Below are 144,179 nucleotides of genomic sequence, written 5' to 3'. Positions count from 1 at the left end.
ATCTATCATGAAATCAATTAATATTTGGAAAAATAAACAGTAACACATGACTGAATTGAAGCTCGTTCACTAATATATTAAACACTAGCACATTAATTATACACGTTAATAAGTGCAAATTATTTCATTGTTCCAAGAAAATTAAATCTTGCAATATGAATTTATCCATTAATACGATATATGTACATACATATGTACGTACATTGCGATAATATGCTTTTTCATTATTTCCAATGTCTTACCGGAGTCTCTGCCATTTTCTTCGACTTTCCAGCAGTATCCAGGGTTGACGAGTGACCGGGTGTGGTCATGGGAGTATTTCCAGGTTAACTCTGGCAGTCTTGCCCCAGAATTGATGGCTGAAGTTGTAATGTCTACCGGACTTTGGCGTTCGCCACGGGCAGCCGGGAACTTGTCGATCCATGTTGATGGACCTGAAATTAATTTAAATTAATTTTGAATGCTATTTATCACTCTTTCACTCGGAAGTAAAATACACATAATGGTGATGATACAGCATTACATTGTAACGAGCGATCAGTAATAAACGGTATGCTGTTCTTTTTTTTAAGAAGCAAAAAAGATTCGTGTGCACATTGAATTGCAATGTAACTCTTTTAATAAGAATGAAAGTATTAAACGAGTGCGATTTGTGAATTTGCATCATCATAGTCTGTATTAAAAATATAATTAGTTATTTGATTCATTCTAAAAAAATTGAATTTGAATTCAAACACATAAATAATAATTTATGTGAACCGCTACGACCAACGCAAAAAAGAGTCTGACATTCTATCTAGAAAATTTAAATTATTTATGATTTAAGGAAAAAACTTCGTCAAGGATATCAAGACTTTTAACATTTTCCTATAATCAATTCACACTGTTTACATTTAAATTTGTCCTAATTTTATTACGAACTATTGTATAAATGTTGATGTCACGAAATAAAAAAAAAAATGATAAAATCTTCAAAGCTTCCGAAATTTTGCGGTCAACTGATCAATTGATGAGCGTAATGACATCGGTCACGAAATGCACGCGAGCCAGAGATTAACAACAGTATGGACTTCTCAAATCTTTTTCAATAGGATGATTTCCAATGACAATTAATAACAATAAAGTAAATACGTATTACATGTATGAAAATCTTTTTTTCAGTCATTTTTTTAAATTTCAAATTGAAAATAGTAGAAAAAATTATTTTTATATGAATAATATGAAACATGCTATTTAATCATATGCGTCACAATGGCCTTCAAATACTTTACATATGTACATGTAGACACATGACAATCGATATGTTAACTTAACATAATAACAATAATTGGAACAATGCTCGAGGCTTCATTGTTTTACATATTTTCAATGAAAATTGAGTTGAAAACTTTACATTTGAACGTTATTCATACATTTGTTTTACAAAAAGATTTCACATCTATGAAAAACTAAAAACAAGAATATATTTTAACATCGTTTCAACAAAATGTAAATTTTAAAATAGTAATAATTTAATCATCTATTTTAACGACTTCAGATTTAGCAATAATAAAAAAACACATCGATGTTTATTTTACCGCATATTAATAATAAAATTTAAATTCGTGTATATCAATTCAAAATTAATGTAAATTTTTTATTATATTTTCATATGAAAATATTTTTATTACGAATATATTAATTTTTCAATTTTAATAGAACCGGGCTATTAAGGAAAACAAAATTTTCCTACGACCGTATACTTGATGGCAGATCCTTATTGATTATATTATTCACCAATTACCACACATGTCTTAAATTTACTACATACATACATACACATGTAGGATATATAAAAAATAAATATAAAATTAAATATGAAAATAATTTAAAGTTTGAATTTAAAACTAAATTAAAAAACGGGTTTCCATTCGACCCTCTAGTTGATGTCTCCCATGTGTGACCGATGTTAACTTTTCATCATTACTCTGAAAACAATTTTCGCACCAATTTGAAATGATAATAATTGACTTATAAATGTTCTTCTTTCATTCACAAAGAAATAAAATCAATTTGAATACATTTGGAGAATGCTATTTGAGAACGGCAGGCTGAGAGGATGTATCATTTAATAGGGTATCTAAGCCCGATGATTACGACGACGCCCATGGTGACGTTGATAAGCTCCGGTCACATGACTTCATATCGTATATTATATTGTCCCCCAACGTTCGCCAGTCACATGACTCGTCCGTCTGATAGCAAAGCGCTTCTCAAATGATCAATACGACACGACACGCATTCGACACTCTGGCGTTTAATTTCACACGCGAGCCACAGTTCAATGAGTCTAGCGAACGATTTAGCCCTACTATAAAACTGTTTAATACACGTTAGGTATCAAATAGGAACACACACGAGTGACAATCGGTCACGGTCACACCGTATCTAAATATCGAATAAATAAATTATTATTTCTTATTAAAATTATTATGTTTGACGAAATTGTGTAATTTAATGTGGAAAATTATCAAAAATCAATGGAAAATTCTAATGTTAATTTTTAACCGATAGCAAATAAATTGTCGTTAGCAACAAAAGTGGTCACAAATAATATTAAAAATATGTTAAATAAATTATCCCACTCGTTGTGTATGTAAAATTAAATGATAAAATATTACATACATACTACGCCTTTTGACCAAAAAGGATTAATATAATTCTGTTACATAAAACCGGTTGTATGGAAATTTTATTTATTTTGTTTTTGCTGTTGTTGTTATTGCTATGAACATTCTTTGATGTTTATACGGTTTAAAAAGTGTACATATATACAGGAATATAAAACCCGTTTATAACGTATAAATAGTTTTACAAGCGAATTATGCCCGTATGCAGATAGAACTCGTTTTTAAAAACAAAACCATTAATTTTAATTACAACTTTGCAAAAGTTACATACCGTTCACATAAATAAGTAAATAAGTAAGCGATTACACGCATTACACGAGTCTAGAATTTTAATCAATATCGATTGACAAAAATGTGGTATAACCATCACATTTTAAATTTAGCATACATAAATAAAAATTATTCTTTCATTAAAATAAGATACGATACTAAAATCCTTGTTTTTAATATGATTATATAATGTAATCATAGAAACACATAAGCCTTCACACTAAGCTAGCGTTCGACTATAAAATCCGATTTTTAGATTTGAAAATTGCTAAAAGCGTCTAAGTTTGGATATTGCAATTTTTTTTTAATCTTAAATTGTGGGCAGTACATTTATTATTAGTAGACCCGGTATGTTCTGGACGGCTAAAAAATGAATGAAGAAACCTAAGGCCATTTACATTGAAAATCGAATAAATATTTCGCATTGCCAAATTTAGCCACTAACTTGCCACTAACAAATTTAGTCGGATGGAATCAGCAAATTTTTCATATATTATGGATCAAATATTGTCAACAACAACATAAGTATATTGTATATATTGTATTCAAAATAATAGTCTGTATATAATGTAGAATATTATATCAATATTGAACTGATATCGAAGAGAGTATAATCTAGACAATAACAATCATTAATTACACTAATAAACTATTTATATACATAGGTATTTATCACACACAATATAAAATATATGTGATGCATGCATGCATGTCAATATACATATATATGTACATACAATGAACAGTTATGACTCTTGTTGTGTATGACGGATGATCGAATTCCATTGAGACTACCAGAAACAGATTCTAGTGCAAGTCATTGATAGATTTTAATTAATTTTTCGAATGTTGAGTTTGAATCCAAATTGAAATCGAAAACCGTTAATAAGTATGTATGTATGTATGTTCATACATCGTATACCTAACATCAGATACAAATGTAAATGGCAAGTCACACTACCGTATTACGCACTGGTATCAAACACTAGAGACAATTTAAAATTTGAAGGTCGCCAGAGGTGGTTTACACCTCGACCTCAATGAGGTCCCCACGAGCTGATCACTCCTGCTTCCTGCTCCAGCTGGACATCCTTGAAGGAGTCGGCGAACAACAAAAAATCGGTCGATAAACTAGCTCAAAGCGATCTCACTTCCGGTATGGTTTTTCCACAGAGTTTTCCTGGACGAAGCGTGCACATTTTCTGGGGCGATCGTTGTGTCGATAACAAGATACTTATGTGTAATATGTATATGATAAAAAAACCCACATTCGAATGTATCATCACGCTATTTTTCTCTGTTGAAAAGCTGCTTGTCTCGCACTGTAATTGACATGTTTACATCCGAATCAAATTATCCAATGCGACAGTTGAACCACTAGCTCGCCCACGCATACTAAATTGTGCACTTTTACTATTCAAGTTATGTTGTGACGACTGTTTCTTTCGCCTTCGTCTGCATGGTAATATTTTTATTTCATTAAACATGGACACACATATGAAATAAATACGAAAAATGTTAGAGCTTTTAATGCCTAGAAAAAAATTAATTTCCCCTCAATTATTTTCATAGAAAGATGCTGTGAAAAATCAAGGTTCATTTTCCATCATTAATTGTTTTTTTTTATCGACGACAACTCGATGAGTTTAGCAATGAGAATTAAATTAAATTAATTTTCAAGGATTTGATTAATTTTCAAAACTACAACATTGGTATAATATAATATTATATATACTATAGGTAGTAGTATACTACCTATATAGTAGATACTAGACGGATTTAAAAAAATGAATCATTTGTAAATGGGCCAAGGTTTCAACGAGTTGATTAGTGTGTGAATTACGTATATATTTTTTAATAATGCATTTTATTGATGGGTTTTATTATATACAATATGTGTATGGTGTGGTGTATGGGTAAAAAAAAGTACATATATCTAGAATTTAGATACAGTTTTTTGCACTTTAAATGGCCAAGCTTGTCATCTATACGTCTCTGTATACAATTAAATACACAATTAGAACATCAAATCAATGATATAGGCAGTCGTAGAAGTCTTCGAAACTAAAAATACATACTAACAGTTTTTAGACGCAACCCTTAACCCTCTTTGAGTCTAAATCTTTAAATGATCGAAGAAAGATTTTTCGAAAAAAATGCTATTTGTATAAAACTTGATGGAATAAATTCTTGTAAATTCGTAAGGAGACGATTGGAGATATTGAGATTCCATCCCGAGTAATCTTAAGTGTATGGGTATATGTATATGCGAATATGTTTTACATTTTAATTATGAGTATTATTTAATTAATACAATTTTGAAGTAGCGTTGTTCTATGTAAATAATAAGCAAATTATTAGACATCCAGAATTTATGTGGCCTTAAATCAAAGGCAGCCGATCAATCGAATATGACGTGTAATATCTTACACTAATCCACCATACGTTCTGAAACAATGACAAGTTTCACACGTACATACATACAGTGCATCGTCACTACATATGTATATTGGCAATTGGTTTTAATTTCAGACGGATTCCAGATAACAAATACGATAAGTCCAATGTTCAACAGTTAATCACGACAAATAATCAATCACGTAGAAAAACCCGCTATTGACATTCGTTTCCGAAAATTTGACAGATCTGATACATATCAAATACCAAGATTTCCATTTAAAAGAAGAGGGACTTTTCAATCGCAAAATCCATTTCCATCATTTGTACCCCTAATATTAAAAAAAAAATGTAATTTAATATGTCCACAAGCTCATCCCCAGCTGCGCTTATTTAGCTTATGTAGCTTGTGCGGAGTGTTTGGCACACACAGGCGCCGTAAAAGAAAGGGCGCCTAAAATATTTCGATGACCGAAGAAAGAAACATTAATACACAAGAATTCTCATAAACCGCCATGCTTTCGCCTTATATCAAAATAACGATTTGATATATAATATTTAGAAACCATTTTACCAATTTACAAAATTTTGTTAGATCTCTATTTTCCTTTGTGTATGTATAGTGTATTTTTATTTTGTATTTTATTGTGTACTAGTTGTTTTACCCGGCTTCGCTCAGTATTTGTAATATAAACAGCGTAAACATGGCGAATCTCATAGTAAATATTCATTTGTTTTTTTATTAAATTTATTTGAATCGAAAAAAATATAATATTCAACCAATTGAACTGTCGTCATAGAAACTTTGTTTTGTTTACGAAGTTCCCAACCAACATTACATATTTTCTTACATACTTACATAATAACAAAGTCTCTTTCGAAATTATATATTAGATTCTAATATTTCTCTTGGGCACCAAGAGCGCCTTGCACACAGGCGTAAAAATTCATGAGCCGGCTCTGCTTGTACCTCTGCATTTATTTGTTATAAATGCTTAGGTAATAAGCAAATCTACAGTCAATTTTTATAAATTAGTATATAGCTAATCGATTCTAAAGACAAAAAGTCACCTACTCAGCATTCACACAACCAATCTACTTGAGAAAATAGTTTTTCAAATTCTTTAAATATCATGCTTCTGATTTTTTTCAATATATTATAAAATTTAACACAAAGCAAGAGTGTGAAAAGCAAAGCAAAAAACGTTTGGTAAAAGAGATAAAAAACACAATGATCACGCGAGAAGGTAGAATTTCTACCTTATTTTTCTACCGTAGAAATGATTCGCATTTTTATCTGCCATTATTTCTTTCGTACCCCTAAATTACCCTCAGTTGGAAGTCGTTGACGTAAGATCAGGGCGGGCTTAAAGGTGCCGCAGACTAGGCACGTGCTTAGGGAGCCATAGACAAGAGGCGCTGTGAGGCGCCCCCATTTTTCTTTTTATGATTATTAAATTGGAAAAATACAAAAAATATATTTGGCTTTCTTTGAACTTATGAAACATTCTATATCCAACTTAATTTTTCTACTCGAAGCAACAGTACTGGTTGTAAAATATTATAATTTACGAAGAACGCAGGAAGTTGACTGTCAAATATCAACGACTCGCGAATAAAATTTTGTAAAAGAGCAAACTGCCGTCGGTACAATGGTAATTTGGAATTGTATTTTTATTAAAATACCGCTGAAACATATGTATGTATATATACATATAAAATATCAGGGATGGATTTGCTTCATGAAATTAAATATCTTAACCAATCATATTCGAAAGAAAAAATATCACTGTATAAAATTCTTGAATTCATTGTTAAATATAAATTCTTCATTGCCGAATTTAATCATAGTAATCCGTATTTTATTTATTTTATTCATTTTTAAACATTAAAAGTGCTTATTTTGAATAAAAATTTAAATTTAATTTTTTGTTTTTGTCTTCATAAATTTTTATTCAACACAAAATTTCAAGAACTTTCATGAAATTTACTGTATAAAAAATTAAAGGGGGGGGGGGGGGGCGCTGAAACCCATCCGCCATATACCCTCGGGGCGGGCCTGCGTAGGACATTCACACGACGCTTCAATAGTGCAAAAATAAATTGCATCGCGGAGAAGCGAGTGTGCATTAGAGCGATACGAATGTATTCAATCGTAAATATACACGTCTCGCTCAAATGCGAGCTCTATTGAATTATATATTTAAAGTATTTTTAAATGTTTTAAGACTTAAATGATTAATTACTCAAACATAGATAATAGTGGTTGACGTCACCTGTCAAATATCCTCTTACGCTAGCGCAACAAAATGAAGCCTTTCAAAAGCGTAATTTCATTATATTGTTTTCAAACTGAAGTGTTTTCAAGTCGCTAATAAAATTTTCACATCTTTATTTTTCTTGGATAAATCGATAGCCTTTAATGTAGGCCATTGTTGGTTTTTTCTTTCGATCAGAAGAGTCTACTAAGTCAATGCTAAATTTTACGATAATTGATTTGTTTTTGAGTTCACCTGAACTAGGTCTCACAATGTATAAATAATATATTATATGTACACGTCATGAATTGAAATCGTTTTAAAAATTCATTGGTCAACAGTGAACTTTTGTGAGGACTCGGATCGACGGATCAATTAATTAAATGCAATGCTAAACGAAAACGATTAAAGCAACAATGAATATACGATCGGTATTGATACTCTCGCTCAAATACATGAGTAAATATTAAATAAGATATGCTACTGTGGAGTCACAAAGTCCAAAATATCAACAAATTTGAATATGAGATATAACGAACTACAACTAAATGATATCGCTAATTAAAATCTCAAATTATCTTATCATTTTATTATAAAATATTATTTTGGCCATACTTGCACACTATTATAAACATGCGGTGGAATACCATAAAAACAATAATCAATACCCATGTATGTATACATCTATGTGTGTACAAATATTGATACGATACTAATCGATCAGGTAAAATATGCACATATGTATGTATATACATCATCATCCACTGCTGGATGAAGGCCTCTCCAACACATTTCCACTCATCTCTGTTTTGCGCCACACTCATAAATCTCACCCCACACATTTTCCTAATTTCGTCTACCCATCTTCCCTGCGGTCTTCCTTTCACCCTTTTGCATTCGCTCGATTACCATTCAAGCACTTCTTTTGTACACCTTTTGTCCATTCTTCTAGCCACGTGGCCCGCCCATTGCCATTTCAATCTCTTTACTCTATCTACTATGTCCACTACCCTTGTCATACTACTCACCCAAATGTTTCGCTTCCTGTCTTTACACATATACATATGTATGCATAAAGAAAAATATATTATTGCATCTTAAATTCAAAAAAAATTTCATGCAAATCAGAGAATTACGAAATTGATATGAATTTTTGATATTGATCGCATTTATTAATCAAACATATGCATGATGAATAATTTATGATAAGATATATAATCACAATCACAAAAGGAAATACTTATGAAGAAATGAAATGCAATACATATCATAATCTATACCTTGAGTACTTTATCTTACATGCATCTGTACATATGTACGTAAGATGTTTTACGTTTATTTTCTGTCATACATGCCTACCAGTAATTTAACATCTTGAGATGCGATAAAGTTGAACAAATATTTCATGAACGATTACATTATCAATGCCATGAGCAAAAAAACAACATGTATTTGTCAGCAACAATGGTGATTTTAACGAGCTTTCTTTATCTTATCAATAATTTACAAGCCCTCATATTCCGAGTATAAAGTTTTATTAACTAACCACTTCGTTAACGGACTGCAAAATATTTTTCGATACAAAATCATACCGAGCGAAAGACTTCAAAGGGTTATTGCTGTTATATCGCAGAAAATTTGGCCGATATTCCGTAAATATTCAAAGCAACGTCAATACCAACGCTGTTTATCCAACGGGTTTATATTTAACGATTCGGTTTAGAATCTGAACGCGAAGGCGATGAAATATTTATTTACGACGATTTTTCAGACCAATTTCATAAACGAGTATATGCGTCGCATAATGCACAGCGCTGCGCGTTGCATTAGTTTAATCGCATCTAAATGCACTTCATTGTTTTCAAAGTGGAGAATTTCCGCAGAGTTTCGTCGCATTATCATGTCGTTTTTGAAATAAACAATGCTGTAGAAAAGTGTCATATTATGATAAGAATAGACAATCTACACTGCATTTCCATATACACGACACGTTTCCACTTTAAATGAAAAAAGTGTTTTTCACAGAACTAAATAAAACTGTACAAATTGTATGTATGTAAATAGTGCCGGCCTTACACCCTATGGCGCCCTCGGGCAATTTTTACTAAGCGCCCCTAGAAAATTATGACAATTTATTTTGTGACATTGTAGACCGGAGATAAGTTTCAATTTCAAATGATTTATTTAAGTTTCGTCTTTGGCACTCTAATCTAAAATTTTTTAGGGTCGTTGGCGCCCTAATTTTTAATTTTAAAGCGCCTTCGGTGCATGGAGTGGCGCCCCAACATACTCGACGCCCTCGGGTGCCGCCCGACCCAGCCCCCCCCCCAAAACCAGTACTGTATGTAAATATGTGAATGTAATCGACGCGTATCCTCAGTGATGTTTTGATAACAAAAAGAAACTCGAAATTGGACACCGAATATAAATAACACGGTTATGAATCCTTTGGAGACGAGCAAGACTTCCGAAACAAACTTCCATGCAACTATGTAGTAACCTAATTCGGATGACTTCTGATAGTGGATAATTATCATCAACGAGCTGAACTAATGAAAAAAGGGCCGCTTTTAATTCATCAAAACAAATGTCGATTATATGACGCAATTTAAATCATGTACATGTTTTTTTTTTTTTTGTGTCAATGAATTTTTCTTATCATAAATTCAGTAAGGTAGAACAAGAAACAAACGTGTATGTAAGTATATTGGGGAACCACATTAACATTTTTACCAGTAGAAAACTGATAGAAAACGGAGTCAATTGGCCGAAAAATATCGATTTGAATCACTATTTTTACTATTTTACTATTACTATTTTTAAAAGAAAACGTCTTAAAATAATGTTTGTTAAAGAGTTTGGGTATCTTAGAAATATTTAAACCGCAGTCAACACTGAATCATTATTGAAATTTACCAGACTGGTAAAAAATAAAATTTGGTAACAATTGAATTAAATAATTATGAATTATACTTGCCGCAAATTTTTATTACAACGTATGTACATACATAGGTGCAAACATACACACATAAATACACACTTAAAGTGATTTTTTTTTAATTTGCACACGAAATAAAGATTTGCCATTTTTTTTCTGTTGTTAGCTATTGGATTTAATCTTAATGCAAAAACGTGACGTTTTAATTTCGCGCATATATTTTTTTCTAACTACATTAGTAGTTGTATGAATTTATTCACTGCAATTTTTTTGCCAAATGGTTTGGAAACCATATTCATTTTACACGTTGCGTAATTTTTTTTTCGCACTTATCATTCCATACAAAACGGATGCAGTCACCATTACACAAAAATTGCGCTGTATAAAAATTAAAAATATTTTTTAAATAGGCATACATTCGAATAAAAAGAGACTTGAAAAATTAGGCTTCCCAGAATTGGATTCTGCGGTCTTTGTGTCCTGGAACCGGTTGTGGCGAAATCGTACATGTGACTATGAGTCACGTGGTCAACATTCGCGGATCGACCCTGATGAAAAAGCTTTCATTAAAGAAAATTAACAGTTGGAGATGTTACTTCTCACGAACCAGCAATTAAAACCATTCTTATACACAGATGTGACAAAGAAAACGACAAACAAAAAATGGAAAATTAATTACAAATCACGCAACCGAGATTAGCTCACTTTTGCGATCAAGTTGAAGGATATCTGCGGAACAGTTGCATTCGAACGGATTGCATTTTGTGAGATGTTCGCAAGGTGAATTATGCGCTTGCCTTGACTGCAGCATCACTCAACACGGCTTATTAGCTATATTTATAATAATGAATACGTAAACAGTGTCTATTTATAAAGCGTCGTAAAATAAATATTTAAAATATGCACATGCATTTTAACTAATTCATTGATAAACGATTGTGCACTCGTACAGATTGACATAGTAAAGATAATTCATTGCATCTGCGATAATGCGGATATTTGATATGACGACCACGCATCGACCTTGTCCCATTTATATTAAAAAATATTATATCTGCTACTAATCTTTATAGATGACATGATATGTATGTAATGTTATTAAAAACAAATAAAACTATTGACATTGGTATTGCACTCTATACAATTAAATCTATACAGGAAAAGAACATAAAAACAAGTGAATATGTACCTATATTTTTTTATTTATTTTATTTTTTATTTTAAAACAATAATAACAATAAAATGACCAGTGTGACCTGACAGGTTGCCCCAAAGCTTCATACTAGTCTTATATATATGTATATATATATATATATATATATATATATATATATATATATATATATATAAATTGTACTAATCTATTAATTTGTTTTATTTATTTTATTAAAACACCGCCTCTAAATTTCTTAAAAAAATCTACATTTTCATAAGCAATTAAACATATTCATGCATAAATAATATACAATAAAATACATAAATAATAAAGAATATACATTATAAATAAATAATTAGTACATAAATAATAGAGTCTAAAGTTGCCCATTGCGGGCAGATCGGCAGATATGCATCTGGCGAATTGTTTGTCGTAGCTATTTATTTATCAGCGACTAGCGGCTGATCTATCAACATACATATATGGTTTTTATTCACAACATAATAAGATCTCTTTCTAATGTCGCTGTCTTTCGAGGACTCTAAATATTATTAAATACTAGAGCTGGCATTGTACTTAAGTAGACAATATATTATTTTTAACAATGGACTATACCATTCATTTTTGTATGTATAATTTTAGAGATTTTTCTGCAGAATATATGATTTTTAAAGTCACATTTGTCTGGGTTAAGAGCATTAAAATATTTCTTCGCAAATTCAATTAAGTGATTATAAAAATATAGTAACCCTTTGAACGCTGACCAACGCCAATTGGCGTTTTACAAACAAGTCCATGAGCCTTAAATACGCCGATAGGCGTTGTTTTTTGAGTATGTAAAAAATAAACAAGAATAGTAACCGCTTAGCCTTTCCAGGTAGCATTGAAAAAAAAATGCATTTAACATGGGTCATGTAATCCGAGTCAATATTTATAAAGACTGGTTTACATCGGAATTTCTGAATATATAACCATAGCAGAATTTGCCGATGGAAATCCCTAATTGCTGAGTATTTTAGATTTTGGCTTGGCATTTAGATTGTGAGCATTACATTTTAACAACAATGAAGAACATGGAACTAGTTATGGAAAAACACATTCATTAATAGACTTATTTTGTTTATTTTACATTTTTGCAAGATATATTAGAGAGTCTAAACACACCTTTACAAAACTCAAAATTCTCGGCGGTAGTTATCTGGGGTTTGTTTGGGCTAACCATAATTTTTTTATACCCGCTTTCTATTGGTATTTCTAAATAATTCTAGTTGGAAATGTTGGCGAAATTTTCAGCGTGGCGGGCTTTCAACAGTAAAGACGTCAGCACTCAAAGGGTTAAGTGATTATAAAAATGTATTAAAAGAATAATATCCGGCTTTCTTTTCTTATTACAATGATTTTAAATGCTTCGGTCATAGCTTTCAAGAAAAAATAATGTATTTTTTATGGTTTTGGGTTGGAGTCAGGTCTAATACTCCACTTTTTACATACCTCCTTTGCATTTCACATGGCTTTCGTGTTATTTGTGCTACTGAGCTGTGGAATCAATATGAACGAAGTCAAGCCGCTGGGCTCGCGCGCGGTCTACTCGCTTAAGTCCCCCCGCATGATGAACATGTATGCAAATGTGCTATTTTTATACCTAATCATATAGGATAAACAATTACACTCACATGACAACTTGAATGCGTGTACAAGATCAACCTTTATCCTTGAATATCAACTCATATACCAACCTGACTTTCCTGTCTACTTGCATCGTGCAGAAGCACCTTTAGAGAAATTACATGCGAGTATCAAATTAACGTTTGAGACAACATACATATTTTTTTATATTAAAAAAAATATATAGATACTTAAGTATGCAATCAAAATCATTAAGATCGGATCCGGGTCATAAACAAAATAATTGATTTGAAAATATGTGCTTCGATAACCTATTCAAGGCCTTATTTTGGACATATGTATTAAAAAAATATTGCCATTGCCGACTATTTTGTTTAACTTTCCGATTTATAAAATTGAGTAATTTTGCGCACAAGTGCAATTTACACACACATTTATTTGTCGACGCGCATTTCCGGCGGATGTATACCAATTAAATAAGAAGAAACAATGCGATCGACCCGTGGAAATTGTTCTTTGAGGCGAATCGATTCAATGTCGCCCTTACAAATATTACGTCTTTGGAGGTCGACTCGTTTTATTTGTACCTACCTATCAGTCCACAGCAATTTAATCGCTAATTACCGTTTTATCTCACGAATCCCGGATATTTATAACAATTTGCCTAGCTTAAAATTTTATCGTTTTGTTGGTCAAGTGAATGGGATTTTGTTCGATGCCAAATGGCTCAAAAGTCATCAAAGACATAACGAACGAAACGGGTATCAGCCGAAATTTATTATCATTGCACAATAAAAACTGAATTATACAGAGAGTGGGCTTGCGATTATATTATTTTTTGCGAATATCGACTTCAAACATTAAGCCTGAATAAAACATGTCTTGTACGAAACGAGGAAAATTCTCCGAGAAATCGTTAAAAAGACATGACAATACAATAGACTTTAAATAAGTTTTATCCTTATTACGTTGTTTAATTTTAAGTATAGCACTACTAAACGATTTTTCCTAATCGCTCTATACACGCATGCTGGCGAACACGTGTTTCATATCATCTTTTTTAATCACTTTTGCGATTGTGACCCAAACGGTCAATTAAAATGCTATACAAGGTACTGTAAAATGTTGCAAAAACTAAAATATAGTTAAATTACATCTTAATTTTTCATATAATATATTTTTACGCATCAATCCAATTATCTGAAAGTGCAAATCATTTTTTACCACTTTGAACAATTTGCAGGATTGAAATACATTCTAGAGCCATCTCCAGCAATATCAAGAGATCTTTTCAGCTCTGAAAAGATTCAATCAAGACTGCAAATTACAGGCTAAAATAAAATTACTCTGAAGGGATACACTAGTAATTTTTCACGAAATTTGTTATGTATAAGGCTCGGCCTATACGACACCAATAATTTAGTCGAATCATACAACTTTCTCGGTTGGATTTGGATTTGAATAAACAGATACAAATTTTTCAATTGCAATTTTATATATAATTCATTAAGCCTTCTTTCATTTTTTTTTGTTTTGGGATGTGCCACTGACGTCATCTCTTTGAGCATTTACCATAAGTTAGTCTCCTTTGAGCCTTCTGAATTAATTACAAACTTTTTTTAATACATTAATACATACCAAACCATGTAAAAATAATGCTTCAAATTAAACTATAGTACCTGCATAATTACACTACTCAAATAATTTTCTTAAAAAATGTATTCCGAGGATTAAACTTGTGGATCAAGATCTCAACTGCACTAAAATATACCTTGTAGTTATGTGTATGTACATATATACAGATATATTTAGTATAGGAATAGTACATACTATGTATGTAATGTGTCTTGACAGTGATGACAATATGGATGCGAAACTTGAGCATTGAATGCCAGAATGCTGCATAAGATACAATGAACTTATAGAAGTATGGAACGCTGTATGCTTGGTACCCGAGAGGATGTAAAGGGGTGCAATAAAAAAAATGTGTGATATGAGATGTATGAAAGTTGCTCAAATCAGAAACGAATGGAAGCGTGTTTATGGAGGTCTTCATCCAGCAGTGGATGGCATATAAATGGCTTTAGAGATACAGACAAACGAAGAAGAATATAACCGATACGTCTACGTCTGCAAAATAATCGATCAGACTTTAACAAAAATAACTCAAATTCCCAAGAAAACAGGTGCATACGTTTTTTGCCTTATTTGGTCTACATATTCGCGCTTTGTGTAAACTCATGAATATGCATGAACGTCTGTAACGTTTAGGTTAATTTTCGCACTGCGGCCTTCTTTTCGGCGAGACTTATGCAAATTTCACGCGGTTTCATTGTTTGTTGAAATTAAAACGAACGATTTGGTCAAGTGTGAGCGACGGCGAATGCATCGCACAAATTATTCATTTTGACAAACACTGTTTGTCAACCATTATCGCGGGTGACATGTCTGCGTTATGTTTTGACGTCTCTCGCTTTGTGAAATTATTTCAAACGAACGGAAAATATTGCTCGCATTATCAATTGTCGAACGTTCATTGTCAATGTCCGTCAAAGACGAGTGTCTCTTAAACTTTATCTAGAAATTGTTTTAAAACTAAATGTCGCTTACCGAAATTAAACCACAACACGTTGCGTCAACGTCTGTGCGACATTAGATTTCCGGAAAATTCAATTAAGGAATTCTAGATAAGATATTACTACAATATAATATCATATGAAGCATGACGAAATGCGAGCGATTATTTGTAATCATTGATGTTCTCATCATGCTTGAGAAGCGCTGGGAATCTTTATTAATTCCCTTCAGACAATAAGACAGATGTAATCGTCGGGAAAATCGTCTTACGACCGGCTATAAAAATTAATGAACTAAAGGTGTTCATAGAGCAATGAAACGTCAAATATGTACATTTATTCGAATCATCGATTCTGAACTGCTGTCAAATGTTCACGTTGATGTCACAATTTTGATACAAAATAATAAAAAAATATGCAATTTACATAAAGATCATATAAATGTGTCTATAAACTAATTACTTGCTCGTGCAAATCGAGTGCACTTGTGGACTTTTAAGAAAATAAAAATGGTAAGCGAAGCGTCGCAATCTAAATCCTTGACAGCAATTGGACGGCGTACAAAAAAAAAAGTAATAAATTTATTTATCTACCTGAACCGTTATCTTACCTGAACGTTCTCGCCAAATTTAAGATTAAATGCGTTTTTGCTTTGTCAACCTTTACTTGCGCTGAAATACAAGGGCGACCGCGCACAAACAGACCGGAAAAATACTTAAAAGTTGAGATATTAAATGTATTTTCATTCAATAATGACGACTATATTAAGTTATGACTGAATGAAAAAAAATACCTTTATCAAGTTATACTAAATGATACCTATTTCTACAATACGTAAGCAAATTCAAAGAAAAACGGTTCCTTCGATATGTATTGTAGCTTGTAAGGCATTGTTTGAAAATCATCAATATGTATGTATGTAAACGAAGCGTTGTGTTTATAAACAATAATTATGGTAAATTCAAAGAATAAAAAATTTAAAGGCACCAAACTTGACCACAGGTGGCAACATATGCACATATTTAAAATACCCAGTTCAGTTTTTCACAGTAAAAGAAATTCAATATGAAATTACAAATTATACATATATGATTCATTTTAATTATACATTTATGTTTACATATAATATATACTATAAATGATTAAATTAAATAAACAATTTCGAATTGTCCTTGATCTGGTGGCTATAAGATGATGTGAGTCATGCGACAGGTAAAGGGTCAGACGAATCGCAAAACATACATAACATTGATTTTGGCGGTCGATTTTCGGTAATCAGACGATTGGTACGCTGACTGTCAGTGACCTCAGTTGATCGCTTCTGGTGTGAAAATAATGACAAGAGGACTACATAGAACGGCTCTATTCACCGATTCTCGTGCCCGATGTCCGGTTATTTCAGTGGAAGTTTTTTTTATAGCGGAATCCTTTCAACCAATTAATTATAAAAACCATACCGGCTGCTTTTATACATTTTTTATTATTATTAAATTCGGACATCACATGATTTTACCACTTCCAATGAAGAACCTTCGTATTCTATAATGTACCTTGGTAAGCTCTTAAAATATGTACGTATGAATAATTTCAATTTTAAATAATGATTAACGTGACGAGATTTTTTTCAGTCCAGTATCAGAAAAAAACATAATATATTTTTTTATTATATGTATGTATGTATGTACATACATCATATCCCAGGTCAAAGTGTACGGGACACCATTTTGAGAATCAAAAGCCTTAATTATTTTTTAATTAATTTCTTAAGCTTACATTTAATATGAACGCGTCGAAAAAAATTGAACATTTTTAATTTTAAGCAAATTAATCGCAAAAATAACATGTTGTTTGAAAATTATTACGCAGGATTAAATTTTATATCTTAGAAATACACACATATATAACATTATCATCTAATTTATTTATTTTTCTAAGATTAAGATTCCAAATTGCTTGATTTTATATACTTCTTATTGCCCGTTTATTTATATTGAATTTGTTTTTTTCGCAATATTTCAGATTGAGCGCTTTCTTCGTCACCTACAGCTGTTCCGCAATAAATCAAATAGTTATTGCATTTTTTATTATCATGTTTTTATTGAATTCGATAAAAATGAAATGTTAATTACATCGATAAAGCATTTTAAATATTGAAAATGAATATTTTTGCATTTTAAATTGCGACTATGTAAAAATTAGCTACAGAGAGCAAAATCCATTCGTTTATTCACATTTCGTTTTAGTATCACTAAAATTAGTACTTTAGTAATACATATGTATAATTTTCAATCACTTATTTTTATGTAATTTGCAGATTATAAAAAGAAAATAATTATAATATAATTTGTCTACAAATTTAAAAATCATTTAATTGCTCCTGAAAGATTCACTCGGAGCTCGGAACGCGTTAACTCATTGTTTTCCAATTTTCCTTTCATTAGCACGTCTACGACGCAAATCGCCACTTCCTAGTTAATTATTCGTAGAAAATTGCTAGACAAAATCCTCTCAGTGCGCTTTTTTATACAACACGTGATCGGAGGTTGTAAAAAAAACGTTTTATAAAGACGTAAGCAGTTTCGTTTGCATCTACAGGTCTGCATCTACAAAGGAGACTTAAAGCGTTAACCGGTTTTGTAAAATTCAAATCGATTGATTCGCAATGTGAAAATCTCCGCAATAAAAAACTGTGACGTAAATAGGTAACAAAAATTGATAGATGGATTGAAAATAAAGACTACATATTCGAAACATTTTTAATATCGTAATATTAAATCCTTCAGATCTGAATAACTGTACATAAATATGCATGTATCTTTGCCATTTACGAAGGCATTGCTGACGTCATCCACAATTGCAAGCTACATTTCTAAAATGCATGAAGAATTGAGGAAAATCAAATTCACCGATATTTTTAATTCTACATACTTTACACCTACTGAGTGTTAATTGATTGACATTCCTAACACATCACTTTACATACACGTCAGACATTATGGCAAAACGCTTTTCATACACACAAATGTCTTAATCAAACTCTTATTTGTCATAGAGGTGTCATACTAAATTCATATTAATCCTTAATTGTATAAATATTGCGCGATAGTCGATTTTGCAAATTGTCGCATTATTGTACGATTGCGATAAAGAGAAGCAAACGATAACGGCATTGTTTGAATTTTTTTTCAGCTATTTGCATGTAATTGCAAGATATGAAAATGTGTAATATCCTGAGATAAATAATCAAAATTTGCATCAAAAGCCAAGGGAAGTTAAAATTTGATTTACATATATGTACATACTACATACCTAAATACATATGTATAATACATACATATATTATATATTTCAAGTTTTACCCTGTGTGCGTTATCAGTATCGGGTCATTTGTTTAGGTCGTTGAATTTACATTCATTACAATAATGTATCAGTTCAAAAGCGAGGTGAAATATTACCTATGTTTATACAATTACGGATTATTATATGTAATAAATACATAACGTTTGTTTTCAGTAGCATAGTAAATATCTTGAAGAAAACCATATATGTATTATATATTTCATTTTCATGAAAACCATAATTTCATAATATTTTCATTTTCTTATTATTATATCAACAGGTGTACTTATAAATTTATAGGAAATTAAAAATTTCGCTGTTTAGCATTTCTGTCTAATGTCATTCATTTTTTATCGAAAGGTTTTTCTTTTAAATTGTGATATGTGTATGTACATATGTATTCTTATTATTTAAGAATTCATTTCTTAATTCCTTGGCTTTATAGAAATGTAGTAAAATGTATTATTTAAGGAGAAGATATCTATTCATTTTTTTTTAATTCGTTGATAATTAATTTTGGCAAAATTATATTGGAAATAAATATTATAATCAAATAAGATATAGTATAAATTACGAGAAATTATAACAAATATATTTATCCACCAAAAAGTTCAGATATAAGTTTTAAAATTACCTTACCTTTTGCTTTATAAATATTATTTATGCGTTAGAAAATTTAAACGTACATACATAAAAATATGTAAAATACTTTTTAATAATTAAATTAAAAAATAATCTGAATTCTTGGAAATTTTAACTAGAATTATAAATACTCAATCTTACTATTATATAATATACATATGTACATATGTATGCATATCCACAATATCTTAATTCAATTAGGAACATTTTAATTTGATTTTGATTTATTTTCAATAATTAAATTAAGACACGCATATACAGAAGATTTCACAAGTATTCCAGATACATTAATTCGCGTGCATAGTTACAGTCGTCTCACATCAGATAAATAATTGTAAATAAAGATAAAATCGTAAACACACTTTTAATTAAGATTAAATACATGAATATTCATCACATTTACGTTTAGATACGAACAGATAACTTAATAATTTTAGTACAATACATTTTAAGTAAAACAAAAAAAAAAGCATAAATCAGCGATAGCTCACCATTTTCTGAAGTGTATCCCCATTCAGCGCTCATCGTGATTTAAAAAAAAAATCAGTGGTTTAAAATAAAGTTAATTTGGACAGGAGTGGCCTTCGACTCGAAGGGGTTCAGTCACTTGTTTCTTTTCTTTAGGTCGTCTTCAACACGAGTTATGCACGTCCTCAAGTACCAACGTGTGCGACCACTGAGGCGATACTGAAGCCATGAGCTGTTAACATGTCAGACTGTATCGCGAACAACTCCCTCCTCCATCTCTGGTATTACAAACACAGAGGCGAATTGGAGCTTCCAGCAACGGAAAAAAATATTTCCGTCGTCAGTCGATGGATACAAATGATTCAATTTGATAATCATCATGTTATATTTTTAGTGGAAAAGCATATTTATGTGGTAAAAATTACAATTAAAACATTGGAAAACCGCGTGGCGCCATTGAAATCGCCCTTGTGTTACTCTAGCGCTGTCTCGCTTCACTAAACCAAAATGCGTGCGTTAGAAAAAGATGGATATATACGTTGAGTGCATAGAGTCAGAGTCCGCGTGACATTGTTTACAATTTTTTATTTCAGTTACGATAGTGACGCACCGCACTGACAGGAACACCAATTATTTTGACAAATACACCTGCTATAATACAAACATATTTTAATAATCAGTAATGTCATTGATAAGTCTTTATAGCTTTCTCTACGAATTTATGAAATGCATGGGAAAATTTTCACATTTCAAGCTACATAGTTGATTGAAATCACATTTGGAAGTACTTTGAATAATAAAGATTTTTTTTTTAAAGAGGAAACGTTTCATATTCCTTTATGTTGTTTAGAATAAATCAGTAAAATCTTGGATTTTTCAGAATTTTAAAGAAACTAGTGGGTACAATAAAACTTTCAACGTTTATATTGCTTTAGGTCATCGACTTTAGAGAGTATTTAATTCATATTATGTTTTAGATGTATTATGAGCATTTATAAGAATTGCAAATAGGATTTTGAGCTCTTTTTCCTATTACGCTGTACATATTAACATTATAATAATATAATAATGATTACTAACAAAATTAATTTAAAATTTTAAAGTAGAAAATGATCAGTAGATCAGTAGCTATTAAAATAGATATAAGATGTATTGTGAACATAATTTAGTAATAATAAAAAGGATTTAAAAATCAAAATCAATCAACGTTTATACTTTCTGCTTATATGTATCATACATATATTGCTTTCTGTCCCAATAAGTAGTTAAACGAATGGTAAGGATTAATTACAAATATTTTAATGTGTAATGTGTCCTTATTGCAAAATTACAAATAAAATATTTTAAAATAACTTCGATAGTAAAATAAATATGTAGCTTACTACGCATGTGTTCTAAATCCATAAATTGCATCATTATTGTTTAGATGTCGGTCAATTCAACACACAAAGATAAAAATTTAATTTAAACTTAACAATACGAAATTGTTTAAATGCATCGAATATTTATTTATTTTATTGTATAGATTGATAAATAAATATTATGTGGAGAATATTATTAGCGTCAATAAATGAAGAATATAGTAAACATGTAATAATTGTATAGGTGTTGATGTTTGGCATCAATGTAAATTTGTTATATTATATTTAATACTTACATACGTAATAAACATACATGCATACGTACATTGTACATATATGTACATATATAGACCAGAAAAATTTATCTCAAAAATTATATTTGCTTTCGTCACACATAAATATGTACATACATGTGTGTATACAAAATTTCAGTATGATGATACACACACTATTTCATTTACGTGCAATGCACTTTCGGATTTCTCAGCTTTTACTTTATTCTGTTACAATGTCTCATCTACAACTCAGTTTATATTTTTTACTTATTATGTTCAGGTGTATTTTAAAGTTCATCATCGCAATTTAAGCAAAAATGCTTTTCAAATACATACATATATACGTATGTATGTACATACATACATATGTACAAATGTAACAACTTGTAATGATAAATATTTTAGCTTAACTTATTACTTGCCTCAACTTCAGATATAATTGAAATGATACCGGCGAGGAAAAGATACTCTATTTATTCAAAAGTGTCACTAAATTCCAGAAAATATCCTCAAAAATCATCAAAATTTTCACCTTACACCTTAAGAATGTAAGCACTGAATTAGTCAATCGTAGATCACGAGCACCAGAAAATTTTAGAAATTCAAAAATATATTTATGCATGTAAAAGGTTTATTTCGTCACACATGCTGTTCGACGATTTCTATCACACACACTGACACCAAATTCGCATGCCCTGACCTATTATTTTACTGTTTTTGAAATTAATATATTGGTATCAATTAGTTGTAAGCAGGAGCATCATCGTGGGTACAAAACGTGCTTGGTAAGGATTGCAATTTATCGTCAACTTTCATAAACCGACAATCAATTATTCCTATTACAGGTATACCGGTATTTACCGGTAAATTAAAAAAAAATGTTTTACGTGGATAACTAGATAACTGTATGTGTTTACTTTTCCTAAAAGATTTAACCTAGATTGAATCGTAAACAATTAAAAATACATCTCAGGTGAATAATGTCATATAAATATTGGGTCTACCTCACGGCACCGAAAGTGAAAAGGTCGAAAATGCAAATATCGGAAGGCAAAGATCGAAAATCGAAAGATCAAAAAAAAAGGGTGCATGGTAAACGGTACTATGTATATATAATATATATATATATCAGTGGTATGCGGTGAAATTATCTTTCTTTTTGTCATACAGCCTTGTTTAATGTGCGCGCGCAGGATACGGGAGGAAAAGCCTGTTCCTCTTGTTCCTGTTGTATCTAGGGATCCCAATCGAATATTCGAATATTCGAGTATACGAATTATTCGTCTGATTTTTCAGCGATTCGTTATTCGAATATTTCATCAACTATTCGAATATTATTCGTGTATATATTTTTTTATAAAATAAATACACAAAATCAATATGAAAAAAGTGATGGCAAAGAAGCCTACGATTATGAAGAAAATTAAATATGTAATGGGGATAATTGTGATGAAAATGAAGATAACGAGGAAGATTAAATATCTACATGTGAAGAAACGGATTTTTATTCATTAAATACAGAAGTGTTTGAAGAAAATCACTTTTCCATCGATAATAATCTCTACGAAATTTTAGAAAACATTAGAATAATAATACGAATATTTAAGAAGTGACCGGCGAAATATACATTTTTAGAATAAATCATAATGAAAAAATAAAATAAAAAATTGAAATTATTAGTGGATGTAAAAACGAGGTGGAATTCAATGGCAACTATGATAAGACGATTAATTCAAGTTTACGAAGTGTAAGCACTAAAAGAATATAATTAACATAGCACTAAAAGAATATAATTTCAATACTGTTTCTAAGAATGAAATTGATATTTTGAAAAATTGTTCTTGCTCCCGTTGAAAAAAAAAGATGTTCTTGCTCTCGTTGAAACCGCAATCAAAGAATTAAGCAAAAATAGTGTATCTTTAATAACAGCAGAAGGAGTTTTTTATCTTATATTTTATGTGTGTATTTTAGTTTTATATGTTTTTTTAATTTTCTAAAAATTATGTTTTATTAATTGTAATATATTACGTATAAAAATATAATGTAATTTATGCTTAGTACATATGTAATTACCTTTTTTTTAAATTTCGAATATATACGAATATTCGAATAGCTCTTGATTTACTATTCGATATTCGAATAGTTGGAGTCGACGAATATTTGGGATCCCTAGTTGTATCCTGCTCGCGCAAATTAAGTGAGGATATACGACGGGGGGAGAGAGAGTTTTACCGCACGCCACTGATATATAGAGCCCGGATAACCAAGGTGCCGTTTATTGTTCAAATGTTGTAAATGCATTGTTAAAGGTTTGCCGAACCTTTTTTACAAATTAAAAATTATTACAATGAGTCAGTGGCGTCGCTAGGGTTGGTGTCCCCTGGTGCGATAAGTCAGGGTATCACCCCCCTCACCCCCCCCCCCAACCCAAAGTAATAAATTAACAAAGAAAAAAAAAAATTTCTTCTTCAGTGGCAGCGACGAGACTTTTGACTTCGATAGCCTGAAACATGGCTGCTTCTTCCTTAATGGTTCGTGATCTGATCTGGAGTTCAGAATGAAAACGTCAATGCATTCAAACATCGTCATCTTGTTTTCGTCTTGTAAAGTGAGTTCAGCGTCCCTTGTTTTCTCCCCTGCTAACCTTTTTTTAACCGATTTTAAAAGCACCTGTTTAATTGCATGTTCCACTAGGTGACCGCACTTCTCTAGTTATCTTCTAGCTTCTAATAATGATAATAATGGAACCCCTACCCATCCTTAAGTTGGAATGCCTCTCCTTTGTTTTTTTTTGCATTCAGTTAGAGATATTTCTGCGAAATTTAAATAGGTACACAAACATATCCACAGACGGTGAGTTGTTTCGGCTGCGGTGAGTTGTTTCGACGGTGAGTGGTTGTCGGATCAAAAAAGACTCCAAACTCCGACTTTATTTTATGATTCGACTTCGACTCTGACTCCAGCTTGAACGTTTTTAGTAAGATCGACTTTTCTTGCCAACGTATACAATTTTTAGTATAATAAAAATAATACCGATTTTCAAAATATAAATAAAAATTATAGAAATTTAAAAAAATCACCGAAAATTGACACGCAATCCAATTTATTGAATTATTGGTAATGAAATAGGTATAAATAAAAATGAGAATAAAAAAAAGTACTACATGGAGAAAACAATCGGTTTTGGTCGCAAAGAATCAAAATACTATTTTATTTCTAATTTAATTTAAAACCGTGATTTTTATAAAGAATTATTAAATTCTAATTTATTAGTGGATTTACTTCATTAAAATTGGAGACTCTAGTTGAGACATACCGTGATACTATTAACTAAAGAAAATAACAATTATATTTCACTATCGACTTAGCGAACTCAATTGAAATTTCTATCGTCGGCCAAATCTCGCAAAATGGCAAAGTTTCGAAGCGATCGAAAGAGTTTAGGAAGTTTTACCACAACGGACGAAGTAAAACTAAAAAAAAATTTAATAAAAAGGATTCGGAGTCGGTTGATTAATAATAAAATTAAATTCGTAAATAATTTCATAAAGTAAATTTGTAGTAATAAATAAATTTTATTTTTAACCTGAAACAATTATCTTTTCACATTTATTATGGTGGGCTGTGTTCAGTGGTGTCACCCCAATTTTAGAACGAGTTTCCAAATTTTTTTCAAAAATTTTATTTTGAAAATATATAAATGTATATATACTTTTTTTCGTCCAAGGCACTATTACATGAAAGTTGGGCGCACCGACATCTCAGCGCAAACGAACTTAGCGCCGACCTTTCGGCGTAGTCAACTCAGCCCAACGACAATTCAGCGCAACGAAAATTCAGCGCAAAATCAATTTTTTCAATAAGTTTTAAATTGGTTGAAATGCACGATAATTTAAATCGATGGTCGATAAATACGTCAATACATACATACGTATACGCGTACATTTTAGATATGAATAGCAGAAACCCATGAAGACGGGCTTGTGATCCTTGGTCTAGAATCCGTTCATACGTAAGATTGTTTGCTGTCTATCCTGATGTGGAAACTCTTTTTAAGAAATATTTTTTGCGGAACTCAGTTGAGAAACCCTGAATACGAATGATTTGAAAACATAATTTTTAGGAAAAAAATCGACAAAGATTCTCCAATTTTTATCAAAAGTAAAGTTCATAATGAATATTTGCGAACCTTAGTTTAGAAACCCTGCATACGTAAAAGTTTGGATATCTAAAAAACTATTTGAAAAGCTGCCCGGTTTAGAAACCCTGCTTAAAAATAAATGTTTGCGCCCTTAGTTGAGAAACCCTGCTTGCTTAATATTTGAAGGCACAAAGAGTATAAAATAAATTTATACGCATTTATGAAATTATCATGTAGATATGACCGACAATTTCAATACAGTAATTATTTTCGAAAACGCATTTAAAACTTATTGAAAAAATTGATTTTGCGCTGAATAGTCCATGCACTGAGTTGTCTGCGCTGATTTATCGTGCCACCGTATCTTCTTATAATAGCTTCCGGTAATAACTCGGCCTACATTTAAATTTACCGATAAATCAGGATAACGAACTCTTATTAATTCTGTTCTTCCAATTCGGGCTCGGGTGTGGTTGCGAAAAATACACGAGGTAATATGTTAAGTTAAATAAGCCCATTATAGGCTTTCAAAAATTGCCGTTGCGGACGGTATTTCACGTCCACATGGCGGGGTATTGGTAAAAGTTTTCAACTAGCAATAATCGCACCTCGGATTAACCTCATTGGTTACGATATCGCCGCTGCGCAAAGTTACTGGTTTTCTTTGTGGCTACATTTTAACGATAGTTTTCTCGGGTAGTGACACTCCCTTGACCTATCTATCGAACGTTTTATATAAGATCGATCTCTCGTTGATATTGTAGTGCGGGCTGGCGGCTGCTCGCTTGTTGATCGTTTGTCAGGCTAGAACACTAAGCAAAATTAGTGCATCATCTGTGGGATATTGTCGGGGTTAGTGTGTTTAGTGGGTGGTTAGCTGGTTTGGGACCGTTCGGTGGTGATTTGTTTAATTTAACTGAATGCTAGTTTTAGCCTATGCCCGTCTTCAAAATGTCGATGGGCCTTTGATTAAACGTGAGTTTGGTCTCACTGAGGGAGTTGATCAGGGGGTTGTCTATCTTGCCGAGAGACTTGAAGTAGTTCACGGCAAGTTTGTGTACGTGTTTGTCAAGGTAGTCAGTGTTTAGGTCGCTGTGAATAATAGTGTTTCTTGTGTACCAGTCATAGTTTCCCGCGGCACGCAAGAATTTGTTTTGGACAGTCTGTAATTTGAGTATTGATTTGTTGGAGATGGCTGTGTGAGCCCAGACGGGGCTCGCATATGTGATTTGTGGGCGGATGATGGATTTGTACAGCAAACACTTGTTTTTAAGCGAGAGTTTGCTGTTGTGTTTACATAGTGGGTAAAGCTTTGACGTAACTGCCCTAGCTCTACGCACCGCATTGGTGATGTGAGGTTTCCAGGTTAGTTTCTGGTCGATTATTACCCCCAGGTAGCGGGTAGACTTGGTCCAGTTGACTGGTTTGTCATTTATGATTACTGGCTTACCTGGTTTACGCCGTTTTTTACGTCTGGAGAAGAATATTGCCTGACTTTTATCCGGGTTGATTTTCATCAGCCATTTATCGTACCACGCTACAAGTTGGTCCGAGTACTTCTGGAGGGCAAGCGAGACTCCCTTGGGGCTAATGGAGCTTGCTAAGATGGCAGTGTCGTCGGCGTATTGCGCGATGTTTGTGTATCTATGGGTGGGAGTGGGTATGTCGTGTGTGTATAGGTTGAATAGTGTGGGGCCGAGGATAGAGCCTTGGGGAACTCCGGCGGAGATGTCCCGCTGGGTTGACATTTGGTCTTTCAATTTGACCTGAAATTTCCGTTCTCTTAGGAAGGATGCAATGGATCGAATTGAGTGGGGGGTGATGTTAGCGGCAATCATTTTATAAAGGAGGCCTGCGTGCCAAACTTTATCGAAGGCTTTGGAAATATCTAGGAAGATTGCTCCAGTGGACATGTTTCGGTCGAAGCCGTCTATTACGGTTTCAACGACTCTGTGTATCTGGTGAACTGCAGAGTGTTGAGGTCTAAAGCCAAATTGTGTTTTGGGAAGGAGGTCAATTTTAGCGATCTCGTTGTTGAGGTTTGAGATTAAAATCCGTTCCAGGATTTTACTCAGTGAGGAGAGCAAGCTGATGGGTCTGTAGCTTGTTGCGAGGGAGGGGTTCGAAAAGGGTTTTCTGATTAGGATGATGTTGGCAAGTTTCCATTGACTTGGAAAATAGCAGATTCTGTTGGTGGCGTTTAGTATTGCTGTGAGTGCAGCGATGGCTTTTTGAGGGAGTTCTTTTAGAGCTTTGTTGGAGATTCCATCCGGGCCAGGGGCCTTTTTAGCAGAGATAGTTTTAATGATTTTTAGGACTTCAAGCGGCGAAGTGGCGACAATGGGTACGGGGGCTGGATTTTCAAGGTAGCTATTGACGGAGCTTTCCACCTTTTGGCAAAAGTCGCTATGTAGGTTGGAGTTTGAGAGAGAAAACTGTTCCCGGAGACTGTCTGCTAGGGCTTCTGCTTTTTCGGTGGTGGAGTAGACGAAGTTGTCACCAACTTTGATCCTATCGATTCTATTGCCGTTGCTTCTGAATATTTTAGACAGTTTCCAGAAACCGTTATGTCCGTCTTCTAGCGCTCTGAGTTTAGTATCCCAGTTGTCGTTACGTAGTTGCCACAGGGCGTTTTTAACGTCTTGCTGAAGTCTATTCATTCGCTGTTTAAGGATAGGGTCTTTGTTCCTTTGGAATGCCTTCCTGGCTCTGTTCTTGAGGCGAATGAGATCGCGAATATCTGGGGGTAAAGCTTGCGGGTGCAGAGGGGAGTGAGGAGTGGTAGTGGTGCTGGCGTCCAAGGCTGATTGTATTTCATCGGTGATGGTATTAATGGCGGAGTCTATGTCTTGGGTGGTGTGAATCGAGTGGGGGTAAGATACGGTTTGATGAAGAAGAGTTGAGAATTTTTCCCAAGATATGGTGCTGCGGAGGGTGGGATTTATAGTGACGGGGGTGTTGGTGAGTTCTAGTATGACCGGATGATGGTCGGAAGAGAGATCGTTTATTACAGTCAAGGACTGCGCGCCTGGAAAATTTTGGGTTAGAACGATGTCTAGAATATCGGGTCTGCCCTTGAGGTTAGTAGGGATTCTTGTGGGTTCGTCTGGGGCCGTGACGGAGAGTTTTGGGTTTGAGAGTTGGGAGTAACTTAAAAGAGTTTTCCCATTTTTATTTGTGGTTCGGCTGTTCCATCTGGGGTGTTTGGCGTTAAGGTCACCTGCGGCAATGGTGGGTTTGTTGGTGTTAAAAATGTTGTCCAAGTCTGCGGTGAGTAAGTGTTGTTTTGGTGGGTTGTAGACTGCATGGAGGATGAGTGGGGTGCCTGTGTTAGTCCAAACTTCTACCGACGTCAGTTCTATTCCTGTGGTGATCGGCCGCGGGGCCAAGTTATGTTGGATTGTGTGTTTGATGAATATGGCTGTGCCGCCGGCGGCTTTGCCTATTCTGTCGTTTCTGTACGTAGTGTAGTTTGAGAAGTGTAATCGGTTACCAGGTTTGAGCCAAGTTTCGTTTACTAGCGCGATATCAATGGAGTGTTGGAGCAAAAATTGCTCGAATTCGACACGCTTGCAGAGTATACTGCAGGCGTTCCAGTAAACGATCTTGAGGTATCGAGTCATTTTTGTAGTTGTGTAAGTTGGGCTAGGATGGACGCCATCATAAACTGCATTTGATTGAAGCTTTCAGTCGTCCAGGGGGTTGAGTTTTGGTTCTGTGTTGTGTTGATTTGTTTAGGGGGGGTGACTATTTTAGGCGGGGTGTCTAGGGTGGTGGGAGTTAGAGGTGGGAAGTTGGATTTGGAGTATGAGTAATGTGGTTGCTGTGGTTTTGGAGGTGGGGGGAGCGTGGGGTTTCGGGGTTGACGGGCGTTTTTCTTGGTTTTGTTGTTGGGGTTTGCAAGGCAGCCTCTGTAGCTGGAGACGTGAGGGCCTCTGCAGCTGGTACAAGTTGGAGTGGGGTTTTTTACGTCACACTGGGTGGTCAGATGAGGACCTGTGCATTTGATGCACATGGGGGCGACATGGCAGTTGTAAGAGCCATGTCCAAAGCCCTGGCAGCGGTGGCACTGTGGTACAGTGTCACCGCGGCGAAGTGATTCTGTGCGTACGATTTGACCGAAGATGCTTGGGAGGTTGAAGAGTTTCTTCCCCTCTTCATCGCGTGTGGTCTCAATAGTGAACATGGGCATTTTTTGGGAGTTGCGTCGTGACTTCATTATCGTTGCTTTTGTGGCTTTGTAGCCAAGACGGTTCAGTTCAACGAGGACTTCATTTTCGGAAAAGTTTGGGTTAATGCCCCTTATGACAATTTTTAATGGCTTATCCTCCGTTAGGGGATGAGCGTAGAATTCAAACTTCTCAGTTACGAGCAGTTTGGTGATGTTACGGTAGTCGGTAATGGTGAGAGGAGAAATTTTCACCTTATTCTCGGAATATACGGATGTAAACTTGTGATTCTTGTAACCAAGTTTTCTGTATACTACATTGTAATCCGATGGGTTCTTGAGGAAAATTGGGGCCACTTTTGGCTTAGGGCCAGTCGTTGGGGGAGCATTTGAGCCCGAGTTCGTGGACTGGTGGGCTGGGCGTGTGTTTTGTGTTGCTGAGGCGGTGGCACGAGTTGCCAATGGGGTGAGGGGTTGAGATGTGTGAAGGGTTTGATGAGGCTTGTCAGCCGACGGGGTGCTGGGGGCCGTTTTTTGGGACGGTTGTCTCGTGTGTGTGCTTGTGGGGGAGTTATTAAGTGGAGATTGTCGGAAATTTTTCCAGTTACGGATGCCCACGGGGCGGGGATTCTCTTTCGGTTGTGGTTGACTTGAGTGGATTTGTGGTGTGGTTCCTGGTGGGGATTTGACGGTGACCTCCATTGGCTCGATGTCATTTGAGTCGGAATCGGAAGTTTCGGGGAGGGCTAAGTTCAAGAGTGGCGCGAATCTGTTGGCATTGGGCGACTGTGGTTTAGGTGGATTTGGTGGACTTACCTTTTTACGTTTCGTTGTTTTGCGGGTGGTTTTCTGAGAAGATGTGGTCGATTTTGTAAGTTTCATCAATTTGACGGCGAAGGCTTCTTGGGCAGTTGCTCGCTCTGCTTCGTGACTCGCTGTTTGCAGCTTAAGGACATCTCTAAGGGTTGCATTTTCTTCCCTTAGAGTCAGAAGTTCTTTCATGAGGCTTGCATACCTACCATCAGGGATAGCGTCAGTGTGCGTGTTGGCGGCTACTTCACTGGAACTACGCTCACTGTCCATCTTGGATTGGGTTTTTCACTGTCACTGTCACTTATTTTTTCACTGTCAGCATCACGCTCCCAGAGAGGGCACGTCCGTGAGAGCTGAACCTCAATTACATAGGTTTGGCGTTCGGGGTTTGATAGCGCAGGTAGCGCAGGTGGCGCGGGTGGCGCAGGTAGCGCAGGCGCGTAGGTGCGCAGGTGCGCAGGTAGCGATTGTGGCGACACGGGTGGTTGATAAGCACGACCGTCTACTGCAAGCGCATCCTGGCAACTCCTCCCTCTCCTAAAGTGTCTTACTGGTTTTCGGAAGCAATTGGGTTTATATAGAATATATCAATATTTCTACTTGGTTATTTTCTATGATCTTAGTGACATCTATAGTGATACTTTTACATTTTTTTTAAATTTATATTTACATTTATACAAACATTGTATAATTTATATCAATAATAAGAACAAAATTGTGAATATTATAATAAAATTAAACAATAAATAATTTTTCTATTTGAAATTTCAAATAACTCAATTTTTTTTGTTTAACTTTTTAAAATTTTGGTTTTTTTGTATAGATGTCGCAATAAGCTCTGAAGTTTTTTGTCAAATTATTATTAACAAATAAATAATATAAACCTTTAATAATATATAAGGTGGCTATTTTCAGCTATTGTAACTACGAATAATTGTTAATAGTATATTATAAATATATATTCCTTCAGTAATGATCATTCTTAATTTTTTAACCAAATAACTAGCTTAAATAAATATGTATATTTTTAGTTGTAATGAATATGTAACATATTTAAAAGTACATATAAATCGATCTCAGGCATAAAAATCTTATAAATATTTTTGTACTAACAAAAACTTTCATTTGCATTGAAATATTGAAAAATTTTACTGTTTTTGTATTATTTAATAGGTTTATGATACATTCGTTGACTAGCATATGTAAAATGGCAATGTAGTTCGTAATCTTAAAATACTGATGATTATAATCTTAAATATTATAGAAAGGGCTTCGATAGCCATACCATACCTAAATCTATTTGAAATATTAGAAATCACATATTGTATTTTAGTGGTTAATTATTTCTCTTGGCTGTCTAATTCACATTCAACGGCAGTGGGTAATTCGACGTAATCATGATTTGTCCAATCATCATCTGTCGGATGTAAATTTTGATCAGGATCCAAAGAAGTGAGGAGAGGTTTCCCATCGGGACCCAATGATAGATATTTTTGAATCACCGGTGGTAGTGGAGCAGAATGCGGTCGTGCATTGCCCGGCAACGGAATATCTTCTCCCAGTGTTCCCCACAGTTTTGAAAATTTGAAACTCTAACGATATGAATACAAGTGAACAACGAATTATTTATTAGAAAAATTAGAAGATGTAAGATTTATGAATTAGAGACATACCTCAGGAAGGCAGTGATGTTGCAAACAGTAGAAGTTTTCTTTACCATCATTGTGGCACCATGTTCCATCAGGAAAATACGGATCTACGCCTAAATCATTGAGATCAAATCGGGGTGTATAATAGCTTCCAGTATCAGCTCTTCTACAAAATATGGCACACGCCATCCAAAGTCGTGCTAAAAATATAATTTCATATATTTTTTTATATTTCGTTATCATACTACAAGCATTACAGACATACAATCTTCATGGGGTGCTTGCAATCCAGATCCTTTGGGATCTAATTCTGCCAATCGAGTACTAAATTCAGTGCATTTATGAGATGCATAATCGTTAACAAACGTTCGCTTTCTTTTGCTACATACCTAAAGAAATAGAATTTTAAATTAACTTAAAGTCACGATCAATTTAATTCTGTATTAATTGAATAATTTAAAATCAGACCTTGTCATCTTTACATAAATTAACTTCAAATGAATTTCCTTCACAACCATCATCAGTATTAACAGGTTTCGGACTATCACATGTTCTTCGCTTGGTCAGAAATCCTTTACCTTTCACAATGCAACCTGAATTACATGGCCCAGACTTCCACTTACTCCATCCTCCTTGTACTACACTAGGTTTCTTTTTATCCATCTTAACACAATCACCACCTTGACACCACTAAATACATAATTACATATATAAAATATTATTAAAACATAATTCTGATAAAAATATTTTACTGTTGCATTACCAAACCATTTCCACAATCAGTTCCTTCTAGAGCTGGACCAGCAAAGTAATATCCACTGCGATGTGGTGTTCTACACTGTAGCTGCTGACATATACCAGACAAAGAGCCTCCTACGAGACTGACATGAGCATCTTTATCTCTAAGTAAAATTTCACATTGTTTCTTTGCACCAAATGACTGTCCTGGTGTATCATCATAACGATTATGATTACGATCAGGCGGAACAGTGCCTGGCTTATCCATCAAACATTTATATGATCTATAAAAAACATACATATGTACATACATATTTAAAAACAAAATTTAATTTATTTCGATTATTCCAATAATTCAATGTTAAAATTTTACCCAATATTTGCAATAACATTTGCACTGCACGTCGACCAAATCGTTTCACCATTCGTTCCTCTGGATGGAGACATAATATACCCTTCTTTGGAACAAGAATTTCCACTGCTATCATGGTGCATACCCAAACTGTGACAATATAGTTAAAAGAACTGTATAAGAGGTATGTAAAAAAATGTTAATTCTAATTTAGATATCTGTATATTTTCAAAATTGTATATACTTGTGTCCAATTTCATGTGCCAATATATAAACTGAAGTAAATCCCGCAGATGGATAAGGTTTTCCAAAGACGTTTGTTGTTCCAAGCTCGGCGATAACACATGCATATTGATCAATACATACACCTCCTACAGTGGCTAATCCCATAGTTACTCCACTTTTTCTTCCATTTTCAATAGCATAAAAGTCTAATCTGGTAATAATATTAAAAATATAATAAACATAACAATTGTCTCTTAGACTTATATTAAATTAATTAACTTTATCCTGCTTTCTAAATTATTACACTGTATAATAGTGTAACAGTTATAATTTAGAATATGTGTTAAACACAAATTGACATGTGCTTGAAATATAATACACTAAGTTCACAGACATGCGTATAACATGTACGTATGTCTCTGCATCTAACACACAAGTTGGAGATTATTTTTGTCCTTTTAGTCGAGACACCAGTGTGAAATAAAAGAAGCTACACATTCGTTTTGGTCTCAAATGCTTGAAATAATTTCAGTGCATAAATATATAAGCCGATTTTAACAAAGAGCTTGTATGCATATATTTTTCACTCACCCCGATATGTACAGACCCATGTCCCAATGGTCTGGATTAGAATCATCCGGTGGATTTATCTTCTTTTGATAATCACAAAAAGAATCGAGAAGTTTAGATCTTTCGCCATCATAATGTGGCATATTTGCCGGTTGCTTCTTGAACATTTCCAAACGCACCAGAGTTAGTTCTACAGATGTGCCCAAGCTGGGATGGTGATAGAGGGCTTGTACCTACATATTATTAGACACCACATTATTCAGATAGATGTTGCAATTCAATTTAAAACTAACATAACTTCGTGTTCGTCGCACATCCGAGACTTCCACAATTCAATTTGTGCGGATGTGACTCATATCAGTCGTTTGGGTAGATCATGAGTCAATCGTCAAAGCCAGACATGTAATTGTGTATTAGCAGTAAATTGAACCTAAGTATTATATTGTGCAAAGTTTGCATGAGGATTGTATTACCGGAACTGAACTAACTGACTCTGTTTTAATTGGTGTAACTAAATTTTTACATTAATTTTGAACATTTTAATTTCGATGGCATAGAAAACTAGACAATATAATAAGTCAATTTGCGTTCATAAATATATATATATATGTATGTGTTTATGTTATGATTATGGATTTCGTGATAGTAAAAATACATCGGGACTTAATTCCCATTTTCATCTAGTGCAGTGTTTCTCAACCGGTGGACCACTGATCCCAGGTATAAAAAGGTTGAGAAGCACTGACGTAGTGTATTAAAAAATAAACGTCTATTACATTTACCTTATTTATTTTATTTTTTTACCTTATATAAATGGAACCAAACATTGAAATAGGGAGTTCCACGTAGAAATATTATGGATGCTTCCTTAGGAATGTATCACTTACCCCATTCATGTAAGCCAACAGCATATCACGCATCTCTTGTTCATTGTTATTCAAATACGGAGCAAATATCTTATATCCGGCCTCATCAAAAAACATGGCAACTTCTATGGTATACGTAGTAGATCTTTCTTCTCGCTTCAACCGAAATAATGTGTAATCTTCTTCTGAAGACGAAAAATCTTCGTCATTTAAAGTTTCGTAAGAATCAAAATTCTTAGCCAATGGTAAGAAGTCATCATGAAAATCAGCATGGTTATTCGTCGCTCTTTTCACAATATGTGGAACACCTCGAATCCCATCTTCCGGGCTATCGTCTTCCAAAGCTTCTTGTAACTTAACAAAAGACTTCAAACGCTGCGTTAGGGGTCTTATTTCAAAAGTTGCATTATCCAAAAATACCAATCCATGCTGAAATATATATAAAATGTGAACTCGACTGAAATTTTAAAAAAAGTAGCATTTTTAAATGATTCGTATCATTTTACTATAATCTGATCTTGACACATTGATATGGCAGCTACTGATTCGCCTTGTTTGTGGAGATAATGACAGTCCAAACCACCATCGAGTTCTAATACTTCTGGTTCACCTTCGAAATTTCTGCGGTGCACTTTGAAATTTGGCGCCACTAAATTTTTATTCGGTTTTAGAAGTAAATCGATTTTTCTGAAAAAAAATACATATTTTAGTTATGTTATATATGTATGTACATTATGCTAATGCAATGTGCTCACAATTAATTAGCGTTTAGAAATTTTGATTTTTTTGAGATAGATTCAAAATTACATTAGTTACAATAACATTCCACTGTCTTCCAGATACAACTATGTACATATGTACATATTAAAATATACATATACATACATACAGAAGATATATTAAAAAAAAACATTTACCTTCCAAAAGCGTTAAAGCCATAACTGATAGGATCATCTTCGTATGAATCACCTTCAAAGGTTTTTTGGGCTGATCTAGGCATCAAAACAGGCATATATACAATTTGATAGTCTGGCACATCATAATGATCAGTAGATCCGAAATAGAAACCCAACTCAGGCGTCGTCATAAACTTGTGGATTCCCTATAAATCGGAATACATTTTAATAGATATCACCATTGGACACAATGCATACAAAGTTACGTACTTAAGACAATACAATACGTACTTGAGACTTAGACGAAAAGCCTTCTAACCTTCCGACTACACACAAGGCCAAAAAAATCTTCAACACAAAGACCATTTTTTGAGATCCTCAAAATTTTCTTTCGGAAAATTTGTACATCTGTCTCCACCCAGAGACGGTATGAGCTCTGACTCGGGTGTTTGTAAGGAAACTGTCACACAGAAAGTGGTGCCTTTTGTTTTTATACGTACGACGACGAAGTATAAATAATATATACATACATAAGCAATTCTTGAATGTTAATACGATAAGAGTTATGCAGGTTATTAAAATATTTTACAGTTTGACGATGAGTGGTTTTGCAAGGGGCTATTAGACGCGCATCGCCTAAATGACTCGCTTTTTTTAACACCCGTCACTCATCGAAACTGCTATTTTTAATAATAAATATCCAATTTATACTAATTCGGTATGAGCTGTACGAATGAAGAGAGCGATAGTTGCGTTTGAACGATCGTTAAATTTTCTTATCATTGTCTGAAAAGAGAACAACCCACATGTTTTTCGTGAAAAGTCATTAAATTATTTAGATCCATTTTCTCATGTGTCAAGTTTGATACAAAACTATCTTTGATGTATAGTATGTAAATGTAGTTAATGTAAGCAAGTGGTAAATAAAAATAAAAAAGTGATAATTTCATAAATATTTTGTTTATGCATTATGTTTATTATAAAATAATTTTGTAAAACAATCCCCCTTCATTTTTATGAGATAAATTTTACAAATACATAGACTAGGGACTACATTCAGGGAGTCCAAAAATAATGTGATTCAAACGAAGGAAAGCATCTCACGCCTCGTGTGTTTGGATCTTTCTCCCGAATTTATCATCGTGAGAAATGTGCCTTGATATATAAACATGGTCACAAAAAAAATACATGAACATATTATATATGCATGTACATACCTACATATGTACATATGTATGAAGATGCGTTAACGTATTCAACATGCGAAGACATCACAAACACGAAAGATTTATATCCGGAAGCTTGTATTTCTTATATATGCTTTTCAAGTCCGTGTTTATCTTTACAGCTATTGTGTAAACATAACGTTCTAGTATGTAACAACATGTGAAACACATTGTACTGAACTTTGAACGTGGAAGTATTTTGAATAAGCACCTATCATTAGGCTATTCAGAGTCTAAAACTGATACAAACATTCAATAGTTTCAACTAGTTGTAAAAATTTGTTTAAATTTATTTGAAAATTACTATCAAATTTGAAACAGTCGTTTATGAGAATCCGGGTCATCCTCTCGCATCAACAATAGCCATTGTGTTCTCTTTGTGGCGTACAAACAAAACGTTCTCGTTCTTTTTGAAAAAGAAAATGATGCACTTTTCCTTTTTGTGCTAAATTGTGTTAAAGAAATTCGTATAATGCAAGGTCCAACACGTTATGAATCGGACGACCCATAATTTTGAAATTGTACAACACCCAACTCAAATGTGACCACAGTTTTACTTAAAATATATTATAAATTGCCTACATAATATTGTCGAAAAAATCCAATTAATTCTTCCTATATGGGTTTTCATCTTTACAGATATAAAGTTTAACCTTTCGCATATGCTTTATATGTATACATATGTATGTATATGTATATTGCATTTACTTTCCCTTCTAAACAAACGAATTCCATTGCGGTGGAAATACATGTGATACAATCATAAACAACACTAACTAAAATAACGACTCTGCATCGCTCAATTCATAATGACCAATTTTATTTACAATATATATGTGTATCTTCCAACTAAAAATTATAGCTTCAGCATGTACATATGTACATAGTTTGTCAATGCTGATACGCCTATATTTTAATGGGGAATATAGAATTGCACTTAGTTTTAGACAGTGCCGGCCTTACACCCAATGACGCCCTCGGGTAATTTTTTCTAAATACCCTTAGAAAAAAAATTCGCCTTTGGCGCTCTAATCTTAAATTTCGTATGGCTTTTGACGCTCTAATTTTAATTTTTAAGCGCCTTTGGCGCATCGAGCGGCGCCCTAACTTATTTGACGCCCTCGGGCGCCGCCCGACCCAGCCCCCCCCCTAAAACCGGCACTGGTTTTAGATAGTATACACTCGGCACATGGAACTTAAATTCGAACAGTTTGCACTAACTTCTGGACAATTTGCACTAACATCTGGACAATTTCCACTAAACAGTTTGCACTGAGATTTGGAAAATTTGAACTAAGATTTGGAAAATTAGCACTAAGATCTATACAATTTCCACTAAAAAGTTTAATTTCAATGAAATCATATAAATTATAATTTTTGGCAGTTGAATGATACCACTCTCCTCATGGTCCACACATCGTAATATCTTATGGTCCACACATCGTAGCAGCCAACACTTATTTATTTAAGGGTTAGGTTAGGTTAGGTTTAGTTAGGGTTGGCCCTATTCATTTAAGATTAGGTTATTAGGGTCGGTATTTTTTTTTATCAAAATTTATTTTGTTCCTGGCAACCCATTTGACGTTTGATTTGTTGGGTGAACACCGAATCTGTCGTGCGAGCTATTTTAGAAAGGGGCATTCTTTTTATTTGCAGGGCGAAATGTTTAGAGGATGGTAACGCATTTTTTTAATATTTTTTCTAGGGGCGCTTAGAAAAAAATTGTCCGAGGGCGCCATAGGGTGTAAGGCCGGCACTGGTATTCATTTAATGCTAAATGTTTATTATTTTTCACCAATTATTTGTGAATCGATCTACGAATTATTTTTGTCCATGTGAGGTCGTACCTATTATATCATGTACTAGTGTTGTGCCCGTTGATTTCAACGGGTGGTTTCGAAAAGGAATTGAAACACGAATAAAAATAAAGTTAAAGAAATTGAAACGACTGGTTTCGGAAAGAAATTGATGCACGAATTCAAAATTACGAATTACAAATTAAGAAGTGATTACGAATTACGTGTTACGTTTTTTGCATTGGCGACGCCCCGAAGCCTTCGCCCCCAGTGCCCCTGATGTCTCCGGCACCCCGGGGCCTTCGCCCTTGGCGCCCCCGACGCCTCCGGCAAAATAAAATAATGAAGTATTACTGCTAAAATACTGCTTCCGGTTTACGAATTCTGACCAAAATGTTAGCAGTTCTAAGTTAGTACATAAAGAATACAAATATAATTTTCAGCTTAATACGATCAGGTGTGTGGACAGAATCCAGGCGACAACATTTTTGACCTTTCTAAGAGGAAAGAATCCCACTTCCGGTTCATTAAATTTTCTGATTTTTTTTATTATTTTTAATTAAAATCACTATCTTTATTATACACAATAAATATCAAGAAGATTAAAATAATTTAAAAGGTCAAAATAAAATAATGAAATATTGTTTTAAAAAAAATACTACTTCCGGTTTACGAATTCTGACCAAAACATTAGCAGCTCTAAGTTAGTACATAAAGAATATAAATATAAATTTTCAGCTTGATACGTTCAGGGGTCTGGACAGAGTAGTGACATTTACTGAGCCTTTACTTTTTAGGGCTTCGCCCTCGGTACCCCCCTAAGCCTTTGCCTTCTAGGGCTTCGCCCTCGGCGCCTCCTGAGCTTTTGCCCTTTAAAAAATAAATCGAATCGGCGCCTATGAATCGAAAAAAATAAATCGAATAATTTGTTCGATGACGGCTGCGCCCCCCTGCGCCCCCTTCGTGGCCCCATGCGGCTGCGCCTCTTGCGCCCCCCAGGGGGACTTTGATTCCATTAAATCGAAAAAAATCGAATCGGCGCCTATGAATCGAAAAAAAATAAATCGAATCATTTGTTCGATGACGTCACCGATCTACGGACGAACGAACGAACCAAGGATACATACATATACATATACAAAGTCTCTTTCCAAATTATATATTAGATTATTATTCAATTACTAGCTTTATTACCCGGCTTCGCTCGGTATTTGTAATATGAACCGTTTAAACAAGACTAATCTAATAGTAAACATTTCATTAAATTTATTTGAATAGTTTTATTTTATATAAAATTTATTTGAACACTCTTTTATATAGTAAGTCTCTTATAAAAAATTATATGTAAGCCCTCGGCGTCTGCGAAGGGCGCCTACGCCCCCGGGAACTTCAAATCCTTTGAATCGGAAAAAAGCGAATTATTTATTCTATGGCGTCAGAACAATAGACTGTTGACGAAAAATACGTAGGTACATAAATACATACATATACGAACAAAATTTATTGTTTTATATATAAGATTTTAAAAAATAGCAACCAACATACATATACATATGTATGCATGTAGGTATTTTTCTATTGGTTCTGATAGATTTTTCGCAAATTAAAAATATATTTATAAGATCTTTTCTTTTAGTTTGTCATAGGGCCCGGAATTAATTTTCCCAGGGCCCGGGATTTATCTCGGCGGCCCTGTTTGTATACAACGTATTTTTTTATACATACCTATTATATCGATACATACATATGTATGTACATATGTATGAGTTTCTGATTTCCCGGATTTTTTTTTAATTCCCGGGACACGGGAGGATGCTCGATTTCATTCCGGATCATATAATATGACAAAAAAAAATTTTTGAATTTACTTTATTTTTTACTAGTGGTTTTACCCGGTTTCACTCGGTATTAGTAACATAAACCGCTTAAACATGGTTAATTTAATAGTAAACATTTTATTTAATTTATTTGAATAGTTTTATTTTATTTAAATTTATTTGAATATTCATTTGTTTTTTTTTTGTTTTTTTCACAACACGGACTCTCCCACTCAAACCTTACATACAAAATCTCTTTCGAAATTATAATGTGTCAGCAACGATGATCCAATGCCCAAAAGGAACTGCGATCATCCCTGAGGACCTATATCATGATGCATTACATATTGAGCTTTTGTTTATTTCTTCTGTGAGAGCTGCTTCAGCTTGTTCATCGGTTGGGGTTTCCTCACTGCGATGGAATTTTGCTCGTGTTGATTCTGAATTGGTTTATAATGAGGTTCGTTCAATTGACTGGCGCCAAATGTACCTCATGAATACTGGTGATGCTGTTGAATATTTGTATTATACACTTTATAATATTTTTGACAGTCATGTTCCTCGGTTCATCAGTTATCCTAATTCGGAACAACATCGGCGGGTATTTCCGCCGTGGTTTGGGTGCAAACTTATAGCTCATGTTCGTGCAAAATGGTTGTCTCATAGAAGATGGAAACGTAGCCAATCATTTTGTGACTATGAGAAATTCCGGACTCTTAGGAAGATCGTGAAACGTGGTGTGAGTGAGCGATATACTGTCTATCTTAATGAGATGGAGAGTGCTATTGCGGTTAATCCTAACCACTTTTTCAGATTTATTAAGAGTAAGCATATTTCACATGGTCTTGAGCATTCATTCTCATTTGGTAATAAAAGTTTTGACGGTCCTGAGATCGCCAATGCTTTTGCTTCATTTTTTAGCTTTGTCTTTGACCAGAGAAAACCATCCCTTAATGCTAGTTTGGCTTCACAAATTGGTACTGAGGGTGTCGGTATAGACATTCCGCGGGTAACGCTGGGAGATGTTAGGATGGCTATTATGAAGCTGAAGGGGTCTGTTGGGCCTGACGGTGTGCCCCCTGACGTATTAAAGGTATGCTGTAATTCGCTTTTAGAGCCTCTTCAGTTTATTTTTAACCTTATTCTTGCTTCTGGTAATTATCCTGAAAAATGGAAATTATCTAGAGTCATTCCTATTCATAAGAGTGGCTCTAAAAATGAGGTTGAAAATTATAGACCTATTGCTATTATCTCGGCTATTCCCAAAATTTTTGACATCATCCTTCACCGTTTGATTCTTGCGCAGTTTAAAAGATTATTGTGTGATGAGCAACATGGTTTTACACCCTGTCGTTCCACTACCACTAATCTCGCCTGCTTCACACATTTGATCATGTCTAAAGTTGACGTTGGTCAGCAAGTTGATGTAGCCTACTTTGACTTTCGTAAAGCCTTTGATCAAGTCAATAATGACGCTCTTTTGATCAGGTTAGCTGAAGTGGGTTTTTCAACGCGTCTTCTTAAACTCTTTGCTTCTTATCTTAGTGATAGGAAGCAATTTGTTAGATATGGTCTTTATGAATCTCCTTCATTTTTTACTCAATCTGGTGTTACTCAGGGGTCCACTTTAGGCCCATTACTATTTACAATCCTTATTAATAACCTCCCTAGAGTTTTATGTAATGCATCATGTCTCTTGTTTGCTGACGACGTTAAATTATTTTTTGCTGTCAAGGATGAGAGGCAAGCCTCTCTCCTTCAAGCTGATATTAACGCTGTCTTTGAGTTCAGTTCTAGTTTAGGACTTTAACTTAATTTAAACAAATGTGCAATTATGAGCTATGGACGTGCACATTCACTCTATTGTCACGGATATTCCATTAGATCCGTCTTGTTGAAGCGTGTGGAATCTATTGTCGATTTGGGTATCACTTTTGATCCTCAGCTCACCTTTCACAACCATATCAAAAAAGTCGCTGACGTTTCCTTTCGTCGACTTGGATTTGTTTTGAGATATGCAAGATTATTCTCCAATCCTTTGTCTTCTCGCTTGCTTTTCAATTCGCTTGTGAGAAGTAAGCTAGAGTATAATGCGATTGTGTGGAATCCGCATGAAGCAAATTACTCTCTGATGATTGAGAAAGTGCAAAAAGCATTTCTTCGTTTCCTATATAGGAAAGAATATGGGTATTACCCATATCTCTACCCCACTCCTTTCCTTTTGGGCATGCTTGGGTATAATTCCCTTGAACTTCGGAGAAACTTCTCATTAATTCGTTTCGTTCTCCTGCTCTTACGTGGTAATACGTCATGCCCGTTGTTGCTGGAGCAGTTGGGGCTTTATGTCCCTATTCACTATGTGCGTGGTAGACATCATCATTTGCTGGCTGTACCTCCTGCCCGCACAGTCCTTTTTCGAATGGCTCCCATTCCAAGAGCTATCCGACTTCTTAATGAAATCGTTGCTGCCGAGACTGAATGTGATATTTTCCACCTTAGTGAGCGTAAATTGTCGGAAATTACTCTAACCCATTTATCTGGTAGTCTGCGCTCATCATTGTTTTCATGATTGATTGTGATTTATGAGTGAAATTTTGATTAACTCTCTTCCATTTGGGCCTTACAGGGATGTTTTGTATTTGTAGTTGTTTCTTACATATTTATTGAAACTGGCTGTAGGTGCAAGGCATTCCTTATGCTATATTTTATTTGATATTTTTACTTTATCTGTTATTATAAATGCTATTTTTTATGTATGTATGGATGTATTTATGTTTATGTTTAATTGTTATTTTGTTTTTTTTCTTTTTTGTGTTATATTTTTTGACCATTGTGGCGCTTTAGGAATTCCTGTTATGCCACAATGGTCTGTTTAAAATAAATAAATAAATAAATATTAGATTTACAAATATTAAAAGTAAATAATATTGTAATATTATACTGGAAAAAATGTAATTATAAAAGTAAATTTATTTGAAGTTGCTTCTTACGAATACTAAAATATTAAAATGAGAAATTGAAAGCCTATTTCTGGATTTGGCACAAATATTTCCAGCAATGAATGGAAAAAAAACTCTTTCAGTTTCGGTCGAAGTTGGTTTTATAGTTCAAAAGGACGAAAAGTATTATTTTAAATTACCTGAGTTTAAAATAATGTATGTACAATATTTGCTCTGCTCAATTATGTACATGCATATGTATGTATATATTTGAGCAGATATTAAATTTGAAAAATTAAATTAAAATATTTCATTGTCCTTATGATTTTGTCAAATTATTATAACTGTGTAATTTTACAACATATTATCATATTATTCATTCTGATCATGACTATATGACGGTCGACAACACCAACAATGGGCAATTATAATGCGACGAAATATGCGATGAAATTCATTGAAACTTTTCTTACACATACCCTTAAGAATATTGATAAGCAAAATACACACGAAACTCAAATTGTTATGTTTATACGTGATTATTATACAATTATTAATACAATCAAACATATTTTCTACACATGCAATATGCCAAATACAAACACACCGTTTTTGGAATCAGTTCCAAACATTATTTCCTGCGTGTATCTGATGTCCGTTATTCTTCCATAAAGAACATTCTTCGTATGACAGCAATGACGGTAAATTCAAACGAATCCTTATCACATTTTAAAACATGCGAAACATTTTTTAGTATATATGTACATATATAACGGTGTTTGTCTGGATGGCGTCAGTATATTTATTTATATCCGAGTCCAAGTGGAAGCCGAGGATTTCGTGGTAAATTGCAAGGGAAAATTTAAAAATCATTATTTTTTTTATTTCTGTCTTAATTAACATTTCAGCTGTATGCGATAATGTTAACTGCAAAATTTTATTTCCCAGTTTCCAGCTCATTTGTCCAGTTTGCCCCTGAACAAATGAGCCATCTTGCATGTCTCTGATGGCGCACATCGTTTTTGTGCAGTATTTTATCAAGTTCCATTGGTTGTCTAGGTTTCCTTTCACCTATTTATTTCACTTTCACATCTTTAGATCTCGAAAATAGCAGATACTCACATACATACATAAATACGCACTCTATACTTTGGCATACTGCTTTATCTACGCCAATTAAATATGGATATTGCATTTTTTACGATGAACAAGTTCTTGTTTGCTGCGTCGTAATATTATGTACCTACCCGTATGGAAGCAAACGAAAATACAATAAACAAAAAACATGTCGCCATATTTTATATATACATATATGGCGTTGAAGGCAATGACTTACCATTTTTTAAATATTCTACCTTTTACCAACCGATTTTTTTTTCACCAAGAACTTTTCATATGGGCTTATACTGACACATAAACACTCGTGCACGAAGAAAGATACCAGTATGTAATCGCAAATTCATGTACATATGTATGTGTACATATATGTATTTATATATAAAATCTAACAGACTTTGTTATGTCTCATATTGCCTCACTCTATACACCACTTAACGGCTCGTGCTTCACTGAATTTTTCAATTAAGAAGCAATCTTCTTTGACTCTTACTTATGAAGTCGGCAAACGAAAAACATTTGATTAATTGCCAGTTTTGAGGAGCATCCGTGCTAGAGTTTTTCTTATAGCCAAAATATTTTTTTTGTTTTGGAATCTTGAACATCAAACAAAATAGTAAAACACTATAGTGCCTCAACAACAACAACTACTCTATGACGTTATTTAATACATGTAATTACATACATATAATATAATATCATTATATTTTTCAACTTAAATTAAATTATATATTTCACTGAATATTCTTGCCCTTAGATCAGCGGTTTCCAAACTGGGAGGCGCGCCTCCCTGGGGAGGCGCGGACTATTGCCAGGGGAGGCGCCAAAACTTTTTAATAAAAAAATAATTTTCATACCATAATATCTACAAATAAATAAAACTTCATATCGTAGCTTAACAGTAAAAATTTTTATTTTTCTTTCATTTTTATTTACACATTTAATTAGCAACCTTTCTCGAAGAAAACCAATATGAAGAGGCACACTTGTGGACGAACGATAATTATATTGTTAATCTTACCTATTTGGTTGAAATTTTTGGATAATTGAGCGGCTTAAATAAATCAATGCAGGGATCACAAATATACCCAATTGTTCAAAAAGACAAGTAAAAGCTTTCATTAAAAAGTTGAAGTTATGGAAATCAAATTTACAAAAGAATAAGTTGGATATGTTTTCAATTTCCAAAGATTTCTGGGCCACAGCCAATATTGAAGCAAGTAAAAATCTTTTTATTGACCACTTGGATGGTTTAGTGCTGCATTTTTCCAATTATTTCAAACACTTTGATTTCTCAAAGTTTTTGTGGATACAGAATCCATTTAACTACAATGAAGAAGACGAATTCGAGCTGACAACCACCGAAAAAGAAAAATTGATAGAATTATCATGCGATAGCTCACTAAAACAAAAGTTTCAAAATAAAACCATAATTAAATTTTGGATGAATCTTAGTGGAGATTATGAATCTTTGTATTGCAAAGCAATGCAAGTGCTTCTATCATTTGTAACGTCTTATTTATGCGAAACGGGCTTTTCGACACTAGCTGCAATGAAAACCAAATATCGAGCCAGGTTAACTCTGTGCCAATAAACAACAACATCCTTCGCATTAAATTTTGATGTGTTAGATGTAGCTTAATTAGTAATTTAATATAAAAATAAATATACGTGTTCGTATAAATTTATGTTATAGCAAAACCTTTTTATTATTGTCTATTGTAGTGTGCAGTATTTTTTTTAAATAAAGGTTTATTATTTAAAACGTGTCTATATTATTATATTTATTAAAAAATAAAAGGTAGGGAGGCGCAGAAAAAAAAATTTTTTTAGGGAGGCGTAGTAGCATAAAGTTTGGAAACCGCTGCCTTAGATAGACCTTAAAATGCTATCATTATTTTATTTTTTTTGAAATGTGACATACCTACTGCATAAAGATTATACTAAAATGAAAAGTTTTGATAAAAAATTATATTAATGTCGAAATTATTAAATATACACTTTTGATTGAATCAAAAAACATCTAATTTGATTTTTCTAAAAAAAAAAAATGCGCCGCAACTCATGTTTTTCCTCAGAGTAAGCGGACTGTGTTATTTTACTTTTCTATTCTCGTTAAATTGTTTGTCTAGAATTAACTTATCTACAATAAACTCATTTTAGTTTCATTTAATTAATTTCACAAAGAAGCAAATCCATTCATGTGATTCTTATAGGCTACCACGTGTCTTTCCGGCGACAATTATGCTTTACATCCGTCTTGAATCTTATTAATAAAAAAAGCAGAAACGTATGTACATATGTATGGCCAAACTTAAATTATAAATATGTTCTTTTGATAAATCACAGTATTGTCACCGGTAAATAGTTTTGTGCCAGGCCCAGATCCAGAGGAGGCAAGCCGGGCATTTACCTAAAGCGGCAAATTTAGGGGGCGAAAAAATTGTTGCAAAAAAATATTCAAATTTATAAAACTAAAATTGTAAGACAAGAACGTGTCGTACATTTTCAATACACTTTAGGTAATTAAGAAATTGGACAACCCTTTGGTAATATAATTTCGACTAAGGCGATCATCAATAAATAATGGAATTGATAAACAATAGATCTTCAAATTGATTCAAAAGAAAGATACCGACGTCAAATTTTAATTAGGATCGTACTAGGCAAATTAGGTTGAGAATTTCGCGGACACAGAAACAGACTAGGTAAAGTAATTTTAGAAATTGTAATTTATCAAAAAAATATATTATTTAAAACTTCGTCTGTATAATGACTTAAGAAAATTTAAGTTGTATTGTTTTATATAAATATAAAAGTAGGTATACGTTTAATTTTTTTTAAATAAGCTTTTTAATTTTTAAACTTCCATGCCAAATCATGATTTAAAATAATAATATAACTAGTGGTTTTACCCGGCTTCACTCGGCATTTGTAATACAAACCGCTCAAACATGGCTAATCTAATAGTAAACATTCATTGATTTTTTATTAGATTTAGTTGAAACGAAAAATAAATAATTTTACCACCCAAACCTTACATCCAAAGTCTCTTTTGAAATTATATATTAGATAAAAGGCGGTAAAACTAATTTTCACCCAGACGACGAAAATGCTGGATCAGGGCCTGTGTATATTTCATTGAGTTTTTACTCGTGTTTCTTGTAGTTTTTGTTCCTCTTCATATTCACATAGCGTGCGAGTAAAAAAAGGACACCATTTGTGTATGCTGCAGATGCGATCTCTGGCCTGTGAGACAGATGTACCAGGTCTGAAGAGGGAAAGAGGACTTCTAGACAAGTGGAGAGGGCCGCCCTCTCAACGTCAGTTCTTCGCTTTCATCACAACGAGCTGGTCGCCGTGCAACTACTCGACGATGACTCGGCAGGTCAACGCCACCAGAACCATAACAGACGATGTGTCTTTCGACGAATTCCGGAACTTTAATAGCAGTAACCACCGTGATTTAATGGACGTGTTTGGACTAGGGATGGATGTAGTTCTCAGACCAGAATACCCTATAGTACCCACGTGGGTGCTGATGGTTTACCTGATCGTCGCTAATGGATCCGGTGTGCTGTTGAACCTCCTCATTTGCATTGGATATCTCCTGCAAAAACACAAAATAGGTATAAAAGTGAAAATACGGTGGGTGTTAAGCGTGCGGTACCGGATGACTCACATTTTTACAAGGTTTTTTTATTAAAATCAATTAAATAATTTCAGGCGTCTTCACACTGGTGCTTCATATAGCGATATCAGACTTGCTAACCCTGATATTGGTGTCTATCCCCGAAATGTGGTCACACCACATAGGCAATTGGACCTTTGGAAGAGGACTGTGTCTCGCTTATTTGGGATGCGAAGTCTTCGTTGGAACTTCGTGCGTATACTTTTTGATGGCGATGAACTTACATGCACTCGCCTCTGCAAACCTGACAAAACGCTCCACCAGCAAAGATTCAGAAGCTCAACTTCTCGAAGAAGTCACTGAAATGAGATCGTCTCAACATAGTTTGGTCGGTAGAAGTGAAGCTTCAACACCGACACAAACTTTCGGCAACGACAAAACTGGAAGACCTTCAGTACCAGTTATACTACCTGTACTCTTCGTCTGGATACTTTCAGCTTCTTTAAGCATTCCTGAATTTCCTCTATCCACTGTGATTGATTCGAGATCTGGAATCTCCGCCTGTACATTTATAAGCGGTCACCATTTGATGAGTATGAGAATTCTACTATCAGTATTTCAGCTGCTCATACCGTTCATCATCTTGTCCACATCATCCGCTATGATCACGTACAAACTATGTTCGACAAAGGGAAAAAGTGATTCAGATCGTACGCTAAAATTAGCTCTGTTTTTGTGCGCTCTTTTCTTGGTGTTTAGTGCTCCACGTTTCTGCCTAGCGACATTTTCCAACTTTTGGTCCAACGACAAAGACGAACTCAATAATATAGACAAATATAGATCTTCACCCCTTTATTATCCAGTCACACCTGTCACCGTTCCATTCGTTTTAAGTTTCTTACATTTCTTGACCCCGGTAATAAAACCGTTTGCTTATGTTTATTTCCTTTTACAGAAGAACAAAACTTCTGCACCGAGAAGAAGACAGCTTCACGATATTGAAACATCTTAATTTAATAAATGCTATGAATTTATTATACACATTTACATAAACATACATACATATTAGTTACCAAACTATTGATTATAATAAAGCATGACCCGCATAGTTGTATATTTCAAGTTCAATGCAGGCTAGTCGAGAATTCCTAGCATTTATATACGTATTTAGCATAAAGTAAATAAAGCAATAAAGTAAAAAAATCGTATCTACTATGAAACATTTTCATCTAATTTAATTTAATAATATAATTTTAAGTGTGATACTTGTATATTTTCTAGTCATTCGTTAAGTTGTATGCATAAGAAATAGAAAAATATTACAAAATATATGAAAACTTTTTTCTTTTTAACTTTATTTTTTGTTAATTGTAAATCTACTTTCTACAGTATAAATAATATGAAATTTGGTGTTTCTTAAATTATAAACTGTTGATGTGCATAACAGATTCATATTTACCTAATAGACAATGCAAACTACATATCATGAAATATATATGAAATAAGTCACATTACTGAAATTCCTAGCATAAACTAGTTTTTCTTCCATATTACAAAAAACCGTAAAATAGAAAAATTTACTTGGAAACGTTTGTAAAATTTAGATAATTGTAACTTAGTAATTTTTCAGCTTAAATGAAAATTATTGATCAATCAGATTATATATTTGTGTGGTGATTAAAAAGAAAATGATTGAAGACATTGAAACTCAAAACTAATGTTTTGATATTTCAATGTTTTCGAGCACAGCCTCTTAAAAGTTCTACACAAATTGTTTTGAGCTAACACGAGAAGTAAGAGAAAACTTGCCCTTTTTATTGCATACGAAAATATGAGTATGAAAATAAATTACCAACAACTGATTTCCCAAAGTTTGCATAAAATATTTGCATGGTCATAAATCAGGTTTTATTTAAGGTATTTAAAAAAAAATGGAATTACCACAAACATATTTAACTATGCCCCCCCCCCCAACGCTAGGGCTGGTTGGGGGGGGGGCGTGACTTGGTGTGCTAAGTCACCCCCTCCCCCCCAACCCAAAATCATAAATTTACAAAGGAAAAATTGCGAAAATAATACCTTATACAAATTAAAAATGTTTTTATTTTTCAATAACGGGAAAATTGCAATGAGCAACTATAAACAAATAAAATTTTATTGCAATTTTTACATAGACACAATATTAATTATACCAAAATTTTCAAAATAATTATATATAATTAGAATAATTTGAAATATTTACAAAGTTAAACTCAGCTGCGTGCAGGGGTGGGTGCATATAGTATTCGTCAATAAACAAAAAACAAACGATTTCAAAATAGTCCAATATTTTAAATTTCAAAATTACAAGATTTTTGTAATATGGCCATACTACGAGATATAGCTTAATATATCTGTTTACAATAAATATATGTACATACATATTAAGGCTTCCAATCCCGGGATCCCGGTGTTTTCTGGTACCGTGAATCCCGGTGCTGAAACTAGTCTGAATACCGGGATTACGGTGCTGGCAGAAATTTCTTTAAAAATATTATTTTTACAAAAATAATATGGAAAAAACATAAAACAACTTATATAATGAACAATGGTGGGATGAGCAATGACAGCCATAGTCCATTTGTTTGCTCTAACCCGTTTCGACGCCGGCTTGCCGTTTCCACGAAATGGTATGAACGGCCTGTATTTTGTCGCAGATATTGTGCTCAACCGCAATGATATTTGATGCATATTTTGTCTGATTCGAACTCAGAATCGATCACGGATCACGTTTTCATGATCTAGAAAACTGTGTATTTTGGGGATTTTTTGAACACCGTTCGTCCAATCGTACTGAAACTTAGTATCGGTTACAAAAATTCTTATCAATACGACGTATTTTTTCAAAATTTCAAGTTGAATGGAAACGGTACCTCCCCTTATAGGTATTTGTAATAGAAATTATTAATATTATACCCCAATATTTTTTAAATACTTTTTCCTAAACCGACATTAGTACTTTTACTCTAGAGATTCAAGGTTTTTTATGTTTTTCTCAGAAATTAAAAGTATAACTTTTGTCTTGTGTAAGTTTCCCTACATTTGTGTTCAATTTGTATCGAAAATGCTCATAGCCGGTATGTGTGAACGTGTATGTATGTACATATGTTTGATAATCGAATTTTGTTTTTTATCCTTCTTATATTCCTCAAATACATAGATAAAGTCGTGGGTTGGTCACATCCGAATTTTTTTAATAAAGTCAATGTATGTATGTAATTGCAATTTTTATTTTAGGTGGATTGTTTCGATGAATAATTACTAGACGGTACAATCTATCACGCCGGAATCAAAAATTTATTTCTTGTGTTTTATTTAATCTTAGAAATCTATGGATTCGAACCGAAAATTTAAAGAATGTAGCCAAACTCTCAAAATAAGAACGCCAATATGGGAGTATTTTTTGCGTGAAACATCGGGAGAGTTTGCAAAATGCCATTGAACGTTTTTGAAATATGAAAACATGCAATTGAATTTTTTTCTTTTACATTTAATCCCGGCTTATTAAAATTTAGAGCGATAGAAGTCGCTCTTGCAACTAATTAATTTAAATTGTGGATAATATATTTTTGCAGTATTAGAGATATTTCTACGAAATTCAGGTACACAAACATATCCTCGGGCGGACGAGTCATTTCGACTGCGCATAAATTAATTTTCAATTTGTAGTATTACATAGTTACATATATTTATTTTTAATATGGTGTCAACTCGTCCCCCACCCCCCCCCCCCCGGATGGTGACACCCGATGCCCTCCGCACTTGCATTGTGACGCCACTGGTTTCCCTTATAATTGAAATATGTTAAATTGGACTCAAATCACCGACTGATTATTAATTGCATTTGTAAAATCATTTGAGTATGATGCAAAAAGTAAGCGTACAATTCTTCTTGCATCAAAGATAGTTACTAAATGGCATTAAACACTGATTAGACGATGAGAGGTGTTCACCCACTAGTTGACGAGCACTGATCGTCCGATCTCCACATTACAATATTTATACAATAAAAGTGCTAAATTATTACATAATTTGGTGAAAATGTAGTCATTGAATGAATACATCATTTTCCCCAATTTATGTATTCAATATATTCATTGAATTCAGTAACCATAGTATCGAATAATCTGCAAAGTAGGTTGGCAGCAGTGGCTGTCAGTTGGGTGACGACGGTGAGCACTGTGTTAGTGACTATTGCCTTGATTGTAGTGGGTAGTGACTAGTGACTAGTGATAGACCGACAGCTCGCTTTCGTTTGGCCTCCTTTATTAAAGAGACTTCATCACCGATCCATTAGGTTATTAACCTCCCTCCTTATTGGATTTTCCCTCACTAATTTGAGTGTTCCAATAAGCAGGTCATCTAATCATCAAAATGGTGAGTTGCGCACATCTAATCTCACTCTCCCCTGTATTTTGCTATGTATTGTACCTTATCATTTGATCTGTATTGAATATATTGTTGCGTCACGACAGAGTTATCAGGACGAACCTAACGTTGGTTTTGACGTCGGCTCATTTCCTAAAGATTTTGGATATGGTGCATTCGACCAGGATGGGGATTCACAATCTACTTCCATGCAGTCTGAACAAAAACCACGGATTCTCTTGATGGGCCTCAGAAGGTATTTCTATAAATATTTTAAAAATACGATTTAGATTGCACTATCGGATACAGTATATTTTAATTACGTATATGTATATTTTAACAGATCTGGAAAGTCTTCGATACAGAAAGTCGTATTTCACAAAATGTCTCCCAATGAAACTCTTTTCCTTGATTCTACAAATAAAATAGTTAAAGATGATATTAACAATAGTAGCTATGTCCAGTTTCAAATATGGGATTTTCCTGGACAAATTGACTTTTTCGATCCGGCGTTCGATTCAGACGTTATATTTGGAGGATGTGGAGCATTAGTTTTTGTTATAGATGCTCAGGTATGTATTTTCATGATGATTTATAAAATAAATATTTTGTTTCCAATATTTATGTTCATGGGAAAATATGAAACCTATTTCAATGAATAAATATGTATTGTGAATCTATTATCTTTTAATGTTTACAGGATGATTACATGGAAGCGTTAGGAAAATTGAACATGACTGTTACTAAAGCGTACAAAGTAAATCAATCAATCAAATTTGAAGTTTTTATTCATAAAGTACGTCTCGTTATGCTATTTAAACATGAAATTATAATTCTATTTGTATATTCCTATTTACAAGGTTCTTTTATTTGTGTTTCAATTTATAGGTAGATGGCTTAAGTGATGATTATAAAATGGAATCACAACGCGATATTCATCAAAAAGCTACTGATGATCTTAACGATTCTGAAGCTGACCAGATACATCTGAGTTTTCATTTGACATCCATCTACGATCATTCAATATTTGAAGCGTTTTCAAAAGTTGTTCAAAAATTAATCCCCCAATTGCCAGCACTAGAAAACCTTTTAAATTTAATAATATCTGTATGAATCTGTATCTGTATTTACACTATAACAGAATATCAACATGATTATGTCACACATTTTTTTTTACAGTTACCTATGTTTTCAGAATTCAGCAATAGAAAAAGCATTCCTGTTTGATGTGGTATCAAAAATATACATAGCAACAGATAGTACTCCTGTTGACATGCAGAGCTATGAGTTGTGTTGTGATATGATTGATGTTGTTATCGATGTCTCTTGTATCTACGGGTATGCAGTTTATTGTACATACATATATACATATGTATGTATGAGTGGCGTTTTGTGCAAATCTCCGTTTTTGTCGCGCAGCTTTAATTACGTGTGTGCGAGCACGATGCAGGGGGACTAGTTAACGTCATACCAAGTTCCCTGGTATCCTGCTCGTACACACATGCATGAATAGCTATGAAAACAAAGATTTTCACGGCATGCCACTGATATATATATATATATATATATATATATATATATATATATATATATATATATATATATATATATATATATATATGTACACAAAAATTAATAACTATAACATTACAGTGCTTATTTTTTTTTGTTTTTAGATTAATCGATGATGCTGAAACAGCTGCTTTCAATAGTCAAAGTTTCAGTTTAATCAAACTTAACAATGGTACAATACTTTATTTACGTGAAGTAAATAAATTTCTTGCTTTAGTTTGTATATTACGAGAAGATAATTTTGATAAACAAGGTAATCATTTTTCTTTTATTATATGTATGTATATCTAATTTTATAACACAATTTACAAGACAAGGATAGACTTCTCTCAGATTGCAACATTTGCAAGTTTTTTGTTCTAAGACTAATGCGTAGTCTTCAGCGGTTGATGGTTTCTTTTCGCTTAAAAAATGGTTTGCTATTATTAATTCCTTAGAAAAACCATGCTTTTTTGCTCTCTTGCTTTGAACAATAGTAAAACGGTTTATCGTTATTTGCAAAAGCATCTGCGTCTCGCCGCCTTTTACTAATGAGTTTATCCTGAATCTATGGACCACTGGATAAGAACTCCTGACGTTTCGAAAACATCACGAAATGAAGAAGACGCAAAGTATATTGTGTCATGTGGTGCCAGAAAAAGCCACAATTTCTTCTCTCACAATTATCCAAATGTTTCACTATCTGAAACATCCTTGCTTAGTCTGGATAAACAAGGTTTTTCTGTATGTCGTTTTTATAAAAATACGTATAAAACTGCCTATTTTTTTTATTATTTCAGGTGTTATCGATTATAACTTTTTATGTTTCCGTGAGGCCATAACACGAGTATTTGAATTAAGAAGTAAAAGTCAAGAATTACCTACTTCAACACCCACCGAAACTACAACAGATCTTCAAAACCCTTCTCCACCGATGCTTATGAACGGAACTGTGAATTCCGGTGAAAGTGTATCTAATAGAACAAATAATCCCCCAATAACCACTTGAAAAATCAATTAATACAACTAATATTAATTTCAACTTTGTTTAAAAATTCTCATTATTTTTATACTTTCAATTGTCTAACATATCTGAATAATTATTTTAACACAAATGAAGGCAATAAATTTTATCTATATTTATATACACATATACATACATATATTTAATATTAATTAATGTAACATAAAATTTTTTTAAGTACATTTTAGATTTATCAGCTTAACTTGTAGTTATTATATATTTTGTTATTTTGAATAAACATTTTTTAAACTTATTTTTATTTCGCATATTATGGAACGGACAAAGGTGTGTATACTACAATTGTACCTTATGAAATTGATAATATATGTACATACATACATACATACATACATATATACATATATAAATATATATATATATATATATATATATATATATATATATATATATATATATATATATATATATATATATATATATATATATATATACATATACCTTTAATAAACACATTTATTATTAAACGAGTTTGGTTCCATGTTACCCGTACATTTCATTTATTTCTTAAAATATACAAATTTCGAAAAAACTATAATCTAATATTGTATATAAGTAATTTATGGGTACTTATTCAATATGTATTTGTGGACGTATCTTAAGGAAGATCTTAGCACGTGCGTACCTAGTTTACCTTACCTAGTACCTAGTACCTTAATTTTGGGAAGGTAGGTTGAACGTATAAAAATATGTTTTGAGCGTTTATTAAAAATAGTTTAAAGAATAAAATTCAGTTTTCTTTTCTAAAAGCAAAACATTCGAATTAAAGCTTTTTTTTGATAATACTTAAATGTACATACATATTTTTCTTTTAAAACTTATTCACGATGAAAATAAATCAATAATTGTCCAATATTTTTAATTTTAAGGATATGGGGATCTAGTCTTGTTGTGAAGGTCTTCTTCACCACCAGTCCGCCATGTATTATAGACAGGTTCGTCTGTGTTCGATATTAAATACAGCTATGTTCAATATGGTATTTATTTGGTAGTAACACGTATACACAAGTATGATTAATTGTTGGCAAAAGTTTGTCGTTCAGCGGTCTCTGGATATGGTAGAGTGTCGCTGGCTCGGCATTCAGCTATGTTCGGCAAGTCGCTGGATATGGTAGAGTGTCGCTGGCTCGGCGTTCAGCTATGTTCGGCAAGTCGCTGGATATGGTAGAGCGTCGCTGGCTCGTTGTTCTTCCAAGTCCGCGTAGTGAAGTGGTGGCTGGTCAGGAGCTGGATGTTGACTGGTCTGCTGCTGTGTGTCGACTCTTGCTGCTCTGGGTCGACTCTTGCTGCTGTGGGTCGACTGGCGTTGTTTGGGTTGTACCTCCTTTTATAGTGTTTTTGGAATGCTTGGTGGAAGTGGTTATTGACGCGTACGAAAGGAATTTTGTTTTCGTCGAGGCGTCGAATTTTCTGGAATGCTTGGTGGAAGTGGTTGTACGAGCATTTAGTTTATTGATGCGTACGAAAGGAATTTTGTTTTCGTCGAGGCGTCGAATTTTCTGGAATGCTTGATGGAAGTGGTTATTGACGCGTACGAGAGGAATTTTGTTTTCGTCGAGGCGTCGAATTTTCTGGAATGCTTGGCGCCTTTCCGCTCGATGTATTTTAATGGTGGCGGCGTGTTTCGACCGTTTTGGTTCCACTCGACTGGTAGGGGCGTTCCGCCTGAGTTTAATATAATGACTGCAGGTGCATGTCGTCTGGGTTTCGGGAATGTAGTTTGTTGTTGCGGAATATTCTCGAAGGTTTCGATGACGATGACGACGACGAGATTCCTACATGGCTCTCCGGTGAGTGTTAACGATGTGTGTGATTTTGTGGGAATCTTGATGTGTTGGAGTCTATTGACTCGATGGCGTCGTTGTTTGTCCGGTTGTGCTGGAGAAAGTTGTCTCAACAGCGGGTCTTGTGTTGCATGCCGGTCCAAGTCTTGTTCTCTACCAGGTTGCTTATTTTGGGCGAGCTGCGTTGGTAGTGAAGGTTTGTGATGGCTTGGATGGTGCTGTTGTGCAGGCTGCTGTGTTCTGCGTGGAGTCATTCGCGTGACTGTTTTGCTGGTTGTGCTGGAGTTAGTTGTCTCGGCAGCGGGTCTTGCGTGAAGAACGTTGGTTGACGAAGTGCGTTGAGTGCTGGTCTTCGTTGGTTGTGCTGGAGTTAGTTGTCTCGGCAGCGGGTCTTGCGTGAAGAACGTTGTTTGACGAAGTGCGTTGAGTGCTGGTCTTCGTTGGTTGTGCTGGAGTTAGTTGTCTCGACAGCGGATCTTGCGTGGAAGAACGTTGGGCTGCTATGTGGGCTGCGATGTGGGCTGCTATGTAGGCTGCGATGTGGGCTGCTATGTAGGCTGCGATGTGGGCTGCTATGTAGGCTGCGATGTGGGCTGCTATGTGGGCTGCGATGTGGGCTGCTATGTAGGCTGCGATGTGGGCTGCTATGTAGGCTGCGATGTGGGCTGCTATGTAGGCTGCGATGTGGGCTGCTATGTAGGCTGCGATGTGGGCTGCTATGTAGGCTGCGATGTGGGCTGCTATGTAGGCTGCGATGTGGGCTGCTATGTAGGCTGCGATGTGGGCTGCTATGTAGGCTGCGATGTGGGCTGCTATGTAGGCTGCGATGTGGGCTGCTATGTAGGCTGCGATGTGGGCTGCTATGTAGGCTGCGATGTGGGCTGCTATGTAGGCTGCGATGTGGGCTGCTATGTAGGCTGCGATGTGGGCTGCTATGTAGGCTGCTTTGAAGGCTTCGTGGCTCTTAGTCGGGGGTCACCAGGTATGGTGAGGTTGGAAGTTGACTGCACTGTGGGCTGCTTTGTTGACTGCTTTGAAGGCTGCGTGGCTCTTAGTCGGGGGTCACCAATGTAGGCGGGGTACGATGTGTTGACCGTATCCCGGCCTAACGAAACACTGTTGTGTGGTTCAAAGATGGGGTCACCAATGTAGGCGGGGTAGCGATGTGTTGACAGCGCTGTTGGATGATCAGAAGGTTGCGTAGATCACGTCGGAGTAGTACCAATGTAGGCGGGTTACATGTGTGTTGACCGTATCCCGGCCTAACGAAACACTGTTGTGCTAGTTTTATAAAGTTTTATTGTTTGCCTATGGTTGTACAAAGGTATGGTATTTGTGGGCAAAAGTTTGTCGTTCAGCGGTCTCTGGATATGGTAGAGTGTCGCTGGCTCGGCATTCAGCTATGTTCGGCAAGTCGCTGGATATGGTAGAGTGTCGCTGGCTCGGCGTTCAGCTATGTTCGGCAAGTCGCTGGATATGGTAGAGTGTCGCTGGCTCGTTGTTCTTCCAAGTCCGCGTAGTGAAGTGGTGGCTGGTCAGGAGCTGGATGTTGACTGGTCTGCTGCTGTGTGTCGACTCTTGCTGCTCTGGGTCGACTCTTGCTGCTGTGGGTCGACTGGCGTTGTTTGGGTTGTACCTCCTTTTATAGTGTTTTTGGAATGCTTGGTGGAAGTGGTTATTGACGCGTACGAAAGGAATTTTGTTTTCGTCGAGGCGTCGAATTTTCTGGAATGCTTGGTGGAAGTGGTTGTACGAGCATTTAGTTTATTGATGCGTACGAAAGGAATTTTGTTTTCGTCGAGGCGTCGAATTTTCTGGAATGCTTGATGGAAGTGGTTATTGACGCGTACGAGAGGAATTTTGTTTTCGTCGAGGCGTCGAATTTTCTGGAATGCTTGGCGCCTTTCCGCTCGATGTATTTTAATGGTGGCGGCGTGTTTCGACCGTTTTGGTTCCACTCGACTGGTAGGGGCGTTCCGCCTGAGTTTAATATAATGACTGCAGGTGCATGTCGTCTGGGTTTCGGGAATGTAGTTTGTTGTTGCGGAATATTCTCGAAGGTTTCGATGACGATGACGACGACGAGATTCCTACAAGGAAAGTTTCATTTTCAAATATTACAGGTTTAGAAAAAAATATAATTTTTTTTACATGTTACCATGAAAATGTGGTTGCTATATGGGAACTGGATACGGAAAATATTGTTAGTAATATTGCCGGTGTTGACTCATTGAGTTAAGTCATTTATGGATTTCACGATTTTATATATTTTTAATGGATCGGTATCATAGATGTAGAATAACCTAGATAAGCCATTACATACAAATTTGGTTGCCACTAACTGAAGGGTGCGGGGGGTTTAACTAGCGGGGAAGTTGTGAAAATAAAAGGAAGGAACGCAAAAACCGCTCCGGCTAGCTTTGTAAGGCATGCACGATGCCTGTATGCATACCAAGCCAGGTAGAGCGTCTTACAGCGTGAGGGCGTATCTAGGTTATTCTACATCTATGGTCGGTATACATCGATATAGAATGAATAGATAGCCCCTTCCTTAGAATTTTTTTGACTTAAAACGTGCCATACAGTGTTGGAATTTGAGGAGCTCGGAGGGTTGAAAGTGTGGAGGAAGAGAACTCTGCATTAAAACGTCCACGTACAACTATTGAAACCAATATGTATTGGTAAGTGAAGGCGCATCTACATATACATACATTATACATGGTAGACGGATTATTGCGCAAATTGCGATCGCGCGCACGACAATCGTTGCCACAATAATCGCGAATACGGAATATGTGGCACTCGAGTTCTCGTTAGTACAATATTTCACGTAGGTAGCTTTCGCTTTATGCGGAATAATCACCGAACTATTATACATATATCGATAGTTTAAAAAGAAAGATTAATTTTCAACTGAGTAATAGTCAAAAAAAGACGTGCTTAGACCGCAATCTTTAATCTGGCTGTCACTTTAGTGTCCAGCTGTGTCTGCTAGCGTTGGCTGGTCGTGATTCGTTGTTTGTAGTTTCCTTATATTTTATCGAAATTCATCGACTTCTATCTATTTCATTGGCAAAAATGTAAGTATTAATCGATTTAGATACACATCGTTTCAAAAAAAGTATCGTCTTATAGTTTATTCGCAATTCACCGTCCAATCGATATTTTAGTCTGGCGCACATTATAGATAAAAAAAAAATTAATATCTTTTCCAATTATTAGTTTACAGTGGCCATTATCAATATCTCTATTCCAATTAAAAATATTTAATATTTTTCCTTTTATCTCAATGTCAGATTATATCGAACTTTTCAATTGTGCAAAGTTAAATTTATTACATAAATATAAATTCAACAAACTCGATATGTTAAATAACAATAAAAAGTTTATTCAATAGTACATCGTTAAATTAATATGTACTGTCGTCTACAATGTGTTTATATACTAAAATAAAATAAAATAATTCTTCATTTAAATAAAAACAAAGCATTGTAACAATTACATAGTAATTAAATTACAGATTAATAACTCAAACGATACAATATCTGTAAGAACGAGCTTCGATCGCTAAAAAAGGCAGAGGGCATGTAAAATTTTACATAAAACAAATTAATTGCAACCCCCGTTCTTGCAAATAATAAAAATTCTTAAAATTAAAGAAGCTCTCCAGAAACGGTGACCCGACAAATCCGCGCCAACAAACTAGAACTACAAAATGAAATTAATAAAAACCTTAAATTAAAAACCTGAAATTATTACAAAAAGAAGTCCGACCGAGGTTGTTGATTACAATTTAAAATAGTTCAAATATCGTATTGTATTAATATTTTCAGTTTTATAGTAAACTAGCTGTATTACCCGGCTTCGCTCAGTATTTATAACATAAACCGCTTAAACATGACTAAGCTAATAGTAAACATTTAATTAAAAAAAAATAATTAAATTTAAAAAAAAATCAAAAAAAAAATAAAAAAAAAACCAAATAAAAAAAAAAAATTTGCCTTCTATGTCTTCGCCCTCGGCGCCCCCCTGAGCCTTTGCCTTCTAGGGCTTCGCCCCTCCACGCCCCCTTGAGCAATTGCCATTTAGGGCTTCGCCCCCCTTAGCTGATGCCTTTTAGGGCTTCGCCCCTCCGCGCCCCCATGATTAAATGCCGTCTAGGGCTTCGCCCCCCTTAGTTAATGCCTTTTAGGGCTTCGCCCTTCCGCGCCCCCATGATTGAATGCCGTCTAGGGCTTCGCCCCCCTTAGTTAATGCCTTTTAGGGCTTCGCCCCTCCGCGCCCCCATGATTGAATGCCATCTAGGGCTTCGCCCCCCTTAGTTAATGCCTTTTAGGGCTTCGCCCCTCCACGCCCCCATGATTAAATGCCGTCTAGGGCTTTGCCCCCCTTAGCTGATGCCTTCTATGTCTTCGCCCTCGGCGCCCCCCTGAGCCTTTGCCTTCTAGGGCTTCGCCCCTCCACGCCCCCTTGAGCAATTGCCATTTAGGGCTTTGCCCCCCTTAGCTGATGCCTTTTAGGGCTTCGCCCCTCCGCGCCCCCATGATTAAATGCCGTCTAGGGCTTCGCCCCCCTTAGTTAATGCCTTTTAGGGCTTCGCCCTTCCGCGCCCCCATGATTGAATGCCGTCTAGGGCTTCGCCCCCCTTAGTTAATGCCTTTTAGGGCTTCGCCCCTCCGCGCCCCCATGATTGAATGCCATCTAGGGCTTCGCCCCCCTTAGTTAATGCCTTTTAGGGCTTCGCCCCTCCGCGCCCCCATGATTAAATGCCGTCTAGGGCTTTGCCCCCCTTAGCTGATGCCTTTTAGGGCTTCGCCCTTCCGCGCTCCCATGATTGAATGCCGTCTAGGGCTTCGCCCCCCCTTAGTTAATGCCTTTTAGGGCTTCGCCCCCCCTTAGTTAATGCCTTTTAGGGCTTCGCCCCTCCGCGCTCCCATGATAAATTGCCGTTTAGGGCTTCGCCCCCTTTAGTTAATGCCTTTTAGGGCTTCGCCCCTCCGCGCCCCCATGATTAAATGCCGTCTAGGGCTTCTAACGTGCGTGAGCAGAATACGGGAGGAAAAGCATGTTCCTCTTGTTCCTGTTGTATCCTGCTCGCGCAAATTAAGCGAGTATGTACCGTTTACCATGCACCATTTTTTTTTTTGATCTTTCGACTTAAGATCTTTCGATTTTCGATCTTTGCATTCCGATATTTGCGTTTTCTGTAATTTAACATTCTGTCTCGTCACGGAGACCAGTCACAAATACATACATAACCATTATTTTTATATACATATGTACATATGTAAGTATGTACATACATAATATGTTCTATCATCTCACCTTGAGATTAATCCAAGTGTATTTGTTGTACAATTTATATCGTTCTTAATCAATTTTTTTTCTTCTCATTTTAATACATACATAAACGTTTTTTTTAACTCGTACTTGTTTTCTGTTTTGGTTCTACCCTAATAAACAAATAATCCATTTTAAAACAATTCAACACCACAATTGCACGAATGACAAATCAAAACATATCGTTTTCACTATCGCGAAGTTAACGGTAAACACGATCAAAATAGCTCTGCTTCTTATTGTGGGACCACTGTGATTGTTTTGACCAGTATTTTATTTTCCACATCTCACATTCTTAAGAATGTTTACATATGACTTACGTAACAGTTGATTCATCTCAATTAAAAAAAAATAGAAAATAATTTTCAACCTGAAATTACTATTGATTTTACAAATACATTGCAACTGTATAATTTGAGACATCCAAACTTTGTTGAGATAAGACTAATGTTTTGTGAATATAATTATTGCATAATGTTTGCAGTGACTATGCAAATTCAACAATTCTTACATGCTTATTTACATCCTATGCGGAATTGACCGTGCTTGAAAGGTTATCTACATATTTATTATACATGAATCAAAAATCTCAGTAGAACCATGGAACTCTTGTTCATTACATGCTTATAAAACATCGACAAACATTATAAGTTCAACTTAAAAAATCATTTGCAATTTGAAATAATTTTTCCCCATAGTCTACATACATGAATCTACATATATGAATTTGTATGGGGGAAATGCTATTTTCAGAAAATCGTCATGTTCCCACGATTACTTTCTTGGGTATGGGTCTACCTTGTTCCACCAACTTGCAATATCTCAAGACTCGTTTTCCCATTTTTTACGGTGTATTTTGTCGTCGAGTTTGTATTATATGCAGTGGCTGCTCGTCCATACGCACTGCGGTACTGCAGCACCCCCAAGAAAATTGAGAAAAATTTAATATTATTATATACATAAATGTATGTATATTATATGAAAATATCAATATTATTTAAGCGTGTATTAAGCTCGCCCGCACACCGATACATCCAATAATGATAATACATCGCGGTACTGATATCAGAAAGTGAGGCATCGTTTATGATTTTGTGCAGTACGGTTTTCGTTGGAATATGCCGAGTGGGCGAAGGAGGGGCGCGGGGAGGGAGCTCGCGCTAGAAGCTTGGTCTCGTACTGCCACTCCCGGCGTACGAGACGTACAATGTATTTTGCGTCGTATGCGCGCGCCCGACACCTCTCACTTTTCGTCATTCCTTCTGCTTTCGTCTTTCCTTCTACACCTCTTACACGTTCTACATTTCTACTCTTCCTTCTAAACCTCACTGTAACAGTTTTATTTCTTCTAATTTATTTGGCAAACTAATTTTTTTAAAAGCGATATTTGCACCTATTTTCGAAACAGAATCATGGCTCTAACTATTAATTAAGTGTATCAAAATCAAGAGAAGTCGAGGCAATATTTTCAAGACCTTAAATCTTTTTCCAAAAATGCCGATAAAAAAATAACAGATTCTACCAATTTACTGAATACATTAAATGATGACAATTTTTTATTTTGGTTAGAACTTTTTCACAAATTAATACCGCACGTAGAAATTATTTACAACCAAATGCAATCTAGTAATATCGATGCATTTTGAATTAAAGAAAACTTCTATTCAAAATGCTTTACTAATGCCATTATACAAATACGAGATTATTACAGCGAATTGTCTTCATCTCAGTCTCAAGAAGCCAAAAATATGTGCGATGTTATTATTAAGGATATAAAAGAGAAATATACTTTTTCTAATCGATTAATAGCTGTGAAATTATTTAATAAAGAAAATTTTGAAAAGTACTGAAAGAAAATGCCAATGGAAGATCTACTACTAACCGTTGAATCATATCCAATGCTAGATAAATAAAAACTTCAAACTGAATTAGAAGTGTTTTACTCAAGGAAAGAAATGCATAGTACATATTAATGATTTATTAATATTTTTAAAACTTATTTTTGCAATCAATTTATGTAAAGTTCGTGTGGAAATAACAAAACTTATTCAAATTCTGCTTACAACTTCAACTACCTCAGAGCCAGAACGGTGTTTTTCATCAATAAATAAAATAAAGACATACATATATAAGAAACACAATGGTTCAGGAAAGATTGACGGCTTTGTATATGCTGTCAATTGAAAAAAAATGATTATGAACAATTTAACGAATAGGTGATAGACCTTTTTTCAAGGAAAAGGAAAAAAGACAGAAGAATCAGTTTTTTAATGAAATTAAATACATATAATGTTTAATTTTGATAATTTTGATATTAATAGTAAAATATAATCCAAATAAACATTTATTTTTATTTTTTATCAACCGCAGCACCTCCAGATATCTTATCCACGAGCCGCCACTGATTATATTTGTATATACAAAACACATACGAAAATTTTTTACATAGTAAATTTTTATTTCACTAGATAAACAGTAAGAAGTAGTAAGAATTGATTTTTAACCGTTTTTTTTTATATTTGAAAGGTGTGTTAATAGCTTAAAAATCTATGAATGATCACAACATGTCTCGTATATTAAAGATTACATTTATACAAAAAACATTTGTGTGTATAATTGCTTAAACTCCTGTTTAAGCAAACAAAAAGTTGAGAAAACGTGTCTCGGGATATTGCGGGTTAGTAAAACGGAGCGCACCGCTTGGGTGCACAAAAAACACAAAAAAATTACATATTTTATAAACTATTAGAATGCCAAAATGACCTATTTTTACGCAATAAGTCATCCCCCAGAGATTCTATTGACCTGTTGAGAATCAATGTAGAAAATTCTTAGACCGCAATTTTCATCCTCACGGTTCTTAGGGTGTGGTGTTATTGAACTCGTTGATTTTTTTTTTAATTCGTCAGTCTCTGATGTGCCAGAGGTTGTCCTCCACGTGTGTCGACCACGACTATGTCAGATGGTGAAAATCGGAACAGGTTCTGACGTCACAAAGCCTAGCGTGAGGTGGCGCGACCGCCGCACTGGCAACGTCATTGGACAGCACTATCGCACGACAATCTCGCGCCACCAATATCACCCAACCACCCATTCGTACTACCATCAAGAAGCCTTTCTTCGGGTCGATGATCGACATTGTCAAGTTTAAGCTACACCGTTGCGTCATACTGCATTCGTGATCCATTATATTCGCAACCCCACTTGGACAAACTATACCCCTATGTGACGTCATGCAATTCACTTGTCATGTAAATTTCGCAACTGACTAATTCTGGAAAATTCACCGTGGAAATGGGGGTAGAAATAAAGTTGCAACTTGTCTTATCACTTATCACTAGAGATCGGCGTGGACGATTTCTTTGCTCTTAAGTGTTTCAGCTCCCCCACCCCCTTCAAATCTTGGCTACGGCCGTGACGTACATTGTATATAAAATATTTGAATTGAACACATAAAATAACAATTTCCATGATTAACTAAAGAAGTGTAGACGTATGCAATTCGTGTCAGCCGCGCAAGCATTTATGGTCAAATAACGCGCTTTTGTGTGTGTTTGCCTCTGAAATCCGACAATGCAGCCATCAGATATCGACAAATTTATTTACATAATTATTATCAAACATATACGATTCAATCTTTTATATATTAAATCCAGATTTGAATAGTTTTTGACCTTATTTGTTTCGTCATTAATAGAGGGCGGATGGTCATTAGTAGACACCGGATAGTCAGTGCTTTTTCTAGGAATCGGGGCGGTTTAGTTCTATTTACAAAGCTGGAGTAAAAAAAAAACGTTCGGCGAACCTTTAACAATGCAATGAACAATACGCAGCACCCTCTGGGTCCGTTTTTTTTAAGACGGCACCTTGGTTTTCCGGCCTTTAGTCATTAGCAGATTTCGGCGGACGAATGCGCCGAAACGGGATCCTTTTGTTAATTTCTATTTATATTCTTATTTGCTCTCTAGAGAGCAAAAAAAAGGTTAACAATAGAAATTGACAAAAGGATCCCATTTTTTTCTGTGCTAACGCATTTCCGCGCCGCTCTCTAGTCGTTAGCATAGGCCGGCGCGACCCTGCGCCGTTCATTGTTCATTGTTCGCTGTGCATTGTTCATTTTTATGGTGAACCTTTTTTTTGCTCTCTAGCTTTGTAGTTTGCCCTGTTTCCTGGAAAATAGCCCCAAAACGCCCTCTTTCCTGGAAAAACCACGCTCCACCGCCTAAGACTAGTCATTAGGGCGATGCCGAATAATTATAAACTTTCCAACACAAATAAAAAAAGGTTTTTGACCAAGTCAACAATAGCGAAAGCATTTTGCCTTAATTATTCATCGTCCTTTAGTCATTACTCATTACAAATGTTATATGTCAAAAAATTTTGATCGTTTGAACTTGATCATGTACATGTAATTATGAAAGTACTTATGAAATTCTGTACATGTAAATTATGTATGTATTATTATTATAAAGTATGAAATTCTATGCGAATAATTTTCACCACGTAAGAATGCTTTTACACAATGTCTGATTTATTTATAAGCCTTGTTTACTATGTATTTACATACACGCCTAATACAATAGTGAGGTCAAGGTAGATTCTGAAATCGTACGTTGTCAACTTGTACGTACATACATATATTTGCAACAAATTTAAAAAAAATTATTTATACAACTATGAAAATGCTATGAATAATTAATAACCAAATGAAGCCAGAGGTTTTTTTCATTGTTGAAGTTCAATAAACATCGTTTGGGGGACATGTAAACGAATATGTATGTATGTATGCTAATAAATATTGTCATTACATTATATTATGAATGATAATTTAAGCACTATCTCCGATTAGGTGACGTTTTCGAGTATGGTATACGTATTGAAATGCAACTTGCGTAATGTTCAAAGTGATAATTTATTTATATTCCATTAATGTATTCAAATTTGAATTTTTTTATAAATGTGTTCGTTTGTTTTTGTTTTCATTTCTTGCTAAATTGACGTATTTCATCAAATTAATCGTTGTTTTTGCTGACATTTAACCGATCTCGCCACATGAAATGACACTTTTTATCATCCGGAAGTTTTGTTATCGCGAAAATCTTCCAAACGCTTAATGATTCGTAGAGGTGAATTTTTTATTACATACATACCTATATTTATATTTAAGAATAATTCGTAAAGCATTTAACTGTCGATTGATCAAGACAGATCATTAAAATTGAACAATCAGATTGAAAATCGTATGGAAAATCAAACCCATCAATCTTTATAATTTGCTATTTTCGAATATTTTCATAAAAATTTTGAAACCAATGTTATGCTAAATGAATATCAAATAATATACATATTTCTTGATGACAACTATCGGCAAATTGTTGACGTCCGATACGACGCGAATTCTTCCAAAAAGGATTAAACTGATATATGATATATGTACATACATAGAAAGGAAGAAACTTATCATTAATTCGTTCTGTTCTCCTGGTTCTACCAGGTGATACGTCATGCCCATCTTTGCTGGAACTAATTTTGCGTGATAGATCATCATTTGATGGTTGTACCTTCTGCCTGCACAGTTCTTTGTCGAATGGCTCCTATTCCAAGAGCTATCCGACTTCTTAATGAAATCGTTGCTGCTGTGCCTGAATGTTGTAGTTTCCACTTCAGTGAGCGTTGCTTTTCGGAGATTATTTCAACCTATTTGTCTGGATCAACCGTTTTCCCTGGGTGCCAATTGGATGCATACTCAACTCATTAGATACACATGTTTACATATAATATTATGTACAATATACAAATGTACATATGTACGTATGTGTATGGTCATATTACATTCAGAATAAAGGAAAAACTCGATTTCGATTGACCTCCACTCACTTCTTTGAAGCTACATACATATCTTGAAATATGTATGTAAATGTCTCTGTTTACCAATCCACAGTGTTATTCGTAAATTCGATCCGTGCGTGTAGAAATAAAATCAACAAGTTACATATGAACGTACAAAAATCCCGTGCTCATGAGACGATGATCCACCGCGCAAGACGGCTCAATCCACGGTCACATTCTTGGATGGAACAGTTTGGTTCGGTGATTACATACCAAATGTGAATCACTACCAGGATAACCGCCGCTACGAAAATCGCTCTCGCGAATATCCTTTCGCACGAAAATTCGTCGCACAGAAAACTGCCCAAATATTTCTCAAAACTGCCCAAATCTCATAAAAAAAGAATTTGCTGAGCAGTATTTGGGCAGTTTTCTGTACGGCAATTTTCCTGTGTGGTGGATTTTCGTGCGACAGGCGATCCGCGCGAGCGATTTTCGTAGCGGCGATTATCCTGGTAGGGTTTCACATTTGTGATGTAACCCGTTTAACGTTCACACACGCATTTTTGTGTACAATTGTCCCAACGTCAAAAGAGGCCAGTACAAACTTCATAACCGAGAGGCTTCTATATGCTTCTGAAAAATTCGATCAGTATAAATACATACATATGTACGCTTTCATATTCTTCGTGTCGCTCCGTTGGGAATTATTTTCGATGTGAATTATCGCCAAATATCTCAAATATCAAACTAAATTCTCATTTGTCTCCATTAACTTAAATACTTATTTGTCTCGCCGGTTTTACTTCGGATTGAACATATTCGATTTTTGTATGCGTATCACTCTCAAGGTTCGTGACGAAGGTTTTAGTTGTGTGTGTAATTTTTAATAAAATTGAACGGCTTTCCTTTTTGTATTAATACGTAATTGTAAATTCAAAATCCGCATCCTCCAATAAAATTATTTGACTTACTGTCGCTTTATTAAATGGAGGAAATACAATTTAATGTAAATCTTGCGTTTGCACTTAATTGTTGTTGAGCATTTTCTATACCAAGGTACTAATTTCTAGCCTGTGACGCGTCCAATCGACTCTTACTATTAACTCTTTGCACTCGAATATCGCCATAGCGGCGCGGCGGCATTGAGGTTTTATTTTATTTTTATTTTATTTTTTATTTTACATATATACCAGGAAGGCCTTACAGGTAAATCCCAATGCGCCTTCCTGGCCAATTACAAATACAAATACAGCATTTTTATTATAAGTCGTTGAATTGCGAGACACTGAAAAAACTCGCAAATTAACGAGACATCTATGAATTGTACATAAATTTTTATTGTACATCAATCAAATTTTTCAAATAGTGGTGACATAGTAGGTAGGAAAGATTTTTAGCCAATTTTTTTTTCCGGGAACCGTTTCAACAATGAAATCAGAGAAAATTGGCAAACTCTGATAGGAAACGATCAACCTGGAGTCACAAATCCAGGTCTGACCAACAGCATACTCTGAAAAATTCATTTTCATTCAGGGATAGAACCCGGCACCTTCTTGACGGTAAGCAGAAGCTTAACGTCCGAGCTATGCTGCTGGCTTGCCGTATTAAGGGCGCCACAGATGCTCTGGAATATCGGAGCGGTATGTCTTGCGGTAGACCGTGCGGCGAACGAACAGAATTTGGTTCGTCGTGCGGCGTACTGAATGCGATTCGACCCGACGGTGAATTTTCATACACACGCTACGGTCTGCGTAGACATCGGTCGCCGCAAGACATACCGCCCGATATTCCAGAGCGTCTGTGGCGCCCTTTATTCCAATGCCGCCACTGCGGCAGCATTCGGGCATATTGCGTTAGTGTCATTTATACTTTTATTGGTAACTCTAAATCTTTGAATTTCTATTATATATTGAAAACGAAAATAATTTTGGTCAGACCTGGATATTTGTGACTCCAGGTCGATCGTTTCCTATCAGAGTTTGCCAATTTTCTCTGATTTCATTGTTGAAACGTTCCCGGTAAAATTGGCTAAATATCCTTCCTACCTACTATGTTACCACTATTTGAGATTGATTAATGTACAATAAAATTTATGTACAATTCATAGATGTCTCGCTAATTTGCGAGTTTTTCAGTGTCTCGTAATTCATAAAATTAAATTTAAAAAAATGCTGCAATGTTTGTAATTAGCCAGGAAGGCGCATTGTGGTTACCTGTAAGGCCTTCCTGGTATATATGTATGATACAAAAAATAAAATTTATTCGTATAAGTATAAAATGTGTCGTCACTTAAGTGCAATATTGCAACATTTTACGGGTCATATAATTTGAAATTTGAGACCATGCCACTCGCCATCAATACACTGTAATGCTGCGTACGGACCAAACCAACGACGATTTTGGTCCAACGTTTTAACCAGCAGGATAAAACCAGTAGCGTACAAAATATCGAAATAAAAATTAAATTTAAAAATTTAAAATTATATTAAAATTAAATTCAAATATCAAAATAAAATTATAATCAATATATTAAAATTAAAATAAAATATTGAAAGTTAAAACAGAACATGCCCAATTTAAATAAATTTTCGAGATTGACCTAAAATTAGATCATCAACAATCACATACAGGTAATCCTCGACTTTTGTTTGAGGAAGATGTTTTGACTTACGAAGATACGCACTAAGATCGAAAAAAAAATCAAAGAATTATTATTTTTACTTCCCCGTAATGCGCAGTTACTGAGAATATCTCATGTATAAGTATGGGTGACCGAGCGATGGTCCCAATCCGGTACGTTGTCGGTTTATCAAACGAAATTTTCTTAGTCTTCAATTGTTTCTCTCGTCGAAATAAATCAATTAATTAAATCATTTCAGAGGTAAATTTTATCGGATAATGTCTTCAATTTTTTCTCTCGTCGAAATAAATCAAATAATTAAATCCATCTCAGAGGTAAAATTTATCGGATAATGTGTGATTATTAATTTTATTTCGACGAAAGAAAAAAAACCCTTTGACAAATCATCGACAGTTTTTTTGTTTAATGTCTCATCGGCGGCGGAAACACAGCAGTATATCGTGACGACTTTTAATAAGAAATAACAACAAGGTTTTTTTCTCTCGTAATGGTTGTAATGCGTATCGTCGTAATTCAAAACATCAACGATGATCTAATTTTAGCTCAATCTCGCTCGTTAGCTTAATTTTGATATTTAATTTCAATTTTTTAATTTAATTTTTATTTCGATATTTTGTACGCTACTGGTTTTAAAAGTTGGCCCAAAATCGTCGTTGGTTTGGTGCGTACGGACCATAACAGGCATTAGGTTCTACTGGCGCTCTTTCTAACGCTCTACTGGCAAGAAATTGTCATTATTTCATGCAGACATATAACTTTTCAAATTATGGGTGTTCTTTGGAAATATTTTCTACATTGATTAATTATTAATAAAAATTAAAGTAATTTTAAGCTTTCTTTCGTTCCTAAAATTTTCGTAAAATTAGGGTTAATGTATTTAAATATTAGGGACATATTATTCGGTACTTTTAAATGAAATATTTATCAAGGGAATTCATACGACTAGAATATTAAGTTCATACGACTAGAACATCAATAATTCATTCACGATCGTGTGTTATATGTATCTTGACATAATTCTCACAGCCAGCCTCCCCTAATTTAAAAAAAATAGCGTATTATAAGTATGAGAATTCGTACTTATCGAGATAAATCTTTGCTCCTTGAATTGAACACGTGGTTTATTAATTTTATTGAATAAACAGGAAAACTGTATTAAAGCGCCGTAAACGTAAGTTTTTTTACGAAAACATAGCAAATTTAATTTTATAAGTTGGTCTGAAAAAGTCATAAAAATAACGAAAAATTGATTATTCTATTCAACTTGATGCAAGTATACATTCTTTGTATAAATATTTCTTTTAAATGTGCTGAAGAGTATGTTCCAAATATTTATATACACTTACCCTAATTTTCCGTGAATTCTGAGGAGGGCTGCGCCTGTGTTTTTCCTGCCCCCCCCCCCTAAAAAATTCTGGCTACGGTCGTGATAGTTATAATCTTATTTTTTTTTAATTTTGGTGGGCCTGGCGGCCTCATAGCCTCTCCCCCCCCCCCACCTATCTACTGATATTTTGATAAAATTAGGATTTTTTTCACATTTGTCCATGGGAAGTAAAGATATTGATTTTGGCCAATGCGCAAATTGTAACGCAAACGCTTCTTTTATTTATTTATTTTACGTTATCTGCGATAAAACTCACACAATGGTCAACTTCCCGCTTTGTTATAACAATACAATTAAAACGCAAAGAGTCCTTTGAACCGGTGACTAACCGTTTCGTTTGTATCGTAATTTTTTGATTACCCATACATATGTACGTATATATGTATGTATTTACATGTATTCGGAATTAACTTGCTTCGACAGAATATTACTAACACCAGAAACTGCATAACTGAAATGAATATGTGCGATTCTAATGTAAAATTACATAGAACTAAATCGAGTCAAAAACAGACCGCACCGTATTCGATCCGTTATGCAGCATGTGAGTCACTCGGCTCGGCCGCCGCTCGATTTTCCCGACGCGACGGGATTTTCCACAACTTTCCCGACACGCCCCTCTCGCCGTGGCGCATTTTCCCCGATTTTCGCATCGGTCGCTTGTTTTCCACGTCGTTGTTTGTCGACGTCAAGGTCGACGTTGGCGTTTATCGCACACCCAAACGTCACAAATCGCACCAATCCGACGCGAAAAACATATTATCTTTCTGTTAACACCAGCAGATGCTACAATTTTTTATCTACCACAATATAAATAGTTTGGTAAACAAATAAATACCATAAAAAAAAATATTGTGTAAGTAGATTATAATAACAACTCGAGACGAAAAATGTGCTATGGTAGAACTCGGCTATAATCCGATCAAACTATGAGAAGAGTTTTATTTTCAGTTGGTATCATCTTACCCACGTGTTTCATAATACGAAGAAGATTTTTTACTTGTAATTTGCAATACAATTCGAAGTAGGGTGTGAGACTATCAGCGTACAGCGTTTGGTATTACTATGTACGAATGCTATCGTACTTATTGCTTTTACTCGAAATGGTTTTGGCCTTCGTTCAATCTACACCTCAATTCATTATCGCGGAAGTACATATGTATGTATGTGTATGTAAAATATATGTATAGCGATGGTCCTGTTACTGTTAATGCAATAGATCTCATAATGCAATTCTAATCCTGATTCGTCTCCAATGTTGTTTCAAGTGAAATTTGAGATTTGTTCAAATTAATGTTAATTTTTCTTGCCAAATGAATTTTATGCAAAAAAATATTATAATTGATAAAAATGAAGATTGTATCTTTAATATTTATAATCCATCCGCTGTAGGACGACACTTAATTATAACACACGTGCTGTCTCTTTCACTGCCTGTCGACCAATGGCATTTCGTATAGATAACAGAACATTGTACATACGAAATGCTATTGGTCGAGATTGATTGAAAAGGACAGCATGTGCGTTTTACCTGTGTCTTCCTACGGCGGATGGATTATAAATGGAAACATTTTTTTTTTTGTTAATTTTTTTTTCAATTTTTTTATACTACAAATGTATGCATACATATAATACATTATATATTCCCTATACTATTTACATACATTTAAATTGATTTTTCACAATAAGGGTCGGATGGTAATTAGGGCATGAATGAAAAAATGGTCACTTCAGAGGTCGAACTAGACAATTGCTTTATTTTATTTTTATTGTTACAATAAAAATAAAATAATACACTCGTCATTACAGATCGCTCCAATGCGACGGGTGTACGATAAAGAAATACAGAATACATAAACAATCAGAAATCCGAAATACAATAATACATATACAATAAGAATATATAGCATATAACAATTAATTATATAAAAATTAATCAGAAATAATAATCATAGAAACATCTATGGATTATTTTTAGATTTTTGTATACAATTTTTATACATACAATAAATACGAAATTATAGAGATGTCTATTGAGATATCTATAGATTTCAGATTACTGTGCATAATTATTACAAATTATACACAGACAGATTTTTGTGACAACAGGAAATGATCTAATACCAATTTTTCAGGAACCGTTTCAGCAATGATCAGATAAAATTGGCAAACTCTGTATATATAAACGATCGATTTGGAGTCACAAAACCCCCAAACCTAACCAGCAGTTTGACGATTCGAACCTTCGGTCTCAGTGGTACTAATTATATACGCTACCATTAAGCCAAACTGCCGGCTATATATTTTTATATTTATTTATTCTTATATTTTTTAAGGAATCATTATAATTTATAAAATGAAAATTATTTCTTAAACGGCAAGGTAACGAGATTATTGATTGTAATTATATTTATTAGATCAATGGATATCTAATAGTAGTGTTGCATATTTTCTATGAACCACGAGGACCAATATTGTCCTTCTGACTAATTAAAATAAAATAGTCCATGCGCCAAGGACATGTTAGGTTGAGAGTGGAAGAAGAGAACGTTGTTTGTTATATTTTCGCTAGCCTTTAGATATTATTTAATTTATATAATGTGCTACTAAACTGGCAACTTACCCTGCCCCAAAATGGGGTCCCCTGCGAAACACCCAATTCTCGTTAAATGAACTCTCCGTTTTTATACTAGTCTCGTCGGCTTGGTACTACATAGGATCATCGAAGTAATCATTCCAGGAACATTTTCCAATATATCTACTTTATTACGATTTATCTAAATTATAAGTTAAATATTTATAAGCAGATTAATTATTTTAAATAAAATTATTATCCTAGAATTTACAATTTATAAGGTTTTCGTTTCATTACAGACATATGTACATAATTATTAATCTTATTCAAAATTGGTGCCAAATTATATTCAAGTATAGAAGCGAAGAATTCATTTAACGAGAATTGTTGAAACCTGGCCCACCGTCCAAAATGATATTGCCCTAGTGAAAATATTAGGTATTTTCACGTAAAACGTAATTTTGTTTACAATGGCTTTTTCGATAATTTATCACAAGATAATAAACTATTGTGTGCAAACTGTCGTACGCAATTTTTTTTTTTGTACAATTATTATTGGTATACCATTCTGTGAAACATGATTTTATCCATTTGTCTATGAGCCATTTATATATTGAGCTGAAATGTTAAAAAATGTTTTGTGATTTACGTTTAAGCAATATAGTTTTTAATCATAATTTTGATAAAATACAAAAATGATTGTATAATGTGTCCATATATTGTATTTTTTTTATGACAACACATACCAGGAAGGCATTACAGGCAACCCCAATGCGCCTTCCTGGCCAATTACAAATATTGCAGCATTTTTTCATTATATAAGTAACTGAATTACGAGACACTGAAAAACTCGCAAATCAATGATGCATCTATCAAACCGTACACAAACTTATTTACTGCACATTAATCAACCCCAAATTATTGGTGACATATTGTATAGGAAGGATTTTTGGCCAATTTTTACAGGGCAAAATCTGATAGGAAACGATCAACCTGGAGTCACAAATTCAGTTCTAACCAGCAGCATACTCTGGAAAATTCATTTTCACTCGAGGCCTGTCCCTGGGATCGAACCCGGCACCTCACGACGCTAAGCAGAAGCTTAACAACCGAGCTATGCTGCTGGCATATGTATGTATAATCAATTATGTGACTTCCCATTGATAGTCAGTCGTTTACGCAAAATTGCACATGCACGATGTACACACAGGCAAAAACAATTTTCCACTTGTTCCAAGAAAGTCAACCAGCTGTTTTATTAGTCAGTCAGTCGGTGATCAGTCGCCAGCTCGATCAGTCGTTTCTGCTCTGCGCGCTACTTTCCTCCGATAAATCCGCGATTTTTCTGGTGCAAATCTCACACAAAACAAGTAAGATTTTTTTTAAAACACCACACAACTCTAAAACAAAGCGATTACGCTTTAATTTCGTTATAATATACAATATTATTATGATATTTCGGAATGATTGTCGCTAATCGTTCGTGCAATTTCACTCTCCGTGCATAAGATTTTGCCGCATCGCTGATTACATTATTATATTTTTCATTGTCCGTCATTTTAAATTTATAGTTTCGCATATAAACGTGAGTATTTTTTTCATTATCATAGATATGTATTGTAAATATCGATTGCTAGCTTGAATACTTTGCGTTTGTTTTTGTTTTTAAATTTCGCTTGACCTACCGCAAATTATCTACAGATCAATAAACAGAATTCTAGTTTTTACCGCAAGTGCCATAAAAAGTTTGCTGTTATCGTAGACTTGTTCGTCTTTAAGAAAACAACTTTAGAAATGTAATACTGACGAATAATGGCGTAATTAGAACCTTTTTTTTATGGAAAAATTTACCGGCTAACTTTCGACCGTAATCGAAATGGCCACGTGGCCACAGGCGATAATTTTATTATTTCGCACATTGTTTGCCAAAATACTAGGAACACGTTGCCGTTTGCTAAAATAGACAGACGTGAATTTACAAAGTATGTGGGTACGTTTGCTCGACGCGCGTATCAAAGTTCAATCTGTTGCTCTCCGTTTTAGTCATCAGTTTTGATGAGATTGTTCCATTCAGAGGACATTGTTCACGTTTCGTAACGTTTATCTGCTCTGTTGCCGGGCTATTTGACCGGCTCAGATTTTCTTATCTATAAATATTTTCAGTACAATAAGTTCGACGCAATGCGAGTATTATGATTGTGCATTTTTCTGTCTCTTGGATTTTTAACATCGCCTGATTACATTTAATTGGATTTTAATTTGCATCTTTTGGCCTCGTCGACTATCCTTTGTGTCGTAACATTTGCTGCCGGTCTACGAGCTTTATTACTATTTAAATCTATTCATATGAGTGTGTTCGAAAGAAACTCTACAGCTCTGGATTTCAGCTCGAGACTTTGATATGTAATATTATTACATGTATCGGTTTACGTGATTCGCATCTAGAATTCTATGAATAAAATGCATTCATAGATAGTTGGGAAGTTAGTATCGTTTTTCACCTACATACATGCTCGTATCGTGCCTGGTTATCTCATATTGTCTCCTGATTTACTTATCACATGTAACCTTTACTTGCTAAAAATATGAAATTGTCTACACATTACTCAATTTTATATTGTTCCAACTGAAATGCGCTATTTATTTGATTTGAACTATATATATCATCTAAATCCTTCGATATCGATTGAACTTTCATCGAACATAATTATCTCTTATCATCTCATTATCATTTCAAAGGTACACTGATCTTCAAAATTATTTATACCTGGATTTTTTTATGTAAGTACATATTAATAAATCTACAGGTGTACATTTTACGTTTTTATTAAGAATCAAACCACGTGCGGTTTCGAACGTAAGATAAAACCTTACTTACGACTTGCGATATCGATTCTCATGCTTCTGGTCTATGATACATACATATGTATATATGTACATGTGAATGTAAGTCTTACATATTTATGCACATATGAGTAGTTTGTGCAAATACATACATACGTAATATTTACTTTGTAATCAGCGACGCGATCGCCTTAAGAATGATTACTTTTTTGTAAATCACGACGATTTATCTCACATTCTTTAGGTTTTCCGAAGTCCAAACTACCACAGTTCGTTATCATTTAGATTTTTTTAATGGGTTATGAATTTGAAAATAATCAATATCTGTATAATAATATATGTAATGATATATCAATGTATGTACATACATATGTAGTGCCGTATGGTTCAACGAACCGTTTGAGTCACTTAATTTTTTCAACACCGAAGCCAGACGATTCAATGAAGACATACGAGACTTTAAACCATTTATTAAAAATTATTTTAAAATTTCTTCTTTCAAGCCTTACTGTCATGAATTAGTTGTTTGAGGTCCATTTTGGCTACTTCTTTGTGTTCAATTGTAAACAAAGATAGTTCATTGAGTCTGGTTGGACCGATTGAATTTCTTTTGTAATCTTTAATTATTTTTAATTGAATTTTCTTTCTTCACTAGCGACAGTTACCGGAAGAGTAAAAATAACATGAATATGTAGGCACTTCTGAAAAATCACTCTCCAAACAACTGTACTTGGTAATAAGTAATTCTGAAAATTGCCTTATGGTCATTTTTTCAGAAAGATCTTTCTTTATTCATAAAAGTACATAAGCAAATTGAGATTCGAAGTAATTTGAGAAAACTTCTGGATATTTTTTCTGAGGTTCAAACAATGGTCTGGAATTTCTGTTTCCGGCATATTAATAATTTTCCTAGATTCAAGCAAACCGAAATAGTTTTTCACTACCTGCATTACCCCCGCTACATAGTAGTTACGCCACTGTTTTTGATATTCAGTTTAATATTGAATTATGAAGTTACTTAACATATTACGGACACGCATCATATAACGCTTTTGTATCGAAACGTGGATAATCGTATAACCATAAGGTTGACTGCTTAGATGCGACGAAACCACTTCGATGACAGTTAGGGCCAAATCACACAGGGAAAAACGGCACGTCGAGTGCTTGGCTCCCAGCTGTGGGGGTTCTTCTACATTTCTTCAAATATGGGATGTTACACCATTATCGATCGCTGTCAAACAAGGATAAAATTTTACCGAAAACACTCCAGGGGGTGATTTTAGTACGGTGTACTAGGCGTGCCATTAATATGTGCAAGGTATGCCACATTTTTTCATATATTTAAAAGTATGTATCTAAAAAAAACCATGCTCCTTCCTGTCTGATTTCGCCCTTAGTCGCCTTACGTTGCCTTGCGTGTTTTCAATCTGTGTAAATATTACGTATGTATTTTCAGTATGATCAGTGTAAAATTGCTTGTATTTTACGATCCAAATTTATCTCATTATTTGAATCCGTCCTCGATGCATTCAAATGCAATCGAATTAAACTTAGCCAACCGGCTGTGACCGTGCACTTGAACCTGACTCGTGAGCCATTTCCACCTTTGTACCGTGAGCCGTTATATTATATTATAGTACCTACATACACATATGTGATTTACCATTCTACTTATCTACTCAATTATGGTGTGTGGTTTCCACTTTTTATTTTTCTATGTCGAAGATTGCAGTTAATAAGTCTTCTTCAGTGTCCGGTGCGTTGACACACGACCGCCGTTCTGTTCTAGGCCAATCGTCCACTCTAGGAACGCCCTTGGACATCTATGAATAGACATAGTCTGGGTCGCATCACACTGAGACAGCATGGTTTGTCATCATTAGAAAGTTAAGTGGTCATCGCGGGTTGTAAAATCAAACAGTCTCTAATTTTGTTCACTATTCCAATCATCATCCAAACATAGTATTTTTGTGTAGGGGTGGGTTCAGGATCCAAATGAAAGGCCAAAGTCGCTTTACAGGATTTATTTAACGATTCCAGAGGTCTACCGCGTGTACCTCCTTATAAAGGACAAGTTGCACAGCACAGCTTCTTCGATCCATTAATGTGTATGTTTTCTAGGCACCTAAAGATCTTCCTTTGCGAGTCTATTGTTTTTATGCACGCACTCGCCCAGGTCTGTGAGAACTCCGGCGTATCCTTTGTGCGGGCACTTACTGAGTCCCGTTATCCGAATTTTTTATCTGTAATGTTCACCCACGAATGCACTTATACAGTGGATCTCATGCTCCCACGTTACAGTATCACTAACAAATCAGTAAACAACCGCATAGTAAGTACATACATACATATTTTATACTTGGAATGTAATCATTACAATTTTTATTAACTCCAAAATTCTGCATTCTGCTTAAAAGTCCTTCAATCGATGAAGAATTTTCTTTAGAATATCTGCTAGTCTTCGAATCTTTTCAGTTCAATATTGTTTTTTGGCAACGTAAAAGTACTACAATAGATTTTCTAAATGTGGATATTTTTCGAAAATATCAATAAACTTATTAAATTTCCTTGGCATTCCTATCGCTTGCTCTTGACTTTTGCAAATTTTATAGCAAATACATACATACATACATAAAGCCGGATATTCGTCTAAGAAGCGAACTCCGAATATTTTGCAACCTTCATTCTCGTTCAAAAAGATTACTTGTTGTAATCTTTTACTTTTTACAAACCTCCTTTACGTTTCACATTAATTACTAATTACTTGTTGTACAGATTAGCAGTTTTTCTTGCATATTAAAACTGATCCTAAACCAGTGATACACAGATTGGGAAAATTGAGACGCGAAAAAAATTAGTTTATATTAAAAAAATTAGAAATATCAAGACAAGAAAATATGATTCATCCTACATATTTATCAATGGAATTCATAATTGCTAGTATGTGTACATCTGTGTGTATGTATGTACATATGTACATACATAGATGGCTTGAAAAGACCAATATGTTTGCTCTGAACGAAAGTTTTTGGCTGCAGGTAAATTAAATAGGCATCTTGAAACATAATACTTTTTCAAAATAAAATTAGATAAGAAAACAGAAACAAACGTTCAAGAAAATATTTTCTGTTCCATCAAATGCATCGTGCAAAGCTTCTTATATTATAGAATCGCAAAATATAAAAAACGACACAGTACATATGTGCATATATATGTACATACATATGTACATACATACGATAAAAAGAGAGACATTAGTAGTCACCGGACCCAGAAGGTGCCGCGTATTGTTCAAAGGTTGTAAATGCATTGTTAAAGGTTTGCCGAATCTTTTTTACAAAGGATTTACAACAATGGAACAATGGATAGCACTGTGACTATCCTACCTCTAGACATTAGATTTGCTAGCTGCTATTGATATAGTTTTATCGAGCCTGTTTATTAATCGAAAAAGAAATACCATATTTTTCGATTAATAAACATAGATTTACCATCGCATTTAAAACAAACTAATTTTAGTAAAACCTTTTTATTGTTCTGTCAATTATATTATATTTGTATTTTTAATTAATTTTTATCATTTAAAAATGCGTTTGTATAAAGAAGTGCACCAAATTTAGATTTTTTTCAAAAGAGAGGCCTAGTAGCCGTGATTTTGATGAAGCTTTTCGCCAATTTTTTTTTCAAGTTTCACTTTACATTTACTTGATTATTTATACAATTGTTTTTTTTTTGTACCTTAAATTCTTAAAACATAATATCTGTACGATTCCCCCCTGACCACAAAGACAATTCAATCGACTATGGGGTAGACTCTACGCCGTAGACGTCTAAGATTGACATTTGTTTTCCATCTGAACGATGCCATTATTACCGGTAAGTTTTCCTTCAAAACTACCATATAAATAAAATTACTTTCACTTGCCAAAGATTAAATATGAAAAGAAATATTCACAGAAAATCATGGTATATTTTAATTGAAATTTCTAAAATATATTTCACAAAAATGAAAAGCTTAAAAATCCTAATAATAGAAGGTCCCCTATCTTTCTATGTGGGTGTGTATGAGGCCGGAGCGAAAACGTGAATTTTGGATTGACATCAATGGAACTAGTAAAAAACTTTCATCGTATCGTGGAAACTTTAAATTAAAAATTCATCGATTTTAAAGTATGCCCTGTGCCTCCAACATACATATACATACATATGTACATATGTATCTCTTTTTTGAGGATATTTTGTTTTTATTCATTGTATAAATAATATATACATATATACAGGGCCGTAGAGAGAAAATCCGCCCCCCCCCCCCCTTGACCTTTAGTAAAAAAAAATTCAAAATATGTAAAAAAAAAAAAGATGTGGATATTTCAATTAAAATCGTTGCTAATGATAAAAATATATTACATATTAATTTATATGTGTAAATACAATACAGTGAAACAAATGAAATTAATTAAATACGACAACAAACTATAAAAGTTAAAGAATTAAAACATGTATACACACGTTAAAAAATAGTTTCATTTAAAAAAAATAGTGCTGTCATACATGAAATAAAAATTAAACATATAACATAAAAAAAACGTAAAATATCAACTTATATTATTTATGGAAAAGCAAGTACATAGTAGGTAATAATGTATTGAATTTGGGATGATTTTTTTTCTGTGAGAGCTTTTTAAAATGTCTCTATATATATACATATACATTCATGTTCATTATGGGTTAAAATAATCAACATAGAAAACGGTTGAATAATAAAAATGAATTCGTAAACGACAAATATTATTAATTTAAAAACTACCTTTGAAATATTCTAAATCCAGTCTATCGTTCGCAATTATACAGCAAAATTTTAACGTGTTTGAATAATGTATTTTCCTTATGTCGAAAGATAAACAAATACTTTTAACGATTATTCTAGGAATAGCACGTGCATCAAATTTGCAATTTTTAGTTAAAAGTTTCATAACAAATTTGCAAATAGGTAAATATGAAAGATTTTATCTTTATTATCGATGTAAAAATGCACTAATCTCGTACTTTTAACTGTCCGCTTGTTACCTGATTGAATCGGCCAAGGTTTATTTTACTAATTTGTTTTGGATATTGTGACGAGGGAACTGCCCATTCTGAACACCAGAACGGATTTTTCCCTAAATTTTATTATGCCATAAAAAGTAGGTAAAATCCGTCAGTCGAAAACAGTTATACCATTTTGCTTAGTGTCCAAAAAACCCTAAGAGTATAAAGGCCAAATATTGCTTTTATACTTTTGCTAAAAATGTACATATGTGCGGGGGCCCCGAGCCCCCTTCGAAAGCCGGGCGCCGGGTTATTCGCATACCCTTTCCCCCCCTCACGCCCAAGAACAACTCACTTGGCGAACACTGACGTACAGTGCACAATTCCATACAAATGCACACTGCACTGCATTGGCTTTAATAGACATTGAATGTCAAATTAATCACTTTCAGCTGATATTCACCCAGTTTCTTAGATTGCTAATTAGGCAAAATTTAATTATAATATTGACCTTTTACTTGCTTTTTGATACAATTCATAAATTTATCACTGCCTGTCTGTCTGGAAACTTCAATGTCATATTGTCGATACGCACCGTGTGAAAGCTTAAGTTGTTGAACATAGAATAAAACGTATTGTAAAAATATAATGTTTTGTGAGTATGTAGTGGTTGGGTCAATAGTTGAATGCAATTTTTTTTTTAATAAATTCGCCAAAAATCTGGGTCAAATTTTGCAAACGACTTAGCGACACGTTCGCTTTGTACTTTTCCACTGACATCGGTGTACAAAACTCTTCCCCTAATTTAATCGGCGAGTCAGTGCTTATTTTTAACCTGTCCGTTTGACGGTTGAACGATTCGAGTCGATTTCGAAATATGTATGTATATGTGTATGTCTGTGTGATTTTTACATAAATTAAAAGACGTATTATTTTTCTCTTTGCTGTCGTTTTGGCAACTATTTGCAACAATCATACGTGAACGGTCATCAACATTTTGGCACCTGTTTCAAGCGTACTTATTTTACGTGGAAAACTACCAAATTTTCCGCATGCTCCAGCTTCGTGATCGCCAATTGGACGTACATATAATACATCCACAGCTCTTTTCTGCCTAGTGGATCCGGCTTTTTATTTTTTGTTAAGTCTTCTTGGTTTCAACTTACATTTTTTAAATGATATGTCACGTTAGTTTTTTCAAAATTATGTTTCGTAAGTATTTTAAATAAAAAATACATATTTTGGATTTTATTAATTACTTTTAATGTATCATTTAAGGCATCCAGCGACTGAATAGAATGAATGTGTCTCTTTGTGTGTGTGCACCACACCCCGCTGGATATTTGCTGTGTAGTGTAGTTTATTAATATTGAATTACCTACATATCTCAAAATACTTTGTTAGTTATTTTATTTTAGGTAAAACTACAAACATGTGTATTTTGTATGTCGCAAGATGTAATTAATAAGTGTTTACGTCAAATATCGATCAATGTGTATTGTGTACGTGGTGATTGGTGAACGTTATCATATCACGTATACGTGCATATTGTACATACATATGTATGTATAATGCATTGTGAAATTTTCGCTTTTTTTTTTATAAAGTACCTACATATTTTATATAACGCGTTTCGTTTGCATTTATTCATATGTAGTCAGTCGGTTGTCGTTCAAATTAGACGCTCACATTCGAATGAGAGAAATTTCTCATTATTTTCAATTGATATTCTTATTACATATTATACATACAAAACGATGGGATACATATGTGGATTGTCTTTCATTTATTTATTTTTGCGATACCAATGACCCCAGATGAACTAACCTGCCCGCCGAAAAAATGCACCAAAGTCGTTTTTTACTCCCCGTGCAAAGTCTCCTTCCAAGTGAAATGAACTTTGATGTTCTTTTTATAGATATACACACATCATTCAATCTGGACCACGTGTGCGATAGCGATTGCACCACAAACTGCGGCTCCATATTCCGCGTTCATATTATTTATTATTAGCTGAATTTATGTATGTTGCATCAACGCAACGCAGCGTGTTCACAGCGACTCCGCAATCAAGATCTCGCCCGAAGATTGTCTGATCATTGCGAACGTTGAACTGGACCTGGTTCGACGTCCAGCTTAACTATAGCTCATCTAATTACATAGTTCTGGAATTGAAATTGGTCAATGTTTCGAAACGATGAGCGAATTTACTTCCAATTGACTCAAGTTACGTGATGTGTTAATTTTGTGATCATTATTTTTACAGCGTTAGTCCAGGGTATACCATCGATTCGAAAAATATCTCCTCGATACTCCGTTCTTCTTAATTTATTACAAGCTTTTTATTAGCTTCATTCTGTTATTTCAGTGACATTCCTGTTCGTCTTTTCATTCCTGTTCGTCAAAAATTATGATCTGATTTTGAACCACTTCCACTCCTCGGGTTGGAATCAGAATTACTGACAGCTAGCCATCTATACGCCTCTTTCTATCACCCCTTTGCAACTCATTAAAACAGTGGTAAAGGCACTTTTTTCATTCTCATTTATGTATATACATACATTCATACAATCACCAACTTATCCAGGTTGTCGTCTTAACTACTAATAGTGGCTTTGTGGAATTGTCTTTCAAAGAAACAATTGAGATTTTATCAGTTCTTGGAATATTGATTCGAGTTGGTAATTTTTTGTCAAATATGTGAATTGTCGTTATCGGTTGGAAACTTTCAGTAAAATTGTTAGTTTTTGGAATTAGTTTCGTTTGTTTTTTCTGCATATGTACCTACTCGGTATAATTATCACTGAGATACAAAATTAAACGTAAAATATAAATGATAAATGAACTATTCTTTTCTGTCCCTACTGCCCACTCACAGAAAACAGCAAATCTTCGTGTATCCAAACGGCAAACCCAATAGTATGGCTACAACTTTTAAAAATGCATGGTTAAAGAAGATTGTGGCTTCGAAAAAATAAATTAAACATTAGGGTCGAGATATGCTAATTTGTGAGTAAAACTTACAATTACAAAAAAGTGGAGGCTGGTGGCATATTCGGATTTAGCAGGCAAAATTATATAAGAATCAGCGAGAATTGTTTCTGTAAATAAGTCTTTGTTTAACAGTGTTATATAGGTACATACATTTATGCTCTATTTTTAATCTGTCATTTCAGTGATGTATGTTTATTTCTTTGGGAAAGGTTTTATATCTAATTATTTTTCCTTGATTTCTGAAGAGAACACAATGGAAATTTGGAAAAGATAACGACTTTTATGGTCCCAATTTCTATGTATGTACATATGTAGAACTGAAATGTTTTAATATATCTAGGTACATAGTATGTATGTATGTAAATATAAATAAATATTTCTGAACTTGAGTTGTCTTGGTACCATATTATATACATATTTATGTGTGAGGAACTTAAAAGTGAACTTAAATTTGAATGCAGATTTCATGTGCTGAAATTGAATGTACCTACAGTGAGCGACAAAAATAGGTACGCACATAGATTTCGGACAAACAGCGCGAAACAAACCTCTCTACCTGCCGTAAACAATGAGACCCCAACCTTTTTTTTTTTTTTACACAACTCTATGTACCGTTGGTACAAAGATTTACAAAGCTGATGGTCAATTCCCTATTTAGTTTCGCGTTAACTTTAGTTGCAATAACATCGCATCAGAAAAATGTCGTCCGCGCGCCAAATGTCGACCGATGAAAAAGCGGTAATTTTGGCTCTTACGAAAGAGCGAATCGCGTATCGAGAGATTGCTCGTCGGGTGGGGTCCAGTGAAGGTTCTGTGAGAAAATTCATCAAAAAATACAGTGATACAGGATTATTACCAAGGGCTCCAGGATCTGGAAGGATGTCAAAATTGATGGAACGTGAAAATCGTGTCATAAAACGTGCTGCTCTTCAAGATCAATTTATTACTGCTTCTAAAATCAGGAATGAGGTTTACACTTCAACATCCACAGCAGTACATACCCGTATGATCCAAAGGAAGCTGAATAAATTAGGGTTTAGAGCGATAAAATTCGCGAAAAAGCCACTTCTGGCGGTTTCAATGAAGAAAAAGCACTTGAAATGGGCCAAGGACAAGAAGAATTGGATATCAGAGGACTGGTACAGGGTGGTGTTCTCAGATGAATCTAATTGGAATCTTATTGGATCTGATGGGAAGACCACAGTTCGCCGTAGAAGTGGAGGATGTTTTCACGCAAGTTGTGTTTCGCGACCGCGAAGCATTCCCCGTATGTCATGATATGGGGGTGCATTACAGGATATGGAATGGGGGTGCTAGAGTTCGTCCGAGGGTCCATGAATGCCATCCAATACGAAAACACGATACGGGAACGTGTTTTACCCACCATCGAAGCACTCACAGAATCCGTCGCTGAACCAATATTTCAGGACGAATCTTTACCTTGTCATCGAGCTCGTTCTGTAAGTTATCTAACCGTTTTTCTATCTTTAATTTGTTTTTTTATGTGGTAAATATCATCGACTTGTTTTAGATAACCAATTATAATGAAAGTTTGGGAATTAAATCCCTTACCTGGCCCGGGAACAGTCCAGACCTGAACATTATCGAAAATTTATGGGCGATTTTGAAGAGGAAAGTAAGAGCCCGCAATCCAAAAACACTTCAGGAGCTCGTAAACATAATAACGGAGACATGGGAAAAGGATATTTCCCCAGATGTTATAAAAAAATTGTTTTATTCTATGCCCAGAAGAATTGAGGCAGTAATGAAAAACAAAGGGGGAATTACTAAATATTAAGCTTTATTTTATTTATATATTATTGTTTTATGTATATATTATTAATAGGAAACATTTAAAAAATTTATACCGTGAAAACCGCTTTAAATTAAATTAAAAACGCCCGAAGAACTGCCAATACTTTTTTCCCAACTTTGTCCATTTCGTAAATAATTCCAATATCTCAATAAATACATCAATATAATTAATTATTTGTCTTGTTTTATTATCTTAATGATCCTAGTCATGATTTCAGAAACTTTTAAATCAAAAATATTGCGATATAAACGAATAAAATGAAATTTTGCTACTGCGTACCTATTTTTGTCGCTCACTGTACATACATATACATATATGCATATTCATAGCCGGTTAACATAGGTGCAATCATAATTGCCTTGCCAAGTGTTCAGCTCAAATTTTGGCTCAGATGTGATTCTACATCAAAATCGAAATAAAAAGGCATCAAAAGGAAGTGAAATCATTAGCGGTCAAGGTCGTCGAATGTAGCATTAAAAAATATGATTTGCTCCGTTTCGTAAACACTTGCCATGCCTTTTAATTATATTATACTAGCTGTATTACCCGGCTTCGCTCAGTGTTTATAATATAAACCGCTTAAACATGACTTAGCTAATTTAATTAAAAAAAAAAAAAAAATTTAAAAATTTAAAAAAAAATAAAAAAAAAAATAAAAAAAAAAAAAAAAATCAAAAAAAAAATAAAAAAAAAAATCAAAAAAAATTTTAAAAAAATCAAAAAAAAAAAATCAAATTTTTTTTTTTGCCTTCTAGGGCTTCGCCCTCGGCACCCCCCTGAGCCTTTGCCTTCTAGGGCTTCGCCCCTCCACGCCCCATGAGCAATTGCCGTTTAGGGCTTCGCCCCCATGATCAGTTGCCTTTTAGGGCTTCGCCCCTCCGCGCCCCCATGATTCAAAGCCGTCTAGGGCTTCGCCCCCCTTAGTTAATGCCTTTTAGGGCTTCGCCCCCCGCGCCCCCAAGATTAATTGCCGTTTCGGGCTTCGCCCCCCTTAGTTAATGCCTTTTAGGGCTTCGCCCCTCCGCACCCCCATGATTAAATGCCGTCTAGGGCTTCGCCCCCCCTAGTTAATGCCTTTTAGGGCTTCGCCCCCCGCGCCCCCAAGATTAATTGCCGTTTAGGGCTTCGCCCCCCTTAGTTAATGCCTTTTAGGGCTTCGCCCCCCGCGCCCCCAAGATTAATTGCCGTTTCGGGCTTCGCCCCCCTTAGTTAATGCCTTTTAGGGCTTCGCCCCTCCGCACCCCCATGATTAAATGCCGTCTAGGGCTTCGCCCCCCCTAGTTAATGCCTTTTAGGGCTTCGCCCCCCGCGCCCCCAAGATTAATTGCCGTTTAGGGCTTCGCCCCCCTTAGTTAATGCCTTTTAGGGCTTCGCCCCTCCGCGCCCCCATGATTAAATGCCGTCTAAGGCTTCGCCCCCATGATCAGTTGCCTTTTAGGGCTTCGCCCCCCTTAGTTAATGCCTATTAGGGCTTGCGCCCCATGAGGCTGGGCCCCCCGGGCCCCCTTCGGGGCCCCACGGGGCTGCGCCCCTTGTGGCGCCCCCTTTTGAGCCCCATGGGGCTGCGCCCCATGAGGCTGGGCCCCCCGGGCCCCCATTCGGGGCCCCACGGGGCTGCGCCCCTTGTGGCGCCCCCTTTTGAGCCCCATGGGGCTGCGCCCCATGAGGCTGGGCCCCCCGGGCCCCCTTCGGGGCCCCACGGGGCTGCGTCCCTTGTGGCGCCCCCTTTTGAGCCCCATGGGGCTGCGCCCCATGAGGCTGGGCCCCCCGGGCCCCCTTCGGGGCCCCACGGGGCTGCGTCCCTTGTGGCGCCCCCTTTTGAGCCCCATGGGGCTGCGCCCCATGAGGCTGGGCCCCCCGGGCCCCCTTCGGGGCCCCACGGGGCTGCGCCCCTTGTGGCGCCCCCTTTTGAGCCCCATGGGGCTGCGCCCCATGAGGCTGGGGCCCCACGGGGCTGCGCCCCTTGTGGCGCCCCTGGCGGGGCCCCATGAAGCTACTCGCCTTGCGCCCCCGCGGGGGTGAATCCATTGAAACGAAAAAAACAAATCGGCGCCCATGGATCGAAAAAAAAAAAATCGAATCACGTGTTCGATGACGTCACCGATCTACGGACGACGACGACGACGACGACGAAAACGACGACCAAGGATACATACAAAGTCTCTTTCCAAATTATAGATTAGACTAGCTGTATTACCCGGCTTCGCTCAGTGTTTATAATATAAACCGCTTAAACATGACTAAGCTAATTTAATTAAAAAAAAAAAAAAATTAAAAAAAAATTTAAAAATTAAAAAAAAAAATAAAAAAAAAATCAAAAAAAAAAATTAAAAAAAAAAATAAAAAAAAAATTAAAAAAAAAATTTTTAAAAAATCAAAAAAAAAAATCAAAATTTTTTTTTGCCTTCTAGGGCTTCGCCCTCGGCGCCCCCCTGAGCCTTTGCCTTCTAGGGCTTCGCCCCTCCACGCCCCATGAGCAATTGCCGTTTAGGGCTTCGCCCCCCTTAGTTAATGCCTTTTAGGGCTTCGCCCCTCCGCACCCCCATGATTAAATGCCGTCTAGGGCTTCGCCCCCCTTAGTTAATGCCTTTTAGGGCTTCGCCCCCCGCGCCCCCAAGATTAATTGCCGTTTAGGGCTTCGCCCCCCTTAGTTAATGCCTTTTAGGGCTTCGCCCCTCCGCGCCCCCATGATTAAATGCCGTCTAAGGCTTCGCCCCCATGATCAGTTGCCTTTTAGGGCTTCGCCCCCCGCGCCCCCAAGATTAATTGCCGTTTAGGGCTTCGCCCCCCTTAGTTAATGCCTTTTAGGGCTTCGCCCCTCCGCACCCCCATGATTAAATGCCGTCTAGGGCTTCGCCCCCCTTAGTTAATGCCTTTTAGGGCTTCGCCCCCCGCGCCCCCAAGATTAATTGCCGTTTAGGGCTTCGCCCCCCTTAGTTAATGCCTTTTAGGGCTTCGCCCCTCCGCGCCCCCATGATTAAATGCCGTCTAAGGCTTCGCTCCCATGATCAGTTGCCTTTTAGGGCTTCGCCCCCCGCGCCCCCAAGATTAATTGCCGTTTAGGGCTTCGCCCCCCTTAGTTAATGCCTTTTAGGGCTTCGCCCCTCCGCGCCCCCATGATTAAATGCCGTCTAAGGCTTCGCCCCCATGATCAGTTGCCTTTTAGGGCTTCGCCCCCCGCGCCCCCAAGATTAATTGCCGTTTAGGGCTTCGCCCCCCTTAGTTAATGCCTTTTAGGGCTTCGCCCCTCCGCGCCCCCATGATTAAATGCCGTCTAAGGCTTCGCCCCCATGATCAGTTGCCTTTTAGGGCTTCGCCCCTCCGCGCCCCCATGATTAATTGCCGTCTAGGGCTTCGCCCCCCTTAGTTAATGCCTATTAGGGCTTGCGCCCCATGAGGCTGGGCCCCCCGGGCCCCCTTCGGGGCCCCACGGGGCTGCGCCCCTTGTGGCGCCCCCTTTTGAGCCCCATGGGGCTGCGCCCCATGAGGCTGGGCCCCCCGGGCCCCCTTCGGGGCCCCACGGGGCTGCGCCCCTTGTGGCGCCCCCTTTTGAGCCCCATGGGGCTGCGCCCCATGAGGCTGGGCCCCCCGGGCCCCACGGGGCCCCACGGGGCTGCGCCCCTTGTGGCGCCCCCTTTTGAGCCCCATGGGGCTGCGCCCCATGAGGCTGGGCCCCCCCGGGGCCCCACGGGGCTGCGCCCCTTGTGGCGCCCCCTTTTGAGCCCCATGGGGCTGCGCCCCATGAGGCTGGGCCCCCCGGGCCCCCTTCGGGGCCCCACGGGGCCCCACGGGGCTGCGCCCCTTGTGGCGCCCCCTTTTGAGCCCCATGGGGCTGCGCCCCATGAGGCTGGGCCCCCCCGGGGCCCCACGGGGCTGCGCCCCTCGTGGCGCCCCCTTTTGAGCCCCATGGGGCTGCGCCCCATGAGGCTGCGCCCCTCGTGGCGCCCCCTTTTGAGCCCCATGGGGCTGCGCCCCATGAGGCTGGGGCCCCACGGGGCTGCGCCCCTTGTGGCGCCCCTGGCGGGGCCCCATGAAACTACTCGCTTTGCGCCCCCGCGGGGGTGAATCCATTGAATCGAAAAAAACAAATCGGCGCCCATGGATCGAAAAAAAAAAAAATCGAATCACGTGTTCGATGACGTCACCGATCTACGGACGACGACGACGAAGACGACGAAGACGACGACGACGACGACCAAGGATATTTACATACAAAGTCTCTTTCCAAATTATAGATTAGATTTTGTCTTCCTGGCATCTAATCCGACGATAACAACAAACGCAGCGTAAACAACTCGTTGTGACCGTGACTCGTATTATGTATGTATAAACACTCGTTAGCTGTAAACAAGTGACGTATCTCGTACTACGTGAACGCTTTGGAAAACATGCAACTGATACGTATCCAAAGAAGGTGTGTGCCGGTTGTCATTGATTTGATTTGATGAATTATTCTCATACAAAGATTTTTCTTATACAAAGACTACGATTTGTATGAATGTTGAGCTGGACACGAGTGTCGTTGATCTTGTGCTTCATCTTTTGTCCGAATCCGATGTACATACGTACATATTATATTAAAACCGGAAACCACTATTTTATCGGGCCGTGGCTCGGCAATACCAATCTACATAATAAACAAACCAGTATTTGGTTTTTGGATGTTAGTTCCAACGCACAATGTGTGACTTTCCCTCAAATTTTCGAAGAAACTGTGTCGAAGACGACGTAGAAGAAGATGAGTGAATTACTATCTTTCACACGACTTTGCAATTAAGAAAGTAGAGCGACGCATTTTGTGTTCATACTCACTTGCAAATCAACAACCAATTGACTACACGTAATAAGCGTTTATTGTTTTGTCTCCAGAAATGATTCAAAGTGTAATTTTTTTGTCTTTCCAATATCCAATTTGTAGCCGTAACGTCTGGCAATGATAGTCAAATTTTGAGCCAAAACAAACCGGAAACTCATCACTTCGGCCAATTCGTCAAAAAAAGTAGATCTATCACAGATATCATTATAAAATACATGATACTGAGTAAAATACAAATATTTCATTGTTTTTACTAAACTATAATTATACGTAATTTAGCATGGAACTAACCTAAGTGAGTATTTTTTATACCCACGAAATGGTGAATCTTTTTTGTATGTGCATATGTAAAAGGAAACTTTGATGTTTATTTATGTAATATATTAATAGTAAATGACAGCAGCAACAATTTACTGCTGTCTGTAATAATTTTATTTTATATTTTACAAAAAATACCTATGAAACCAATGGGATCAGTTCCATTGGACAAAATGTTCATATGAATTATTTCAATTTCTTGAAATTTCCACAGATGCTAAGACGATTATGATATTGTTGTTCATGATATTATCGTAATCAATTTTCAATATATAATATAATATGTATATGGAATTATTTTCCATTTTCGATACTCTCCCACTGTGTTTATAATATGTTATGTATGTACTATGTCCCAGTTGAGCGGTTTGTTTACTACACGTTTGTAAGCGTGGGTTCATTCGTGGTTGTTGCGTTGGAAAACATGGTATAAATTTTAAAAAATTACCTTAACCATATTGATGTTTTAAAAGTTGCTGCTAAATATTTTTTAATTATTTTTGCAGTCTTTACCGGCCTCGCTATTTGCGCTTGCGATATCTGTGCTCGTTTTATTTTGTCTCGATTGAATTTTCGATTTCCTTGAATCAATTCTATTTCATAACAAGCGTATTGGAAAAAAACCACTTTAACGAATAAATAAATTATTGAAAGGGGTTTTACATGTTTTGAAAACAATTTCTGTCCCAAACTAAACCTTTTCAAAATTTCAATATTGTAAAAATGTAATTTAATACATTTTGTTGTATTGACATACAAATATGGATTATTTTAAATTATATATGTATAATATACATATATCGTACGATTATGAAAAATTAACAAACACACTCCCATGTACATATGTATGCTTTTTGCATGACGTTGAATTCTTCCCTATTGACTCAAGTGTTTGTTGCAACAAAGGAAAACAGTTGACGTTATTGCCAATACCGTCAGTAAAACAAGTTTATAATCTTTTGATTTTCCTACCCCTGTAATGAGTATTTTCCTATTTTGATATATTAGTCATTACCTAAATTCTTGGCAGGTATGCAGTTTCTTCCGAAATTATGCTCACGTTGGTTATATAATTAATGAATTATTTGACTTATTGTACAAACAATGATGATGATCTCACGTGAAATTCAAAATAAAAATGTTTTTAGAAAAGTCTTTGTATAATTAGGCTGCATAACCTTGATGTTGAATGAAAACTTTGAAAATATGTTTATGAATATATTATCACATGCGTATTGAATAAATATTTTTTCGCTTCGAGGCACCAAAGCAAACTGAAATTGACGTATACAACAGTGGCTCTTAACCTTTTCGTTATTATGACATTACATGTGTACTGCAATGTCTTGCAAACCTCGAAATTAAATTCCAATACATTCTGTATTGAAAACTTTTCAATTGAATAACCGAACTGATTGAGAACATTCAATATTGAAAAATTTGTATGTATGTATGTAGTTGTTCTTGAAAACAAGAACCGAAGACTGCCAATTTTCAGTGCATATGTGCCAAGATTCTCTGCCAAATTTTTACTTGTACAACGCTTTTGCACCCTAAATTTACTTAATTGACAATTTTTTCATTGTTTGTTTCAGCATTTATCGCAATGAAAAGTGAAACGTTGCAAACATAGTGAGCGTGCATCGAAATACCTCGTTCTTGTGTAAAATGGATATAGTGTAGATGTACTGACTGATTAATATTTGAAACGGTGTGTGAAGTGTTCTTAATCTATAAAGTGGACAAATACATAAGCCATCCAACATGTATTCCATGAACTATTTGGGTCGCGTGTTCAACAACGTCAAAGAGTTTTACAACGAGATCAACGGTGCCACTCTGACCGGTGCTATAGATGTCGTCATCGTCGAACAACCAAATGGATCATTCACGTGCTCCCCGTTTCATGTTAGATTCGGGAAGCTGGGAGTTCTCAGGAGCCGGCTCAAAGTGGTAAGTGTCATCCATGACTTCACAATTTTATGACTTACTTAGTTAATATTTACAATACGAATCACCAATATATGTACATACATACGTACAAATATTTAAACAGCTTTCCGATACATGCATACATTTTTTGACATGTAATACACCATGACCTTGTTTCCTAATCTGATTTTCCTTTTAAAATTGGTTTTAGCTATTTTTTTGTTTGTTTTGGTCAATTCCTGTTCTACCGGTTCAATGACCAAATTTGCAAGATTGCATATTCGATTGAATAACTCGAATAGTGATCACCTTTCTCTATTTTCATCTCTCAGTGTGATAAACGCAATGTAACGTAATAGACAGGAAAGATGTGTTACTTGTTAAGCTCGGATAACCGTCGCTGACTTGTTACACAAGCGAGCACCGGTTTTAAAGCGTTCAACTGCTTTTAGTAGAGCACTAAAGCCACGAAAAACTTTCACCTTGGTTTTGTACACAAATATGTGTCAAAATTTGCAATTCGTTTTTGTTATAATGAAACATATTAAAGCAAACTGTTATGTAAGTTTATTTTTATTAATTTTATCGTTTCAATTATTTCCTTAGGTGGATTTGGAATTGAATGGAGAACAATTGAATATTCAAATGAAACTTGGGGAATCCGGTGAGGCATTTTTTGTGGAAGAAGTCCCCGAAGATGAAGTCGAATCATCTGCACATTTAGCAACATCTCCAATACCTGATAATGGCTTCACTCTATATCAAGAGCAAAATTTCCCAGCTAGACGAAATTCGGCAGATTTTTCTCTTGATAAATATCAAAATCAAATTTCAGATTTTACGCAAAGGCGGTAAATTAAATCCCTTTAAATTTCATTATAAAATTGTATTTGAAGTATCACTATTTTATTAATTTTACACTGTCATTTTAGATACACTGATGGTCATGGTACACAAAAAAGTGTCGCTGTGCAAAAGCGCGATTATAAAATAGCAAAAGATAAACTTAATGACAAAAATCCTATCCAGTCTAGTCAAGAGCAGGACTTATTCCTTATGGATGATGTGCATGACGTGTCTAACGAAAAGAAAGTCGAAGATGGAAAAATCGGTGCCATGACTGCTAAAATGTTTCGCGCCGAAGAAGTAAATGATAAAGAAAGTCGCGCCAAAGATGTAGTGAGAAAAATTAGCATAAACAACGATTTTAAGTCCATTGCCAACGATGAAACTTTACAGAAAGATGTAAACGATGGTAAAGTTACCATCGAAGAGACTCCTCTTCAAAGTCATGTTGAGGAAGCCCCAAAACCTTTAAATAACGGAAATAACAAAAAGAAGAAGAAGACAAAAAAGTCTGGATCTAAGAAGAAGAATGCTCAACGTAAGTCTTCCACCAGCTCAAACGGCTATTCAAGTCAATCAGAGACAATGGGACCTGAAATTGTAGAAACAGAAAAGCTAAATGACAAAAATCACTCTGATGCAATTTGTGATAAAGAATTAATCGAAAATTCTTTCAATACAAATTCCTTCGCAATGAAAAATTTAATGGAAGATGTTCACTTCTTTAGTGATACAGATATTATAAATTCAGATTTACGGTACGTTTTTAATATACACTTTTTTATATGTAAATAAATTTCCATAATATTAATCTTCTGTAATATTTTTTTTTCAATAGGAGAGGTAAAGGTTCCCGTTCTGGAACTCCTGTGCAATCGGATTCAGAATTGGAATTAGCTCGAGGATCTGGTGTTGAAGGCAGCTGTGAACCAGGACAATCGTGGAGATGGGGAGAGCTACCATCACCATTACCAATGACTAAATCAGCTGTGTCATTAAGCCACCCACCCATTTCTGATTCTGTCAGTTCAGATGATGAACATGTTAAAACTGTCAAAGCTACCAAAACTTGTAAGCTAAGGCTGTCTTTATTTTATTTTATTCAGCAATAATGTAATACAATACACACGTGTGATTTAGTTTTTTTGCAGTTGCAGAAATACTCTGCTTTAATTTATGAATACTTTTATTATAATTTACAGATGACACACCTGCTACTAATACCTCGCAAGCAGGCAGCTCATCTATGTTAAGTGGAATGTTCAATTTTATGAAACATCCTCGAGGTGGAACACAACCAACCGGAGGTACTGGAGGAGTATATTTAGCTGAATTAGAAGCTGGTGCTATTGAACCTGAAGTTGCTGCTCTCTATTTCCCCTCACATGCTCAAGGAGTTTCTGGAAATCAACAACAAAATGGTTAGAGTGAAAATTAAATATATCATCTATTCTTATTTACATACTTAATATTAGGTCTACCGAAAAGCTCTATGTGGTATTATCATCTCAAGTTTCAACGCATACATATAAAAGTGTTCATTTGAAATATTTGTGTTCTAATTTTTATTCCAATATGTTTTTTTAGTTCCAAGATCACTCCCAGTTGATATTTCAAATACAATGGCCACTGAAGAAGATTATGAATCTGGAAATGGTCCATCATTACCACTATCACCATCTTCAGTAGAAGGAATCATGGGGAAAGGGGTTGATTCGGATGAAGATGATATCAAAATATTTTGCAAGTATGTCATTTACATATTATATATATGTACATATATTTTTCATGATTTCCTTGCAATTGTTTTATTGTATATAAATTTTTTGCTTAAGGGGCTATGTGGGACTTTCACTGTGTGGGCCAAGCTGCCTGGATCAACCAGCACCTGCTGTATCTGAAGCTTTTGAGCAGGATGCTGTAAAATTTGAGATGCTTTGTACTGATCCTTCTTTACTTCAAGATCCTCGTTTGGTAGTTCGTATTGGAGATAAGTATATGCCATGGACAGCAGCAGCACCTGCACTCCTCTCATTGATTGTTTATCATAGACCCTTACCAAAGGTGAGTTTTATTATTTTGTCTATAAAGTTTCGTATGGTATTGTACTTATATTTAGTTCTGTAATAATTTTATTTAGAATACTCTTAAAAACCTGGTGGAATCAGAAGTGTCTGGTGAAGGTAAGAGTGATGAAAATGCTCAAGGAGCTGATAATAAGTCACAACAATGGTCTGGTGGATTTACATGGTGGAATTGGCGTCGCTCCGCAGATAAGCAAACTAGAGATGATACATCTAAGTAAGATTTATCTTGATATTCATTATAATTTTACTTAACTTTTGCAATTATACAACATCATGTATATTTTTAGTAAACCTGGTATAGATGCTATCGATGGAAAACAAGTAGATTCCAATCAAGAAACTCCAGCTATCAGTGTTGAAACTGAGACTGAAGAAATATCCACAATAGAACAATCAGGTGAGATGCAAACATATTTTAAAGTTGATTACTAGTGAATGAATAATATATTATAAATACTTAATCATTTATTTCATTATTTTTAAATCCTTAGATTCCAATGAATTGAAAACACAAGATATTGATATAACTCGAGAAAGTATAGCTGTGAGTACTCAAACTTCATTCCCTTCATTAAGCGGTGCTACTGGTGAAGGTTATAGTGGTTCTCAAAGTTCGGAAGAATCAGATGAAGGTGTCACAGATAAAGGTGCAGGAATTACCGACTCAACATCTCAAGCAAAATCTTCAGCTAAACATTCTGACCGTTTCAGAAAAACTCTTCGACTCTCGTCAAATCTAATTGTAAGAATATTGATATTCAATTTTGTTTCTTCTTTTTGTTTAGTTTTATCTTAATTAGTTCTACTTTTAGGCTAGTTTGAATTTACGCGAAGGTATGAATGAAATGGTGTTTAGCGTTACCACAGCATATCAAGGCACATCAAAATGCAAATGTCATGTTTTCCGATGGCGCTATGATGATAAAATTGTCATATCTGATATTGATGGCACAATTACCAAGTACGTATTTTATATCATACAGTTAAAATTATAGTGTAATCGTAACACGCTTCTAATTTGGTAATCTTTTTAGATCTGATGTGTTGGGACATATATTCCCATTGGTTGGTAAAGACTGGGCGCAGAGTGGAGTCGCTCAATTATTCACTAAAATAAAAAATAATGGATATAAAATACTTTATTTATCAGCTCGCGCCATTGGTCAGGCGAAAGTAATAATTTTTGTTAATTTAATTAATAGTTTGTTTGACACTCATAATTACTTACATATATATTATATCAATCGACAGGTAACAAGAGAGTATTTGCGATCCATCAAACAAGGAGATTTATCATTGCCAGATGGTCCTCTGTTACTCAATCCTACTTCTTTATTGAGAGCTTTCCACAGGGAAGTAATTGAGAAAAAACCAGAGGAATTCAAAATACAATGTCTATCTGATATTATGGCACTTTTCCCCGAAGGATCTAAGCCATTCTATGCAGGCTATGGAAATAGAGTCAATGTAAGAAATTGAAAATATTTGATTATTTGTCCATAAGCACTGAAAATACATTTTTAAATATTATATTTCTATAGGATGTTTGCGCTTATCAAACTGTTGGCATTCCAATCGTCAGAATTTTTACCATCAATTATAAAGGAGAACTAAAACATGAATTGACACAAACATTCCAATCTTCGTAAGTTTTTCAAAAATATTGTATCCTTCCTGATAAGATTTAATTGAAATATTTTGGCATAATGAAATTTTTTTATTTTATTTGCTCAAAAAACTCACCATTGCATGTTTATTACACTGTAACTAATTGGGATATTTTTATTAACATTTTAATTTTACTAACATTTTTTGTTGCATTAATTTCATTAATTCTGCATTATAACAAAAACCCAGTCAAATTGTATTTTGTATTGTTTTTTCCTAACACGAAATTTTTTATAATTATTTTTCAGATTGTGTATTTGAGATTGAAAAATATACGTTTCAATTGATTTTCTAATGTATTTCACTATTTTCGAATATACTTTTTAACGTTTTAAAATTGTATAAACACATTTTACAATACGTTACATTTTATTTATGGTTTTGCATGCAAAATATTGGGTTTTAACACGAATTAAACTTAAATAAAAAATTGTACAAAAGGCAAATACTTTAGACGAGTACATTTGTTTTGAAAAAAATCTAGATTTAACATTTCCAACACAGAATGCAAAGTAGTGAAATAATACTTTTTATATTGTATTTATTTTTTACTTAGTTTCTTAGTTGTTATTTTTTTTTTTCTTATTTACAGCTATACTGGGCAGAGTGGCATGGTGAATGACTTATTTCCGCCAGTTGAATGTCGTGTTGCTTATAGAATATAGACAATTTTATTTTATTATTTAAAGTTTATTTAAAATATAATAAATAGGTTGCAATTGTGATTTTATGAATAGGAAACCCAGAGTCTATTTTGAATGTGATATTTTTATAATAATAAATTTACCATGTATATTTAGATAATAAGGTATATAGTTATATAATAAAATCAATGGAGCTGTTAATAATCGATGTGCAGTGCCAATATGCAGATATTTGCTATGGTAAGCTTACTAGTGGTCATCGGCAATCAATTTCATATTCGCCTAACATATCTCACCACTCTGCCTTGCATTAAAGTTTATTAATAATACATATCAATAACATATATGTAATACTAAATCATTATAGAAGTCGCTTTCGCACTTTTTATGTATGTACATACTTACATCTGTTTACCTGCAAACTAATTATTTTTATTTATTTTTATTTTTAACAACTATGGTTAAAAGTAAAACATCATGGTTATACACGTGTATTTTAGATGGGAAATACTATTAAAATAAATATTTAGAAAAAATATTTCCATTTGCATGCATAGCAACATTGACGACTATTTTTTTTTCAAATTTTATGATAAAAAATATGCTTATAACTATCATGAAACAATCAAAATAATTTTCATCATTCTGTTATATATTTTTTTTATGATTTTAAGTTTAATTTGTTTTGATTACAGGTATTCTAATATGAGTTATATAGTAGATCATTTGTTTCCACCTGTGAGAGCAGATGTCTGCGAAGATTTCTCTCAATTTGTGTATTGGCGGCAACCAATTGCTGATCTCAATGAAATATTACCACCGTCTACATCTTCACACAGTTTACCTCCCATACCAGAAGGGTCTTCTGATTAAACTCATAAGCTTTTTTTAGTAAAAGATGCTAAAAAATATTAATAACCCAGTTTATTTAAAATAATGCGTTTTCATAGAATTTATCTGTATTTTTATGCTAGTGCAAAATTAAATAAATAATAAAAGACGCCAATTTATTTTAGATATTTTAAAGTATAAAATATTATATACACCTTCTTTTCCACCGTTTAGTTGTAAGCGATATTGATTTAATAGCATTCCTTTTTGTATAATTTTATAATATATTATTGCTGTTTCATATGTTAAGTATAGTGTCTGTGTTTCAGTAGTAATTAATGAGTATATAGATATAAAAACATGCTAGATTTTAGTATGTGGAATATTTTTTTAACTGTATTTATTTTTCATGTTTAGGTTTATTTTAAATCACTCAATAATACTATTCATGATTGCTCATTGTATGATTATGAAAGTTTCATTAATTCGTGTGCTGCATATGCATATTAAAATGAATGAATTTGAAACCAACATAATATGAAAAAACGACATTAATATATTTATTTTTTATCTAAATCAATATTCTCATTTCATATTTTTAATGATTGAAAACATCAAAAAAAAAAAAAAATCTTGGCTGTCAATCAATTCAGTTACACTTTAGTTTTCATTTAAATGTTAGAAAATATAGAGTATGTATGTATTTGTAAATTATGTATGATAGATACATTTAAAAACATAATTGCGAGTAACTGATATGAAAGAGATGAATGGGTGGTTCCGAAAGAAACATCATATTTCTAAAAAAAAATGATGCAACTTCTACCACCAAATTTTAAAAATAACTCGCATCTATAAACCCAATATTGTCAGTAATTACCAAGTACATATTTATTTTTAATATGTTACGTAGTAGGTTTGTAAATGCCATTAAATTTCGCATTGCTTAAATTTTCTTCATTAAACTCGTTAGATGTTTGATCATTATTACAAAATGATTATTGTACGTCAAATATGAATGTATATTATTTTTCGCAGCTCAAAATGCTCTCTTACTCACTTGGTGCATATTTAACCATCAATTTTATTATTGTGGATGAAACGTGACGAAACCTTTTATATAAGTAGTTTCTATGGTGATATGAACAGTACCTTAATTTTTTTAATTATTATGGCTTTTAAATTTTAAGTAAAAATGTGATATTATTTTTTATGATTGAGTTCCATCTTTTATTTGAATTGTGTGTCAGTTCCTGATAAAAGGTGGCAAATTATGTGAGATTTGTAATATAAACATGAGTCAGCAGAATGTTAAAACACAAAAGAGGATTTTTTAATTTATTATCTTTTGTTACCATTAATAAAGCGCCAAATAAAGGCTTAAGACGTTTTGTAGTAAATAAAAAAAGTTTATCCTCAAAATTAGTGTATTACGCTTGTAACATTATAATATTGTGTTACCAAACATGAATGTTAAATGAAATAAAACTTATAAAATAATTTATATGCTTTTTTATTATGTTTCATCTTCCACCTGCATATCCAGATCTTCCTCGTCCTCATTTTTTTCTTTTACATCTTGTTTTTGGAATCCACCATCCTTTGTCCAGTAACATTTGACAGTTAATTTAAAAACAGCCATTTTTTTGTCGAGTAATTTTAATATTCTAGCTTGTTCTGGAGTCAAAGGTTGACCTTTTTTGCATACTTCGTGAGATTTTAATAAAGTTACAATTCCACGCTGAAGACTAGTTGGAAGGCCTAATTGACGCAAGTGAGGCTCTATAGAATGAGGGAAATCCTCTAATGGTCCTTCAGGTAAGGTTACACTTTGCGTTGCGACAAATCCAGCTCGGGCGTAATCGTCTTCAGAAAAGTCTTCAAACCAATTTGTGGCTTCTTTGATAGGACGATTAGTAAATAATAAACCACACTGACCCACTAGCCTCTCGGATAACTGCAATTTAAAAATGATTTGTAATAAACACGCACATGTCATAAATTTGATAAAATAGATATGGCCATATATGACTCACATGGTGAAGTTTGTCGTGAGCTTCGTCGCTTTCAGATTTACCAAGTCCTAGAGCCATTACTTTATTTTTCCCAAAAAAAAACCTGGAGTCTTTCCATTCTGATCGCAAATCTTTTAGTTTTGCGTTACGCATATTGTGTACAGTAAATAGTAAAATACCACTATATTTTTCGATAGATTTGCGGATGTCATCTATAATGTGTTGTTTCAATACTAAACCCTTTTTGATAGTTTTCGTTAGGGATACTGAAAAGAAACAATAATAAAATATTACAAATATATAAAACAATCATTACCATGCCGAAGTATAAATTTGAATATTGGAAAACTAACCTTTTTTATCTCTTTTTGATTTTGGCATTTTGAACGGTTATATAAAGAATATAAGTCAAATATTTCACTGGAGTAATTAACAAACTGAAAATTGTTGATCGCAGTGATTATCTACGATCAGAACACGAGACGGACATGTAAAATTTCGACCACGGGGATTGCTGATCGAGGTTATACGAATGACACGTGCTTATGTTTCTTAAACAATATAATACAGGTCTAAGCCTTTGCCATTACGGCCAAAAGTCAAATCGTATTACACATGTTTATTTTTCAATTTGTATTAAATTTCCAATGAAGACTATACGACAATCATTGTATATATAAGACAATCTATGAGGTGATACATGTTGGTTGGTTGGTGAATAATATTTAAGGTAAACAAATCATTGCCACAAAATTTGTAAATACGGAATATCTGGAACTCGAGCCCTCGTTAGTAATTTAGTTCACGTGGTAGTTTTCGATAGATGGAGTTTTAGGGTGCCAGATGTTCTGTGATCGAGATTTTAGTGACGTGCGCGAGATCGTTTTGTGTGGAATAATCACCAAACCGTATAAAATAAACGGTTCGGTGATTATTTTGCACTAAACCAGCAGCATAGCTCGGTATTTAAGCTTCTGCTTAGCGTCGAGAGGCACCGGGTTCGATCCCATGAGCCCATGACTCTTACTATTAACTCTTTGCACTCGAATACCGCCATAGCGGCGCGGCGGCATTGAGGTTTGCCGTATTATTCCAATGCCGCCAATGCGGTGGCATTCGAGCATATTGCGTTAGTGTTATTTATACTTTTATTGGTTACTCTAAATCTTTGAATTTCCATTATATATTGATAACAAAAATCAGCAAAAAATCAGGTCGTTAAGCTTCTGCTTAGCGTCGAGAGGCGCTGGGCTCAATCCCATGAGCTGACCTCGATTGAAATGAATTTGTAGTGCTGCTGGTCAGACCTGGATATTTGTGACCCCAGGTCAATCGTTTCCTATCAGAGTTTGCAAATTTTCTCTGATTTCATTGTTGAAACGGCTACCGGTAAAATTGGCTAAATATCCTTCCTACCTACTATGTCACCACTATTTGAGATTGATTAATGTACAATAAAATTCATAGATGTCTCGTTAATTTGCGAGCTTTTCAGTGTCTCGTAATTCAGTGACTTGTATAATAAAAAAAAAATGCTGCAATGTTTGTAATTGGCCAGGAAAGCGCATTGGGGTTACCTGTAAGGTCTTTCTGGTATATATATCTATGTAAATTAAATAAATAAAACCTCGAACGTAGATTATTTGGCAACAGAAAATTCCATCCATCGAAAGTTAGCCATGCGAAATACTAAAATATTATTCCATATATGTACCTATCATATCAACGAGAACTTTATGACAAATATTTCGTATTCGCGATTTTCGTAGCAACGATTGTCGTATGTAATCGTCGTGTGCAGGGTCGCCGAAAGGGGGGGGGGGGGAAGAAACTAGGATTAAAGTTCCAGGGCCCGAACTAATTGAGGGGCCCCGTTTTGGGACTTTCAACTGATCGATTTTGATATTTTATATTATTCTACATAAAAATACATATATGTATTTCTTTAGTGCTTAATGTTTATTATTTTTCGATCCGCGCATTCTTTGTGTCCATGTGAAATCGTACCTATTATATTATACTTTCTTAATCGATTATTTAAAAAAAAATAGCAGTTAACATATAGGTAATTATTAGTTTTGATAGATTTTTGGCATATTAAAAATACATTTATAAGATTTTTTTCGTTTGTCATAGATAAGGATAGGAGCTCGAGTGCTATTTCACAGGAAAGAGCGGTTGCTTATTGACAATTTCCATTGTCAACCTTTTTTTGCTCTCTAATTTGTAGGACATTAGAAATTGATAATAGGCAAATCCTCTTTCTTGGAAATAGAACTCGAGCGCCTATCCTTAGTTATAGGGCTATGGAGGATGAACGAATGAGACGACTGGCATGTTAATGCACGTGTTTATTATATGACAGCTGAAGACAGAGTGAGTAGTAGCTCTCCGAACCCAGCCGAGTTGGTTCCCACTCGCAGGAAGGCAACCAAACTCGACCATGTCGTATAAGCGAGCCGCCACATCACTCCCCCCCCAGCATCAGCGATACCAAAATTACAAAGAAACAAATTTTACAAAAGAAAAAAATTATTGTTACACAAAGAGAAAAAAAATTATTGAGTGGGGAGAAAAAAATTGTTGACGTGGGTCATCCGCTGTATAGGTGTACCGCCCTGAATGGTCGGTAGATTCGAGGGCGGTGACGTCGCGAGCAGGACGGTGGGTGGTCCGATGGTCGCGCCGATGCGATGCGATGCTGCGGCGGCGCCGCTCTTCCGAGGCTGATGTCGGTTGGTGGGGCGGCGGGGGCGGCAGGGGCATCGATGTGGTTGATGATACTCCGAGCTGGACTGTGAGTCGTTGTGGCTCGTGGAGGTGTTGTAGCGCTACCGCCCGTCTCGGCGTGACGACGCTCGTGGGGACGGACGGGGCCTTGATGATGATGATGATGATGATGATGATGATGGTGCTGAGGTGGTGTATGTCTTGTGGTGCTGGATGACCGTTCTATGTGTAGTGGATCGCGCATGACTCCACATCCAGCTGTCAAGATCGTCGTCTCATTCGCTCCCCCATTTTTTAAAAGCACCTGTCGTCGACGTTGTGGCTGGACGTCGGTAGGTAGGTAGCCGTGTCTGCTCGTTTATTGTCACCCGCGGGCCGCAACGCGTGTTGATGGCGATGGGGGCGCGGCGGGTAGCTTCTCCCGCCTGACTCGGCGAGGCAGGGATGAGCGGCATGTTGAAATTGATCGAGGCTGCGTGGCTCGATGTCGGGGGTCACCAGTATGGAGGATGAACGAATGAGACGACTGGCATGTTGATGCACGTGTTTATTATATGACAGCTGAAGACAGAGTGAGTAGCAGCACTCCGAACCCAGCCGGGTTGGTCCCCACTCGCAGGAAGGCAACCAAACTCGACCATGTCGTATAAGCGAGCCGCCACAGGGTATTGAATTATTTTTCCAGGGCCTGGAATTCATCTCGACGGCCCTGGTTGTGTGTTGTCGTAAAAAGAAAAACACAAACATGCTAAAATTTAAAGAGACAGATGCTGAGAAGATGTGTTTGGAGATTTTTAAAATTTAAACGTTATTGCCATTCGAAGTATAGCGAATGACAGAAAACGGCGACACGAAAAAAGGAGCCGAAAGTAGAATACATATTGGAGGAATAGTAAAAGGCGGTAAAATTTGAACGGCTATGTGCGCAGCGCGCTTACGACTTCCGGGCGCCCGCCGTGCGGCAGTCGCGTGAACCCCTTTCCGGTGCCCCTTCTTCTCGCCGGTCCGTTAGTCGAGTGTCTGCGAGCGGCGCCGCCGACGGCTCTTCCGCTGCGTCAACCGGGAACGTCGCACGCCGCCGCCGCCGCAGCCCCGCAGTCCCGCCTCGCCTCGCCTCGCCTCGCCTCGCCGAACGTCTCGTCTTCGGCCGCATTCATCGTGCTCGCGCCCCACCAGCTCAGCCCAGGTCAGCTCTCTCATCTACCTCACCCCACCCCACCCCACCCCACCCCACCTCACTGCACCCCACCGCACCTCACCCCGACCCTCGCAGGCGCTTCCGAAGAGTCGCCGGCTCCCCGTCCCCCGTCCCCCCGACCCCCGTCCCCCCGACATGCCTCTGACGTTTGTCAGTCGGCGGCCCCGCCCCGCGCGCACCCCGCACCCCGCTCCCCCGCCGCCGGGCCTCCGAGCCGGCGAATGGGTGAGAGGGGGAGGGGGAGGGGGAGGGGTCGGCGCGTGACTCATCGCTGATTCACGCGCCACCGCCCCCGCCCCCGCCCTCGCCCTCGCCCTCGCTCCCATTGAGGTTATGTCATTCCGAGCCGCGACACCCTCTCGCTCTCTCCGTCTCCGTCTCTTTCCTCCCCGACAGGTTCGACAGAGACGAAGCTACGAGGCCCAAACGTCAAAAGGTTCACCGTTGACCCGGTTTGAGTGAGTGTCTTTTTAGCATGTTCCTCAACGTCAACGGTATTTGTAGTCGAATGCGGCATGGCGTCTATCCCCGTCTTCCATCTCGATGCTAATTCGGTTCTTAGGATTATGTTTACGTCCACTGTCAAATTTGTCAATCGGCCCTTCGCCCTTCGCCGTTCGAACTCGAACGATCCCAAATGTTCCTTTGATGCCGCGTCAGTCCACTTGTGTCCGAATTTTATAATCTTTTTTTTCTTCTGTTGATATATGTACTAAACTGTTAAAAAATCACACCCGTTTTTCCGGTGCCCGAGAAAACTTATTCAACTATTTTATTTTATTTTTTTACATATATATATACCAGGAAGGTCTAACAGGTAAACCCCAATGCGCCTTCCTAGCCAATTACAAAAACATTGCAGCATTTTTTATTAGATAAATTGCCGAATTTCGAGATGCTGAAGAAGACCAAATTAACTATTGATTAATTAATCCATAGAAACATCTATAGATTTAGAGTTGTACATAATTTTTTACATATTGTACATAAATCAAATTCAGATATTGGTGACATGGCGGGTAGGACGGTCAATTTGATGGAGTAACTATTTCAACAACGAAATCGGATAAATTGGCAAACTCTGATAGGAAACGATCGACTTGAAGTCACAAATATCCAAACATTATCATTATTATTAAATATCCAAGTGTATATTGTCAATATTTCTATGGAGACTCATTTTTTTTTTCAATGCACTGAATATTTGTCACGCTTGACCTTGGAAATAGTGATTCATGTGGATTTGTCATACGAGTGAGGAGCTTTCGATTTTGCAATGTGTATACTTCCTCGGGCGCTAGTGAACGCGCATACCCCATAATGTGGAAATGAATTAATTGGCAATGTGTACACAACAGAACTGGAATTCTTATTTTATACATTAAAATAATGTAATAACTTCATTTCAATTATTTCGTTTCCCCTGTTTGATTTGCGCGTTGAGATATTTTTTGAAATCGTTTCTTTAGAATTTCAGAAGAGTGACTCGAAAACGAGTTTCCAAATTTCATTTAAAGATTGGTTGAATTGCACTTGAAATGTGTGATCTATTAGTATTGGAAATGGTCCGGTTTGTTTTTAGTTTCTCTGCCCTCATTCGATCAATATTACTAATGACAATGCACCATATGTACGACTTTCTTCGAACGTATGAATAAAAAGCAAAGCACCCGACGTGTTTTAGATTATTTTTTGTTTGTTAAACTAGTTTCTTTGTTTTTGGATTTCATTTATCGCGTCTTCCTGTCACATTCATTTTTCACAAAAGGTAAAATGCGTATCTCCTTTCTTTTCACCTCATTGTTGTATTGTAATGTGAAAACGTTTTTCTTTTTTTTATTCGTTAGCTATTGGGTGCGCGAGCACGTATGAAATTACATATTCGTAATACACTCTTATTTGATTTCATTTAACACCAGTAACTAGATTATTTTACAACACCATTTCCCATATGCATACGTTAACAGTTAATATTGAACAGAGTGAACTATCTATCACGTAATATTGGTATAGGAATAGAAATGTTTCGAAAGATTATTTTTCCGTGTGAACTTTCAACCATTCAACGATCGACATTTTGTTACCTTCTTAGAAAATAATATGCATATAGAAAGTGAATAATATCGTTAGATAGAAAGCGAAATAAATTATTAAAATTTCTGATCAAATGTTATAGGGTTTCTATATTGTTTGTGTATCTGTTTCTAAAATTAACATCATCAAAATTATGACATTTTTTTTGATTTGCGCATGGTGTCGCAGTTTATAATATCTCTGAATATAAGAATTTTGCCAAGTTAAAATATTCCGATATGACCAACCTACGACTTAATTTTGGTATACTATGGAGTAATTTTCAATGACAAAATTGGGTTATTTCGCAAGTCGATCACGGTACAAAGATGTGAATATTAAGGTTGTTAAAGGTGTGTTTCGGTGTTGGGTTCTGTCATCGAGTAAAAACAATAGTGGGATGTTGATTTGCGCGCGCATTGCAAGGTCATTAACTGTGGTAGATGGGGAGGGGAGGGTAACGGAGCCCTTATGTAAGCAGAGTAGAATATTGCGGCGCGGCGCGGCGGTCAAGAGCGGCGACAGACTGCAGTCAGACGCATACGACTCTACATTATACGCCACACACACACACATGTATAGTCGCGTAGTCGCATAGTCGCATAGTCGCATAGTCGCATAGTCTCATAGTCTCAAAGTCGCATTGCAACACCCCGCCGACCGACCGAGCGACCGATAGCAACAGGTGGACACACCCAGTCTTACCATCACCATCAGTATCAGTATCAGTACAGTATTGTCGGTAGGTCGCCACTGACATTGAACTACTTCCAACTACCGGTCGAACGCTACATACTACGCAAGGATATCTCTAGGCTGGCCACTATTTTTTTTTATTACTATTATTATACATACTGTGTATGTACTTTTTCGTAGTACACGTTCTTCGCGCTAATCGGTTTTTGCAGATCGACTCGTCACCGTTGAAAATTCTATTTTCAACGGTGACGGTTATCGTAACCGTTCGGGTGAATTTTTTGACGAGTTTGATCTTGGAGGCGCTTTGCGTGCGTGCGTGCGTGTGTGCGTCGTCGTCGTTCGCTTGCACTGTGTATGATCCACCTTGACCCAGTTAGTCTCTCGCATATTCTCCGATCGATCGATCGGCGGGCCATCGAGCGAGGGGGAGTCCAGGGGCGTCTCTGGTCATCCGACGGGCGCATCGGCTGCAGCCGCCCCCTCGCGCCGCCCCTGCGCCAGGGCGGGTGCGCGCGCACTCGATCGATACGCACACTCCCAACTCGCAACACGAACGCGAACGCAAACGCAAACGCAAACGCCCCTCGCGCTTGGACACTTTGCCAACGGCCGCCGCCCCCGCATCACCAGGTACACCCCTCGTCCCTCGTCCCCCATCCCCCATCCCCCATCCCTCGACCCTCACGCGTGATGATGACACCCGGTTGCTAGCCCACTCGATCACTCGATGGGCGATGAAGCATCCACGATTAGTCTTGCTGACGAGAGAGAGCCTTGCTGGCTGGTTGGCTGGCAGGCAGGCAGGCAGGCAGGCAGAGTGGAGTTGAGAGTTGAGAGTTCCGTTTTTCGGTTGCAGGAGTAGTAGGTGTCGACGTCGACTAGCGATCAACGATCAGCGATCAGCGATCAGCCCCGCCCCACCCCACCCGCGCACACCATGTCCGTCGACAAGGAGGAGCTGGTGCAGCGCGCCAAGCTCGCCGAGCAGGCCGAGCGATACGATGACATGGCGTCCGCGATGAAGGCCGTCACCGAGACGGGAGTGGAGCTCTCCAACGAGGAGCGCAACCTGCTCTCCGTCGCCTACAAGAACGTGGTGGGCGCGAGGCGCTCCTCCTGGCGGGTCATCTCCTCCATCGAACAGAAGACCGAGAGCTCCGAGCGGAAACAACAGATGGCCAAGGAGTACAGAGAGAAGGTCGAGAAGGAGCTCAGAGAAATCTGTTACGACGTTTTGGTAAGTAGCCTCAATCGCCGCCCCACCCCACCCCACCAGGGGTGCTCAATCGCTGCGCACGTGACGACCACGTGGCCTTAGTTGCGTAACTACCCCTGATGTTACATCATTTAGAGGCTGGCCACATCGTACAACTTTGTCGGCCGACTTGTCTCGCGACCAAGTAAACTGTATGCAGCTGTATGAGACCGGCCCCACCGTGCAACTCTGTCTCTCGACTAATCAAGTCCGCTGACCGGCGAGATCAGTCGGCCAGCCACAGAATTAACGTTCAAGCAACAAAATGTTCAAAAATCCTAAATTTTCCTATTTTAATGGAAAAAGTAACTTTTTATTGTATTATATATATATATATATATCTGTCGACGATATTTCCGTGGACATTTTGTCAGTGCACTAATTGTCGGGTACATTTTGTTGTTGAACCTTTTGGACTTGAACCAATTGTCGCGTCCCCATTCTGGTCTCCCAAACTGAGAGACTAGCGAACAACCAAGTCGCACAGTGTGGCCCAGCTCTTAGGTGAGATTCGACTTAATGGTTGGATCACTTCACCATGACCTTGACCCTTCTCGACCGAATACTTGAAAATTTCTTATTTTTTTTTATGTAGTTTTTGATGTATGAGTCGCACTGGTCGGCTCCAAATGCTTTTAGCATGCATTGACGTGCGCCCATGACGACGATCGTAGAGTATTTTAACAAAATTTAAAGACGTACTTATATCAAAATTTTGCATTAAAAATCGTGTTCGTTTTATTCATGTGCGATGTGTTTGTTTCAGAACCTGTTGGATAAATATCTCATTCCTAAGGCTAGTAATGCCGAAAGTAAAGTTTTCTATTTAAAAATGAAAGGAGATTATTACAGATATCTAGCCGAAGTCGCTACCGGCGAAACCAGAAACGGTAACATCTTTGTTGTTTTCTTATCTTATTATATATATATTTTCAAGTATGTGTGTGGATGTATGTTACGTTTAAAGTAAGCCTTTCAACTATGTTAATGAGAAATTATGTGATTATTAAATTGTGTTTGGCATTTTATTTTCACATACATACATGCTTGAAAACTATTAAGTATATAAGTTTCTTCCATAATTTACATTTTATCGAAAGTTATTTGATTTAATTGTTGGGTACGTTTGGGTAAATATAAAGTATACACACACTAACACAAACAATTACACTGCAACTAAACGAATGGTCTTTAGGTATCGCAAACAGTTTTAAAACAATTGACTGAATTTGGAGGATCCTCTTCCACAAAAACAATGACATTAAGTTATTTGGGGGAAACCAGGGTTGGTGTTCACAGCGGTTGCAATTTTTAGCTTTAATTGCAGTGCAAAATGTGTTCACAAAGTGGTCAGTAACCTTTTTGATGAATAAACAAATTTTGACTAATTATTTGAAATATGGAGTTGTCTGATGGAAAATAAAGCAATTTCACACATTACGGAAAATTATTTACCCTGAGGGCGTCTGCACACTTGCTGGATCGGCTGGTGCGGTTAACCTCAATACAAATGAGCGGTGGCCGCAAGTCCGTCAGTGTGGCGGCTATCGCTCATTTATATGAAAGCGGACGTACTGGCATACGCAACGGGCTAGCCGCAACGAACGGTCCGGCAAGTGTGCAGACACCCTGATTCTTGGCGAGGCTATGAAATTCATGTAAATGCTATGTATTGGTTTTGTGTTAGTGTAAGTGTGTTTACCGAATGCTCGGTTGCGACCATATAACCAAGAAGTACCAATTTGTTGGATCTATATTATTAATTCTTATTATATTTTAAAGACAGTGTAGACAGACAACTGAAATTTCACACAATTCATACCAATTATAATATAAAGTTAATCTTTCATATTGGTGTTCAATACAATTATTTAATTATTTTCTTGAATATAATTATTGTTAATCTATAAAAAATAATATGCCCCACCGTCTTTGGAAATTAACTGAAAAGGTGAGATTAAACGGGCTTGTTTTTATAAGCAAGATCTATATATCAATTATGTAATTACAGCGGTAGTAGAAGATTCACAGAAAGCTTATCAGGATGCCTTCGAAATAAGCAAGACAAAGATGCAGCCCACACATCCCATAAGACTCGGCTTGGCGCTCAACTTCTCGGTCTTTTATTATGAGATTTTAAATTCACCAGATAAAGCCTGTCAACTAGCGAAACAGGTCATTTTCAGACTACCTTTTTAGGGGGACGCTGTAAAACTCTTAAAGGAAACATCCATTATTATGTCACTGTGCTGGTTGGTGGTGGTAACATTGTGTATTAATATTGTCTTTCAATGTTAGCGGTGGTGGATGACTCGCAGAAAGCTTATCAAGAAGCTTTCGATATTGCCAAGGCAAAAATGCAACCCACTCATCCCATCAGGCTGGGGCTCGCGCTCAACTTCTCCGTCTTTTATTACGAGATTATCAATTCCCCCGCACGAGCTTGTCACCTGGCTAAACAGGTTTCATAGAATTTTTATCTGCATCCTTTTGGATTTATGTAAAAAAAAATCCCTTTAAATACTTTCATATCCTTTGTGTGTTTTAATGTACTAATGTCTCGAATCCAACCAGCACTTATCTTACATCTCGATTTTTATTAACCCTACCAAATAACAAGACAAATTTTAATTGGAGCATGTTTAATCTCGTAACATACTCGGGTTTCCTTTTTGAGTTTTACGTGATAGAAATATTAAATAAGTATATTATTGTGCATGCAATTTTTAGTGTTCATTAAACATTGACATTTGTGTTTGATGAACTCTGATTGTTTTATTAATAACTACAACATAATTATGAGCATTTGTCATATATATATATATATATATATATATATATATATATATATATATATATATATATATATATATATATATATATATATATATATATATATATATATATATATATATATATATATATATATTTTTTTTTTTTTTTAAATATTTAAAAAAATTAAATATATATATATATATATATATATATATTTTTTTTTTTAAAAAAATATTTAAAAAAATTAAATATATATATATATATATATATATATATATATTTTTTTTTAAAAAAAATATTTAAAAAAATTAAATATATATATATATATATATATATTTTTTTTTTAAAAAAAATATTTAAAAAAATTAAATATATATATATATATATATATATATATATATATATATATATATATATATATATATATATATATATATATATATATATATATATATATATATATATATATATATATATATATATATATATATATATATATATATATATATATATATATATATATATATATATATATATATATATATATATATATATATATATATATATATATATATATATATATATATATATATATATATATATATATATATATATATAATACATATGTATAAATTTTATGAATAAGATTTATTTTGTTTTTAGGATTTTCTGCAAAAATTGTCTCAAATCGATATTGTTTTGGCTTTTAGTGTTTTAAATGTAATAACTGTACATATAACATAAAGGTGCTACATTCCTGCATTTATTTTGCTTTTAAAAATCCAAAAATACTATATGCACAAATGGAAGTTGTGCATGTGTGATGTATCTCAATTTTACACATACATTACAATTTGGCTTTTGTTTTAGTTCTTTTTATTTAAAATTTAAAAGTGTGTTGATTTGTATTGCCAAGAAGTTGTCCAAAAATTAGTTGCAAGTCAATTGCATAGTTTTTTTTTCGAAAAATATCAATTATGTTATCATTTTGTTGTATATTTTAAAATCAGCTTTTAACTTTTACTGAAATAATGGTATGAGTAATATCTAATGTTGGTTTTTATTTTGTATAGGCATTTGATGATGCAATTGCAGAATTAGACACATTGAATGAAGATTCATACAAAGACTCAACACTTATAATGCAGTTGCTCAGGGATAATTTGACACTCTGGACATCTGACACACAAGGGGATGGAGAGGAACCACAAGAAACTGGAGACAATTAGTCTCAACTTCATTCATTAACAACATCTTTTTCATTGTCATCATACTTCTACTCGTTTAGTCCACACCTTTATTCCTGTTATTTGGTAACTTTTCCATTTTATGTCCCGATTATGTTGTCTTTACAACAGGCATTTAAGCTTTCAACAGCAAAATTTCAGGTTTTCTCTGGCAGTATTTGCCAGTTGACCTATGCACTGTTTTAAGTGTCATCTTGAATTCTCTTGCATTCTTGATGTTTTCAAGTTAATTGCTGATCGGTTTTATCGTATTGTCGTTGATGTCAAACCATTGTTGTTGATGTTTTACCATTATACAGTTAAATCGACGTTATATGTGGAATATATGTGTATATTCTAAATCTAAATGGTTAAAAATAAATGGGAGTCACATAAATTCCTTTGTGTAATTTTACCTATATGAAAGGATGACTGATATTATTGCTTATTTTTTTATATTTGTAATGATTGTATGTCCAATCAGAATAGATGAATCAGAGAATGCAAGACAAAGACATAAATGTAGTAAAAATTCCAGAATAACCAACTACATGTTTTGGACAGAACTGTGTGGCATTTATTTTTTATATCCACACAAGCTTTCATAATTTTTTTTATATCTGGTTTACAGCAAGCTACTGGTGCAGTGAAGTGTAATATATATATATATATATATATATATATATATATATATATATCTTTTGTATTTTGAAAAAATATATGAATATATATCTTGTCATCTTTTTTCATACGTAATTTGGTTGTATAAAGTGTTTAATGTCAGTGTAACAATTCCTACACCTTACATGCAAAAATTATCTACATGTTATATGTAATAACCTTTTGACCAAGTCTTATATTTCTATAACTCTGTATTTACACTGATTTCAAATTTTTGAGCTGACCTGATGGATATAAATATATATGGAATTAAGTTATTAAAATTACAATTTCTTATGTTATTTTTGTTTTCATACCTTTAAATACATTTATTTTATGGAAAATCGTGAATTCAAATATTTTCAGCTAGGACATACAGATTTTTATTATAACGCAGCACGATGATGATGAATGTTTAATACATTTTTCATGATAACATTTGTCAATTTTTACTGGTTCCATTGTATGAATAGACTTTCCAGTAAGTAAAACTTTTCTACAGATAAAAATATATATTTTACCATTTAAATTATGTATAGAACAAAATGTATTTAACTAAAATATATTAATAGTAAGCTAAAATATAACCAATTTGGGTTCCAATTAAGGCAACTAAATTTTTATCACAAAGTTTATTGCTCATTCAGTGACTTAAAAAAATCATGGTAAATTGGTGATGAAGGAAATTTCAACGTTCTAGTTTTTCACAATAAAAGCAAAATTAAGTATATCCATAAAAAAAAAATTTATACTTATTGAGCTTATACTATGGGTCTGCTCTAGAGTATAGTTGGTCGTTTGCTAGCGAGTTTAAAGTATGAGATTGATTGCTAGCAAGTAATTATTTATATAGTCAATAGTTAGGCAGTGGGATCACAAGTAATTATGCCTAACTAGTATTACATAAATAATTACTTGTGACCAAACTGCCTAATTCGTTTCTGCATAAATAATTCCTTGCTAGCAATTAATCTCATATTTTTAAACCTGCTAGCAAACAATTGACTATACTCCAGAATGGACCGTTAATACTATATACATATATAAACAGAATGTATTTCATAAGTTGTTTTTAGAAAAACGTTCTCAAAATAACAAGACAACAGTATTTTAATTTTATAAATTATTATTTGTCAACGTCGACATGTAGTCATTCGTGTTAATGTGGAATAAAACAAGCTATCTTGTATCCGAGAAATTTCATTCATGAATTTACTGTACATTTATAAATATGTATAAAAGAAATTTAATTAATAACATTTTTTTGGAACTGAATTACTGAGCCAAAATTTACACTTACAGAATTTTTTTATAATTTTTGTACTTAATACTACCGATTCACACTTCTATCGTGGATTATTGCTCAATGAAGCATTGTTAAGTTCATTCTAAGAATTTTCAAGAATTTATTGATTCAAGATGATTACTGACTAATGGTTCTTCATTCTATCCTTAATTGTATTCTAATTATGGACACCAGAAACTCTTAACGTGAATACCAAGTACATGTGCCTCTTCCGAAAATGCAAAATGTTCTTTAAGGGCGATTTCAGACTAGCGTATTTTTCTGCGCGTATATCGTCGTTTCGGCATACGCGCTTACACGCGCGCTACATTTCGCGCTTTAAAAAACCGGACTCGCGTACACAGGCTTATTCCAGCGTGTTCGCTCCAACCGGTAGTGGTGATTTAGTATCAACATGGATAATACGAGCTTATAAGCGCGTCTACGCTCGTACGAGTTGCGCGTATGGAAAACGACGCGCCTACATGCACATCAAAAAACGAGATTATACGCGCGTATAAAACGCTAGTCTGAAACCGCCCTAAAACGTCAAAAACAACTCGTTCATGCGTCGATTCCTATGCATACACACCTCATCTGAAAATTAGAATGTCAAAAAAGAGTTTTGTGAATATGTTAATACTTTGAATAATTCTTCATCGTTTAAAAAACATTTCGTCGTAAATGATTTTTAGATCATTACATAAAATAAGTTTTTGTAATAAAATGAAAAATATAATATATCCACGTGCCATCTCTAATTTGGAATTATTTAATAGGTAAGTTAAGAAACTATGGGAACATCTGTAGCAATAATTTACTTTTGAATATATAAGTTATATATGAAGATTTCGCCGAATGGATCAAACAGAGCTGACTATTCAGAACAAGTTGAAAACAAATCAAAAAAATTTCGTCGTATCTATTCATTAATGAAATATAAAAGAAATAAATATACATATACAATCACTAAAGTAAAAAAAACTTTAAATGAAACTAACAAATTTTATTAAAACAATACAATTACAAATTATCCAATATTAATAGAACATAATCGGGAATAATCCATTCCTATAAAGAGGTTTTTTTTAAATGTACGTTTGTGTTTCATAATCCTACAAACGTTAAACTATAACACTATAAATATATAATCACTGCATATTTTTAATACTTTGCATGTAGTAACAATAGGCGAAGTTTTGTGATCATGCTAAAATTCAAACTAGATTTCGACTCATGGTCGAAAAAAATGTGTATTTTGAAGATTTTTTGACCACCTTTGGTCCTATCGAACTGATTATTGAAATGCTTGGCTATACGACGTAAGTTTTTAAGTCGACCGAAAGTGGTTCATCCCCTTAAATGTAAGTATATATATATGTAGGAATGATTTTTTAACGAGTCGAGCCCGTTTTGTCGTTGGTAAAACTGCTAGGGATAAAGTGCATGAGAGACCGGATGCGTGTTGTTATGGTCACTTGTTGGAGAACAAGCCCGACGACATCATGTTACAATAAATACTTCTGACTTAATCTGCGCGTTTCGCTTAGAATCCTTCACATCCGGATCCTATATATATATATAGCATTTTTTAAAGTTCGGGTTCAATTATCTCACTGTCGCTGAACAGATCAGACTGAAACTTTTTACATGTAATAAAAGCGATAAATTTAATTCACTAATATTTTTACTTCAACCGAAAGTAGTACTTTTGGTCTAGAGCAGGCCTGGGCAAACTGCGGCCCGCCACGCAATTCCATGCGGCCCGCGTGATTATTTCCAAATTACTTATTTTCCTTCAATTTTTTTAAAATAGTGCATTTTTTTTAATATACCCGTGATGTGATTATAATACAATCCCATGTATTATAATGTATCCGTGAGTATAATTTATTATAATGCAATCACATTTATCGACTTGTGACTTGTCACGGGGTTGGGTTATGTGCGGATAGTGCGGTTCGAATTAGCGCGGTATGTCCTATGAAGTGGGCTTTTTTTTTTACCTAAATTCATGGTAGTTCCATTGTGAACCATCCATTCGCCAGATGTTAAATCATAAAAATAGTCCCTAAGCCTTTTTTGACCATTTTGGGAGTAGTCATTTTGTGGCCAGTCATTTTGTGAGTGACTGGCCAATACAGGTAGTGACTTCGTGCTACTTTGCAAAGAAATAACTTCCTTTGCGTCTCCAAGGTATTTCCAATTGTTTTTTAATTATATTGTATATATCCTAGACTCTAGGTATAATTACATATAATAGATATAATTATCTAGGACCTAAAGAATTATAGATAATTTTATTGTTTCCGGAGAAATTGTTAGATAATTATTTAGAAAACCATAATATTTCTGACAATTCTTGTGCCTCTATTAAATATTACTCCAATATAATCAATTAAATAATCTTCAATATCAAATAATCTTTCTAATGATCATTTAGAATCAACTTAACACAACTCGACAAAATACTGTAGTCATTTTTACTCTGTAATAATTTTAGTACTTTCTATTAACTATTAGAATGAATAAAAAACGAAGAATTGAAGACGAACGTCGCATGTTTAATAAAGAATGGAATACAATATATGTTTTCGTTCAACTGAAAAATAAGGCTATTTGTCTTATTTGCCAGTAAAGCGTTTCTGTTTTAAAAGAATACAACATAAAAAGACATTTTACTACTAAACATTGTGTATTCGTTGCAAATCTAGCCGAAGATTCGATCCTGATAATAATTTAATTGCACTTCATTGTATTATACATCAGCAATTCTTGTGCAAAAACGTATTAAAAGTTGATCACGTAACATCACGTGTTATTAAGCTTGTCAATTTAATCCGATCAAGTGGACTGAAACACAGACAATTTATCAGCTTTCTTGAAGATCTTGATGCAGAGTACACAGATATTCCATATTCGATGGTTAAGTTTAGGGAAAGTACTTCAAAGAGTGTGTTATTTATATTGTAGTTATTTAACGCACACACACTCTCACACACACATACATATATATATATATATATATATATATATATATATATATATATATATATATATATATATATATATATATATATATATATATATATATATATATATATATATATATATATGTAGGAATCTCGTCATCGTCATCGTCATCAAAACATTCGAGAATATTCCACAACAACAAACCACATTCCGCGCAGAACTCACACACGTAAACAACACGTGCACTTCTTGGAATCAATCGCCAAAACCTTCGAGACAGTTCCACCCCTCACACTCAAGCGGAACGCCCCTACCAGTCGAGCGGAACAAAACCAGTCGAAGCACACCTGCAGCCATTATATTAAACTCAAGCGGAACGCCCCTACCAGTCGAGCGGAACCAAAACGGTCGAAACACGCCGCCACCATTAAACTACATCGAGCGGAACGGCGCCAATCGTTCCAGAAAAGTCCACCCCATCGACAAAAGCGCATTCCTCGCTTACGCATCAACAACCACCACCATGGGTCAGGTGACCACAGAAACACTATAAAAGAACACAGAACAACCCAAACAACGCCAGTCGACCCACAGCAGCAAGCGTCGACACACAGCAGCAGACCAGTCGACATCCAGCTCCTGACCTGCCACCACTACACTACGCGGACTTGGAAGATCAACCAGCCGAACGAGCCAGCAACACACTGCCGTATCCAGAGACCTTCCGAATATAGCCGAACGACGAGCCAGCAAAACACTGCCGCATCCAGAGACCTTCTGAACATAGTCGAACATAGCCGAACAACGAGCCAGCAACACACTGCCGCATCCAGAGACCTTCTGAACATAGCTGAATGCCGAGCCAGCGACACTCTACCATATCCAGAGACCGCTGAACGACATACTTTTGCCCAAATATAATACCTTTGTACAACCATAGGCAAACAATAAAACTTTATAAAACAAGCACAACAGTGTTTCGTTAGGCTGGGATACGGTCAACACATACCTACCCCGCCTACATATATATATATATATATATATATATATATATATATATATATATATATATATATATATATATATATATATATATATACATATATATACATATGTATATGCGGCCCGCCGACTCATAAAATATCGAATTTGGCCCTTCAGCAAAAAAGCTTGCCCAGGCCTGGTCTAGAGCAGCGGTCCCCAATCTTTCTTGGGAAGTGGGCCGGATCTCAGTATAGCCCTCCGACTAAGACTGCTACGTTGTCAGCATCCTTCTGTATGGGACAGAAGGATGGCCCCAGTCGATTTAGCATTTGACGCTTGGTGCTCGACGTATGTCCGATAACAACTTCTCTGTTTGTTTATATTACTCGCAAGCATCGGTAAAAATTGCACAATAAACAACATGGGATACATTTTTATAAGTAAACTAGTGTTGGACCCGTTGATTTCAACGGGTGGTTTCGAAAAGGAATTGAAACTCGAATAAAAATAAAGTTAAAGATATTGAATCGACTGGTTTCGGAAAGAAATTGATGCACGAATTACGAATTACGTTTTGTGCATCGCCGACCTCCTGACGCCTTTGCCCCCGATGCCTCCGTCGCTCCGGGGCCTTCGGCCCCAGCGCCGCCGACGCCTCCGGCGCCCCCGACGCCTTCGGCACCCCGGGGGCTTCGCCCCCAGCGCCGCCGACGCCTCCGGCGCCCCCAGCACCCCCGATGCCTTCGGCACCCCGGGGGCTTCGCCCCCAGCGCCGCCGACGCCTCCGGCGCTCCCAGCCCCCCCGATGCCTTCGGCACCCCGGGGGCTTCGCCCCCAGCGTCCCCGATGCCTTCGGCATCCCGGGGGCTTCGCCCCCAGCGCCGCCGACGCCTCCGGCGCCCCCAGCGCCCCGATGCCTTCGGCACCCCGGGGGCTTCGCCCCCAGCGCCACTGACGCCTTCGGCGCCGCCAGCGCCCCCGGCAATGAAAAAAATGAAAAAACTGAAAAAATGAAAAAAATGAAAAAAATGAAAAAACTGAAAAAATGAAAAAAATGAAAAAACTGAAAAAATGAAAAAAATGAAAAAACTGAAAAAATGAAAAAAATTAAAAAACTGAAAAAATGAAAAAAATTAAAATTCTGAAAAAATGAAAAAAATGAAAATTATGAAAAAAATTAAAAAAACTGAAAAAACCTGAAAAATATGAAAAAACTGAAAAATATGAAAAATATGAAAAAAATGAAAAAAAAAAAAAATTTTGTTCCCCATACTGGTTGACGGTTGATCGTCCGTCACATATATACAAATATACAAATATACAAATATACAAATATACAAATATACAAATATACAAATATACAAATATACAAATATATTTAGCGACAGTCCGTTTTTATATATATTATTGATCCGATTGTATTCCGTGCGATGTAGCGTATTTATAGAGACGTACCGCGTAAAATTGACAACAATTATTTATTCGTAAGGGCCCCTCAGAGAAATGTAATATTAATAGAAGCATCCTTTGAAACAAATTTCTTGTTTCAACGAGTTAACCGTTTCCATAACTACGCAATTCGTGACGCGTCGCGCACGCGACTACACTCTGAATAGAATCAGGGTCATCACTAGAGTACAGACCCAAAGCGCGCAGCTCATTGTTCAATTGTTGTAAATGCTTTGTAAAAAAGGTTCGGCAAACCTTTTTTACAAAGCATTTACAACAATTTTTAATAATGCATTTACAACATTTGCACAATGAACGGCGGGCTCTGGGTCCGGGCTTCAGTCATCACATATATCTACAGAAATAAAAGTCCTTTTTGATAGTTAAATATACGTGTTTTATTTTGATATAGATTTATTTACAATTTATTTATTAACGGATATATATATATATATATATATATATATATATATATATATATATATATATATAAAATACAGTCACCATACAAACAGAATTAGAACCTGTTTTCATTATTATACAATTTCCCGCCTTTGTCCTGTATCACACTCACTTACGCACACTGTACGAGAGAGAGCGAGATATACATCGAGCCGAGCCGACATCAGCAGAGACCAGACCACCGACGACGAAGGAAGGCACCTTGAGGAAACCAGTCCCGCCCAAGCTTACCACTAGCTATCTCACAAAATCGACTTCGGGGGTGCTCTCGAGTTGAACATCCCTGGAGTCTGTACAACACTATTCCATGAAAGTTCATTAAATTTTCAAGATTTGTATAATTTTTGACAAAAATTATATTAAATTTTAGTTTAAATAACGAGTTTCGATTTAAAGCAACGGGTTTCCGGAAACCCATGGAAACCATTAAGGTCACACCACCAGAGAAATGTAATACTAATAGAAGGGCCTTTACGAATAAATAATTGTTGTCAATATTACGCGGTACGTCTTTATAAATACGCTACAACGCACGGAATACAATCGGATCAATTTACTTATAAAAATGTATCCCATGTTTTTTATTGTGTTTTTGAATGCATTGTGCAATTTTTACCGATGCTTGCCCATCTTGCGAGTAATATAAACAAACAGAGAAGTTTCTATCGGACACACGTCGAGCACCAAGCATCAAATACCACTGATGCTAAAATTATTTAGGATTGTCTGTGGACAATCGTCACAACAATATGACGCCTAAAGCCACTTTTATTAATATAACCAGAGAAGTGTTATACAATAGAAGTGCCCTAAGGCATCAAAAGTGTCGACAGTTGCGGTGTGGCTGTAGCCACACTCCGTTCGTGAAAAAAGGTCTGTTAATTAAAAGCTGGCGCGTAGACACGATGTTCTGACTCTTTTTCGCGCGCGGACACGCTTACGAGCGTGACAGAGACAACTATTATAACTAATTATAGTACTGTGAACGCGTTTGACACAGGGTATTTGTTCAAAAAGGCACTTCTCTGAATATAACATTTCTCTGGACACCACTGTCGAGTACTCGAGTACCAGATATTCTGTGTTTGCGATTTTCGTGGCAATGATTGTCATGTGCCAAATATGTAACACGTTTACTGTGGTCAACATATGATTAAAAATCAACTGATAGAATTGTGGGAATCTCGTCACATTCATCAAAACAGTTACTGCGACGCAGAATACATTCCCGAAACCCAGACGACGCACACCTGCAACCATTATATTAAACTCAGGCGGAACGGCGCCAAATCCAACTCAAGCGGAACGATGCCAAATCCTTCGAGAATGATCCACCCTTCACACTCGAGCACGAAACCCAGACGACGCACACCTGCAGTCATTATATTAAACTCAAGCGGAACGCCCCTACCAGTCGAGTGGAACCAAAACGGTCGAAACACGCCGCCACCATTAAACTACATCGAGCGGAACGGCGCCAATCGTTCCAGAAAATTCTACCCCTCGACAAAAGAACATTCCTCGCTTACGCATCAACAACCACTTCCATCGATCAGGTGATTCCAGAAACACTATAAAAGGAGGTACAACCCAAACAACGCCAGTCGACCCACAGCAGCAAGCGTCGACACACAGCACCAGACCAGTCAACATCCAGCTCCTGACCTGCCACCACTACACCACGCGGACTTGGAAGATCAACCAGCCGAACGAGCCAGCAACACACTGCCGTATCCAGAGACCTTCCGAACATAGCCGAACAACGAGCCAGCAACACACTGCCGCATCCAGAGACCTTCTGAACATAGCCGAACGACGAGCCAACAACACACTGCCGCATCCAGAGACCTTCTGAACATAGCCGAACGACGAGCCAACAACACACTGCCGCATCCAGAGACCTTCTGAACATAAACGAATGCCGAGCCAGCGACACTCTACCATATCCAGAGACCGCTGAACGACATACTTTTGCCCAAATATAATACCTTTGTACAACCATAGGCAAACAATAAAACTTTATAAAACTAGCACAACAGTGTTTCGTTAGGCCGGGATACGGTCAACACATCGCTACCCCGCCTACAGAATGAATTCAATTTATTATATGTATATATGTATCAGTGGCGTGCGCTGAAATTCTCTCTCTTTTTGTCGTACAGCCTTACTTAGTGTGCACGAGCAGGGTACAAGAGGAACAGGCCGTTCCTCTTGTATCCTGTTCGTGCACATTAAGTAAGGCTGTACGACAAAAAGAGAGATAATTTCAGCGCACGCCACTGATATGTATGATTGCAGGGTTGATTTAAAAATCGTCGATAAAAACAAGCGAAAGGCGTTCGCATATCTGCACATGTTGTCGGTGTGTTCGCGAGCGTTCTAAGGTCACCTTGACAGTTCACCTTGGCGGCTGTCAAATTCAAAAGTTGCATTCCGCGCTAGATCGCCGTTCGCTCCGTGAAGTTCGTGCTTGCGCTGTGAATTGGTCACGAGCTGGTCCGAAGTCAGCGAGAAGTTCGACCAGTTCTGTACACCTCAATTTATCAATAACAGCATCAACAAACATGGACTCGGCCGGATCTCAGAAGTTTATCGAAAGAGGGGCGCACAAAGGCAAGGGGCTGGCGGTTTTCACGAGTGGTGGCGACTCTCAGGGTATGAATGGAGCCGTACGAGCCGTCGTACGTATGGGACTCTATCTAGGTTGCAAAGTGTACTTTATCAGGGAAGGTTACCAGGGTATGGTGGACGGTGGAGACAACATACAGGAGGCCAACTGGTCTTCGGTCAGCTCCATAATACACAAAGGCGGTACAGTCATCGGTTCTGCACGCTGTGCTGCTTTCAGGTTATTCGCAATAAATTGTGCATACGCTATATTAAAATTTATCATTTTTTCTTGGCATTTTTGGAGGCTGGAGCACTGTTTTCAAATAGGATAATTTTTCACGGTATTATCAAAATTTTAGAACGATGCAAAAAAAAATTTTTTTTTAAAAGGTGAAAGTATTTTTATTTGAAAGAATGTATTGATTTTTGAATTTAAATTATAATAATAAAAACCCTTGCGTAATTTAATATAAATCAAATGAAAAAGAAATACATACTTCTGGAGTATTTAAAATATTAAATTCATCCTGATAAGCTATTTATTATTCTTGAAATGCCTACCAAAAAAAAAAGAATATTTGTGTCACTTCAAAAAAATGAACAATGGCTTTACAACATCAGGTTTTATTAATTTTTAACGTTATTCATATTTATTTTCAGGGAACGTCCTGGCCGTTTGCAAGCTGCTAACAATCTCGTCGCTCGTGGAATCACTAATCTCGTTGTGATTGGAGGAGATGGTTCCTTAACTGGTGCTGATTTATTCAGGCAAGAGTGGTCTAGCCTTCTAGATGAACTTTTGAGTCGAAATAAAATAACTCAAGATCAACGTGAAAAAAACAAATATTTACATATTGCTGGAATGGTAATGCTTGCTGTAGATTTTTATTATTTTTGACAATTCATATATAAAACATTTAATATATTTTCGATGATATTGTATGTTACAGGTTGGTTCTATCGATAATGATTTTTGTGGTACCGACATGACGATCGGTACGGATTCTGCTTTGCACCGAATTATTGAAGCCATTGATGCTATTGTCAGCACGGCGTATTCTCATCAAAGAACGTTTATTATGGAAGTTATGGGGAGACATTGTGGGTGAGGAAATTCACTTTACTTTGAAAATCTTCCTAACGTCATTGTATATGGTTTTACTGAAAAGTAATGAGGAGACAAACAATTTTGAAGATTTAGTTATCCAACTTTATTAGGTACCTAGCACTTGTGACAGCCTTGTCATCAGAAGCAGATTTTGTTTTTATTCCTGAATCACCACCACCAGCTGATTGGCCCGCTAAACTTTGCGATAAACTTCTCCAGGCAAGGAATTATACGAATGCACATGCATACACTATACAAACGTTGCAACAATTGCAACAGTTGCAACAGTTGTTTGTTTTTCAATTGCATTCAAAGAAATCACATATCATTGCATTCTTAATCAGATTTTTCGTGTTTTCTTCTAAATGTGCTCATACTATCCGCTTGTATATTAGTATGTAGTTCTAATATTGGCTAGTGTGTTATACCATGTTGATAAACGATTTAGTTGGTTAGTTATCCTATGCATAGCATTGATTGCATGTATGTGTGTCAGATTCCTCGCAGTGAATGCCGCCATTTGCACAGATGCTACGTTCCAGTTTATTCCGGAAGATCCTGCACCTCCAGAGTGGCCAGATATACTCTGTACTAAACTGAAACAGGCAAGATGTTTCCATTATGCGGGGAGGGGGGGAAGGGGGAACTAGTGCTATTTTTTTTCATGCACATATTTGCTTTAGTGAAACATTTGGACTAATTTTTTTTTGATAGCATTTGGATAAAAAAAAAATGATTGTTGCATTTTTTTTAACTTTATTTTATTTATAGTTATGCAGTCTTATACATATTAATTGATATGTGTATACGTATTGATTTGTTTGTAATTTTTTATTTGGCATTATTTTATATCTAATTTTTTATAATCTTACACAGTGTATGTTTAATATATACGTAAGATTAAGTATTGTGATAATTCATATCGGAATTCAAAAGATATTTCAGAAATATTATGAGCTTTAAATGGTAGATAGTGATTTACAGACCAAACTTCAAATATCGTCAACTAAATACTAGCTTATCTGTTAGCCTTACAAAGATTCGAAAATTCCACTGCCATTATGTTTTCGATATCCAAGCAATGCTTGAAAGGTTTATTTTATTAGCCGGTGAACATATATTGATGTTGAGAAATAAAATAAAATCTAGGTGCTTTCAATATTTCAAATATAATATAATTTAGGTTTTAAAGCAATTAAACGGAAAATATAATATTATGAAAAGGTAGCTTTTTTAGGTTTTTTATGTAGGGATTTACAATTTAATTTAATTTCTTTCATTCAGTTAAAGTTTAATTACTTTTTAATTATTTAATTTAATTTAAATTAATTATTAATTCATTAATTTTTCAAAGTTTTTCTCGAAAATGAAACAAAAGTCCTTTTTGATTTCTAGATTTGTTGGGTTTGATAAATACAAAATATTAAAAAAGTTCAAATACTTGCTAATAAAAATACAAAATATAAAAAAATATGAAATGTAAAAAATATAAAAGAAAAATCCAAAAAGTATTTCTCAGATTAATAAATTATTGCGCATCTGATCCATTAAATTCGCTGTCTGATGATTCGAAGTTCGAGGAATCTGATCCATCATTGACAGTAATACGTAACGAAACGTCGTCAATCATTTTGTCTATTATGTGGTCATTTTCAATACATCGGTCTTCAATTTTTTTGGGTTAGTCACAAATATTTTTCCACTCATTAATTTTTAACGCTATATTTGGTCATTTCAACGTTTCTCGAAGCCCATATTTTCTCAATTGGATTGAGTTCCGGTTGATATGATGAGGCCTATGTTGTTCAAATAGAGAGTCTTATGACGAAAACTTTTTGTGTCTGCATTTGTGCTGGTACTGGCCAAAAATATTGTTGTGATACGCTGAGTCAGAAATCTTATTGGTTGAATGGAATAGGCCCATATATTTATATCAAAAGTTCAACTGTGTGCTATAATTATACATAGATATTAAAAAAAAACGCATTATTTATATGTCGGGGACTTTGTAAACATCGTGTACGAAAGAACGAAAGTATTTCGTCTCACGTCGAGAGCCGAAGCGGTACTAATGACTACTGCATGTATTTCTATGAATTTGGTCGTTCTTTCGTTAAACGAACTCTAATAATATGGTGATGGTATTATCAATTGGTAGTATCAAGTCTAATATATTCAATCCTTCAAATCTAAATATACTCGTCATATTATTCTTCAGCGAGAAAAGTGAGTTTATTTAAAAAGTTTGAAGTCGGAAGTGGTTGTTACAGTTATCTGGCTCTTGTAGCTGCCTTGTCAAGTGAAGCAGATTTTGTCTTCATACCGGAGGATCCTGTGCCCAATAATTGGGATGAGAAACTTTGCAAAAAACTTACACAGGTAGGATTACCTGTGTAAAACGCTTTATATGTGTGCATTTGCACATCGTTCGACGGCTTCGGGTACTAGCATATCAAACACAATTTTATAACTTCAAATATCATTTCATCCCGCATTTACAACACATCTTTGCATGGCTTTTTATTTTTTGTTTATGCTTTATTTCACATATTATTTTTATTACTTTATCGATGTTGTAATTTTAAAATGTAAACATGTGTACATATATATATATATATCTTTGTATTTATATTGAAGATTTTGATATGGTTTTAATTTTTTTTATTCAATTTTAATCTTAAAAGTGTCACTCAATTGTTGCAATCAGGGACTAAAAACGGAGAACATTTCGTTAATTTCCGATTGGAATAAAAAAGTCATTATTAAATTTTGCTTTTTGAATTTCAAAACATGACTCTTCGTTAAAAAATTCGAATGTGACCACGACTTTATCTATGTATTTGAGGAATATGAGAATTTTACAAAACAAAATTTAATAATTATACATACATACATACACTTTCACACATACCAGCTTTGAGAAAATTTTTGATACAAATTGAGCGCAAATGTAGGGAAACTTACACAAAACAAAGGTTCTACTTCCGGTTGTCAGATTTTGTTCAATTTTTTTTCATTAGAATCACTATCAATAATATAATAATAAAATATCAATAAGATATAAATAATTTAAAAGGGCAAAAGAAAATAATGAAATATTTGTAGGAATATAGCACGACTTGTGCTATTACGAATCAAAACCAGCAGTGGCGTAGCGTGAATTCCCGGTGCGCCCCCGCAAAATATTTTACGGCGCCCCCACCCCCCTCCCCCATATATTAATATTAGCAAAATAACTTTCCAAATTAATATTTATACTTTTTGACGTATCAATATGTGTACCTATATATCAAAGTGCATTAATAGTTTAATCTGGACGACCAACAAGCAGTGCACAATCTGTTTAATGTAACTGATGGTGAATTTTCCTTAAAAACTTCTCACCTGCTAATGGTGACAGCGAAAAATTTATAAATTTTATTGGTTTTAATCATATAATTTTGTTTTATTGTTTACACATTGAAAAAATATATACAAGAATAAGAGAATTCTCAGCTAATAGGTTGAAGTGGCACTGACGTTCAAAAGATGGAAAAAGACGGTAGTCTTCTAGCCCTATTGGCTTAGATCAATTACACAATGAGGATAAATTCAAAATACGTTAATGTATGTACATACACATATAGTACAAATAGGTTGAAAAATAAGAGAAGTTTTTAAAAAAATTACGGAACAAATTAAAAAACCCGTGAAAAAGGCGCGCTTCGTGGCGCCCCCCAGGTCTCGGCGCCCCCCAGGTCTCGGCGCCCCCCCGCATTGCGGGGTCTGCGGGCGCGGTAGTTACGCCATTGAAAACCAGTGATCTCATCATCGATCCTGTACAAACATGCATAACTCAAGGGCAACGTCCCCCTCGACCATTCCAGAAGAAAGAGTTCATCGCTCAATCGTAAAACGAACGAAACCCAACAGTGATGTCATCAGGCGACTGCAACACATGCCTGAAAAGTCGCTGAAAACGCGTGACACATGACCCCCATTCTCAAATGAACGACGTATGACGTAATGATAAACGAACGACGTAATGATAAACCACACGTGTATCGAAGACACGTGCCTCGAAAACAGGTCAACACGTGTCATGGAAACGAAGACAAAGCATCTGCACACGGCATGCTACAAGCCAGAACGTATATAAAGCGATGCACCAGCTCCCAACACCAGAATGAACCTCTGGAGTTCAACCAGATCACTTCTCCGAAGATCAACCTCTTCGTACATACAATAACCATTGTAACAATTGAACAAAAATAAACGATCCTCTTACATACTACCCAACATGTGTTTCGTTAGGCCGGGATACGGTCAACATACCTTCCCTGCCTTACATATTGTTTAAAAAAAATTACTACCAGTTTACGAATTCTAACCAAAACCTCATCAACGTCAAGTTAGCACATAAAAATTCAAATGTAAATTTTCAGCTCGATACGTTCAGGGGTGTGGAAAAAATCGTGTGGTCACAACATTTTTGACTTTTTCAAGAGGAAAAAATTTTATGATTTTTTTTTATTTTCATCAATAATAGATACAAGGGTTATACTTGAATTTGCTCGTGAAGAGTACACATGTTTAAGGGGTCGAAAGAAAAATCGAACAAGAGTAAACTGCCACATCCGGTTGACGGGTGCTCACCAAATTTTATATATAACTTGACATTATGGATAAACTTCTAGATATGAATTCTCAGTTCAATACGCCGAAAGGTTTCCGAGAAAAACATAAAAAACTTCGATCTTCTCGAGTAAAAGTAATACTTCCGGCTGAAGTAAAAATATATAAAAAATATTAAGGTATAAAATTAACAATTTCTATTACATGTAAAAACATTCAGTCTGATTTGGTTAGCGGTTTGGGAGATAATTGAATTCAATAACTTAAATAAAAGAGGACACCTATAAAGGGAGATACCGTTTCTGGTCAACTTAAAAATTTGAAAAAAATTTACATGGTATCGATAAGAATTTCAGTAACTGATACTAAGTTTCAGTTCGATAGGACTTACGGTGTTCAAAAAATCCCCAAAATTCACAGACACACACAGCCAGCCACACACACACATTTTTTTCTAGATCATGAAAACGTGATCAATGATCGATTCTGAGTTCGAACATGATCACAAAACTTTGTTACTACGTACTCTATTGTTACTACGTACATAGATAAAGTAATTGTTTTTAACATGGTTTGTCAATTTTTAAATTGCTGTAAAAATATCACCAAGCATTATTCTGAAATTAACCAGAATGATTTATTTTTCAATCTTAACATGAAAATAGTATTATTTCGTTATTTTGTTTTCGTTTCGTTTTTAATTCTTGAGTGCAATATTATTTTAGTTTGTAATATAATTTTATATTCATGTGTTTCAAATAGATTTATTTCAGCTAATAAAGTAAATGGATAAGAGCTTGTTAATATATAATATAATAACTTTGAGGTTTGATATGGGTGATTTTAAATTAGCTTTTCATTATAAATCCATTGTTTTTAACACATCAAAGTATCGTAAGTTATATGGATTTTATTTTGTCAAATTAATTAAGTTCTGTTACTGTAAATGTGATTGGCATAAGGTTTTTTTGCGGTGAATGTGGTATTTAGACTTATTTATTTTTTTATATGATATAATTATGTAGTAAAATGAGATTAATTATACATATATGTATGTACTTATGTATGCATCTATGTATGTAAAATAATTTATTCATATCAATAGGAACGTGCTGCTGGTCAAAGGTTAAATATTATTATTGTTGCTGAAGGAGCAATTGATCGTGAGGGGCAGCCTATTACGGCTGAAGCTGTACGTCAAGTTGTTGTAGCCCAACTAAACCAGGACACTCGTATCACTGTTCTCGGTCATGTGCAGCGAGGAGGTTCTCCATCAGCTTTTGATAGATTACTGGTAAGAAAAGTTCCCTGTAAACCATTATTAATCTTAATAATTCTATTAAATGGTGTAAATTAATAGGGTTGCCGTATGGGAGCAGAGGCAGTGATGGCTCTCATGGAAGCAGCTCCCGATGCTGAACCCTGTGTCATAACTCTTGATGGTAATCAAGCCGTTCGTCTTCCTTTGATGGAATGCGTACGTCGTACTAAAGCTGTTGCACAGGTTCTTTACTTTATTTTAGTTAGTAATTGCTCCGAATAATTAAGTTAAATGCAATATTTAGTTTCTTATAATCTTTGATAGGCAATGGCTGAGAAAAAGTGGGAGCTTGCAGTCCAATTGAGAGGTCGCAGCTTTGTTCGCAATTTGGAAACATATAAAATGCTTACAAGATTGAAACCACCAGTTTGTTCGAGAGATACAGTAATTTTATTAACTAATGCATGTTAAACTTATCTTAGAAATATGAATGAATGTGATTTTTTTTTTGTAAAGCCAAGCTACACTCTTGCTGTTATTCATATTGGTGCTCCAGCTTGTGGAATGAATGCTGCCGTTCGCTCGTTTGTACGTAATAGTATATATCGTGGTGACAAAGTATTAGCTATTCACGATGGTATTGAAGGGCTCATCGCTGGAAATGTTCAGCCCATCGACTGGTAAGTACCTCAATGCTAAACAATATAAAAATTCATATCATTACATATTAAAGTTCCATTTTATTATAGGGCTGATGTAACTGGATGGGTAGCTCAAGGAGGGGCATTTTTGGGAACGAAACGTACACTTCCTGGTAATAAAGCGGGAGAAATCGCTGCTCGTCTAAAAGAGTTCAACATTCAAGGATTATTAGTTATTGGCGGTTTTGAGGTATATATGTAAATATAGACACATTAGACCTATGTATGTACATCTTGAATAGTTCATATTTTCAATTCAACATTTTAATCTTTTCTAGGCATATCAAGCTGGTTTGCAAATGTATGAAGCTAGAGAAAAGTATCCAGAATTTTGTATTCCAATTGTTATGATTCCATCCACAATCAGTAATAATGTTCCTGGAACTGAATTTTCTCTCGGTGCTGATACAGCTCTAAATGAAATTACTGAGATCTGCGATCGTATTCGTCAATCTGCTCAGGTTAAATTTATAACGATATTTTTTATCGAATATGCCGGGTTCAGACTATGCAAAATGGACCTTCAATCTATTTTGATCATATTAGAATGATCTATCTGATTATTAAAAAGCGTAGCCTGAATATGAAGTCGATCGTATTAAGAAGCTTTAGCTTGAGTACTAAAATATTTTATGTTTATGGACACACCTACATATATAATATGTATATTTTATTAATTTCAGGGTACAAAACGTAGAGTTTTTGTTATTGAAACAATGGGCGGATTTTGTGGATACTTGGCTACTGTAGCAGGTATTTTTATAATGATATATTATATTGTACATACATATGTATGCATGTGTTATTTTATTAAATTATTTTAGGTCTTGCTGGAGGTGCTGATGCTGCATATATTTACGAAGAGAAGTTCTCCATCAAGGATTTGCAACAAGATTTGTATCACATGGCTGCAAAGATGGCGGAAGGGGTCCAAAGAGGTCTCATTCTCCGCAATGAGAAAGCGTCTGATAATTATAACACCGAATTCATTTACAGATTGTATTCTGAAGAAGGTAAAGGGCTATTCTCTGCGAGAATGAATGTTTTAGGTAAAATCTTCGTTTTATTTTTTTTAATTTATAATTTTGATTTGTTAACTAATACTCACATACATATACATATGTACTATTAACTTTGCAGGTCATATGCAACAAGGTGGATCTCCAACTCCTTTCGATCGTAATATGGGAACAAAAATGGCTGCCAAATCTGTTCACTGGCTTACATCCACTATTGAAAAATGTATTGGTCCAAATGGAAAAATTAACGCCGTTGGTCCTGATACTTGTTGTCTGTTGGGCGTTGTTCGTCGCCAATATACATTTACACCCATGGAAGATTTGAAATCTCAAACTAACTTTGAGTAAGTGACTTTTATTAGTCTTATTTGTGTGTTTCAGCTATGAGCCAATGTTATTATTCAATTTTTTTCAGACAACGTATTCCGAAGTATCAATGGTGGCTTAAAATGCGTCCGCTCCTTCGTATTCTTGCTAAACACGATTCTACATATGAAGAGGAAGGAATGTACATGACTGTTGAACAGGGTGTTCTGGAAGGTGGAGAATTAGTTTAAATTTGAATACACTTACATATCTGTATTAAATTTGATACACTACATATGTATGTATAAATATTGTATTGTGTAAATTTTACTTAATATTTAAACACTATAAATATTTTTTGTAAAATTTTTACTGACACAAAGTAAATTTAATTCGAATGACTATATGCATACCAATTTGGGATTGCAATCCCAGATTGAGGATAAAACAATGTTCGCAATTTCAGAATTGAAAAATTAATTACACAATTTTTTTTAAATTTCGCGATCCCGAACCTTGAGATTATCGCAAACGGAACAGAACTATGACCACTATTGATTTAAGGATATTTTGTTTCTAAAGGTTTTTTTCGAAAATATGCATGTGATTGTCAAGATGATAGGGAACATAGCCAAATAAAAAAACATATTAAAGAAAACTAATGAATATAACAACATCAATGGACTGCTAAATGTTATATAATACATGAATTTTTTGTAATATTCACAACATAAATTCATGGATGTTCCTAAATTCGGTTTTTATATTTTTAATATTTATATACCACAATTTTTTTATTTTATTCTGGTTTGATCCAATCCACCCAAATTTTCATGTTGATTTTGTGTATCTATGGTCAAATAAAATATGTATGCGATTTTAACGTAAATTAATATAATTCGAAGATTTTGGAATAAAGTAATCCTAAAATTCCTGAACTGTTAACGTCATTATACATATTTATTTAATACATATGTATATATGTATATGTTTTATTTTATTTTATTTTACAGTAATGTTAAATGCCAAAAAATAATTTTGTTGGGATAATGGTATTTTACCAATATCAATTTTTCTTATAAACTATAAAACGTATTATATTGAAAGATGATATTCTGGACATAAATTTGAAATTAAAAATTCAAGTATCTTGAATTAAATCCTAAGGTGGTTGTAAGAACTATGTGAAGAATATTGATGTTTACAGACTGATTTGGTGTATTTGTATTTTATGGGTTTAATATTAATGATATACTAATTTTTCAAGTATATTCACATTGCAAAGTTCATTAATTTTTCTCTGTTGAAGCTCATTTATTTACAAGCTTTTTTATTATTTAAATGTGCTTATATCAAATAGTGTAATTTAATTGTTGATTGTTGTGCCATTTTTCATTTATTTAATATTTTATACAAAATAGTTAATTTTCTTATGTATTTATGCACATACATACATATACGTATGTGAATTTCATAATTATATTTATAATTAAAATTTATTTCAAGTCAATTAATTATATTTTACAAATCAGAACACTCAGACTGTAATAAAACCAAATTTTAATAACTCTATTCATACTTATAGTTGGTGAAATATTTCTTTCTTTTTTTGTTATACTTTTATAGGGGGGGGCATCATTTTTTATACTTGCAATTGGCAAATGAGCCAAATTTTTATTTGGTTGATTAATATTTTTAGGTTGAGATCTATCGTGAAATATATATATATATATATATATATATATATATATATATATATATATATATATATATATATATATATATATATATATATATATATATATATATATATATATATATATATATATATATATATATATATATATATATATATATATATATATATATATATATATATATATATATATATGTAATACAATATATTTTTGTTATTTAAAGTCATTTTGCTATGTGATAATAATATTGATGTGATTTATTTATATACATTCATCTATGAGAATTGATCTTGTGCTTAGTCTGATTTGCACTGTTTATATTATATTTCGTGATTTTTGACTAATTCAGTATTTAACTTTTAGTCATCTAGAATTGTAACATGATAATGTATGTGACATACATTGTATTAACTATTAGCTTGTATTTAGTCAAATTTAAATAAATTTTAACCACTATTATTTTTTTTTCATTTTAAAAAACTTTATGATTGCATTCCACATAATTATATAACTTAATGAAAAAAAATTCCATAATTATTTCGAACCACAAATTGTCTTTATTTAAAAATTATTAGTAGACATGCTGAATACAACGCTACGAACATATTGGTTCTTTCCACTTGCGTTGAATTGGTAAGCGAACTATGTATTTTGAGGTTCGGTGATTATTGCCCAAAAAGCGCTCGCCCAAAAGTCACTAAATCTCTATAACGGATCATCTGGCTGCAAAAACTGTCTTTTGGGCGATCGCTATGTGCGTAATAATCCAATTAACGTATTTCAAATATTGCGATCGGGTACATGACAATTATTGCAACGAAATTCGCGATGGAATTTCAGCTGCCAGATGTTTCGTGATCGAAATTTTAGTGACGTGTGCGAGATCGCTTTGTGCGGAATAATCACGGAACCATACGCGTTAGACCATCTTCAGGTAAATAAATACAGTCGTAATTTCACTAACCATGTGATGAATGGGTTTGATTTTCGAATATCTCCGGCATATAGTGGGGAGATGTAAATCATTATCTTTTAAAAATTTAACTGTCATTGACAATTGACTTTTGCGAGATTGTTTTGTGCGGAATAATCACCGAACCCCATCATTTATACATGTCAAATATCAACCCTCTCGTCAATTTGGTGTAAACGTGCGAAAGAGATAAAGACATTAAATATTGGTGAGATAGCCTCGTCGAAAACATTGTGGCAGCCCCGAGGTACTGGCCGTAAAACCATCGTTTGGCTAGCGCTTCACCGTTAAGCAATTACTTCCTTCCCGGCTGTCGAAATAAATAGTTGTGCATTATCAACACAGTCGTCTCACTCGCTCTACCCCCATAACATGTTGAATGTGGCCTACGTGTTATTTAGCATTTCAATAGTAGTGGCGTTGCTAGGGGTGGTGTCACCTGGTAAAGTAAAACAAAATTTGAAAGAAAAAGCAAATATTTGAGAACATCAAAAATTTTAATATTATCTTCAAAAATTAATATTTTGAGAACCACCGATATTAGAAACATTATAAAACTCACCCAGGAATTCCTTAAGATGTACTTTAAGTAAAATAGTAAAAAAATGTTCACGCAAATGAGCCAAAAAGTATTGATATGTAATGAAAAGTACCGATACATAATATTAAAAAAAATTATTAATTATAAATATTTGTTAATTGTTAAGACTTACGAAAGCTGTATATATTTATTTATTTATATATTATCTTAGCTATCAAGCTAATTAAAAAAAAAATACATCTTAATTACTTAACTCTAAAATTTATAATTAACTTATATGTACTGTCCCTCACAGAGGTGTCTCTTCGCACCTCGCAAGAATCCATCCATGGTCTTAGCAGACCTGATGCACTCAGGGAGGGCATTATATATGAGCACACCCCTGTGAAAGGAGCGGTGTCACCTGGTGCGGTAAAACAATTGTATCCCCCACCTCCTATCGACCCCATGGAATTTCTCCGAGTCCTTTCGTTTTAGACCATGCAGGTTTTTTATATATTTTTTTAAGTAAATGACTTTAGTCGTTTTTAAGGAGCTCTAAACAAACGATCAATGGGAGATATCGCGGTAGCTGTATACATATGGAAAGCTGTATATATATAGTAATTGCAATGAGGCGTGTAGCCGCTCGAGGACTGTCATACAACGAATATGTCGAATTAGCGGTTTTTTAATTTGAACAATTTGGTGTCACCCCAAAAATGGTGTTACCCGGTGCAGACCGCACTCACCGCACGGGCTTAGCAACGCTACAGCAGTAGTCTCAAACTTTTAAATATGTACAATATAAAAAAAAATCAACGATCCAGATTCTGACTGCCACCGTCGTGGTTAAAACGACAAGGCTTGATTCATTAGGTGGGATTTTGGGTAAAGGAAGGGAAGTGGGTAGTGGTCGTGAAAAGATCGGTGTTGGGAGTGGCGCGTCGGCGTGGCGTGTCGTGTCGGCGTGTCAGTTGACGGGGCAGCGCTGCTAGCCGTTCGCTGCTCGCCGTTCGCCGTTCGCCGCTCACCAGTCGACAGTCGGTAGTCGGCAGTCGACCGGTGAGGGCTGTCATTGTCACTGTCACTGTCACTGTCACTGTCACTGTTTTGAGGCGTGCGTCTCTTCCCCGACTGTCATCGTCAATCGTCAATCGTCAATCGTCAATCGTTAATCGTCACCATGGTGATGAAGCCAGGAATGGGCCGAAAGGCCTCCGCCAAAAACCCGCCCATCCTCAGCCACGAGTTCATTTTACAGAACCATGCTGACATCGTCTCTTGTATCGCTATGCTCTTTCTCATCGGACTGATGGTGCAGGTGAGATCTCCTCTCTCTCTCTCTCACGTCGTTCACTCTTCACCCTTCACCCTTCACCCTTCGTCCACAGACCATCCATCTGCAGACGCTTTTCTTCGACCGAAACTCGGTAGACGTGTCCCAAATATCTGCCATATGTAAACACCATTGTAGTATTTAGCGTGGCCACTCATCAAGTTGCGTCTCGTTTCAGTATGGTGGACGTGCGTATGTGATGGTGTTTTACTTTCATTGAGATTCCACTGGTCAGATGGTCAATACTTAAACAATTAATTGTTTTTGTTCTTATTGAGTGATGTAGGTCGCATACCTGCATTCGGTTGAATTTTCATTTTTGGAAGGTTGATAAAATGCTGTCGATTAGATGAATTATTATCTCTCCACGTATCAATGATTATCATAAAAATTTCAATCGCCACATCTGTACAATTACCTATGCTATTTTTGTTTTAAATTATTTTCGTGGAGTGCAACAGACAATAAAAATTCTTTTAAGATTCTAGTAAGAATAATTTGACAATTAATGGTGAAAATATTTTTACTAAAAGTTGATTATACAATATTATAAACCATGATCAAATAATCGAAAATCGGATTATGAATTGAAAAGAGTTATCCCGTATCAATGCTTCCTAAATCCTAATTTATCTTTAAGTTTAGGTAAAAGTTTTGATAATTTTATCTTTCTATTTATTTATGTTATTGAAATCTAAAATTCTGATGTATTTTTTATGTAATGTGTTGTATATACATACATATATTTATATATATATATTTTTTTAATTGTCAATGGGATTTTTCAGGCTACTAGTCCGATAGCCAGTCTTTTCATCACACTGCATCATAACGTAAGTGGAGCCGATCCGAGTAAAGAAAATCCTCAAGGAGAGGCATATTCATATGAAGCTGGCTGGAAAGATGCATGTGCTGTGTTTTTCTATTCATTAGTATGCATCGTAATGCACGCTATAGTTCAAGAATATTTCTTGGATGTACGTATAATATTTTTAGAATTTGTAAAATTGAATCTTTTGAATAGTTTCTTTGTTGATGTATATTTATTAACGATGCATATTTTTTGTAGAAAATTTCAAAACGTTTCCACCTGTCAAAATCGAGATTAAACTCACTGAACGAGTCGGGTCAACTTATAATATTTTATTTGATGAGTGTTCTTTGGGGATGTGACGCTATTTTGAGAGAAGGTTTTCTGTTCAACTTTACACTTTTGTGGGACGGTAAGAATTGTTTTTTTATTACTATAGTTTAGCCCTTTGAATGCTGACCAACGCCAATTGACGTTTTGCTGACAAGTCCACGGGCCTGTAAAACGCTGATAGGCGTTGTATATTGAGCATGTACAAAGTAAACAAAAATACTACCTAAGTCTTTAAAGGTAGCATTGAAAAAAAATTCATTGAACATGGGTCGTGTAATCCGTGTCATTCATTTATCAACGTTTATAAAGACTCCATTTACACCGGAATTTCTGAATTTATAATCATAGCAGAATTACTCGATGGAAATCCTAACTGTTAAGTATTTTAGATTGTGGTTTGGCATTTAGGTTGTGAGCATTAAATTCAAACAACAATGAAGAAGATGGAACTAGTTTTGCACAAATACATTCATTAATAGACTTCTTTTGTTTATTTTATATTGTTGCAAGATATATTAGAGAGTCTAAACCCACCTTTACAAAACTCAAAATTCTCGGCGGTAGTTATCTGGGGTTTGTTTGGGTTAGCCATAATTTTTTTATACCCGCTTTCTATTGGATTTCTAAATAATTCTAGTTGGAAATGTTGGCGAAATTTTCAGCGTGGCGGGCTTTCAACAGAAAAGACGTCACCACTCAAAGGGTTAATAAGTGAATTAATGTGAAGCACGAGTCATCACTTACATTAGAAAACAATATTTAATAATTATTTGCTGTGTAGTAAATTTCACGGTTCAGCGAACAACTGGAATAAATATAAAAATTGCTAATGTGTGTACTCTTCCATATAGATGACTGTGCAAAATGGAATCACATGTGTTATATTTTATTATGTACGTACATATGTGTTTAAAACATTGTATTATAATTTTTCAGGGTATCCAAATCATCCCATGAGTTTCCTTCTGAAATTATGGTGGGTAGTGCAAGCATCGTATTGGTTCCATGCAATTCCAGAACTTTACTTCCAAAGAATCAAACGTGAAGATTGGTCACCACGTATACAACAAGCTGTAGCTGGTTTCTCTCTCACCCTCGCTGCTTACGCTTTCAGGTTATATCTTAATATCAATTGATATTAAATATTGTACATATGCATGTATGTACATATATCCAATTAAGAGTGCTTAAATAATAACAAAAGTATTTAATTCCAGCTTCCAACGTGTTGGAGTTTGCTTGGTTGTGTTGCATGGTATTGGAGAATTGTTTGTTCATCTGACAAAGTTGGACGGTATCATTAGAGCTGACCGTGAAGATAAAGTTGCCAGACGTAAGTATTATCTTTTTTTTATTTGAAAATATTTTTAATTAACCCTATATACATATATGTACATATAATATTATTTTAATACAGTTCTCAGATATGGCAACATGATAGTGTTTGTCTCTGTAAGGTTGTGTACGATGGTTGTTGCCGTACTTACGTTCTGGTACGGACTTGCACAAGAAGGTGCCGTTCAACCTGCAATTAGATTTGGAGCGTTACTTACAGTTGGTGCTCTGCAGGTTTGTTCATATCCTGTTATCTTTTTATTTTCATATGCATAAACTTTTTTTAATAAATTTGTGTTTATTTATTTTTAGATCTATTTAATGTATAATTTCATAACACAACAAATTGCTGTAGTTAAAGAAATGCGTGCCCAAGAAATAGCGCTGTTAACTAAAGTTAAGCCCGTCAAAAAAGATAAAATTAAGAAAGATAAAGGTATAATTTGAGAGTTGAAATATGTATGTATGTATATGTATAATAAAAATATAATGTTATTATGAAACATTTACAGGTAAGCGCTCTAGTGTGGAAGAGTCCGATTTACCTGAAGTGGATCAGAATACCAACAAGAATCTGAGAGCCCGGTCTACCAATCAGACCAAAACTAAATAACATCAGCTGCCAAAATGTCGAATGTGTAAATTCCATTCTTGCTCAACATCAGCACAATTGTCTTTCTTTACAAGATAAATTAGTTTCCAATATTTTGTTAAATGCATTTTAATTTTTGTTAGAATCTGTTGCATTATATCTATCTTATTTGTACTCCGTTGTCCTTAATGTATATTTACGTAAAACTGTTTCCTTAATAGTTAACTCAGTTTAATTTTTCTGAGTTAACATAAATTGAATGTGCAACATTTTCTTACTCTTATATTATAATTTTTTAAATTCAAATTTCATTTAGTAGTAATATAAAATCTGTAATGTTGAAAAATATGAAATGGTTGCTCTATTTTACAATACTACAATATGTTATTGCTGTCTTCTTAATAAAATTATATATTTTAAATGTAATACAGAATTAAGGAAGAATGTTACTTTTTGAATGCATAGTTGTTATTGGTGTATTAATTTGTGGTTGAAATTGAAATATGATGTTAATAAAATAAATTAATGGTAAGCGAGTACACAGTGTAAGTATGATCTGACTGTATATTTGGCGAAACTGAGTAGAATACTATATCTTCTATAATCGTACAATTATTCTAAAAGTGGATTGTATAATATTAATATTGAGATTATTTGGTTATTTCCGTATAATTCATTGCTTTATTTGTTCAATTGTACAAATTTTTATTCATCGTATAAATTGATTAGAGTCAACTTAAGTATTAAATGTGATTTTCCGTGTATTTGGAAAATTTCGAAATGTGTAAATTATATTGTTCGCTTTTGGAAACTCGCGTTCGAAATGTCGCGAGTTATTTCCATAGCACTTAAATGGAAATAAATCTATATATTTTTTTATGTGGTATGGTACTAAATATTGAACATGACATGTGAGTTATCTAACATCACTTCCCATTATTTTTTTCTTCGAAAAAAATTTAAATTAAATAAATTTTTCTTTTGTTTAATGTCAATATTATTTTTGAATTGTAAATATATTAAATGCATGAGAGGAAATCTTATTTGGCATGCGTATTTTGTTCATATCAAATAAAATGTTGAAACTTTGAGATGGTGTCAGACACGTTAAAGTTATTTTCAATGTTTTCATGTTATACGCGACGCTCCTGATCAAATGTCTCTGGCGTTTGTATGTAAAGTTGAATGTCAATTTTAACTGAAATATATTTCTATTTGAATATTTTTTTTATGTGATGACTTTAATTTTCCTTACCTATCTAAAAATCCCGAGTAAAAAAGTTGTTTTTTTACAAACCTCCTTTACGTTTCACTTATGATTACAATTCAGGAAAAACATTGCCTCTTATTCGATCGTTTTCATACTTTGCCATATTGCTCATTTTTTAGTATTATTTCTGACAAACTTCTCGAGTCCATCGCCTTCCAAGTATTTTAAAATAAATGTTAATGTAAAGCTTTTTGCAACATATTTTATTAATAAAAATAGATCAAACAAGCAATGGTCAGATTTAGTCTTATTTGTCAATGTTCTGGAATTCAATCAGAGTACAGTTAGGCAATGCGAAGTAATTTGCTACAAAATCTAAATCTGTATCGAATCTATTCAGAATGGGAAATCAATACGGCATTGCCAGTGGTAATCAATTCGTATACCGCTACGTTTATCAAGTTTGATCATGTAATGAATGTTAGCAGCTAATTTTTCACACACTACTGTATCGTTGTTATTTTGTACTTTTTACAATTTTATTTCAACTTATTTATTGTTTTACTTTTGAGTAAATATTTCATGATTGCAGATTCAATTTATAATGGAAATATTTTTGACAAACATTTGCTTGAATTTGGCTACTTCTGAATCCAATGGTC

At 35.1% G+C, this 144,179-nt stretch overlaps 9 protein-coding genes, 1 long non-coding RNA gene and 1 other non-coding gene across 18 annotated transcripts in view; 6 read left to right on the top strand and 5 right to left on the bottom strand.

The window, feature by feature from the left end:
- The window catches only part of CAH1 (carbonic anhydrase 1), a 25,779-nt gene extending 5,131 nt beyond the window's left edge, over positions 1-20,648 (bottom strand). The window contains exons 1-2 of the mRNA XM_077441630.1: positions 20,363-20,648; positions 243-434 (exon numbers count right to left, since the gene is read on the bottom strand). Coding sequence (XP_077297756.1) covers positions 243-434; positions 20,363-20,396 — 226 coding nt within the window. The 5' untranslated portion in view covers positions 20,397-20,648. The remainder of the gene's footprint in view (positions 1-242; positions 435-20,362) is intronic.
- A 5,981-nt stretch (positions 20,649-26,629) lies between these two features.
- Positions 26,630-26,769, bottom strand: LOC143920469 (U4 spliceosomal RNA). Its single transcript, XR_013261342.1, has one exon. It is a non-coding gene; the product is annotated as a U4 spliceosomal RNA (small nuclear RNA).
- Positions 26,770-32,265: 5,496 nt separating this feature from the next.
- Positions 32,266-36,860, bottom strand: LOC143914028 (A disintegrin and metalloproteinase with thrombospondin motifs adt-2-like). The gene is made up of 12 exons (XM_077434117.1): positions 36,685-36,860; positions 36,415-36,599; positions 36,004-36,184; positions 35,519-35,926; positions 34,653-34,864; positions 34,081-34,272; positions 33,858-33,986; positions 33,510-33,768; positions 33,215-33,436; positions 33,012-33,135; positions 32,771-32,946; positions 32,266-32,689 (listed from the first exon to the last, which is right to left on the bottom strand). The coding sequence occupies exons 1-12, from the start codon at positions 36,757-36,759 to the stop codon at positions 32,438-32,440; spliced, it is 2,415 nt and encodes an 804-aa protein (XP_077290243.1). The 5' UTR covers positions 36,760-36,860; the 3' UTR covers positions 32,266-32,437.
- An 11,759-nt stretch (positions 36,861-48,619) lies between these two features.
- LOC143918581 (uncharacterized) lies at positions 48,620-50,221 on the top strand. Its single transcript, XM_077440524.1, has 2 exons — positions 48,620-48,916; positions 49,014-50,221. Exons 1-2 carry the CDS (start codon positions 48,664-48,666, stop codon positions 49,928-49,930), a joined length of 1,170 nt encoding a protein of 389 aa, XP_077296650.1. The 5' UTR covers positions 48,620-48,663; the 3' UTR covers positions 49,931-50,221.
- Positions 50,222-53,114: 2,893 nt separating this feature from the next.
- RagC-D (Ras-related GTP binding C/D) lies at positions 53,115-56,152 on the top strand. Its single transcript, XM_077440131.1, has 8 exons — positions 53,115-53,334; positions 53,433-53,581; positions 53,669-53,897; positions 54,026-54,121; positions 54,214-54,432; positions 54,521-54,663; positions 55,002-55,150; positions 55,677-56,152. Exons 1-8 carry the CDS (start codon positions 53,332-53,334, stop codon positions 55,883-55,885), a joined length of 1,197 nt encoding a protein of 398 aa, XP_077296257.1. The 5' UTR covers positions 53,115-53,331; the 3' UTR covers positions 55,886-56,152.
- A 4,472-nt stretch (positions 56,153-60,624) lies between these two features.
- Lpin (phosphatidate phosphatase LPIN) lies at positions 60,625-102,797 on the top strand. 2 transcript variants are annotated; one of them, XM_077440112.1, is made up of 16 exons: positions 60,625-60,782; positions 94,892-95,249; positions 95,835-96,079; positions 96,161-96,832; positions 96,913-97,145; positions 97,277-97,495; positions 97,662-97,821; positions 97,910-98,138; positions 98,215-98,375; positions 98,449-98,558; positions 98,653-98,903; positions 98,974-99,122; positions 99,196-99,334; positions 99,413-99,628; positions 99,703-99,806; positions 101,169-102,797. In XM_077440112.1, the coding sequence occupies exons 2-16, from the start codon at positions 95,061-95,063 to the stop codon at positions 101,344-101,346; spliced, it is 3,255 nt and encodes a 1,084-aa protein (XP_077296238.1). In that variant the 5' UTR covers positions 60,625-60,782; positions 94,892-95,060; the 3' UTR covers positions 101,347-102,797. The 2 variants fall into 2 exon arrangements, with proteins under 2 accessions (XP_077296238.1, XP_077296246.1); XM_077440120.1 differs by lacking the exon at positions 60,625-60,782 and adding an exon at positions 76,615-76,847.
- On the bottom strand, positions 102,717-104,051 carry RpLP0-like (ribosomal protein LP0-like). Its single transcript, XM_077440145.1, has 3 exons — positions 103,673-104,051; positions 103,341-103,585; positions 102,717-103,261 (listed from the first exon to the last, which is right to left on the bottom strand). The coding sequence occupies exons 1-3, from the start codon at positions 103,698-103,700 to the stop codon at positions 102,821-102,823; spliced, it is 714 nt and encodes a 237-aa protein (XP_077296271.1). The 5' UTR covers positions 103,701-104,051; the 3' UTR covers positions 102,717-102,820.
- A 2,930-nt stretch (positions 104,052-106,981) lies between these two features.
- 14-3-3zeta (tyrosine 3-monooxygenase/tryptophan 5-monooxygenase activation protein zeta) lies at positions 106,982-117,117 on the top strand. 5 transcript variants are annotated; one of them, XM_077440091.1, is made up of 5 exons: positions 106,982-107,235; positions 110,876-111,256; positions 112,041-112,164; positions 113,573-113,736; positions 115,123-117,117. In XM_077440091.1, exons 2-5 carry the CDS (start codon positions 110,957-110,959, stop codon positions 115,276-115,278), a joined length of 744 nt encoding a protein of 247 aa, XP_077296217.1. In that variant the 5' UTR covers positions 106,982-107,235; positions 110,876-110,956; the 3' UTR covers positions 115,279-117,117. The 5 variants fall into 5 exon arrangements, with proteins under 5 accessions (XP_077296217.1, XP_077296193.1, XP_077296200.1 ...); XM_077440067.1 differs by lacking the exon at positions 113,573-113,736 and adding an exon at positions 113,286-113,449; XM_077440074.1 differs by lacking the exon at positions 113,573-113,736 and adding an exon at positions 113,286-113,449 and having other exon boundaries at positions 107,028-107,183.
- A 6,301-nt stretch (positions 117,118-123,418) lies between these two features.
- LOC143918785 (uncharacterized) lies at positions 123,419-125,119 on the bottom strand. Its single transcript, XR_013261156.1, has 2 exons — positions 124,972-125,119; positions 123,419-124,919 (listed from the first exon to the last, which is right to left on the bottom strand). It is a non-coding gene; the product is annotated as an uncharacterized LOC143918785 (long non-coding RNA).
- A 367-nt stretch (positions 125,120-125,486) lies between these two features.
- On the top strand, positions 125,487-135,340 carry Pfk (ATP-dependent 6-phosphofructokinase). 3 transcript variants are annotated; one of them, XM_077440589.1, is made up of 14 exons: positions 125,487-125,936; positions 126,359-126,563; positions 126,649-126,803; positions 129,077-129,185; positions 132,526-132,714; positions 132,781-132,924; positions 133,006-133,125; positions 133,198-133,361; positions 133,431-133,572; positions 133,661-133,843; positions 134,066-134,135; positions 134,207-134,431; positions 134,523-134,745; positions 134,817-135,340. In XM_077440589.1, the coding sequence occupies exons 1-14, from the start codon at positions 125,653-125,655 to the stop codon at positions 134,956-134,958; spliced, it is 2,355 nt and encodes a 784-aa protein (XP_077296715.1). In that variant the 5' UTR covers positions 125,487-125,652; the 3' UTR covers positions 134,959-135,340. The 3 variants fall into 3 exon arrangements, with proteins under 3 accessions (XP_077296715.1, XP_077296888.1, XP_077296798.1); XM_077440762.1 differs by lacking the exon at positions 129,077-129,185 and adding an exon at positions 127,303-127,411; XM_077440672.1 differs by lacking the exon at positions 129,077-129,185 and adding an exon at positions 126,917-127,025.
- A 3,439-nt stretch (positions 135,341-138,779) lies between these two features.
- Positions 138,780-143,538, top strand: TRAM (translocating chain-associated membrane protein 1). The gene is made up of 8 exons (XM_077440055.1): positions 138,780-139,221; positions 140,025-140,213; positions 140,306-140,459; positions 141,317-141,494; positions 141,598-141,713; positions 141,798-141,949; positions 142,028-142,151; positions 142,228-143,538. Exons 1-8 carry the CDS (start codon positions 139,084-139,086, stop codon positions 142,326-142,328), a joined length of 1,152 nt encoding a protein of 383 aa, XP_077296181.1. The 5' UTR covers positions 138,780-139,083; the 3' UTR covers positions 142,329-143,538.
- Positions 143,539-144,179: the final 641 nt, after the last annotated feature.

The sequence above is a fragment of the Arctopsyche grandis genome, chromosome 1, assembly GCF_051622035.1.
Source record: "Arctopsyche grandis isolate Sample6627 chromosome 1, ASM5162203v2, whole genome shotgun sequence".
Taxonomy (NCBI): domain Eukaryota; kingdom Metazoa; phylum Arthropoda; class Insecta; order Trichoptera; family Hydropsychidae; genus Arctopsyche; species Arctopsyche grandis.
The sequence above is the reverse complement of the archived record's forward strand: the minus strand, read 5'-3'. Positions and strand labels throughout refer to the sequence as shown.

Bases quoted from the DNA above. Each gene is read 5' to 3' on its own strand.
- RpLP0-like (XM_077440145.1), bottom strand. From the start codon at position 103,700: ATGCCAAAATCAAAAAGAGATAAAAAAG. The intron at 103,586-103,672 runs GTTAGTTTTCCA...GTTTCTTTTCAG, and splicing joins ATCAAAAAGAGATAAAAAAG to TATCCCTAACGAAAACTATC. The intron at 103,262-103,340 runs GTGAGTCATATA...TTTAAATTGCAG, and splicing joins CTCACGACAAACTTCACCAT to TTATCCGAGAGGCTAGTGGG.
- Pfk (XM_077440589.1), top strand. From the start codon at position 125,653: ATGGACTCGGCCGGATCTCAGAAGTTTATCGAAAGAGGGGCGCACAAA. The intron at 126,564-126,648 runs GTAATGCTTGCT...TGTATGTTACAG, and splicing joins ATTTACATATTGCTGGAATG to GTTGGTTCTATCGATAATGA. The intron at 133,573-133,660 runs GTATATATGTAA...AATCTTTTCTAG, and splicing joins TAGTTATTGGCGGTTTTGAG to GCATATCAAGCTGGTTTGCA.
- TRAM (XM_077440055.1), top strand. From the start codon at position 139,084: ATGGTGATGAAGCCAGGAATGGGCCGAAAGGCCTCCGCCAAAAACCCG. The intron at 141,495-141,597 runs GTTATATCTTAA...ATTTAATTCCAG, and splicing joins CTCGCTGCTTACGCTTTCAG to CTTCCAACGTGTTGGAGTTT. The intron at 142,152-142,227 runs GTATAATTTGAG...AAACATTTACAG, and splicing joins TAAAATTAAGAAAGATAAAG to GTAAGCGCTCTAGTGTGGAA.
- RagC-D (XM_077440131.1), top strand. The intron at 53,582-53,668 runs GTATTTCTATAA...ATATTTTAACAG, and splicing joins CTCTTGATGGGCCTCAGAAG to ATCTGGAAAGTCTTCGATAC. The intron at 55,151-55,676 runs GTAATCATTTTT...TTATTATTTCAG, and splicing joins AGATAATTTTGATAAACAAG to GTGTTATCGATTATAACTTT.
- LOC143914028 (XM_077434117.1), bottom strand. From the start codon at position 36,759: ATGGTCTTTGTGTTGAAGATTTTTTTGGCCTTGTGTGTAGTCGGAAGG. The intron at 33,769-33,857 runs GTAAAATTTTAA...TGTTTTTTATAG, and splicing joins AATGTTATTGCAAATATTGG to ATCATATAAATGTTTGATGG. The intron at 33,136-33,214 runs GTCTGATTTTAA...CTATTTCTTTAG, and splicing joins ATTTATGTAAAGATGACAAG to GTATGTAGCAAAAGAAAGCG.
- 14-3-3zeta (XM_077440091.1), top strand. From the start codon at position 110,957: ATGTCCGTCGACAAGGAGGAGCTGGTGCAGCGCGCCAAGCTCGCCGAG. The intron at 112,165-113,572 runs GTAACATCTTTG...TTTCAATGTTAG, and splicing joins TACCGGCGAAACCAGAAACG to CGGTGGTGGATGACTCGCAG. The intron at 113,737-115,122 runs GTTTCATAGAAT...TATTTTGTATAG, and splicing joins CTTGTCACCTGGCTAAACAG to GCATTTGATGATGCAATTGC.
- LOC143918581 (XM_077440524.1), top strand. From the start codon at position 48,664: ATGACTCGGCAGGTCAACGCCACCAGAACCATAACAGACGATGTGTCT. The intron at 48,917-49,013 runs GTATAAAAGTGA...AAATAATTTCAG, and splicing joins CCTGCAAAAACACAAAATAG to GCGTCTTCACACTGGTGCTT.
- Lpin (XM_077440112.1), top strand. From the start codon at position 95,061: ATGTATTCCATGAACTATTTGGGTCGCGTGTTCAACAACGTCAAAGAG. The intron at 97,146-97,276 runs GTAAGCTAAGGC...TATAATTTACAG, and splicing joins TGTCAAAGCTACCAAAACTT to ATGACACACCTGCTACTAAT. The intron at 99,335-99,412 runs GTAATAATTTTT...ATCAATCGACAG, and splicing joins GCGCCATTGGTCAGGCGAAA to GTAACAAGAGAGTATTTGCG.